This window comes from Lynx rufus, unplaced genomic scaffold (assembly GCF_022079265.1).
Source record: "Lynx rufus isolate CCGP_SWC_20201006 ecotype Redwood Valley unplaced genomic scaffold, mLynRuf1.p SCAF_9, whole genome shotgun sequence".
In the NCBI taxonomy this organism is placed as follows: Eukaryota; Metazoa; Chordata; class Mammalia; order Carnivora; family Felidae; genus Lynx; species Lynx rufus.
The window spans coordinates 89,387,228-89,531,059 of record NW_025814897.1 but is presented as its reverse complement, the minus strand read 5'-3'; the positions used below and the strand labels follow the sequence as shown (position 1 = coordinate 89,531,059).

General features: G+C 47.0%; 1 protein-coding gene across 2 annotated transcripts; it reads left to right on the top strand.

Moving 5' to 3' along the window:
• The first annotated feature begins 56,414 nt into the window (after positions 1 to 56,414).
• Positions 56,415 to 117,740, top strand: PAMR1 (peptidase domain containing associated with muscle regeneration 1). 2 transcript variants are annotated; one of them, XM_047072376.1, is made up of 10 exons: positions 56,415 to 56,559; positions 62,160 to 62,288; positions 84,788 to 84,902; positions 88,821 to 89,038; positions 91,531 to 91,638; positions 108,869 to 109,081; positions 111,070 to 111,136; positions 114,456 to 114,688; positions 115,559 to 115,851; positions 117,142 to 117,740. In XM_047072376.1, exons 1-10 carry the CDS (start codon positions 56,430 to 56,432, stop codon positions 117,676 to 117,678), a joined length of 2,043 nt encoding a protein of 680 aa, XP_046928332.1. In that variant the 5' UTR covers positions 56,415 to 56,429; the 3' UTR covers positions 117,679 to 117,740. The 2 variants fall into 2 exon arrangements, with proteins under 2 accessions (XP_046928332.1, XP_046928333.1); XM_047072377.1 differs by lacking the exons at positions 84,788 to 84,902; positions 88,821 to 89,038.
• The last annotated feature ends 26,092 nt before the right edge of the window (positions 117,741 to 143,832 follow it).

The window sequence follows — 143,832 nt, the reverse complement described above, 5'->3', positions numbered from 1 at the left end:
GTTGTGTGTGTGTGAGGGCAGCGGGGAGATGGGAACTCTCCGTACTTTCCACTCAATTTTGCTGTCAACCTACAGCTGCTCTAAAAAATAAATTGTGTATGAAAAGAAATCCAGAATCTGGTATGAGCTTGGTGGGTGCCACCATCTGACTCTCTCCTAAATGACCACGATTGCCTTTTAACCGGGCTCCATGCAATGGCCTTGTCTCACTGTAGTCTGTGTTCATCCCAGGTTCCCCATCCTACACGGAGAAAGTCCACAGTCCTGCACATGGCCTTTTTGGCCCTTCTTTCTGACCCTTGTCCTCCTCTTCTCCCTCTTGTTTACTGTGGTCCAGCCACACGGACTCCCTTGCTATTTCGCTAACACGCCAGGTGTGCTCCTGCCTCATGGCCATTGTTTCGGCCATTCCCTGTCCCCGGAATGCTCTTCCATGTATCCTCATGACTCTATCACCTCCTACAAGCCTTTGCACAAACGCTACCTTCTTAATGAGGCCTTCTTGTCCTCCAGTTAAAAACTGTAGCTCTCCTACCCTGCACTCTGAGCTCCCTTACCTGCTGTATTTGGTTTGTTTTTCCATAGCACATCATTTTTAATGTACTAAATCATTTACTTTTTAATTTGTTGTTTATTTTGTCTTCCCTTGAACAAACACAAGGACAGTGACTTCTGTCTTTTTGTTCACTGATGTATCTCAAGTACCTAGAACAATGCTTGGCACATATTAGGTGCTCGATCAGAATATGTCGGATAAGTGGGAGTCCCCCTACCGCCCCTGCCTCCAGGTCCTTCTGTGCAATGTCCTTCTGATGTTCTATGTACAAACAGGCATATGAGATGAAAATAAGCCAGTTCTTATACTTTGCTGTATTCTGTTGCTCACAACCTTCAGTAAAAATCTTCTGTACACAATGCTAACACTACTTGGAGGGGCTGAAGGAAAGGAGTGTTCGGCATGTGGTAAGTGGGACAGAGAGAAGACAAGAATCAAAAGAGATGAGTCGTGGAATGGAGAGAATCCATCAGAAACACAAAATCATGGTAAGGTGGCCAGTAGAAACATACAGTCCCCAAGAATCCTTGGCGTTGTATATATACTGGTTACCTATTTATTTACTATCCTATTTGAATGATAAATGAAGAAGCCACCCTCTACCAAGATTGGGAGACTTGGTGATATCTAGACAGCAGAGGTCTTGATCAGGATAGAAGCATCATCCCGATTCTTTGTTTCCTGATGCCGAAGTTAGCGTTACTAGGGGCAGGCTCTCCAATAACTGCTCTATAGTTTCTGTTTTCTTCTTTCTGTTGCCTTTATGGGATGATATCGGTTCTGATGACTGGGACCAAAGGTGTGGGTGGAGAAGGATGGGAGATTGTGAAATTGGCTGAAGTTCCTCAGGATCCTGTCCTGTTGGTCCAGAGACAGATTCCTTCTCCCCCGCTCGCTGATGCAGGGGGTCGAAAACACTAGGACACAGACTCCAAGGCTGGGCTGGCCTCCTCTGGATTTTACAGCAGCGCAAGTCTGTTTCCTTCTGGCTGAAATGCCTGGGATTGCAGGTCTGGAACATGTATTAGCGGAGCAACGTCTGGGGAGAAGAAGGCGGTGACATGGAAATGCTGGCTGCTATGGCAACAGCTGGAATAATAAACAACTTCTTTTCCCCCCTAGGAAAATCACAGAGCTTGGCCTTGGGGCAGCATTAGGAAGGGGAATAAGTAATACCCAAGTTAGAGCTCATGTTTGGCTTGATTTTTAACTCCCGGGTCGAAGAGGTTTGCTAAGCGCCTTATTGGGCAAATGGAGAGAATTATATGTCATCCAAAAGTTCCTACGCCTCTCTAGAAATTGCTTTCAATGAAAGCAACTCAGAATGTTTGAATTGGAGAGTCAAAATTTCCCCTCCCCCGCGTCCGCCTTCCTCTTCTGGGGTAATCAATACTATGTGTTGGTGACAGTTGGGTTTGGGGTTGGGCTGTTACTGAGTGGGTGACGCTTGGTGGGTTGCAGTCAGTAAGCGGTACAATTTCCCCCCCATTTCTTATGTCAAGTGTACTCTAATGATTTCCCTTCTCGATCCCTTGAAGGCATCTCAGATGGTCCCCTAGCTTTCGGACTGCTGGCAGGTGTTAAAAAGTCCAGCCCAGTATAAATGAAAACTTTAATCTCTCATCTCAGTTGGTTTCTTTCCCCACCACCCCCACCATCTTCCCGGACCCCAACTTGGTGCTGACCTGATGGGGAAGGAAGGTGGTAGTGATAGGATCTGTTCTTCTTCTTCTTCTTTTTTTTTTTTTTTAATTTTTTTAATGTTTATTTATTTTTGAGAGAGAAAGAGAGACAGAGTACGAGTGGGGGAGGGACAGAGACAGAGGGAGACACAGAATCTGAAGCAGGCTCCAGGCTCCGAGCTGTCAGCACAGAGCCCTACGCAGGGCTTGAACTCATGAACTGTGAGATCCTAAACTGAGCTGAAGTCTGACACTTCACTGACTGAGCCCCCCAGGTGCCCTTAGGATCTGTTCTTTCATACTTCTTGCATCTTGCTGTGCTTTGTGGCTCTGGGCTCCCCCAGGTTGGGAAGAAGGAATTAGAAGGGTGCCATCTTATTTGATTGGCAGTGTTGCAATCTGTTAGGCAGATGCTCATTTGAATGCTGGCTCTTCAGAGACCCCATGACTTACTCCACAGCAAATCCACTCTCCTTTATGCCATTTGATGAGTTTATTGCTCCCCAAACTTGGGTCCTACCCTTTGGGGTACATACACCCTGGGATCTACTTGCCTCCTAGCCCTGTTCACTTCCACGGAGTTCTCTTGGCCCAGTGCTGCCCCTAGCCTTGGGCAAAAAGGGTACCAGCCCTGCACCTGCATTCCCCTCCCCCCCCATGCTTTAGGGGACCCCATGCTTGCCCTTTTCTATCTGTAGCTCTTCAACTTGGTGAGAAATCAGTAGATCAATGAGGACATTCCCACCTGGAGCTCAGGCAGTCCTAATCCTCATTTGGGTAATGGGAGTCTGGAGTTCCCTACCGGAATGGCCTCAACCCTGTTTCCAAGGTCTTTGTGGTTTTCTTCCCCAGGGCCCCATTGCAGGTATGTACATCTCGAGGCTCAAGGAGTAGTCAAGGAGTGCTGCTTCCTGGGAATGTGGGTGGAACTCATGTGTGGATGTGCTGGAGCAGGAACGTTGGCGGGAAATGAAGGGGAGGCCCCGGAAGGGCCCGGCTTCACCACGCCTTGCATTCAAGCGTGAGTTCCAAGGATCAGGAGAATCCAGCTCCCCAAGTCATTGTGGAATTACATTTGTCAAGGTAACATGATAGAGCATGTTTTCTTTAGCTTGATTCATACTTTACAAATATTTAGATATAGGATATGTGGGCCTCCACTTGTACTCTCGGTCTGTGCCCTGGAAATATTAGAGGTGGCCGTGACTCAGCCCGTAGGAAAACTCATGCCTCCATGACGTGCTCAACCTTGGAAGCATAGGGGGTTCTGCTGCCTCCCTCTCACGACTCCCTAGCGTCACAGGTAGCTTTGGCAAGCCCCCACCTTTGTACTTCTCCAGACTAGAGGTGGGCATTTCTGTTTCTATGTCCATATCGCTCAAACTCTGGGGGCTACATTTCAGATTCTTAAAGGACTCTTTGGCACTCTACTTAGGTAACAGCACCTGGCAGTGGGTTTGTGAGTTGTCCCCTGGACGCATTAGGTTAGGAAGGGTGAGGTGTAGCCATTTCTCCCGGCAGACAAACCGAGACTGCAGGAGTGGTCCTCTTGGGGAGCATCTCCCCTTGGTCTGAAGCGGAAAGAAGGAGAAACAGGACTGTTTTCTCTACTCCTCTGAATTCCCTCCAAGAGATTTTCCCTCTGGGACCTCTTCCTCTTCCTATGTAACCTGGAGTTGGGTGAGCAGAATTGAAAGTCGAAGACCTCTTTGCCTACCTCATGGTAAGACCTGTGTGGATGTATCTAGAACTTCTCCTTAGAATGTGTGGGGACTTGTCCCCTAGTTGTTTTCAGCTTTGGGCCTTAGCAGAATTCAAAGGCGGTAAGACAAGTCCCATTTGGTAATCTGTTATACGTACACATCTACCCATTGATAGTCCTAAACGGGGCTTTTTCATTTGGGTGATGGTTTACACATTTCTTGAACAGCTACATAACATTTTGGATGCTACGTGGGGCTCTACCATAATTTGTGTAACCGTTCTTCTATTGATAGTTATTTAGGTGGGTCTTTGATATTGTAAGTGGTGTTGCAATGAAAAATCCTTTGACATATATCCTTGTGTCCTTATGTAAGTATTCCTAGAAGTATGGTTGCTGATCCAAAAGGCCCACACATTTTACATTTTGATAGGAAGCAAATTCTGTGTTCTAGTAGGTGGAGTCGATTTGCACTCCTACTAAAAGTCTCTGGGAGTGCCCAAACCCCTGCCTGCACCGAATATTGCCAGAATCATCTAATCGGTGAAAGATTGTACCTCATTGTCACCTTAATTTGCATCTCTCAGATCACTAATAAGGTTCAGCATCTTCTCATACACTTTTTAGTGATTTGTAATTGTGAATTATGTTTATATCTTTCGGTAATGTTGCCTTGTTTTCTATTTAGAACTCTTTGTGTGTTAGTCATAACTGCTTGAACATAAAATATGTTGCAAATCTTTTTCCCTGTTATTCTCCGGATGCTTTTATCACAAATAGATTCTCAAAGCTAAAGGATTGTTCTGTCCTGAACCAACTTAGGTTGGTATCTGTGGAAAACAGAGTAATGAATTAGATTGGCCAAAGTAGTCTAGCTACGATAACCGATTATCCCCAAGTTTCTGTAGCGCAATTCAGTCACGGTTATTTTTCACTTTTGCGCAAGTCCCACATGGGTGTCCCTGGTCCGTTCTTTTCCAAGGTGACCCGTGGACCCAGGATCCTTCTATCTTGTGGCTCTGCTCTCTAGATTCTTGGAGTCTTTTCCATTTAGCGGGCATATGAGGAAGGAGAGAGCAGAGCATTTCACGGGATGTTTTATGTGCCAGGATTGGCAGTGACATGCATCACTTGCCCCGCTATTCCCTTGGCTAGAGCACAATCATATGGCAAGGGACACTGGAAATGAGGTCCAGCTGTGAGCCTGCTGGAGTCTGTGCTATATAGTAGGTGGAGCATCTTAGCAAATATACATACGTCTTCCATTCTCATCGTGTTACTGAAGGAAGCCTAGTGGCTCTGGGATAGAATGCATAGGATGATCCCTGCCAGAGAGTTTTCAAAACACAGAGGACTGTTTGAATGCCAAGAATCATGATTCCCTTGGTTTGAAGTCTTGAATGTGTAACTTCCTTGTGGAACAGGATTTAGTGTTCTTCAAAGGGACAAGGGTTTCTTGTGGATTCTTTTACAGGAGGAAGAGATCATCTCTTAATTCTAAAACATTTCTGGAGGTTCTCCTGCCCTTCCCAGGCTCAGAGGTTTTTAGTGTGGTGACTGGGTGGAGGGGCCGAGGTCAGGCAGGCCCTGTGAAGGTTGGGGTTAGGTTAGGAGCAATGCAGGTGGGGAGGTGGTTGGGCGAGTGCCCATGGGCCAAGGTAGAGCTAGGGGAGAGTTGAAATAAACAAGTGTTAGGGTTGGGAGACCACTGTTGGGGTTTGAGAAGGGGTGACCTGGTAAGGGGTAACTTTAATAACAGATCCGGGCAGAGAGAGGAGAAAGACAAAAGACAGACTGGAGCTGGGATTTCTGACTCAAGTTCAAAATGGGAGAGAGGGGGCAAAAGCTAAGGCTGGCGAGGGAATTGCTCCCCAAAAGTGGCACATGAATTTCCAGGCAAGTAGAACGTTTTGTTATCTTCAGCAGGCTTGACTCTAGGCTAGCCCTGTCACACCTTGGCCATTGCGATGTTCCCTAAGCCCACGCCTCTATGTCATCAGGAAGTAGTGCTTCCCCATCTGGGTGGTCGTGTACCTGCAGGAGTTGTCCTGGGGCTGCCGTGTGGCTCTGGGGCCCTGAAGGGATTTGGCTACTTGGAGAAATGAGGGTTAGGTGTTCACAGCTAGAATGCCGGTGAGGAGAACAGTGTCTGGTTCCCCATTTGCGAAATCAGAGGGCTGATCGGAACGACCTTCGACATCACAGTACAACATTCACATTCCTTTAGATGGGATGTTGAGGCCAGCGAGAGTCACGACCCGTTCTTTGGGAAGGGGTAATTAGTCCCAGGACCGAGCAGAGGGAAACAGCAGCGTCTCCCCAAATTACTCAGGCTCCAGTGATGTCCCTGACCTCAGGCAAGTTACTTTCTCCCCCTGGGACTGTTTTCCCATCTGAAAAACGGGGTGGAATCTGTTGGGGTGATTTGCTCTACCTGCTCTGACTTTCTGTGACAAACACAGCCTGTAAAAAACCTGAGTTTGCAGGCAAAGAGGGGTCGTGATGCAGTACGATCAGGGTGGCACTGAATTCAGGGATCATCAAGTCGTCTTTATGCTGCCATATATGGCTCAAAGACCTGCAGTCTCCCTCATCACTCACTTGGGAAGATAAGGATGTCCACGCAGAGTGCTTAGTGCTGTGTTCTGGTGGCCTTCGGGCCTGGAACCCCTCCATACCCCGATCCCAGCACATCTCTGATTTCTATCTGGTGGCCTTTCTGTGTTTGTTTCACCCTTTCAACTAAGGATGGTGGTCCCTTAGCTTTGAAATTTGGCTTTGCTCTGTATCACAGAGTCCCCCATTCTTTCCAAAAACCATACTCCAAAGCTCATGGGTAAGTCCTAACCAGTCTCACACAGGCTCAGAGTCCTGAGTGTCCCCTGGGGAGAGTTACTGAACAGTTACTGTTACAGCACAGCATTTTGTCTTTCTGTTTTCTTTAAATGTTATTTAATTTTGAGAGAGAGACAGAGTGCACGAGCGCACACGAGAGGGGGAGGGACAGAGAGTGAGGGAGACAGAATCTGAAGCAGGCTTCAGACTCTGAGCTGTTAGCACAGAGCCTGATGCAGGGTCTTGAACTCATGAACCGTGAGATCATGACCTGAGCCGAAGTCGGATGCTTAACCGACTGAGCCACCCAGGTGCCCCACTTCGTTTTTCTGTTTGACCAAACTTTGGAGGGTGGCAGATGGTGGTCAAATGACCTTTAACTCCGAGGGGCTGAAAATTCTTTGTGAAAGTAATGTGAGTAGTGGCATTTCCAATGGCTAGGATTTACTAGATGCTGGGCCATCTTGGAGAATTCATTTGCCCCATATTTTACTAAGATGCAAGGAGTTTGGCAATCAAATGTACCCTGTTAGCAGCCAACAGGGTCTTGGAGTTGGACAGGGGCTGGAAGAGGTCCTGGCTGATGTTCTGGTCCAGTCTTGGGCTATTATTCCTTAAAGTTCTCCCAACATTTGCAGGTCTAGGATATTGTTATCATTAAAAAAAAAAAAAAAATTAAGGTTGCACCGTTCAGGGTCAAGATGATTGAACAGAACACTGGGCTTATTTTTCCTTATGCCAGGCAGCCCCTTCTAATTTAGCAAGCAGGAATGGATGGCAGTCATTGAGGGAAGTGTTAAATTGGTTAATTAGCTTTTTCAGAATGGCTAGCCAAGTTCTCAGCTGGTATCACTCTCCACTTTGACCAGGCCTGTATGTCCTCTGCTTTATAAGGGCACATCTGGGAAAGAGAAACCAATCTACCAACCCAGAGAGACAACTGTGGGAGAGAAGCTTCTGTGAAGCAGAAAGAATTTTCTGGAAGAACTTTCTCATTCATGGAAACCACCCTAGGCTGTGGGCTCCTTGAGGGTAGGGTCCATGTTTTGATCACTATTGCTTCCAGTGAGTGTTGAGTGGCAGCATCTGGAATGCACAGGTGAACCCAGGGCTTCCCCCAATACCCATGGTAGATACTCCCAGGGCTGGGGTGCCTTCTTTGATGAGTAAAGCCCCACAGTGACTGCCCCATAATTTGGGGCACACATTCTGCTGTGTTCTGAATCCCACACTGTTTCTTTCTTTTTTTATTCAACATGGTTTTTGAGACCTAGCCCTGTTCCTACCTGTAAACTATGATTTTTGACTGCTGTATAATACTTCATTATACATTTATACCAAATTCTCTAGAGAGGGATATGTAGGTTGCCTCCAGCAACGAACTCCAATTCCTAGCTTGCTCGTTCAAAGTATATCCTTGTGCTTATCTTCTTCTGAAATGCAATCTGTCTTTATTTGTTTCATGTTTACTCAGATACTTTGAAGGATTAATTCATTGCTTTCTTAACTAGTTTGTAAGTTCCCTTTGATCAGGTAATCATCCACTTTTTAGGGTGGTTGTGGTATGGATGAAATCATGCGTATGAAGTGCTTAGCACATTATCTGGCAAGCAGAACATTCTCAATAGACGGTATGAGCCCTCCAGAGCCTAGAACACATTAGAACTTTAATAAATACCAATTACAGTAATGAATGTTTAATGACCTCTGGTGATCTGGGGTCTCCTTCCTCATAAAACTAGGCCCCAGAACACTTGAAACATGAGTATTCAGGAGATGGTAATTACGGTGGCCACCATTAATCCTCCCAAATGATTCCCCATTTACAGATGATAAAACTGAAACTCGGAGAGGTTATACATCTTGCTTGTGGTCATTCAGCATTGTTAGTGGCAGAATTGGGGCTCAAACTCTGGTCTAGCTCGAAAGCTTTTATTCGTAGCTACCCTGCTATATTGCCCCCCTGCGGGAAAGTGTGCTTAGATTATCACCATTTCAGCAACAATGGCTTTTATTTTCTCCCTGTTATGGATAGCAAAGAACTTAAGATGTAATTAATGTTTACTGAAACCTCACAAGTGCCAGGCCCTGCCATGGCCGTTTTTAGGGTCCATTTGTGGAACTTATTGAAAGGTGCTCCCTCTGGCCAGATACAGCTGTGGGCACATGGCTTGCTCAGTGGAATCTGGGCTGGATTCTGGCCTCTGCCTGTCTCCTCACCTGGGCACCTGTGTGCAGAACACACACTGCCCAGGTGTGCGCTGTGTCCCTACGAACTTGCCGTGTTTCCTCACTGCCGTGACATTGAATCTTCCTCCCCACACCAGTCCAATGGGGCAAATGCAGTTCTACGTGACAGATGAAGAGAGTGCGGTTCAGAGTTGTGACATTTCCAAGGCCGTATGGTCTCACGGTATTCAAATAGGAGCGTTCAAATCAGAGTCCTTGGACTCCAAATGCAGAGATTGATCAAATATGAAGCCGAAGGCTCCAGGAGGGTGACACTGCGGGAAGGGAAAAGAAATACAGGAATCCCTGGGCAGTGATTGGGCAGTGGACCACCCAGTTTGACCGCTCGTGCTCGGATGACCCTTGTGTGCCTCTCTGGCGAGGGGTGGATGTGGTCCACTGGAACCCCAGAGGAGACAAAGCGCCTGGCAGGCAAAAGCCCTCTGGTGCAGGATCATCATTGAGCTTGGGGCTGTGGAAAGTGAGTGCCTGGAGGGCGTTATAAACTCCTAGAACAGGCCTCAGGCTTCAGTGCCCACCGCTTCTTCTGCACAAGGGATTGGTAAATGTACCTGCATTTGCAGAGTGGCACTTGCGCGGCCAAGGCCCGAGAGATCCTTTCACTGGCCGAGTGGAGCGAGACAGGCTGTTGGAGAGCCGGGTCAAGAGGTTGGCCCCTGGAGAAACTGGAGGTTTCCTCATCCTCCTTGTCCTTCTGTGATTTGTCTAGGCCTTTGAAGATTGCATTTCTGATCTCTCTGCAGATGCTTCAGTGTCCCCAAGTCAAACAGAGTGTCCTACAAAATCATTACCTCCAGGAGGTATCTGCACTCCCACATTGACAGGAGGAGTGTTATTCGCAATAGGCAAGGCGCCCACTGGTGGATGGATAAAGGCAGGTGGATGGATAAAGAAGATGTAAGAGGCAGAATGGAATATTTATTATCCAGCCTTAAAAAAGCAGGAAATTCTGTCATTGGTGACAATACGGTGGAACCTAGAAAGCGTTATACTGAGTGAAATAAGCCAGACAGAAAGACAACGCGTGGTATCATTTGTATGTGGAATCTTAAAACCAAAAGTGTCGAATTTCTAGAAAGACAGTAGAAAGGGGCAAGGGGGGCAGGAGACTTAGGGCGGGTTTGGTAGTAGGGAGCAGGCATTCAGTTACAAGATGAATGAGGTCTGAGGGTCTGATGTATAACGTGGTGACCATAGTTAATAATGCTGTATTATATCATTGAGATTTGCTAAGAGAATAGAACTTAAGTGTTCTCTCTCACACAACAAAGGTAAAATGTGAGGTGACGTGTTAATTGACTCTATGGGGGAGTCCTTTCGCAGTGTATACGTGCATCAAATCATTTTGTTGTACACTTCAAATATCTTACGATTTCATTTGTCAGTTATACTTCAGTAAAGCCAGGGGTGGGGAAGTGGGAACAAAGATTGTTCTAGAACACCACAGATTTTTCTGTCAGTGAAAGAGACATATATTTGGCGGGGCATTCTCAAGTTACTCTTTGGAGGCATTTCTTCCTTCCAATGCTGGGACTTTTTCCCTCAAAAACCTGTGCCAGGTACCGGAAATACCATAGTAATATTTCCTGCCTCGATGGAGTGTACATCTAAAGGGAAGCAGATTAATAAACAAGAATTTATAATCCCGTATGAGAGCAAAATAGGCACAATACTGGGGGAATCAGAGAAGGCTTCCTGGAGGAAGCAATATCTAACCTGAGTCCTGAAGGATGAGTACAATGTGGAACAGGAAGAGGGCTTCAGGGAGAAGGTGCATCCTGTGCAAAGGCCCGGAATAAGTCAAAGCCAACGCGCTTGAGGGACCGAAAGGTTGGGAAACAAAAGACTTTTCAGCGTTGTTGTTGTTGTTGTTGTTGTTGTTGTTGTTGTTTTAGCTACATTCATGCATTTAGACTTGTTCTTGGGCAGTAGGGGTCCTGGAAGGAATTGGAACAAGGATTAACCTGCTGTGAAGTTGAGAAAGACCACTTTGGCTCCTTGGGGCAGAGAATCGGGGTGGGGCAGCGAGGGCCGTCCAGATGTGGGATTACTTAAGAAAACCTAGAAACACAAGTCTCACTGGCCAGGAGGAGAGAAGACTTCCCGCCCAGGGCGTTACCTCTAGATTCTCTGAAGCCCCCGAGGCTGGGAGAGCCCGAGGTTCTCCTGGCTCCCTACGAATGCTCTGCCCCAAAGCTTCCCCCGGCCCCTTCCCTTCCAAGAACCAGGCCTTCCCTACTGCGGCTGATCTTTCCTTCCCACGTCCCCAGGGCCTCCAGACCCATCCCGCATATTTCTTCCTGTGCCCTTTAGTTTTCCTTCCGACTCTCCTCTGATCTTCTCTTGACCTCCCGGGACCGACACCGAGATAAATCTGTCCGCCTCTTGGCGGGGGAGCCGGGTTCCTTTCCAGATCTGGCCTGACACTTCCCCTTAGCTCAGCAGGGCCGAGGCAGCGGCTTCTGTCTGGCCTGGGACTGGGCAGAGAGGCAGTGAAGGAGCTCTAGTTGCTGGGAGGTCTTTGACTTTGGAGGCTCTATAGACTTTGGAGAAGGCGAGAAGACCTGATTGTGGCCTCCTCCGTGAGGAGTGGTGTGTTTGTATCCTGTCTCAGTGGCTCTCCAGCCTGGCCGTAAGATAGAAGCACCTTCTGGCGCCTTTTTTTTTTTTTTTTTTTTAAAAGGCCTGGTTTTCCACCCCAGAGAGTCTGATTGTACCGTCATGGGAAGAACCCAGACATCCATCATTTAAAACTGCCCAGGTGACTTTAAGGTGTGAATATCAGCGAAGACAGCTCTCCTAGCGGCATGTTTCAGAGATTCGTAGGCTGAGCGTCAGCTCCGGCAGCCTTTTGGCTGGGCTTGCCTTGGACAAATCATAGCCTGTCTGAGCTTCATGAGTTTTCACCTCTGGCCGGGGGAGTTAGTAAGGACCTACCCTGAAGATGGTGAGGGATCTGCCCCAGCCGGGCATTTGCGATGCTGGGCACATAGTGCCCAACTGTGAGTACTGACTGCTTCTCTTTCTTATCATTGTACTTCTAGTTATGCTTTGCCCTAGCCCTCCTGTTCCTTTTTCATGCCCAGCCACTCTCGCGCGAGTTAGACGATCAGATTTCTAACACTCGTGTGTGAGAGGGGATGTACTAAAGGAGAAAAGTGCAGGGTTAAAATTCTCACAAAATGACTCAGTAGAAAAGTTGTCTCCAGGGCCCCCAGCCCCATGTCCTCTCCCTGTGCCCTCAGGCTTTAGACAGGAGTTGAGGCCGGTGGAGGTCCACGTACCGAATACGAAGCACTTTAGCACTGAAGGACCAAGCATGCCTCTCCAAGGAGCATGGAGAAAGAATTCTTCTGGAAACTCTTCCTTTAATAAGTGGCTTCCGTGCCATTGTACAATAAGACTTTCCGTAGCTCTCCTGCCAGAGTGTGTTCCATTGGTCTCTAGATGGTTTAGTCTCTACACCTGTGTGGGCTTTGCCTATGGGTGGACGCTGAGACCCCTCCCGTTTCCTTACTTTGGCTGTGATTCAGGGGCTCATGCTGGGTAGCGTGGTGGGGGAGGAGTGACTTCCTCCGGGCAAGGTAGCTCTGCAAAGACTCCATCCCCTTCCTCCAGTATCACAAGCGTGTTTCGCTGGGCACAGCAGAAATGTCAGCAGAGGAGAGAAAGGTCAGCGAAAACTCATCACCATTCCAGGAGAAAAAGCTCACGACACGCTTTTCAATGATGAAAAGAGCAATGTGTCTCTCTCAAAATATTTGACACGCAGAGATAGGCAGTGGTGCTCCAGAGCAGCTGAAACTGAGGCCTAGGGAGAGGCTCAGAGGGCCAAGTGACAGCTAATGGGAGACACCCCTGCGTCACAGCCGTTGTGATAGAATTCTAGCTTTATTTATTTTTTTAAGTTTACATATTTATTTTGAGAGAGAGGGTGGGGGAGAGAGAGAGAGAGCATGAGTGGGAGAAGGGCAGAGATTGAGGAGAGAGAGAATCCCAAGCAGGCTCCCGACTGTCAGCACAGAGCCGGACTCGGGGCTCGATCTCACAGAGCTGTGAGCTCATGACCTGAGCCGAAGTCAGGAGTCAGAGGCTTATCCGACTGAGCCACCCAGGCGCCCCAGCTCTGACAGAATTCTAACCCAGAGGGTATTGGGTTGCCTTTCCATAGAGACCAGGCTCTCCATGAAGGCAGAAAACAATGCTTTCAAATATGAGCCCTAAATGGATTAAGCTAAATGGATATGAGCCCTAATGGATTCAGAAACTTCCAGTATCTGAAAGTTAAGCTATTTTAAGAAGCAGTACGTTATCCCGAAGACTTTTTAAATGCTATGACAGCACCTGGATGTCCTATGCGTTGAATCACTTCGTAATTCAACAAACACGAGTTGTCTTAGTGAGTATCTGCGTCTTCTGTTTTGCCACAAATACATCGCAGGGGCAGACCTTGCAACGGCAGGCATGGATTTAACTCTGTGTCCTGGAGAACTGAATGACCAGTTCACCACATAAAAAAGCTCTAATGCAAAATTAAAAACTATCATGGCTTGGCATTAATCATTAACAATTATAAAAAATTATTATGACTTCAGAATTAATTTTTATTGTTTCCATTAAAGTTTATTTAACAATGGCTAATTATTTCTGGTGAGCCAACCTGGCAATACAGTTAGTGAAATAAAATATGTCGAGTGCACGGTGTCAGACATTTAAATACGTACACCAGAGGGGCGTCTGGCTGGCTCAGTCAGAAGAGCACGCAACTCTTGATCGCGGGGTCATGGGTTCAAGCTCCACATGGGGTATACAGATTACTAAAAAAAAAGAGCAAAACAAAGAAAACAACCAATAATAATAAACTTTCAAAAAGTACATGAATAAATATGTAGACAAGAAACGATGGTTTTCATTTTATCACGGGAAAATTATTATTTTTCCAAAAGATAAAGAAAGCATTTTGGGAAGACTTCGTTTTTACAAAAGAGGAATAAATATGGTACTAATCTAAGGGCTAGTCTGATAGTCTAGGAATCACAGTATCCATGATTTCAAATCTAGATGTTCACTGGGTTTTGCCATTTCCTTTTTTTTTTTTTTTAATATTTATATATTTACTTAGAGAGGGAGAGAGAGAGCATGATCAGGGGAGGGGCAGAGAGAGAGAGAGGGAGACAGAGAATCTGAAGCAGGCTCCAGGCTCTGTACTGACAGCAGAGAGCCTGATGCGAGGCTCGAACTCACGAACTATGAGATCATGACCCGAGCTGAAGTCGGATGATTCACCGACTGAGCCACCCAGGCGCCCGGCTTTGCCATTTCTTGAATGATCGATCCTATCAGTGGCAGCTACTACAACTATTATTGTAAGTATTATTAGTAGTATGGTCCCATTTGTCGTTGGCATCATTTCTGCTTGCACAGGATCCCAGCCTTAGGCCCTGGATACTGTCTAGATTTTCCTTTGGATAATTACCCCTCCTCATTGGATTTGGTCTCGGATGGGATGTGAAGGTGTCAACCCTCCTTTGGAGGGTGACTCCATGTTAATGGAGCTGATTCATCCTGACAGCAACACCTGGAAGATAGCGTCATTAGTTCCTGGGACTTACCTGGGCTCTCTCCTGACTCCTGCTTCCTGGTTCCTTCCAAAGCTTGACCAGTCAACCTGTCCATTGACTCCCTCTACTGTCTCCAAACCACTCATCACATGTTCTGTTCTTTTTCCCCAGAGGTGATTTGTTTTGCTTGGTAATCAATTCTTCCGTAATATGCGGGAAGTATTATTAGTAAAAGCAGCTCTGATCGTCACTGCCTTCGTTCTCAAACTCATAGTAGCAATAACTACCTTTTACTTCCTATGTACTATGTTCTGGACACTCTTCTTTTTTTTTTTTTTTTAATGTTTATTTATTTTTGAGAGACACAGAGACAGAATGCGAGTGGGTTAGGGGCAGAGAGAGAGACACAGAAGCAGAAGCAGGCTCCAGGCTCCGAGCTGTCAGCACAGAGCCCGACGCGGGGCTTGAACTCACGAGCTCTGAGATCATGACCTGAGCCCAAGTTGGACGCTCAACCGACTGAGCCAGCCAGGCGCCCCAGGACACTCTTCTAAGTAGTATTCCATCGTACCCTCATGACAACCCTGGGAGGTAGCAGATACACACCATTGTCACCCCCTTTTGCGGACAAGGAAACTGGTTTGAAGAGGTCTAGCAATTTGCCCATAGCCAGAAAATGATGCTAGCAAATGTGGTGTCCCCAGCTGTGGCACAGACACCCTGGATCCCTAGGCTGCTTTGCTCTGAAATGACTCAGACAAGTGCCTGGCAACGTGCGAATCGCTTTATTTATATCAATCACCTCTTGAATTTTTGCAGAACCAATCATGTCTCAGTATGAGTTCTGTGTGCAGTTCTACAGGTGAGGAAACAGGGGCTCAGGTAGGTTAAATGCTTTGTGCAAGGTCACTCAGCTTCTCACATTCCAGAGCAAAGCCATGGAGGAGAAAGGTCTGAGCCTGTCGGGAGAAGGATGAAGGAAAGGGCCAGGTCTGTCCAGACTTAACCTCACTCACTGTGAGCAGAACAAAAGAACCTTTAAAAATGCGGAGAACTGGGCTGCCTTTGCAGAAATCCCCGGAGGTTTCAGCGGAAAGGGAAAACTTCCTTGTACTGAGATAACTTTGAAACCCTCACATCTAGGCCAGTTTTTTTTTTCTTTCTTTGTTTCTTTCTTTCTTTTTTTTTCTGTCTCCTTTCTTCTTTGAGAATTCCAGACCTGATTAGATCATGCTCTGGACTGAGTCAGCCAAGGGCCATGGTTTCAATCACTGTGATCCTGATGACCTTACAAGAACATCTTAAAAGGATAAATCTATTTGTTTCACACTGAGATAATGGAAAATAAAGCAACCCCCGCTCCTCTCCAGGAGACCTTGCTTGCCAAGTTGGTTTTCGTAACATACTCTTACAGTTGATTTATCTCCTCTGAAAAATGAGATTCAAAAACGAAAAAATAAAGAAGCCCTTAGTAGTGCTTGTGCCAAAAACAATGGCAAAAGCCAAGACCGGCTTCACAGAGCCTGTTACCAGAATTGGCAGGTTGATGTGCTTCCAGACATGGGAACAAAGACCCCAAATTCCATGGAGTCTGGGGAAACTTTCAGCGGCTGTATTTCCAGGGGAGTGAGTGAGGTGGAAAGCACTGTGTGGCTGCTGTTTGGCCCCCACCCTCGGCACCAAATCCCAAGGGAATTTTGGCCCTCACCCCAAACTCCTAGGGCAAGTGGGGTTGGCAATTTGAAATTTGTACCCAGGAGGTAGATAGGGTCATCTTGAGAGGATTATCTGGCTGGGGTGATTTTCCAGGGGATGCTGACAGGGGCGGTGTGGCAGGTACTCAGGGTGATGGTGGAAGGACAAGCGGTTTCCGTCTGTCCTGCCTTTTGTAGCAGTTATTTCTAGGGGAACACAACTTTTCACAAGCGCGGAAGGATGGGATTGCCATTGACTTACCGTCTCTTTTTGGTAAAATGGGGATAGTCTGGCACCTAACTCAGCCAAATGGGAGGCTTACATGAGGTGACAATGCATGCATCGTGCCTGGCATAAGGTGAGTGCCCGGGAAACGGTAGGTTCTTACCGTTACCCCCTCCCAGCTGCTTTTGAGCTGAATCACTCTGCGGTCCCACGTATGGCCACTGGTCTGCCTTCAGGCGGCTGTGGCCTACTTAGATCACCTCCACATCTCCTCCTGTACTAATACCCTATTGCCCAAGGCCATTCCCCCCATCTTATAGGTGGATAAAGAAACTGATGCCCCGGAAGGTTGTGCGACTTATTCAAAGTCACACAATTAGTAAATCTAACTCTATTGTTACCAGCTATCTGTTGCCGCATAACAAATTACCCCAAACGTAGCCTCTTTTTATTATTAATTTTTTTTAACGTTTATTTATTTTTGAGACAGAGAGAGACAGAGCATGAATGGGGGAGGGCCAGAGAGAGAGGGAGACACAGAATCCGAAACAGGCTCCAGGGTCTGAGCGGTCAGCACAGAGCCAGATGCGGGGCTCGAACTCACGGACCGCGAGATCATGACCTGAGCTGAAGTCGGACGCTTAACCGACTGAGCCACCCAGGCACCCCAAATGTAGCCTCTTAAAGCAATAAGCATGTAGTATCTGACACGTTGTCTGAGGCTTAGGGATCCGGGAGCAGCTTAGGTGTGTCGTTCCGGCTCAGGGCCTCCCACGGGGTTGCAGTCATGGCATCGACCAGGCCTGCAGTCAACCAAAGGCTTGGTTGGCCTGGGGAATCTGCCTGCAACTCACTTACATGGCTGTTGGCCAGAGGCCTCCTAGTGCCTTGGCACGTGAGGTTCCCCACACGGTGGCTCATGACTTCCCCCAGAGCAAGTGATCCAAGAGAGAACGCGGACGGAAGCACAGTGGAACCTAATCTCAGAGGTGATGTAACATCACTCCTCCTGTGTGCTGTTGGTCACACGGACCAAGGCAGGTGTGCAGTAAGAGGGGACTCTGTGTGCATGGGTGCAACTTCCAGGGGGTGGAGGCAGTGGACACCATGTTGGAAACGGGCTACCACCTACCCCTGGCTACTACACACGACAAGGACAAAAGTCCTTCACGTGACCCACAGCGATCTGTGTCCCTCCCCAGCCTCACTCATTGCCCCCTGGGTTCCAGTTCACATTGGCCTCATTCCTCACGTATCCCACGTTCCTGCCCAGCCTGCCTTTGTGTGGTGCTCTTTCCACCTAGACCACTGCTGTGTCACTCTGTCTCAGCAGTTCCTCTCTGACCTTTAAAGCTCAGCCCTGCCGGCGTGCCTCCAAGAAGCCCTCCCAGATGCCCCAGCCTAGGTCTGCTCTTCTGGTCACATGCACCGTATTGGCAATAATCGAGTCACGAATCAGCTCACTAATTAATTGATAGTACCAGAGCATGTGGTCTGACGGGCAGGGAGCACAGACCATAAAGTCAGGCCTGCGTTCCAGTTTCTTCACTCAGAATCCTGGGTCCATAACCTTGATAACCACTTAAGATTTTTGTTTAATGTTTATTTAATTTTGAGAGACAGAGAGCGCGATGAAGGGAGGGGGAGAGAGAGAGGGGGAGACACAGAATCCAAAGCAGGCTCCAGGCTCTGAGCCATCAGCACAGAGCCCGATGTGGGGCTCGCACCCACAGACTGCGAGCTCATGACCTGAGCAGAAGTCGGATGCTTAACCGACTGAGCCACCCGGGCGCCCCTTCATAACCACCTCTTAACGCCTATTCCTAGCAGGAGAAAAATAGCTATTTTGTACCTTGTCCTTCTACAAGGCTCTTTTCATTAGTTCTAAAACTAGGATCATGCTCGTTTTCCAGACTGAGCATCTAGCCTGTAGGTTTGCTTCCAGACCCCCTACGTTAACCACAAGAAAGCACTTTCTTACAGTATAATCTTTTATTTCCTTACTAATTTGATTCGTACTTGTCAGCAAGTACAGAGTTTTAAAAGTCACCAGCACCATTCTTTGTCACAGGTTTTCTTTGGAGATCAAGCCCTGCTTGTAGAATACACTTGGGGTTGAAGAGAATTCTGTTTTTATTTTTTTATTTAAAAAAATTTTTTGTAATGTTTATTTATTTTTGAGACAGAGAGAGACAGAGCACAAATGGGGGAGGGCCAGAGAGAGAGGGAGACACAGAATCCGAAGCAGGCTCCAGGCTCCGAGCTGTCAGCACAGAGCCCGACGTGGGGCTCGAACTCACAGAGCGGGAGATCATGACCTGAGCCAAAGTCGGAAACTCAACCGACTGAACCACCCAGGCGCCCTGAGAATTCTCTGTTTTTAGCCAGTCTTGCAATTTGGCCCACTGGATGGGCCACTTGGAGCAGAGCATTTAGTCCTTTTCTCTTAGGACATGCACACTCAGCCCGCACGGTCACACGCACATCTACTTACACTCTCCCTGACCACTCAAACTCACAAACTCACACAGTCTCCCACACACACTCATGTACTCACATATGCCCATACCCACATATACACCCACCCACACGTACACACCCGACACCCACACACTCAGTTTTACTCACACTCGCATGTGCTCACACACCCACGCTCACGCACAGTCTTACCCGCTCACACACACACACATACACACACACACTCCTTTGATTTATTTGCTGGGATGATACAGTGGAAATTACAGAATCAGAGATATATATGTACGTGTGCATTTGGGGGCAGAGCGGGGATGTCTCGACTGAGCCTAAAATGGGATTCAAACATGCCTGTGGATGTGGTGGGGAGATTACCATGAGCTGATTTGCAGAAAGGCTCTCCCACCCCTCACTGGGAGGAAAAGGGGCTGGATGGGAGGACCCCACGTAGTTAGACGCTATGTCTGGGTCTTGTAGAAGGGAAGCTTGCAAGGAAAAGAACGAGGAACTGTTCGTACAATAGATCCTGGGCACAAGCAGGGGCACAAGCAGGGCCTTTTGGAGGTCTAGGTGACCCCATGTAATTCTCAGTGGGGGAGGGGCCGATCACCTCCCTGCAGAGAGGACCAGAACTTGCTGGCACCTGGAGGGGCCCGGCAGCTGTAGAAATAGTGGCAGGTGGCATCCTTGTGCAGACGTTGGCATTGAACTAGCAGCAGCCGCAGCTCAGAGGACACGCTGTGTGCGCTCAGGGGGCTTGTGGTGCAGGCAGCGTACATGAGTGGGGCGGGAGAAGGGAAAGGCCCAGCGGCTGCCACGGGAGGCGTGGTGTCTGTGGTCACCACTTGCCGTGTGAACCCCCGGGAGATACCTCCAGGGGCGCCAGGGTACGAGTGATCTCACGGGCCGATGTCCTTCCTCTGGGGTCCTATGGAACAAAGAGCCGGGGATGTGGCGGAACAGCTATAACAGGTAGCCTGTTCCCGGGCACAGAGCAGACAGACTGCAGAAACTCAAATCGTGCAGAATAAACCACCGAAGCTGGAGGCTAAAAGAGACCTAGAAGTCATGTAGTCCCACCCAGCCCTCACCGATGAGGAAGCAGAGCCCGGAAGACAGGCACGTGGTCCAGGGGTGGACAGCTACGATGGAGATCTGGGTTCGAGCCCCATGGCGTCTTGTTGCCTGAGGGAGTGTGGGGAGCTTGGTTTATCACTGTAACTTCCTCAAGACTGTTGACGCTTGGAGGGGTGGGCTGATGCTAGAGGGCAAGCAGGCCCCTAGGTTGGGTGGCTCCGTGTCACGTGACTGGAGGGACAGAAGAAAGCCAGGACACTTGAAACATCTCCCCTGATGGCATGCCCTGGACTCAGGAATGCCCCCCCCCCAAAGGTCATCCTTTGGTCTAAAGGCTTGTGCTTACTCGAGGAAGCGGGCCCTGGCAGGCAGCTTGGGAGAAGGGTCAGAGAAAGGAGCGGAAGGTCCGCAGCAGCAGCAGAAATGGCAGGTCTGGGAGAGGCCAGGGAGGGGAGGTCCACGGAGACGCCCAGAAAGGCGACCAGATGCTAAAATGGCAACAGTGGGGTGGAAGTGGAAGACAGGGACCAAACGGGCCATTTCCGGTGCCCCTTCAGGCAGGACTCCCTGAGTTTCAAAGGGCCTGATATACATCAACCATGTGCTGAAAAATCCCCTTTGCCTAGATAAGTGATGTCCCAGTCCGGCCTCACGCTTAGGTTCCTGAGCCTTGTTCCGCTGCACATAGAGAGAGAGAGAGGAGAGGAGAGGAGGGGGAGGGGAGGGAAGGAGAGGGGGAATCAAAAGGAGAGAAAGGGAGAAGAGAGATGGAGAGTGAGGGAGGGGGAGAGCAGAGGAAGGGGAGATATACAGAGAGACACAAAGAGCAGGCATGAGCCATAAATTGCTTCCAGGGTGTAAGGAACCACAGACACCCACTTTCAAGACCTTTGGGGGCCACTGTTTCACAGCATCCAGCTGCCTGGCTGCGGGTGGGGCTCTCACCTGACTCCCATTAGAGCTCCTTGCCTCTGGAAACCGGCATGATTTATGGGTCCCTCTGGGCCCGTGGTCAGACAGCCACCCCTCACCCGTCGCGTCCTGGCTGACCCTGAGTTGCCCTTCTTGTTGCACGTGGTCTAGCAGGTGGATTTGAATTTCTAATGACTGCAGACACCTGTGTTTCCCTGAGGCGCTTGCCGTGGTGACGGAGACCAGACCCCGGCCTTACCCAGGAGGAAGAGCGCAGCCTAGGAAATATGAGAGGCAGACCTGTCGGAGGCATGAAATATCGCGGAAAGCGTGGACCCTGTTCGGTTTCATTGACTGTTTACATTTCCCCGGCTGCATTCCACTGGTCACCTGCCCAGAAACACAATTGGAAACACAAACCTTAAATGAGATCAGATTTTCCAATGAAATATGATAAGAAAAAAACAAAAAAGGATCTGGAGCCAAATCACAGGTAAATGGGCCCAGTCCACCAGAGGGCCATTGTCGAGGAGCTCGGTGTAAATGCAGCCCCGGTCCAGTCTGACTTACGGTTATCCTGCGGCTCCGGGAGGCCTACTCTGAAGGAGAAGGGGTAAAGCGGGTTTGCAGAGCCCAAGGGAGGCACGTATGGACTTGGATTTATTGTGAATCCCCACCGGCTCCCTCCCAACCTCTTAACTTCTTTGGAGAATAGTATGCTGCCCCTGATCACAACTCTGTTGCAGCGGATAGAAACTCGGGATTGAAAGTTTAAGTAAGATCCGTCATCCAGCCAGCAGTGCAGAGGGAAGAGAAGACCTCGTTACAAGTCCTAAATTCTTCAAGATCCGGCAGGATCCATGCTGTGCACCTCCAAGCTGCTGAGCAAAGAGCAGCCCCTTTGTTCTGGGAAGCGTGGCTTGAAAACCACCTCTGTCAGGTCCGGCTAAGTCTGTGGTGCCAGCTTTCAAGGGTCGGCAGTGCCCTGATGCTGCTGCTTAAAGGGGAAAAGTGGTCCCTGCTGAATAATTCATGACTCTCCTTTAGAGCCTATTGAGAGAACTTTTTCCTCTATCAGAAGGATAGAGGAAAAAGTCCTCCTTACTCCTCAAACTTACTCCTTACTCCTCAAACTGTAGTACATAGACCGGCATCATTGGGATTATTGGCATGATTTACGTCCTTGTTAGAAATGCAGATTCTCAGGTCCCTGTCCCACTCCTACCGGATTGGAATAGCCCCGTATCAGGGGCTTAGGGTAAGGCCCCTCTGGACGTCCAGAGGTGGCAGTAGTCAGGTTGGCTCTGGTAAGAAGCAGTCCAGGCCGTTGTGTTGTGTAACCTTGGTCCCTGCTACAGTGGTCATTCTGTTGATGTGCCTATCCTGCTAGGCGTGGGTGGCTGATGACAAATACTGGTTAATGTCAACTGGCTGAGTCATTTTTGTCTACGTGGATATTCCATGCCTATTCCATGCTGGATTCTTTCTTGTCCGCCATGATGACATTTTCTGGTCGTCTTTGGTGCCTGGCCACCCACATGCGTCTGTTCCAGACCTGCTTGGGTCCAGTCCTTTCCTCTCGGGCTCCTCATCAGCCAGAGAAGCCATTTGCCAGGGTCTGTGAGTCTATAAACGTTCTCACTTCAGGCTCCTTCTCCCACGCAAAGCAGATGACTAGGTGCGCCACTCAGAGCTCCCCGCAACGGGAAGATTTTCCCTCGGTTCCTTTGTTCAAGTCCACTCTGCAGTGACTCTGCTCTAGCCACCGTTCATTTTCAGCTCGTACTCACATTCCGAGATGTCCCATCTCTAAACTAAGCTTGGAGATTTTCTCCTTTAGCTACGTGAATTGGGAGCACCCCCCCCCCCACTTAACCATCTGGCTCTAGGTCAAATACCTCATATCCCCCTGGCCTCGGCAACACGCTTGGATCTGTTCCTCCAAAAGCAAATGCTGTAGATCAAGTGGCCTTGGTCCAGAACCCCAGGGGCCTATGTTGTGATTCTCCCACTAGGGCTTGAGGTAAGACCTCTGCTGCGTGCGTTTGTTTGTTTTTGTTTTTGTTTTTGTTTTTCCAGCAGTGATACCTCCAACACCGGATGGCCTGCTAGATCATATGCTCCAAATGGCAGAGCTACTTGTACCGTGGCCCCTTCCTTGCTCCGGGCCCCATGCAAAGCTGGCTACCTTTCAGATTTCCTGGCCCACCGACTGGAGTAGTTTTGCTGGATGTGGAATGTGCCCCCTCTAGAGCCCAACCCAAAGAAGGCTGACGGACATTGTACTTCATTCCTGATGGTAGGGGATGAAAAATGCACCAATTTGTCTTTCACGTTGGACAGTATTTCTCAGCATGCCCCTGATCTCTGGACCCCTGAAAACTTTACTTTCGTAGGGCTTCTCTCCCACCATCTGAAGTGAGTTGCTTCACCCAGGCCTCCATTGTGCTAGCCTTCTCTTACTCTCTCTGCTCTGTCATGAATGTGATGGATCAGTGTGATAATTCTGCAGGGTGTCCAGAGGGTCCAGACTTTTCTGCCTATGTTGTGATAGCAAGAAATTAGCATAAACCTAGACGGTCCTAAAATGCATACTATTGTCCATTTCACGTGAATGTAAATTTTTTCTGATTCTCTTTTCTGATCGAGCTGGAAAAGAACTCATTGGCTGCATACGATTTACCCGAGTCTGTGTTCATCTGCTCTAGTAAAGATCCCATGACTATCAAGACAACCATTGTTGGAACTACTTCTTGGTTGAATGTGTAACAGTCTGTAGTCATTCTATAGGCTCCATCTGCTTCTTCAGGGACCTGAAGGGACCTGGTGAATTAATTTGAGATAGGAAGATATGAAAAAGATTGCTGCTACTGCATCATTAAGATCTTTAGGGCTGTCGCTAATCTCTACTGTCTCTCCCGGAATGTGATACTGTTTTTGATTCACTGTCTTGGGGAGGTGAAGGTAGTTTCAGAGGCTTTTACTCTGCTTTTCTGTTATGATGGGCATGATCCCATGTTGGAGTTTCATGACTGCATATGGCAATCCCAATTACATATTTGGAGACCAGGAAAATGATCACTGGATGGGTCCATGGACCTATTGGACCCACTGTGAGCTAGATTTTGGCCAGGATTCAATTTATTGTCTCCATATACCCCAGACAGATGGCAACGATGACATTTTGGGTCTCCAGGTATTGAGGTCATCTCAGACTGTGTCCGATACTCAAAACGTATGGGTATTTCCCTTTCCTCAGTCCATAGCCATCTGAGTAAATGATCATATGTCTTATTAGAGAATGGTCAAGAGAAACATTACAGTATCTATTTGCCATGGTGTTACTGGTATACTTCCTTTTAAGGAACCATCTACCTCTGTAGCCAATAGTTCTTGGGTATGAAAACTGGCTCAGGGGGTGCCTGGGTGGCTCAGTCAATTGAGCGTCCAACTTTGGCTCAGGTCATGATCTTGTGGTTTGTGAGTTTGAGCCCTGCATCGGGCTCTGTGCCGACAGCTGGGAGCCTGGAGCTTGCTTTGAATTCTGTGTCTCGCTCTCTCTCTGCCCCTCCCCTGCTCACACCCTATCTTTCTCTCAAAAATACACGTTTTTTTTAAAAAAAAAAAAAGAACACTGGCTCAGGTCAAGAAATTGAGCAACGTTCATGACTTCCTATTGGGGTGACCCTCAGCGTCCTGCTTATCCAGTCTTGCTTCTTTGATTGTGTATAATAAGTAGCACCATCCTTATGTGCCTATTTTGTTCCTAGGGATATCGTGTTCTACTAAACATCTCCACAGCTTCTTGTGGGTCAGGCTGCCTTGGGTTCCTTTCTAATTTTATTGGCTGTGATGGTAATTTGAGGGCCCCCTCATTTCTGGCAATTAAACACCACCACCTGGACTCTGTTGCTTTGAGTCCTCATCATTCTCACTGTTATTAATAAGCCAGGTTCTGTGACATATTTCCAACAGTCAACCCTAACCTGTAGAAGAAAACCACCACTGAATGTCTTAGTGATGCCAAGACCTGTCCCATCAGCACAGCCCCGATGGCCTTGGGGAATAGTGTGTTCTCTTAGTCCTTCCACTGAACAAAATCTCTGATGGGGCTTTTCTCCGCATGTAATATATCTGATCCAATATGCCTCCTTTCCTGGGCCATTTAATCCCACTGTCTTCTATGGCATCTCAGGCATTACCACTTTGGTGTGCCCACACCCAAGGGTTCTTGCCAGGGCATTAAATCCCATGGCCTTGAAGAGTACTCCCAAGTAAGTGAATTTGTGCTTATCTTTTCCTGTGTTCTGTACTCCACCATGAGGGACCCTCGCAATCCAATCCCATGGGTACTTCTGTTGCTACAGGCTAACCAGTTCTTACAGATCCACTGGGATTTGTCCTTTTGTTTCTTTATCAGACCCATCACTTCCTGAACTGGAATTTAAATCTAGCTATTGACCTGGCAGTGAGGACAGGTCTCGGGGCAAAGTCTTGAGGAAGACACCTGTTGTCTTGCAGTGGCCAGGCCTATGCTATATCTTCCCACAGAAGGGAGTTGTAGCCCTTCTAGGGACTACAGATCCATCCATCTCTGTAGGCCTGGAAGATTCAGGGGGAGTCAGTGGAACCTCAGTCTTTGGGAGCATCCATCTAGATGACTCAATCTTATGTTTAGGAGTTCACGTTTTTCCAGCCAGGGCCCTGATTTTAGCATAGTAGATCTGCTTTGATTAACCATCCAGCTCTCTTTGAAGCTTGGTGACAAAAAATATCAGAACCTGAGTTTGCTCCTCAGCTGTGTCCATTCTCCTGCAGGAGCTACCTAAGAGGACCGTTGTCTTTCACGAATAATTTTTAAGTCTGTTAATTGCCCTTAGTTTCTCATGATCCCTCTGTAGGCATCCATTCAGCTTAGTAATCAGCTGTTTCCATTGACCTTAAATGTGTTAATCCTCCATGATCAGAGGCCCAAATCATCATGGCAGCCAAGACTTTCCCCTCCCCCAGGATGTTCTTTTAAGTAACCACCTGTGAAATTTTTAGCAATTGGATTGTCATCCAGTGGTCATGCCAGGAAGTATCTGTGCCCCCAACACCATTTGGGATGGAGTCTTCTTTGCCAGCTGTGTGGTGAGTGAGGCGGAACCCACACCCGACCTTACCACCTCTTTTTTTTTTGGTCATTCCTGGTACCAGTTGCGTTGGTGGGTTCTCTAAGAAACAGACACCAAGCAGAATTAGAAGTGCAAGACAAATTGTTGGCGGTGAGGCCTGTGAAAAATAAATGGGAGAGGGGAGCAGAGTAGGCAGGGAGTGCTCTGCCGGTCTGACACTAAAAGGCAAGGGGAAACAAAGGAAGATTGAGGAAGATACAGCTGACTTGGGTAGGACCTGGATGAGAGCCTCAGACTGACACAGCTCTCAGGACTTTTTAGCCAGCCCAGTCGGGGCCCTAGTGTGAATATCACCTAAAGAGAACTCCTGCATTGGGTAGAAATGCCAGCTCCCGTACCCTCATGGACCAGAGGCCGCCTGGGCATAGCACGGCCTCAATTCAAAGGCTAGAATTAGGGGCGGGTCCACACATACCCCCAAATTGTAGACAAGAATCAATATGTGTATATTTTGCTAGGACTTATAGCTTGTCACTAAATTCTCAAAGGATTTTCGATGCCCAGATGGTAATGTGATATTGTTATCAAGCTTCACTTGGTCATACCAACATTTTCTCCTGGTCTCTTTCATGCCCCCTCTTGTTAAAAGGGTTGGGCGTGTGCTTGTGTACCTGCTACCCTGGCTTTCTCTGTGTCCCGCACACAGGCGAGGCTCATTCCCACCCAGGGCCTTGGCACTAGCTGTCCTCTCTGCCGGGCACGCCCTTGCCTCAGATGCTCCCATGGCACTTTCCTTCGGGCTCGAAGTGTCACCTTCTCAGGAAGGCTTGTCCTGATTCCTTCCGCAGTCACTCCGTGGCGTACTTCTCTGCTTTGTTTCTAGCATGGCAACTCTCACCCTCTGATCTCCTTCGCTGCTTATATGCCTTTGCCCCATTGTGTGGAAGCTCCGTGAAGCAGGAATCATTCTGTCTTGCTCACCAAGCTGTCCCTGGTACCTAGAATGTGCCTGACACATAGGAGAGACTCCAAATGTTTCCCTAGACTGAAGAGTAAGTGCCTGCCTGCTCTGTCAGAAAATATTTTCCTATGTCCCCCTTTTATATCTCCCTATTGCGCCTTCTTTATAGCACTATAAAACAGAGATCTACTTATCAACAATTCAAACATATCAAAATTTTTCAGAAAATAACAGGTACCTATGGGTTCTCCTCAAAAGATAAACCGATATTTACATTTTGCTCCCAATTGCTTCAGATTTGTCTTTCGCTTCCTTTGTATTTTAGCTACAATTGCATGCCCCGTGTTTTGTGACACCCTTCATTTTCAGTGATAACTGCTGTCTTGGAGGTAGTGTATGTCACTTCTGCATACGATTTAACCATTTAATGATTTGCATTTGTATTCATAAACCGTATATGCTATTTTTATGTGTCCTGGGATTTTTATATAATGGCTCTCGTGCCGTGCAACAGCATTGTTGTTGAGCCACAGAATTAAGTAACACTGAAGCTGCCCTACCTGTGGACTTCTTGCTATACAGGGTCGTAAAATACCCTATTGTCTACGCCACATGCATTGGGTTTGTTGTTCCGTGCTGCTGACAGCCTCTGCGCTGTGGGGGTCTCATTCCACGGACACTTCTCACAGTGGCATCCTTAAGCCGGGGCTGGCTAGCAGTTTCCCTTTGGTCACAAGTGTACCAGGGTATAGACGGGTTTAGTTCCTCCTTTAACCCGGATTACTCAATTCAGAAACCTCTTGTATTGGTACCTGATTGCTGTGTAACAAATTTAGCAACTTAATACTACACGGTCGATGATCTCATCCAGTGTCTGAGAGTCACGAGTCTGGGAGCACTTAGCTGGGTGGATCTGGCTTGGAAGGTTCTCCTGAGGTTGCAGTCAAGTTGCCGGCTGGAGCCGCAGCCATCCGGAGGGCTGGAGGGGCTGCTTCCAAACTCATTCTCACCGCTGTTGCCAGAAGTTTCGCTTCCTTTCCGTGTGAGACTCTCCAGAGGGCTGCTCTCACACAACATGGTGGCTGGGCACTTCTCCCAGGGCAAGTGGTCTGAGAGTGAGAACGAGGGGGCTTCTCCAGCACAGCCCCCTTGCACACCCCAGCATCCACGTGGTCATCAGCCGGGAGTCATCCTTGACTGCTGTCTCTCCGTTATTCTCCACGTACATCAGAATCACGGGCCCCATCTGGTTGACCTCCGCAGTGCCTCGCACACCTCCCACTGGTGCAGGCAGAGTCAGAGGTACAAACCTGATCCAGTCACTGGCCCTCAAACTGGTTCCCATTGCCCTTAGGATAAAGTTCACGGTTTTCATAGCCGGCCTGCATCTCTAGCCTCCTTATGACATGACCCTCCTCAGACCTTGTCCTCTCCTGTCCCTACCCTCTATTTTTCTTTAGATCTGAAGCTCAAAGGCACTTCCTCAGGGAAGCTTTTCTGACCCTCCGGCAAGATTCCCCTCTGCCTCTGCCAGTTAACATGCTTCTAGAATGTTCCATTCTTACACGTGCTGCTTTTCACATTTGCTCCACGTCTCATTGCTTTCGGGTCTGTAAATCCACAGGGTGAGGGACCACACAGGTTTTGTTCAGAGCCATATTCCAAGGATTTGAAATGATGACTGGCACATAGCAGACAGGCAATAAACTGAACTGAATAAGGGAGCAAATGCTTTTTATCTGGTAAGTATTTGGGCTTTCTCCTTTGCTTCCTTCCATGGAAGAAGTCAACTTGCTTTACATACAAATCCTATTTATCCTAATGAACAATGTAGCAAGATTGAACCAGATAGTCAATGCACAGACCCCCCCCCCCCACCCACCCAGGCTTTTTTCTGGGTTCTGTGACAAAGACTGTTTCCTTAACCAAACCCTTTTTTTTTTCTCTTTTACTAGACCTCACCCGTGGGCCTTGTCCTCAAGAGCAAGAATCCCAGCTTAGTGAAAATCTCCCAACCTTGGTATCTGATCACCCAGGCCTACCTTCAGCAAGAATCCTGTCAAATTGGTTTAGCCAGAATATCCCCCTCTTATCCCTGAGTTTCCCCTTGATAATTTTCCATCCACTGATTTCTACCCTGTTCCTTGGCTATAAATCCCCACTTTTCCTTGTTGTATTCACAGTTGAGCCTGGTCTCTTCCGTCTACGGCAAAGCTCTATTGCAGTGGTCTCTTTTTTTTTAAAATTTTTTTTTTTTTAACGTTTATTTATTTTTGGGACAGAGAGAGACGGAGCATGAACGGGGGAGGGGCAGAGAGAGAGGGAGACACAGAATCGGAAACAGGCTCCAGGCTCTGAGCCATCAGCCCAGAGCCTGACGCGGGGCTCGAACTCACGGACCGCAAGATCGTGACCTGGCTGAAGTCGGACGCTTAACCGACTGCGCCACCCAGGCGCCCCTGCAGTGGTCTCTTGAGTAAAGTCTTCCTTACTGTCTTTAACAAGCATCAGAATACATTTTCCCCTAACGCTTGGATGGGGTCCATTCAGGTCGGGCCTCTCAACTTGTCTTCAAACAAATGCACCCCCTGTCCCGAGACCTCCAGCTGGAAGCAGAAATGTACAAGGCAATATATTTTTCAGACATGAATTTCTTTCAAATTAATATAGGAACATAACTGACGTCACTAGACCTGAGGAAAATGGTAGCTATTTAATTTCAGTTACATTTCTGAAGGGAGGGTTTTTTGAAAACTCTTAAGATCAGATGTCCACACATAGTTATAATAATAGTCACCACTAATTGAGCTACCGTTATGTTAGCCAGCCTCATTTTAATCTTCTCACCAAAATTATAAGGTAGCTATAACCTCCTTTTTTATAGATGAGCAAACCGAGGCTCAGAGAGACCAGTGAACTAGCCCAACTTCAGCTAGCCAGTAGGTGGTAGAACCTTGATCCATACTGGGGTCTGCTGACTACAGTGCCTTTTTGGTGCCAGGGTACCCTGGTGCCTTCCCTTGGAGTTATTCATTCTGCTTTTGTCCCCTTCCCCCCTCAAAATAGCTCAACTGCACAGAACTGTGGAGCTAGCCACTTGGACCGTGGTCAGAATTTTTGCCAGTATATTCTGTATAAAGCTTTGCAGTTCAGTTGCATAGCAGACAACATTTTTTTTAAAGTGGTTTATAAATATACTCGTCGAAGTCAAGAACAGGTTTCCCCAAGTGATTCAGGAGCCCTTCAACTATGAAGGAGGGAAGCTCCCTGGCTTTCAGCAATTTGCATGAAGAATGACATAGAGCAGGAAGAATGTGGCCAGAGAAAGCACCACGCACCTACCCCCTAGCCTGGCTCCCAGTGGAAAGGGAGCGGAGCTGTGCCAGACCTGGAGGCAGAACATTATTGCTCATTGTGTAGGTGAACAGCCGGGATTCATTAGGGCTGGAGGCTCCCATGGTGGGCAGGTTCTAGCAGGCTCCGGTGGGAGGGCCCTTTGTCTTTCCCACAGACCTACCCCTCTCCGTCTCGGGGCCCTGGTTGACTTGAACTTTGCGTTTCGTGCGGCGGAGGAAAACCAAACGTAATTACCCCGTCAGTCTGCGATGTTTCTCTCGGGTTTGCAGACCGTTCTACCCTAGCCGTCTTTCCTCCGGCTTTCCCACCGCGTGGTGGCTGCTGGGTGCTGATCCCAAGGTACAGCTTGGAGACCGGGGAGCTGTTGGCATTCATTCACAAGGCAGCCTTCTCAGGGGTTTCTTCCTGTGTATTCACATGCAACCAGCCTCCCTGGTGGCACTGAAAAAGGTACAGGTTTTGCTAGAGTGCCTCATCCTTTCACGTGAAAATTAGTGGGTATTGTGACTTGTAATTAAATGGGTGGCTTGACTCCTTCTACTACAGCCCATTGTTGATTTCTGAGCGCTGATTATAAGTAGATAATTCGTAATTCCAGGCGTCTCTCCCTGCTTCCCAGCATGGCAATTTGCCTTTTTGCACCCATGCCTTTTTGGCGATTTACTTCTGCCAGAAGTAGGTGTCGAAGATAAGGGCAGAAGGGGGAGATAACGGCAATAAAAATAGCTAACATTTACTGCATGCTTGGTGTATTTTAGGCACTGTGCCGAGCACTTTACTTCAACCTTCTGGGGGCAGATATTATTCTTCCCATTTAACAGATGATGAAACTAAGGCCATCACAGCTGAGAGAACCTGCCCAGGTGTACATGGGATAGTAAGTGCTCCAGCCAGACTCAACAGTAGCCAGTGATCCAAGGCAAGTGCTTTTAAGGCAGAAATCAGGGAAAAGCTAGGGGGAAGGCTGGTCCTTCAAATATCCACCGTGTAGTTTGTAGCCTAGACTCAACAATTGTACACATAAAACCACTTTCCCCAAACCCAACACATATTTCCTCAACTTTTCAGTGTCAGCTTTTGAATACCAGTGATTCTGAAATGAGTTGGAAGTTTGTAGATCCTCTTGAGGCTTGGAAGAAGGCTATGGCTCCCTCTTACTCCAAACTGCATGCAAAATTTTGCATATAATTTGGGGAGGTTTGAAGGCCCTCCAAAAACCCCCTCCCAAGAGAGCCCATGGGATCCAGGTTAAGAAGCCCTGATTTAGGACAGTACTGAACTCTATTGCTATGAAAAGTTGAGTTGACCATAATGGGAAGAGAGGAAATTAGACTTGTGTAGGAAAAATCGAAATTTGTGTAGGGCTGTACAGCCTCAGGCAAACCACTGAGCTTTTCTGTATCATAGTCCTGGCTTCCCTCTCCCTCTATGAGCCCAGGTTTATCGTGAAGTTCAACAAGGAAATACTGGATCATGCATGGCTTTGAGTTCCCCACAGAAATGTGTCCTGCTTCTTTCTGAGAATTCCTTTCCAGACTCTGTAGCCCTAGGAAATCTGCAAACCCAAATAAGACAACAAATTAGCAGGGAGCAATTACTACTGTGGGCATTCCAGGAAGAGCAGTGAGGGCCTGCTTCCAGGTTTCTAAGCCTGGAGGAGCAAAGACCTGGCACTAGGGACTCCTTTAGGTTCATCATCTGGAGTCCTGCCCTGTGGGGGTATAGTTGCTGTAGGGGTGAGGCTGCTGGGTTATCAACCCAGGGAGGTTGAATGTGTGTGTGTGGCAGGGGTGGGGGTGGGGGGGGGCGGCGGCTGGAGATGCAGGATCATGGAAGAAGGAAGTGCTACTGTCAGCTGGTAGTAAGAACAGACTCTTGAGAAGCTTTAACACCTACCATTATTTGGAAACTAAGTCACCTCCTCCCCAGTCCCATCATCGAAGGACTGGGGCTGGTTGACCAGACATAAAGTGAACCTCCCCTCTTCTCACCTCCGCCTTCCACCCCTTAGATATGCTGCTCTTTGGTATTTCCCACCTTTTTAAGGCTTTTTTTTTTTTGGTGTTTTTTTTAAAATAATTTTTTAATGTTTATTTATTTTTGAGAGCGAGAGGAAGAGAATGAGTGGGGGAGGGCAGAGAGAGACGGAGACGCAGAATCCGAAGCAGGCTCCAGGCTCTGAGCTCTCAGCACAGAGCCCGATGTGGGGCCTGAACCCAGGAGCCGCGAGATCATGACCTGAGCTAAAGTCAGACGCTTAACTGACTGAGTCACCCAGGTGCCCCGGCGCTTGTTTTAATCAGATTTCACCCGGACAGGGAAGTTGAGGGTGAGGAAGAAGGTCCATACCATAGGATTTCCTTGGTGTTAGACTCAGGCCCATAATGCAGATAATGATTACTATTTAAAAAAAATTTTTTTTTTTAGTCTTTATTTTTGAGAGAGAGGGAGACAGTGAGTGCGAGCAGGGGAAGAACAGAGGGAGAGGGAGACACAGAATCCGAAGCAGGCGCCAGGCTCTGAGCTGTCAGCACAAAGCCTGACGGGGGCTCGAACTCATGAACCGTGTGATCATGAGCTAAGCTGAAGTCAGACGCTTAACCAACAGAGCCACCCAGGCGTCCCAATGATTACTATTCATTGAGCATTTAGTGTGAGGTAGGCACTGTGCTAAGGGCCTTATATACCCAGTCTCCCTAAATTCTCCCGTCTACAAAGTTTGATGATTATTTCCATTCTACAGATGAGAAGACTGAGATTCAAAGAGTCAGCTAGCTTGGTTTAGGTCATTGCATTAGGAAAAAAAACCCCAAACCCCTGCCCTTCCTTCTTCTGGGTGTGTCCCCTACTCTTGTACTACTACCATAGTCATTTTGGACACTTCTGATACCAGGTATGTGTGGGTTTTCCCCGCACCATGCAAGTCTGCAACACCAGCTGGGTGTTCTATAAGTTTACTCAATCCTGACACTGCCTGGGGGGAGTGCCACATCTCACAGGTCAAGGGCTCAGTCTCATGAGACTGTCCCCTACTTCAGACATCAACCGCAAGTACTAGGTCCCCAAGTTACCCACAACCCCTGTCCCACTTGGCTGCAAATCTGGAGCGTCCCGTGACTTCCTCCTCGTTGGATTCGATTACTTGCTTGAGGGGCTCACAGAGCTCAGGGAAGCCCTTACATTTACCAGTTTATTAAAGGGTATGACGAAGGATACAAATGAAGAGATACGTAGGGGAGGTCTGGGAGGGTCCCAAGTCAGGAGCTTCTCTGCCCCCATGGAGTTGGGGTATGTCATCCCCCCGTGGAGTTGGGGTATATCATCCCCCCGTGGAGTTGGGGTATATCATCCTACTGGTACATGGTTGTGTTCCCCAAGCTGGAAGCCCTCCAAACCTCGTACCATTGGGATTTTTCCGGAAGCTTTGTCATTTTAGGCATGACGCGCCATTAAGTCCATTTTCACCCCTTTTCCCTTCTCAAGAGAATAGGGGGTGGGACTGAAAATTCCAAGCTTTCAGTCATGGCTTGATCTTTCTAGTGACCAGCCCTATCCTGGAGCCCACCCAGAGTTGCCTCATTAGGACCAAAGACGTCCGTATCACCCAGGAGACGCAAGGGTGTCAGCGCTCTGTGCCAGGAGCTCGGGGCAGAGACCAGCATGTATTTTGTGTGATCTCACAGACATAGAGTCAGAAAGTGGTGAATCAAGGTTTTGAACACAGGGCTCTGACTGCCGAGTTCCTGTTCACGGTCACTTCCCTGCAATAGGCCCCAGGAGCAGGGCTGGGACTTAGGAGTTTCTCTCTGAGAGGAGTGCCTGGGCCAGGCCCCTGCCTATCCAGTCTAGCCTGAGCCCTGGGGGCTCTCCCTTCCCTAAGTTTCGCCCATCCTTCTTTCCTTCCACTCCATTGCTTACTGTTTACTCCGAGTCTGTCAACAGTCTCAGATGTGCTCCCAATGCCAGCCTTGGCCTCTTCCTTCCCTCGGTCTGGATGCCAAGGTGGCTTTTCTTCCTAGAAATTTGCTTCGGGCTCAGCACCCCTGCTCCTAAACCGCCAGAGCCCCTCATTTGCTCCAGAATAAAATCCAAACACCCTAACCACTTGCTTCCTCTTTTCCTGCTCTCTGCCCCATCCACGCGACACACATTGTCTATCCTCCTGAGTTGGCTTTTGTTCTGATACTGATATTGTTTATCCAAACCGTTAAAGATGTATTTTAATGGTACACATTGCCATGGATCCTTTGGGGACAAGAATAAATATAAAGTTGTACTACACGCAGGCAAATACTGATTATTTCCCGGTGACCCTGGTCAAATTTAGTCCTTCCTCCTAGAAAGGCCTCCCCACGCCCCTGCCTGGGTTGACATCCTCCCTGTCTCCCAGGCTCTAGGCGAAGCTTCCCCGGTTCAGGTAAACCTCCCGCTGCCCTGGGCCTGAATGAACACTCACTTCTCCCAACATGGGTTCTTCATGTGAGAGTGCAAACCGGGACCAGGCATGGCCTGAAGCCCCAACGCTTCCCTGAGTTAGACCTGGCTGTGAATCCTGCCCTGCTGCTTCCGGCTGAGTGACCTTGAGCACGTCACTTCCTCTCGGAGGCTTGGGTTTCTGTGTGCGTGCTGTGTGGACAGGACCCTCTGTTGCACACGCACACAGTGCCTGCGGCACTTTAGCTCCATATTCACAGCATCCTAGGGAGTGGTAGAGCCCGACGGCTACGACTGCTGCCTTTGGACCTGGGTTCAAACCCTGGCTGTGCCACTTACCCACAGCGTGGCCTTGGATGAGCTGTTGAGTGCTCATCCACTCAGTCTGCCTCCCTGTAAAGCAGAGATGATAGGTTAATTACGAGGAATGAATGAGTTGATACATGTAAGGTACTTAGATCCCTGGTACAGAGAGATTGATGTTAAAAATCAGCTATTGTCTAGGGGCGCCTGGGTGGCTCAGTCGGTTGGGCGTCCGACTTCGGCTCAGGTCATGATCTCGTGGTCCGTGAGTTCGAGCCCCGCGTCGGGCTCTGTGCTGACAGCTCGGAGCCTGGAGCCTGCTTCCAATCCTGTGTCTCTCTCTCTCTCTCTCTGACCTTCCCCCATTCATGCTCTGTCTCTCTGTGTCTCAAAAATGAATAAATGTTAAAAAAATTTTTTTTAAAAATCAGCTATTGTCTAATAAGTGTTCTTTCTCCTCATTCGAGATGTCATTTGCTATTCCTGTGTCTAGACTGCTGCTCTCACAACGGAGGCGGCAGGGTCCTCTGTGTTCTTTTATCCCTGAGCCTACTTCCCTGCCTGGCACACGCTTTATGCTCCTGAACACTCCATGATTGGGCATCAGGGGAAGATGCCTGTGATGCAGAGGATAAGGTTTTCAAATTGTGATCACCTGGAGGAGCTGCTGGGGGTGGGGAGCAGAACTCGGGGATAGAGGTGGGTGGGGGGGAGGGTTGTCTCCCTTTCTCCCCGGTCAAGGCCACGTTCTTAGTCAGACTGAGTCTGTAGTCCTGGCAGGGTTCCTGTGGGATGATGGTGGAGTGGGGGTGGGGTTTCGGGCCTCACCTGAGCTGCCCCACCGTCCCGCCTACCTTTACCCCCATCAGGGGTGCTACCAGCTCTCCCCCAGCATCACCCCCCCACCCCTGCCCCCGCAGCTCCAACCCGGCTCTGGGCATTCAGCCTGACTCAGGCTGGCCTCCTGCCCCGGGCGTCCCTCGGCGTGACCACACCTCCCAGGCCCCGCAAGGGTTAAGGCAGCCAGCAGAGAGGAGAGGTTTGGGCTGACGTCGCTCTGGCTGAAGGTGGTTCCCCTCGGACGAGGATGGGAGAGCCTGGCGAGCTGAAACCCGAGCTCTCGCTCAGCTGGGGCTTGGGGAGGTCCCTGTAAGAGCCGCCTGCCCCAGCCTCCCTTCGGTCCCTCCCCAGCAGTCACTCTGGCACCGGCGCGGGAACGATGGAGCTGGGCTGCTGGACGCAGTTGGGGCTCACTTTCCTGCAGCTCCTTCTCATCTCATCCTTGCCTAGAGGTACTGTGAGTAGCGTTCAGGGCCCCCCAGGGGCACTTCCCTCCTGGGTATGGTAGGGAGCCCCCCCCGCCCCTCGGTGGGGGGGAGCCCCAAGAGGTGGTGGTGCTAGGTGGGGGGCTGGGGGGAGCAGAGGCAGTGCTGGTGTAATTTGGGGGGCTTGGCTGCTGGTGCTGGAGCGTCTGTCCTCCCTGAGAATGGGGCACCGTTTTATTATCCCAACTGGTGGGACTGGACTGCCTCAGAAAGGGGTACCAGCTCCGGTGCATTTTCCTAGTTTTCATTTTATCTTCGTAAAGCACAGAAGTACCTCCGGGAATCTATCCGGTCTGATTCACCCCCTCTGACTAGCAAGAGGGAGAAGTTTCCCCTGGAAAGAGCCCCCCCAGAGGTGAAGCGGGGAGGAGAAAAACGAACCAAGAGCAAGGCTCGCAGCAAGGGTGTTCCTCCTGGTGGATGTAGCTTGCTGAAATCCTGCAGTCCCAGCCTTCAGAACAGAGCCCCAGCCTGGGAGATTCACCCACTCAGCATATATACACTTCCTTCCCATAAGAATGAGAAAGAAGAGAAAAAAAAAAAAAAAAAAAAAAAAACAAGCAAAAAACGGCCGGGGTTAAAAGTGCAGAATCGTTTCTGGGGACACACAGTGTTTGTTTGGAAAGAGCTTTGGCTTCTGTGTTTTTCACTATCATTTTCTGAGCCGCAAACCCCATGTCAAATGGGCTCCCGGGACAACTGAGGCTGAAATGTGACCCAGAGCTCCTGTGGGGCCTCTTGACCCCGCGAGGGAATGGCAGGCTTGTCTTGTAACTGTTCGATGGCAGGCAGAGAAGCAGGGACTTGTGGGTGCATCTGTCCTTACCTGGCTCGAGCGGGGCCAGGAGTCAGGAGGTAGGTGAGATGTCCTGAGGGAAGGGCAGGCTGACGTGTGCAGATGTGACAAAACAGGGCAGCTTGGGGAGGAACAGGGAGTGTGTGAGCATTTGCTACTCGCCTTCTGTGCTGGTTACCTGTCACCTTGCTGGTTACTTGTCACCTGTGTTCTACTTAAGAGGTGGGCGCCCCGTTGCTGCAGGTAGCTGGCAAGTGTCCGGGAATGAATCAGGGTTCAGTGGGGGTGCTGAGGGCCTAAAGTCAATAGCCTGCTGTATAGATAGGGGACTCGGCCATAGGCACGTCCCTTCATGATGAACAAAAAGCCAGGACACATGAAAAACAAACCAATCAACCATTTTGGTCAGAACTTTCCACCTGTAGCCTGCCGGCCCCAGGTGAAATCTTCCTTGGCGCTCTGCTCTCAAGCGGGGGTGTTTCATTGGAGTTTTGCCTCAGTGGCATCTGGGGACAATAAATATTGAAGGAAGAAGGAGCCCACGAGGGGCCTGATAATCCATAAACACAAGTGCTCGCCCAGGGGTAAGTCACCAACTTTCTTTTTTTTTTTTTTTTTAATTTTTTTTTTCAACGTTTATTTATTTTTGGGACAGAGAGAGACAGAGCATGAACGGGGGAGGGGCAGAGAGAGAGGGAGACACAGAATCGGAAGCAGGCTCCAGGCTCTGAGCCATCAGCCCAGAGCCTGACGCGGGGCTCGAACTCACGCACCGCGAGATCGTGACCTGGCTGAAGTCGGACGCTTAACCGACTGCGCCACCCAGGCGCCCCGAAGTCACCAACTTTCATTAGGATTCCTCCCTGTTTGTCTCTGCCTTTTGGTGGCCCTAGCCCAACTCCATCGGGGGGTTCCTTCCCAGAGCACCAGGGCTCCGAGAACTAGTTCCTCGTGGCTGCATCAACCCTCCCCTGCTTCCTTTTTTGTAACACAGCAGGTAAGATGGCTCAAACCCACGCCAGTTAAAAAACAAAGGTCAGCTGCCCCTCTCTTCTTGCCCGGGATCTGGAAAACCAAACCCATTTACTCCTGACCCGAGAATCTCTTTTACCTTTGGCTACGGAAAAGCTTCGGGAAGGGTGCCTGGCAGTCACGCTGTTGACGGAACCCCGTAGCACCCTCCAGCAGCCTCATGTGCCTAGTGAGGCTATTTTGGTGGTTGAACGTCCACCGTCAGAGGGGAGAGGGAGGAACAGAGTGGAGAAGGGAAATAATTCCTCAAAGAGTGAGTGAGTCCACTCCCGGCTGGAATGCTGAATCTGGCCCCGTCTAGAAGAGCCTGGAAGCAGATTTCCTCTAATTGCTTTTCTAAAACGAGCGTTTGATGAACTGTCAACATCCACTGGATGTTGTGCGGATGGCACAGGAGGTGGTTGTGGCTCATCGACACGGCACACATGCTGCAGGGTGAGAATGCAAACATTAGGCCAAGTGACAACCCAACATAAACAGCATGTGGGGGAGAAACCCGACTCCAATGACTCCACCAGACAGCAGTGGCTTTGCCAGCAGGATTCTGCCTAAGAGGAAGAACTCATGTAAAATATGTGACTCTTGGGAATGAAACCTTAATATGGATAATTTTGCAAGTGTTGCTTCCAAAAGACATTAGCTTGCGGAGAACGAACGTAGAGGCAACCGGGGAAGATAATTTGAAGCCCAGATATCCAGTGGGCAGGAACAACCAGCCGAGAAAGGGAATGTGGAGAGAGAGCAAGGGGAAAGGAGTGGCAAGAAAAATGAGATGTTGGTTTATGATGGGATGTGTTAGCAAACTCCAAGGAGAGAGCTTTGGAAATTGGGCCATCTGGGCTGGGGTGGATTCTCGTAGGGACCACGAAGACAGTGTTCCCCTGATCGATAACTAAGAGCTGTGGCTTCTCCACCGGGAAAATAATTTGATGGTGGTGTCATGGATTTTTGGAGCTGGGAGCGACTTTGGAGATCACTTAGTTTTGAGCACCTTAATTTCCGACGGCAACGTGATGAAACATCTGTGGACCTTTATGTTGTGCCCAGTCTTTGAGCCAAATTCCGTGCATGCATGAATTCTCAGGCCACCCTAATAAGGTAGGGGCTGATATTATCCTTATTTTACAAACGGGGTTTAGAGAGGTTCTGTGACCTGTTCAAGGATGCACTGGCCTGGTTTCTCAAAAAAAAAAAAAAAAAAAAAAACCCTAAACGTTTGACCCAGCAATTCCATTTCTGGGTGTATATGCAAAAGAAATGAAAGCGGGGACTCGAACAGGTATTTGTATACCAGTGTCCGTCGCAGCCTTATTTCCAATAGCCAAAAGGTGGAAACAACCCCAGATGTCCATCCATGGACAAAGTGTGGTATCTATACCCACTGGAATACCATTCAGCCTTGAAAAGGAACAAAGTGCTGACACTGACTATAGCAGGGCTGAATTTTGAAGACATTACATGCTAAGTGGAAGAAGCCAGACACAAAGGAAAAATAGATACTGTGTGGTTTTACTCATAGAAGGTGCACAGAGCAGGGAGATCCAGGAGGGGCTGGGGGGGAGGGGAGGAGAGTTGGGCGAGTTCACGTTTAGTGGGCGTGGAGTTTCACTGTGAGATCATGAAAAAGTTCTGGAGATGAATAGTGGTGTTGTTTGCACGAGCCACTGAACAGAACACTGAAAAGTGACTGAAATGGTAAATTTTGCGTTACTTAAAGTTTGCTGCAATCATAATGAAAAAGACAAAGAATGCACAGGCAGATGAGTGGAGCCTGGGGTGAGCTCAGACTGTCTAATTCCTGAGCTCAAACTCGCCTGGTACCTGGGTGACTTAAATTCCCGCATCTAACGGGTGGATCGATTATGCTGACGTACGTCTCCGCTTGGCACGGCTTCAGGACCCGTGTGGTAGGGGAGAGTCCTTGCTAGCCCCAGTTTCGGTGGCACTGGTCGCCTGTGGCAAAGAGGGAGACTCGTAGAGCTGAAGGTCTGGCAGTCTTTGGGTCGAAATGCCTGCAAAAGTATTTAGGTAGGATTTGAAGGTAGGTTGGTCCTCTCTATGGCCAGACACCCCACCTTTTCAACCTACGTGTATGTTCCTGGCTACTTCCTACTGGCAAGTGAGATTTTGACTGCGTTCCTGAGAGGGGCGGGGCGGAAAGGGAGAGTGAAAGCCAGAAGGCAGAGCGCTAGGTGCTGGTTGGGGAGAAACACATGAGAGGATTGAGTAGCTTGACAGGACTCTTTTTTTTTAAATTTAATTTAATTTAATTTAATTTAATTTTTTTATTTTATTTTACTTTATTTTATTTTTAATGTTTTTATGTATTTTTGAGAGAGAGCATGAGCAGTGGGGGGGGGGGGAGGGGATGGGGGGGAGGGGAGAGGGAGACACAGAATCCAAAACAGGCTCCAGGCTCCGAGCTGTCAGCACAGAGCCCGATTCGGGGCTCCAACTCATGGACGGTGAGATCATGACCTGAGCCGAGGTAGGATGCTCAACTGACTGAGCCACCCAGGTGCCCCTTGACAGGACTTTGAAAAGAAGGAATGTGAATATAAACTTGGGGGTTTTGTAGAACATGTAGAACCTCTGTGACCACCAACACTTCAGTAAAATGTTTTATTCCCTTGAGCTCTCAAGAGTGAGCTTTTGATGGAAACAGAGGATGAAGCTGGGTAGTATGTCTGGGTCAATAAGCTGGGGACAAAACACCTTTGGACATGGGAGCCCAAAGGCAGAAGTGGCTTAAAGCGTGTGAGTCTCTCAGAAATACCCAGAAGTCTTAGGGAAGGCTTTGGAATACCACTGGCATGGACTGAGGGTTTGATTTAAACTTACCTACATCTGAGTTACACTGGCTAGACAGAAATGGCTGAGATAATGGTGTCTGGGGGGATTTAGTGACTGGCCTTAGGTCAGAAATTATTTCCACCTGTCCCACGAGGGGCGGCCAATCCCCATGCAAGAGAAACGTCTCTACCTGCCTCCCCTGAGACCAGCTCTAGAAGCTGCGATTGATTTGTTGTATGTGTGGATTGGGGGAGGTGCCATTTCAGTGATAAATGAGGGAAGTTGGTGCCCCGTTTCCCCCCAAATGTGGGAGGACCTGTCACCCTCACTCTGGGATATCTGAAAGTCACAAGAGCCCAGCTCCCTCCCCTCTTTTTTTTTTTTTTTTTTTTAATTTGAGAGAAGAGGGAAATGCAGTGTTTACATTTTCCAGTTCCTGAATTCCAGGGTAAAGGGGCCAGAGGCCAGCTGGAGCTTTGAAAGCTACCAGATCAGTGGCAAAACGTCTACCAGCTTCCAAGCCTGGTCTGTGTTTAAGGAATTCTGCTTGTCAGCCATCATAAGATCTGGGCTGAGGCATTAGGTTGACAGTGAAATGTGTAGGAAAAAACAAACCTTGTACCTATAAGCAAAACTACTCAAGGAAGGCAGAGAATTAGAGTTGGTATTGTACTCTCTTAGTCAATGGGACCTTCCACTGCTCCCGGCTCAGCTCCACTCCTTTCATTTTTCTGGGGTACAGTTATCTGTGAGACAGACCCAGAGCCCGTGTGGTTGACAGCAGAGTGGGTAGGGGTTGTACCTCAAACCCTTCACCCTTGATGATGGAAGCACCAAATAGCCTCCCATCCTCTCGTGTATAAGGGACCTGACCGTAAGTTTGGCCACCCAGATAATTAATGGCGTTTGTGGTAAATACCAGGCTCTGTCCTATGTGCCTTATGTTTAATTTATTTAATGACACATGGAGGAACTTAGGTAGAGAGTACTCGCCCTGGCCACATGGCTGGACATCCATGTTGGAGCCCAGACAGTCTGGCTCCGTAACACACACTGAAGCCCTCCATGACACTGACCATGGTAGGTAGATGTGCTGGCTGTATTTTGGCTGACTCATAAAAGAACACGGTGTCAGTAAAGAAGTCTGGTTATCCCTTGGGCATTGAAAGTGCTCAGAATGGCAGAAGTGAGGCCGTATACTCACCACTGCGGAGACGGAGAGGATGCGGGAGGAGGGAGAGAGGCATCAAAAGCCCCCATGGGCCCATGTGGGATCTAGGACTGGGGGGGAGCCGTTCCCTGAAGGAAACTGAGGCACTGAGCAGAGACCCAAAACTTTAACCAGTTGCTGGGAGCGCTGTCCACAAGATCATGTGTCTTATTCTGAATCGGCATAGAAAGTGAGACTTTCTTTGTCTCGTGGTTAACTTTTATCATCGGAATCATGTGTCTGTTCACAAAGGGATAGAGTTAAGGATGAGCCGTGTTTCATGTCCAGCCCTGATACTATGTAGCCTATCTCCTTTATGGATTTATTCTGTCAAGATCATCAGTGTGTAAACCCTTAACGCTTTGGAATGGGAGAAGCAGGCCTGGAATAAATAAAGGCAAGCATTTTTTCCCCTTCTTTTTTGGCATAACACAGTTGATGGATATAGCAGGGGATGGAGACACCATCCCCTTCCAGTAAAATTAAGATGGGCTTTAACCAATTCATTTCAACCATGAATAAGGATCTACTGTCTACCAGACAGTAACGTGAAACAGTTAAGAGAAGTGCCCCCATCGTCTGGGCAGCAAATGAAGACACGTATTTCTGTCACCCTTCTGCCTCTGGAGCTGGGGAAATGCCTTTATTCCTGCGGTGTGGGTGTCTGTGTCACCACCCTCCCTGAGGTTCTGGCCGTTTCAGAGGGCTGCGTTAGTGGTTTGGCAGTGAGTCTCCGTGTGAGTAGAAGTCTGGTCAGTGGGTTTGGTGATTGGAAAACCGGGGCTGCCGCCAGAACAGAGTGAGGAACGCATTCAGGCAACGTTAGCTCATGGGGAGACAAGGCAGTTGTCCTCATAAGCTGAATCCACGATTGGTTTAAAAAAAGTTTTGTCAGCCAGTTGAATGGAAAACCACTAAATGGAGGGGATGTTGACCCAGTTTGCTTCAAGTCAAATGAATCATTTGAAGACTGAGGAGCTGAAGGGTCAGTGTTTTTCAGAGCCCCCTCTCCACTTCCTTCATAGGATTCCTTTGCATGTGATCAGTGAATCGCCCTCATGCTGTGATCTTCCCTCCGGATCAGCACTGAAGGTGGAGAGCACCTGAGGTGTCCCAGGACACGTTGCCTGAGTTTAGCTTCTAGCTGGTCACTTCTACTCCCATACTTTGCCACATCCCCTTGGCTCACCTGGTTGTGAACAGAAGCGGGGGTTTGGGTGCCAGTAAAGAATGTTTGTTGCAGGATTTCTTGGTCTGGCTTTCTGCCTCCCAGTGGGTGGTTGGCTGCCTGCTTCTACGTGGTGCTCAGCCTTCCTTCTGTGCAAGCCCGGCTCCCCTGGCCAACCCACTGGTGGAACAGAACAAGCGAGCATCCCTAGTCTTTGTAGAAGTGAGATACACACTGCAGTTAACAAAGATATTCACAGTAATAGACCCAATGGATTCCTCATACTGCACCACCGAGACTCCCGTGTGACAGCAAGAGCCGTTTCTAACCTCACTCTTTGTCAGAACTAACCTTTCCCTGGGAATCACACGTGCTTCACGTGTCCACATTCAGGTATTTATTCAGCAAACTTGATCACGCACCTACCCCGGGGCCAGGCGCGATCCTAGGTACTTGGGGATGTCATGATGAACAAGACAGAGTTCTTTTCCTTAAGGCACTTGAACAATCTATCGAAAGAGCTGTTGGTCCGGTCTGACATTTTTCCAAAGTGGGTTTCATGGCATTCTAATGCTGGAAGATATTCAGCAAAAAAAAAAAAAAAACAAAAAAAAACAAACAAAACCGAGGGCGTTATGATGAAAAATGTCTGGGGAATGTGGAGATTAACTGTGCACAAAGCATTTATAGACACTGCTAAGCCCTGCAATAAAGAAAGCAGTGATTAGCATTTTATAAGGTTAAGCACAGAATGTCTTTTCACACAATACCTTATACCACCAGTGGAGTTACTGCTCCTTAGAATATAGTTTGGCAAACTACTCCCTTGCCCATAAGGAACGCAACGCTGAAGAATACCTCACCATTATGGAGGATAAGGGAAGAAGGGAATTTGAAAGTCTGTAAAACAGGGGCTTCTCATTAGCCTTCTGCTGAGGGCAGGGCAGGAAGTCTGATGTCCTAGTCACTTACCAGTCCCTGAGAGAGTGAAAGAGCCATGGATTTGGCCCCGTTCATGTTGAGAAACATCCTTGCCAGCATTGACCTGCATGCTTCATTGAGAAAACTCATTTCTCATAGTCAGGTTGCCTACAGTAATGCAGTCGGTCTGGGATCATTGGACAAACTGAATCTGATTAACAGGTGCCCACGGTGACACAGCAGTTCTGGGGAGTGATGGAGCTGTGGCTTGACTCCCCAACTAGACTGTATCCTTGACTGTCACCAAGTCTCCCCTTCACAAGGATGCTACTTGAGCATCCTTCGAATCCCTGGAGGCACTGAGTCCCAGGACTGTTCATCACCAGTTACCCTCTCTTCTCCACTCCTCCTTCCCCCACCCTGCACACCCGGAGGCTTGTCTCCAATCCCTTGTTATTTACCCTGGTAGCTCGGGAATAGCCCAGTCACTGTGACCGAGATTTTGCACACCCTGAAGTGGTCTGAGCTGTTTACACTGGGGCTGTATCCCAAAGAGACAGCACGTGAGTTTGAGCTGCTCATCAACCCACTGTTTGCTGCTTCTGGGAACTTCTTTGTTCCTGCCTTTGCTAAATATTGTTCTTGTTGTCATGCAACACGACTTCTCTCTTGGCCCTAGCATTGCCTGCTCCTTCTCTCTGCCCTGACTTGTTTCAGATTGGATAACTGCGGTGGCAATGGGTAAGGGAGAAGACCTGTTGTTCCCTTAAGGGGTATCTTGCCAGAGTAGACTCAAGTCATCCATGACCTCAGCAAAGATCCAGCCTTTACTTGCCATAATTCTGGAATTCACCTTTGATGTAGATATCTTGGTATGGATGTGTCCAAGTTTGAATACACACGTACACAGAAGAGTAGAGATGTGGATGTGTGTTTGTATGAATATGTATATACACGGGGTGTAGAGTATTACGGTTTAAAGGATGGGGCAGGGTTTGAGTCCTGGCTCTGTTGTTCGTGGCTGCTTTTCTCTGGCAAGTTACTTAACCTTTTTCATGTGGCCTTACCACCTTCCAACCTGTAGACTGAGGATTGTAGTGTATTATGGGTTTATTGCAGGTGTTAAATGAGAATCTACTTAAAGTAGATTAGTGAAACACCTCGCAAAACAGGAGTGCTCAGGAAGTGACAGTCGTCTCCTTCTCTCCCTTCTACTGTACTTCCCACCAGCACACATTTCACAGGGTATCGAGAGGAAACACTGGCGGTTCTGTGTGTAGTAGGGTGGGAGTTACAAGGTCTCCTTGAGGCCCTCTTTGCCTCAGTCCACAGTCCTATCCTCTTTCCCTGTGGCTCTGTCAGAAAAAAAAAATCCCCTAAAGATTCACCGTAAGTTTCTCTCTTTGAGCCTTGCTACCTTCCCTTGGTTTTAGCATGCATCCACCTTACAACCTTAGAGGAAATGCCCTTCCGCACAGTGCCTTAGTTTCTCTGTGTTTGCACGAGGGCGAACGGTAGTTTCTTGCAGGGGCTGAGAGGTCAGTGTTTTTCAGAGCAGGTGATTCTGGATCCGTAATGTTGGTGTCCCAAAACAGGAGATGCTCCTGACCCCCTGTTGCGATTCGAAGGTGGAGCCAGGCAGGAAGCCTCAGGCAAAAAGAAGTTCCCCTTCTCTTGTTCTAGCCCACAGAGCTGGGAGAGGTAGCTATAATGAAGGCTAGCCTGCCTGAAGCTGCTGCCAGCTTAGGGTTCCGTGAACAGGACATACCATCATAAACGCATCATCCTCACTCGACTTCCCTCCACATTCGACCAGTGCTGTTGGCCAGCTGGCTCTGGCAGGAGGAAAATCTGGCTTCTGCCGGGCATCAGTGACCCTGGATCTGAAGACAGTAACACTAACCCTGGAAGCTATTGGCAAGGAGGGAGATGTGGCCGACCAAGACTCCTGTGTAGCCTTGACGTGCTCCGATTCAGAAAGAAGGGTTTGAAAGTGTGGAAGATTGGGGGCAGGTGGGGTGGTTGGTAGAATTCTTGGATCCAGGGAAATCCAGATTGGATTTTTAGGGTAGAGCTTAAGTTTTATTGTTTTTAACTTGGCCATTCTGATGTTTCAGTTGATGTAATAATTTGCTGAATTCGATTGCCAAGTGCTTTTAGATGCATTATTAAATTTTTTTTTTTTTGTAGTAGCCAATCCTACTGAGAAAATAAGACCCAGTCAGCTCGCTCGTTTTCCAACAATGGAAGTAACCCAGAAGCAGCTGTCCTTCAAGGATTTCCAGCACCACAGTTGTTGAGGATAATGGCAACTGGGGGCCCTTCCAAATGCCAGAGTTTAGGTTTTGTTCCCTTTGGCTATGGATGTCGAATTTCTATTTCTAGAAGAGAAGCAGCAGGAGGTGAGGTATGTCCTATTTAAATGGGTGTCTGAAGAGGGAGTATTAGGAAAAAGAGATGAAGAAATCTAGAAGCAAGGCAAGGAATTCAGAATGCCATGATTTAAACATGAGCCTACTGCTGAAAAATGCCATGTATGTGTGGGCCTCAGGAGAAGACATTATTACTCACCCCCTTCACTCCCTTCGCCATCTGTGTCTTAGCCAAAGACGTGATGGCTCTTTATCCTGCAGAGGATATTGGTAATGTCTTGACAAATCTGTACTTTTTCTTTCAAAGCCCTTTCTGCTCATCGCCTTCTTCCACCGCAATGACGTCGACAACACCATCGGCCTACACCTCTCCGCTTGAAGCTTTGGGGGAAGGTGTCTTGTCTGCGATTGTCCAGCAGCATAAAAGAGGGACAGATTTCAGGATTAAAAGTTGGGTGGTCTGTTTCCCAAACGTGTCCATTTCGTCACTGCCGAATTTTTAATCTGCAAAGTCAGGGGAGTGAACTCTCTAGAATGAAGCTAGTGTGTTGGAAGGAATCTGTTTCTAGGCTCCGGCTCTAGAAAGAGGTGGGTTCTGATCTTCCTTCTTTCACCTGAAAACTGTGCCGCCCGGGGCAGTTTATTTACCCTGTCTGTTCCTCAGTTTCCTCATCTGTCAAGCGAAGAAAATAATACTTACTTTGAGGGGTGGCTCTGAGGATTCGGCGAGCTGGTGTGGGCATGCCCTGCGGGTATCGGGGCCCAGGGTGCAGAGGAGGGAATGAAGAACCACAGCGGAGAACAGTGTGCTTAATAAAGGGTGAGTAGGGACAGCTCGTGACACACTGACTTTTACCTCCCCGTCCCTCCCCATTGTGTGCATGCCTACAAACCAGATTTCTACAGAATCCCTGAGAAGGTTTCTCACTCCTGATACCCAGAGGCGGTGACGAAAACCTTGACTCCACAGCTGTCATTATCTCATTAACAAGAGGAGCTGTAAAAAGGGGCAGCCAGAGGTCACCGAGTTGGGGAACCCAGCCAGGCTGGGACCGGGGGTCTCTGACTGACAGGTTGGTTCTCAAAGGCTTAGGAGGAGACAAGGAGTCCCCGAGGGCCCAGTCAGCATGGCGTAAGCATCGCCTGTCCCCTGACTCGCCATCCTGCCTGCCTGGGGTTTGCCTGTCAGGGATCCCGATCCCGCAAGCAGGAGGTCTGACCCTGGGGGAGTCAGGAAAGGCGTGCGCTGCCCCGAACTCAGTGTGGGGAATGCAGATCGCATTTTTTAAAGTTTATTTATTTTTTGAAAGAGAGAGACAGAGCACGAGTGGGGGAGGGGCAGAGAGCAAGGGAAACACAGACTCCGAAGCAGGCTCCGGGTTCTGAGCTGTCAGCACAGAGCCCGACGTGGGGCCTGAACCCACGAGACATGAGATCATGATCTGAGCCGCAGTCAGACGCTTAACTGGCTGAGCCCCCCAGGCACCCCCGAGTTATGCGTCTTTTCTCCCCCTTCTGGTCTCAGAAGGTTTACGGAATGCAGGACAGTAAAGGCTCAGTAGAAATTTTAGTTACATGTGGTTACACGGGAGGACCTGGAGGTTTCGGGGGACAGAAAGGAGGGCTCTAACATCAAGGAGGAGTGAGCACCTGACAAAAGTGCCTTTCTTTGCCACCTTCTGGGGTGGTCTCCACCAGGGCCTTTCATCTGACAACTGATGTTTCCATCTTGCAAGGAACAGGCTGACCCTTGTTTTCATGGAGAATCCTCTGGGTTTTTTCAGATGGACTTTAATGGCCATCAGTTTCAAGTTATTTCCTTAAAATGTCGTGTTGAGAACACAGTACTTGAAGGCTATGGGGACACAGTCCCCCACCATCCTGTGGAGGTTAGCACCTGCTGTTTGAGGGATTATGGGCTCTCCATCTTGTCAGCAGGAGGGAGAGATCAGAGCTGGACAGCCTTCAAGCAGACACTCAGTCTGCCGAGGGACCCTGCAAAATAACGATGGTGACAATGACATCAGCCAGCTTTCTTTCATTGATTCATTCATTCGACCTCCATGTATATGAAAGCTGAACTTGGGCCAGCTGGTCAGCATTGTCCTCATTGCCTTGGTATTCCCACTGATAGAGCAGGACTGAGAGCTCGAGTGCCTTCCATTTTCCACAGTGAGTTCTGGAAGAACCAAAGCTGGACCAAAACAATGGACTCTCTCCTCTGGATAGGAGCTGCTAGGATGGCTTATGCCTCTAAACATGGCAGCTGAGAGGACAGAGCTTATGATACCAAAGTACTTTGCAACTCTCTTGCTTTTATTTGCCCTGATTTAAAACAGAGGGGAGCAGGGGCACCTGGGTGGCTCAGTCAGTTGAGCATCCAACTCTTGATTTCAGCTCAGGTCATGATCCCAGGGTCATGGGATTGGGCCTCGTGTCAGGCTCCACACAGAGCATGGAGCCTGCTTAAGATTCTGGGGCACCTGGGGGATCAGTCGGTTAAGTGTCGGACTCTTGGTTTTGGCTCAGGTCATGATCTCACAGTTTGTGAGTTCGAGCCCCACATGGGGCTTGCTGCTGTTAGCCTGTCGCCTGCTTTGGATTCCCTGTCCCGCTCTCTCTCTGCCCCTTTAATTAAAAAAAAAATTTTTTTTAAATGTTTATTCATTTTTTGAAAGACAAAGAGAGACAGAGCGTGAGGGGGGGAGGGGCAGAGAGAGGAAGACACAGAATCCGAAGCAGGCTCCAGGCCCTGAGCTGTCAGCACAGAGCCTGATGTGGGGCTTGAACTCACGAACCGTGAGATCATGACCTGAGCTGAAGTCGGACACTTAACTGACTGAGCCACTCAGGCGCCCCATCTGCCCCTTTAATTTTGATGAAAAAATTAAAAAAGAGGGGAGAGGGCACCAGCACACATGAGATAATTATGCAGCAATTTAAAACCACTTTTGGAGACTCCTAAGTGTCAAGAGAAGACATCCATGATTGAAGTAAAGAAAAAGAAACAGTGGTTTTTAACCGGAAACGTTATATATGTCACCAGTTTCCAGAAGACTATGTGTGCACACGTATCAGTATCTGTATGTGTATGTATATGTCCGTGGGAATAAGACAACTTGAAGCTTGCTGTCTATCCAGACAGCAAAAATATTAAAGATATTCCTCAATATTTTTCCTTCCTTTGTGATTTTATTGTTGAAGCTTTCATAAGGAATCTTTGATATTAAAATGTGTAGTGTTTCATAAAAAAAAAAGAGAACCGTAAATATTTTACCCAGTGGAAGAGCTCGGCATGAACAAGTGTGAGTGGCACGCAGAACTCTCGGAGCTCGATTTCGTCATGGATGTGTGTTCTCAGTGCCTTGGTTTATCCCAGACGAGTTCTTTGTGTTTTATTTGTGCTTCCTTCCTGGGAAGCGCTGACGGGATAAGGCGCATTTGCAGCTTATATAAGGTTTTGTTCTTAAATGTGGACGGCAGAGTAAAATTTGCTCACCTTCCGTAGCTGCTCATGCTGGGGGCGGTCCTAGCCCGTTGCCCTCTGAGCAGTGGGTTTTTCACCCCCTCCCTAGGCCCACACGTCTGTATTGGCCTCCCGTCCTCCCAGAATTAATTGCCCAGAGAAGCTTTGGCATTTCTCTTTACTTCTTCTCCTACCTAGCTCTTTTCCTCCTTTTCCTCACTGGTAAAGTGAAGAAGTGAGGCTACATCATTTTAGCTTAAAAGAAAAACCTACTTCCCTGGATCATGTTGAAGATTAAATTGCATGAACAATATAAAAGCACTTTAGGTAAACACATGCTGACATGCTTTAGTATTCACACGTACATCCAGTAACTTCTGCTATTGGAGAGGTTTCTCTCAACCGTACTTTCTGGAACTGGCCTCTAGCACCATACTGAAATTCCCTGAAATCTATACAGCAAAAGCCAAATGACCAATATGCCTTTTCTGCAAATGTAATTCTAAGAAATGGAGGGAGGAAAAGTCCAGGAGATTGCTTTTGTCTGCTTACCGCGTTTTAAAATCTCTTCAGCTGGTCAACTTTAATTATTTCTTACAGAATATTTCACTTATCTATTTATTTCTTACACATATATTTTGAGGGCACCTTCTCGTCTCTGTTAAAGCTGGGGAGAAAGAAGGGTGATGGATTTCCCAGACCAGAGGGAACAGGTCGAGTCACAAAACCATTAAAACCATTGCCTCCTCCGGCACTTACACGGATTTCTGAGTTCTTGGTTTTGTTTTGTTTTTTAAGATTTATTTACTCATGTATTTATTTATTTATTGAGTAATTGCTATACCCCAGGTGGGGGCTCAAACTCACAACCCCGAGATCAAGAGTCATATGTTTCACTGACTGATCCAGCCAGGTGCCCCTCTACCTGTGGTTGTATTTAACGTCCTCCCCCCCAGCAACCCTGTGAGTCCCATAGATTTGGTACTAATGTCCCTTCATGACCATCCATTTGTTCTCAGAGCATCCTGAAGTTTCCTTACCACAGTTAGTGATTATGTGTTTGTGAGGTCATTTGCCCTTAGTCTCCTCTTCTACAAAACAGTGACTTCTGTAAGGCTGGAAGGGTGTCTGTTTTTCTCTCCATCATATCCCAGCACCTAGCCTCCTACAGGACACAAGCAGACACTTGGTAAATACTTGTGCAATGAAAGAATGAATTTGTCAGTTCACCCGTATTCTTGGCACTGTGTTCAGTGGGGAAACTGAGGGACAGGGTGGTTAAACCTTTATTTTTTTTTTCTGAGAAGACGCAGCATGTTAGTTCTGTTAGTATGTTACCGCAGTAACAAATTACCACAGATTTACTAGTAACTTAGAACAGCACACCTTTATTTCTTCCAGTTCTGGCAGTCAGGAGTTTGAAATGCGTTTCCTGAGGCTAAAATCGAGGTGTCGGCCGGCCTGCATTCCTTCAGGAGGCTCCAGGGGAGGGTCTGTTCCCGTGCCTTGTCCAGCTTCCAGAAGCTGCCTGTGTTCCTTGGCTCGTCGTCCCTTCCTCCATCTTCAGAGCACGTCAGTCCAGTCTCTGCTTCTGTTGTCACATCTTTCTGAGCATCCTGCCTCCCTCTTACGAGGGTCCTTGCAATGATGCTGGGCCCACCTGGACAATCCGGCATACTCTTCCCTTCTCAAGATCCTTAAATTAGTTATATCTACAAAATCCCTTTTGCCTTGTAAGGCAACATTTTCATAGTTTTGGGGGGTTAGGATGTGGACATCTTTGGGAGGGCCATTATTCTGTTTGCTACCCACAGAATCCTCGAAAAGGAGCAAGTTGGTGGACCTGGCAGACAGAATAGCTTCCCGGGATCATTCCCTTTGGTTAAGATGATACGGTGCCTGAGACGTTACCTATGAAGTTAATATGATGGGCTTGGGAGGGCAGAGGTGGACTTGCTCATTGAAGTTAAAAGAAATGTCAATGAAGGCATTTTAGGGAATTAATTTCTGGGTAAAAAGGAGGCCAGAATATTCCATGGCTGGGCCAGAGGTGTTGCCTGCTGCTTAGGGGGAAATGGACGTCACTCTCTGTTGGAGTAGAGCCGACCTCACTTGGCCTTCTTAAGTTTAAAGGCTTGTAAAAGTTGCAAATTACTTTTATCCTGCCATTGCCCTCCCAGGAGTTACTCGTGCTTATAAATTCTTAGAAAAGCCTGAAGGATGTAGGGCTTACCCTAAGGTGAACAGAGGGAGGGCTAAGACACGAACCACACCCCACAGGCATATTTGCTGTTCCCGGGGATTCAGATTGTGCACAGCTGGACAAGGTGGGGGCTGGACCCAAGGCAGGCAGCCTGGACCCACTGTCCCGGGCACTTCTCTACAGATGGAAAGTGCCTTAGTTCCAATAGCAAATTATGGGATGAAGCCAGCTCCCCTGGTTTGTAGCTCCAAGCTGGACCTACTGGATGGAAATACTGGACTATTGAAGAGAGGTAGCTCGGGTGTTAAGGCGGATTCATTCAATAAGCATTTATTGAGCACCTTTTGTGTGCCAGACCCTTCCCTAGCAGCCGTGAACAAGTTAGATGTGGCTTCTACCAGCGTATGGTCATGTAAGGGATGCAGACAATAGGCAAGTAAATGGAAATGCAGAAAATGAGTATAAGTTGTGGTAAGGGCTAGACAAGGGAACACTTAGTAGAGATTATCATGGGGGGGGTGGAGCTATGCACTTCCGGGGGAGAAGTCAGTGAGAACCTCTCTGAGCAGGTGTCATTTATCATAAGGCCTAAAAGGGTGAAACAGAGGCAGTGGGAAAAGCAAACGTGAAGGCCCGGAGGTGGACAAGAGCTTGGTGGTTTTGAGAAACTTCTAGAAGGTGGGAGACCATGGCCAAGAAAACGTTTGGAGGGGTAGGGAGTGGTGGGTTCTCAAAGGCCTGTGGGCCATGACGGAGCATTTGGGCTTTGTTCCAAACGCAGTGGGAGCCAACATGAACATTTTAAGTAAGGAACTGGTATGCTATATAGTAAAACCTTGGACTGTGAGTGTTGTGCAAAACAAGCAAGCATTTCTAATAAATTTTGACTTGAGAAACGAGCCGTGTCTTGCAATATGAGTAGTATGTGACGCCGAATGTCACATGATCACAGCTGAGCCAATGGCTTTTCTATCTCTTCTCTCGCTGTGGGATGGTGGGCGATCATCTCCCGTGCTTGGATGCTCGGTCTCAGGCCGTGGTGTTTGGCAGAAATCAGGGATTTTTCAGAACATTGGAGGGTGCCCACAGCCGGTACTGGTGTATTTTTTGTCACTTTGAAGCACCCGTGGACAGTCCTTTGCTTTTCCATACAAGAGTAAGCTCAGGAATGCTTTGCCTCATTCTAGGTCCGGCTGCCTGCAGATAGAGACCTGTTCCTCTGCTCCCTTATTGCCAGTTACATTAAATACGGTGTATGACAAGAGTTTATTAATACTGTACTGTAGTCAACATCGGTCAGTGATAGTGGAAGTCGTCCCACACAACAACCCTCCTTTCTTGTCTCCCTCACACCAGCCATGAAGGTTTTCAAAGGCAAGTGCAGGTTAATTTGTTTATTTTTCTCCATATCTTGTCCATACTGAGCACCTGCAGGTAGCAGCCGTGCTGCATGCCTTTTCATGGCTGAGTAATATTCCACGGTCTGAGTACCACTGTATCCTGCACCACATTTTATTTACTCACTGATCTCCTGATGGACACTTGGGTTGTTTCCACCTTTTGACTCCGAGGAATAATGCTGCAATGAACATTGGCCTACACGCATCTGTTTTGAGTCTCTGTTTTTGATTTTTTGGGAAGATAGGTGGGAGTAGAATCGCTGGGCCTCAGTGATATTTCGATGTCTGCCTTTGAAGGAACCGCCACCCTGGTTTCCACTGCACCCACCTTACCTTCCCACCAGCAGCACACGAGGGTTCCAGTCCCTCGACATCTTTGCCACCTCTTATTTTTCTTTTTTGTAGCCACCCCGGTGCTGTGAGCTGGTATCTCTTCATGGTTTTATTTTGCATTTCCTCAGTGATGCCTGTTTGTCTTTCTGAGGTGGAGTCGTAGGAGTTCTTTATGTATTTTTGATACGAAGCCCTTATCAAATATTTCATTTGCAGATCTTTCCCCCCGTTTTGTAGGCTCTTTTTACTTTCTTGACATGTCCTTTGTTGCAGAAAATTTATTAATTGTGATAAAGCCCCATCTATCTGTTTTTTCTCTGTTGTTCATGTTTAAGGGTCGTATTTAAGGACTCGTTGCCAAATACGATGGAGATTTACCTTTGTGTTTTCTCCTGCTCTTTCTCATTTTTAACCATTATGTTCTCATCTGCATTTTCTTTTATTTAAGTTATTTTTTTAATGTTTATTTATTTTTGAGAGAGAACGAGCAAGCAGGGGAGGGGCAGAGAGAAGGGGAGACACAGAATCCGAAGCAGGCTTCAGGCACCAAGCTGTCAGCACAGAGCCTGACGTGGGGCTTGAACCCACAAACCGTGAGATCATGACCTGAGCCGAAGTCGGACACTTAACTGACTGAGCCACACAGGCGCCCCTTGTCTACACTTTAGAAGTCATTCACTTCATCCAGCCAACATCAGAAATGTGGGAAGCTGAGTATCTATCCCGGTGTCTGTCCTGGTGGGGCCCGCAAACTAGTGGGGGAAACAAAACCTCACTAGTGACATTACAGTAATCTCTACCAATCACTCCCAAATGCCATCGTGAGGACCTTTGCTGGCTGGCCAAAGTTTGTGGGGGGAAAATTAGAAAATTTTTCAAAAAGCTAAATTTATTCCATGTCAGGAACCATCTCTTATTATGCAAGTGGTTCCTTGCTATGATGCTAGAATGTTCTTATGACCTGAGGCTGACAGGAGATGGTGATAGTTTCTCTGGATGGTTCTACCTGGCAGGTTAAGGATGATCAACTCAGCGTCAGGCTTCCAAATTTAGGAGGGGAAAACAGAAAACTAAACTGTGAAATTCGAGAGGTCAGAAGCCACCACAGATCCTAGTGTTGGTTTATGTGGGCCTGCAAAGCATGTTGGGGGATCCTTGCCCAGGGTTTTCAGGGACGACTTCACAGAGAAGCCAGATTCGCTTTCTCCCTCAAATATCTGACCTATTTCTTCTTCAGTCATCGTCTTTGTGCAAAATTTTTAGAAACTGAGAGTGGATGAGAAAAAAGAGCCAATCAAAACTCAGTCTGTTTTTTAGGCTGGGTTCCTCTGGGCAGCCTCCAACCGAGTCCTCTTATAGATTTTACCAGATGGTTTTTCTTTTTCATTTACTTAAGGTATGTTTTAAAAAAGAAAGAAAGACAGAAGTTCTACCCAGAAATACTTTTCTCTCTCTCTCTCTCTCTCTCTCTCTCTCTCTCTCTCTCATGGGAAAGAACGCTCAGTTGTATTTGGGGACTGAATGAAGTTTTGCCAATGAGTTCACCCTGGTAAAACATTGAAATTCTCCCAGACATACTAATTAAGATACTTTTTGTCTTTTTTGTTGGTGTTAGCTTTGAAGATACGATAAAAATGGCATGCTGCAAAATCGAGGAGCCAAGTTTGGAGGAAATGACATGGTCTCTGCTTGGCAATTAGCCTTGAACTTGAATGGCCTCGTCTAGAGAGTAGTCTCCAAACTTTTTTGATGGCCCAAATGTCTGGGCTATGCTATACAGGTGTTCAGTTGAGTGGTTCCTCCTGGAGTTGTGCAGTGTACAACCTATGTAGCTGTAAGCAGTAGCCGGATGCACCCCAGCAAAAATAGAAACGAGCATAGACACTCAAGAAATGTATACTTGTTTATATTATTTTTGTGTATTCGCACAGGCTATATACTGATAAAGCATCAGTTCTTAGCTTTTTTTTTTAAGAAATAAAAATGAATAATACTTCTAACACAATTTCATCTGTGCCCCGGTGGATGGTTTTGAACACCCTTCAGGTCAGGCTACCCCACTTTGGAGACACTGGCCTAGGAAGAATCCCCACGGCCTTCTCTATCGTTCAGGCAGGATGAGGCATTTATAGGGCAAGGTTGCATCGTCCCAGTAGAGCCCTCATGGGTCTTACCCCTTCCTACCAGAACCCCTGTGCTCAGCTGCCGGTTTCCATTTCAGAGTACACGGTCATTAATGAGGCCTGCCCGGGAGCCGAGTGGAATATCATGTGTCGGGAGTGCTGTGAATACGATCAGATCGAATGCGTCTGCCCTGGAAAGAAGGAGGTAGTGGGCTACACCATCCCTTGCTGCAGGAACGAGGAGAATGAGTGCGACTCCTGCCTCATTCACCCAGGTGAGCATGGAATGCGAGACCTCAGGCTGCCTTCGGCTTTCCTGAGGTCGTGAATGGGAAGAGGCTTAACATCCTGGCCGACAGATACCAGGAGGCTGTGATGCCGCGACATGAAAAGTGGCATGATTCTGCCCTGTTCTAACTTCAGGCCAGGGAAGTGGAGGAATTAGAACCCTCTTCACCGCTAACATGGGAAAGCTGTGAATCCATCCACTTTTTCGGTCATTTAATGAAAGACTCAGCAGCTCCTATGGACCATAGCAGATACTGGGAATACAATGATGTTTTTTTAAAAAAAGACATATTCCCTGCATTCCCAGAGCTTGTAGCCTGGCGGGGGCGATGGACGAGTAAACAGGCAGCTACAGGACACAGCGTGGGGAGTGCTGTGATAGAGAAGCACCAGGTGCCATGGGAGCGGGGATGGCGACGGAGGCTGGCCGTGGAGCTTACTGGAGGAGGTGATAGGTGTGCCGAAGGTGGAAGCAGCAAACTGAACGGGGTGGAGGGGGTGTGGTAGAGAGCTCAAGCCGTAGCCGAGAGCATGTGCTAAGTCCCTGTGGCAAGAGAAAGCATGGGGTTTGGGAATTGCATGTTCCTCGTCTGGCCAAAGGAAGCTGTGTGTGTGTGTGTGTGTGAGAGAGAGAGAGAGAGAGAGAGAGAGAGAGAGAGAGAGAGAGAGAGATGAGAAACATGAAGAGTGATAAACAGACAAAGAGAAAAGATTCTAAGAGAGCTATCTGAGGGTCCAAGCCCCGATAGGCTTTGCACGTTGTGCTTTGACTTTAGGCTATATCCTGAAGAAATTTTAGCAACATTGGAGATCTTTGAGTAAAGACATGAAACACGATTTTCTCTTTGGCTGAGGTATGGAGAAGGATTAGAGGAAGGGCAGGCCAGGAGGCGGGGGGGGGGGGGGAGGGGGGGGAGTAACGGAGACCTTAATGAATGCCGAAGCCTTGCAGATGGAGAGAGGTGGCGGGATTTCAGAGCAATGCAAGGGAGTGGAATTGACAACAGTTTGGGATTGGCTGGATGGGGAAGGGAAGGGAAAAGCAGAAGTCAAGGATGACGCTCTGGCTCTGAGCTGGACATTTAGGAGGGGGTCCCAGTAATATAAGAGCATCTGAAGGTGAGACGGGACCTTCCCAGGCCACCGTGTACCATTCTTTGCCTTCTTCCGAGCCACCGTATCCCCACCACTGAGGGGACAGTGATTGTCGTTTTTCACTGCAGTGCCTGTCTGCCCAGAGGCCCGTGAACACCCTGAGCCTCAGACTGAAGATGTTTCCAATGTGATTAGCAAGACACCGAACAATTTCTAGGCGTTTTCCTGTCTGCTCCCTGGCGCGTCTGGCTTTTCCCAGGGGCGTCTTACCTTTTCCCTCGTAGGCCAGATCAAAAGGAAGACGTAGAGAGTTTCCAACACGCTTTCCTCGGGCTGAAGACCGAAAGGATGTCAAAAGTGCGTTTGGGGAATTTCTCTCGTTTCTGCTTTTCCCCCCTCTTTGACAAACACCCAGAATGATGCACGTAACTACCAGGAAGTTTCTTTTGTGGGAAGCTATAGAAGTGGAAAGAAAATGGGGCTCAAGTAAACAAGTGATATTTCTAAACTGTCTTCCTTCTTAGAAGAGAGCAATGCTGAGTTTGGAAATTCGAGTGACCTCAGTATAGCCTTTGTCCATTTGATCTAGAAAAGAAACCAACGGCCCCAATTTTCTGGTGGTTAGTGTGGTTTGGAGGGAAATACTTGAGTAATGCTTCCAGATTTTCTAAGGAAATTTTGAGAACGAAACCAGGGTCTCTCAACCCGGGATCCTTGGTAGTGGCATCAGTCTTTGGACGATTTTCAGTATTTCCAAAAGCCTGGTGGTCACTGTTGGGGTGAGGGCGGGGCTTTGATTTCATGATAAGTAAGAGAACTTCATAAGTGGTGCTTTGTGCTTCCTGCTACATTGTACAGACGGCAGTCAACAACCTGTCTCAGCTGTACCAACATCTTCCTGTTACGTCACACAAGAGGCACCCGGTGTCGCCCCCCTGAGGAATGCTAGGAATGATCTTTGGACCTAAGCGGTGACCAGCTGGTTGTTCCTGAAAGGGCAGGTTACATAAAGGCTTGTTTTCTTTTTCTCATTTTCAGAATAGTGAGTTGATGCCCTAGCAGTTCCTACTGGTGATCAAAGAACCGTGTGCATGGTGTGTGTCGGTGTGAAATTATGAACTTAGGTGCTTCTACTTACGTGGTTTAATCCATTTCAGTCATGATTCATTTTCATGCATACATCCCCCTATCTCAGGACACTGGGGGGGCCCCCCCTCCATGTCCATCTGTGTTCTTCTGACATGACCACTCTAGTGTTTGAGATCTTACTTGATTTCAGGCCCTTCTTGTGTATTTTCTGCCCCAGATCTGGAATCAGCCATCCCTCCAAGGAATTCTGGGCTTGACGCCATAATCTGGGCTCCAAACATGTTCCTTGTTCCTGGACTGTCCTTGTTGTACTAGGCTATCATTTATTTATTTAAAGTGGATGGGGCTAGGAAATACGTATTTTTAAACAAAGAGAAAAAGGAGTTTATGCCGGTAGTCAAGTGCAAATGTAATATTCCGAGGTGGTTTAATTAACTTTGCTAATTTTATATTTGCGTGTCTTTTCTGTCATGGTGAAGACAGTTTCTTAATGGTATTAACCTAATCACTTATTGGCTTTATCTTATAGCATAATATCATTGTACAAAATAGCAATAGCACTATTTTTTTTTTTGCGATAGCACCATTAATACTAACAAGGCCACTGATTATTATGGTTTTTATTGACCTTAGGCTACATCCCCCTAAATATAGTCGTTCTTTCGTCTGTGGTGTTACACCACGTACTTGATATATAGGCAGGTTTTTTGTTTCCATCTGTGTTCTGTATTTGACAACAGGAGCAAATACACACTTGTATATACACTTATATATCTCTCCCCTGGCACAAAAGACAGCCTACGATAAACACCGCTAACTACCTTGCTTTTTGTTTTCCTCTTAACACCATATGCTGGAGATCACTCACTGACCGGATGGATAAAGCCATTTTTTTTCCACTTCTTTTTACGGTTGCATGTAACTGCATTGTGTGGACTCCTATAGTTTACGAGTATTTGGGTTGTTTCCAGCCTTTTGCTATTATAAATAATACTACAGCGAAGAGCCTTAGACATACATCACTTAGCATTTTGCAGTGTTCTTTGGGGTAGGTTCCTGGAAGAGAGGTTGCTGAGTCAAAGAGAGGTGCCTATGTCACGTTGCCGGCCTTTGTATCGTCCCCCGTGCACTCGGCATTCTCAGCAGCCGGGTATGAGGGTGCTGTTTTCCCAAAGCCTTGCGACACAAATCATTGTGGATTTTTGCCAGTCTCAAAGGTGAGAGATGGGATCGCAGCACAGCTTTAGAATCTCTATTCTTTTCCTCATTATGGTAGACAACCATCTCCTCTGGTGGCAGTGGTTACAGGCATCCACACCCAGGCACATGGTGGTGGGGATGTCAGTAGTGATGTCCCACGGTGTCCCACAGCACTCGGGCCCTCCCTGGATCGAGTGTGCCGTGTATTTTCGTGTGGCTTGAGGCTAGGTAGCTCTGAACTCAGTCCTCTGGCTTTTCTGGCAATGCCGTGAGCTACTTGGTGTCTTTGCGTCATCGCCTTGCTCATCTTGATCACCTGGCCGTTTTTTGTGCCTTGCACCCAAAGGCCTTGAAGTTACTGTGCCCAGAGAGAGAGTTGGCGGGGTAGTTAGGGGCAGACTCGGAGTCCGTTTGCCTCCTCAGTGGCAGAGTGGATAGAGAACCAAAGCGGGGAAAGCGGCACGTGGGTGAAGATGGCCTTTGGAAAGCACGGTGACTCCCCTGGGACCCGGTTGTGGGCCACATGACCCACTGGGATTTGATGAATCATATCAGCAGCTCTTCTTCTCTGGTGGGAGGAAGCACTAGGACAGGGAAGCCGCATCAGGGTGGTGTGCAAAGAGAGGGCTACAAGTGCACACTACGGGCGGATGAAAACCCAGTTTCAGCCCAGATCACAGAGGTGTGCTATCAGCTCAAGGAAACGCTGGTCATCTCAAATGGTTGAGAAACCTGGATTAGCAGTTCATCTCTCCATCCACCCACCCATCCCTCCCTCCATCCGTCCATCCCGTCCATTTATTCATTCATTCAAATAGTACTTATTGAACACTTGCTATGTTCCAGATATCACATTAAGTGCTGGGAATATATTGTTGAACAAGATGCAGTTCCTGACCTCAGTCTGTCATAGGCAAACAGACAGGCAGTTAAACATTGAGCAGGTTATGTGCAGTGGTAGGATAAGCCACGTGCAGGTATGGGAGTGCAGAGTAAGAATTATAGTTCATATTTGGGGGGTATGTACTATGTGCCGAGTCCTTTATATGTATGTGTTCGTTTAATTTTTAAAATAACCCTTAGGGGCAGGTACAGTTTTTACCCCCTGTTTTACAGATGATAACATGAGGGCACGGAGAGCTTCAGCAGTTTGCTCAGGGAAACACAGCCGGAGAACTTAGCTCTCCATTTTGATAAGTGGGATCGAATTATCTCTATCTTTCATCACTGCCCCCCTCCCCTCAAGAGACTGTGTTTTAAAAATGACCCTTAACTGGGAGCTGCTCAACCTTCTGGTGTGGCCTGCTGGTGGGGGCAGGGCGACACGTTCTGGGGTGAGCCCCTTATTAGGCGTTAAGGTTGTTTCCCTGGCATACTTGGGTTATGGAAGTATATGGTATAGAAGACTATTTAACAGAACTGGAAGATACTATCTATTATTAACTGAAAAAGTAAGTTACAAAAACAGAATGTACAGTCTATGACACAAGCTTAATTTTAAGAAAATGTGTTTTTGTATATACACAGAGAGGGTGTGTTACCAATCGTTGTTCCTGGATGATGGACCGTTAGGTGTCTTTAATTTAATTCTCTTTGCCTGTCTGAATTTTCTAAATATTCCACAATATGGACATAATACTTTTAGAAAGAGAAATAAATATGCTACGTTGATAGATTCTAGCTTTTACTAGAAGTAGTTTCATGTTACTTCAAAACGTCAGCCACTAACTTGGAAGATGGTTCAGACCACCCCCCCCCCCTTGGACTCCTCGCTGTGGATTCTGGTGACTCTGGCATTTTCCTAGGAATGAGTATCTTTTCCCAAGGGCTCAGGCACCTTTCTAGGCCCAGAGGCCTTCATCTGAGATGGACCCTGAGAAGTTACGGTGTCTCTCTCCTGCTGTCCATTAGAGCCCGTAAGTGCTTTTTTTTTTTAATTTTTTAAACATTTATTCATTTTTGAGAGAGAGAGAGGGAGACAGAGTGCAAGCGGGGGAGGGGCAGAGAGAGAGAGGGAGGCACAGAATCTGAAGCGGACTCCAGGCTCTGAGCTGTCGGCGCAGAGCCCGACGCGGGGCTTGAACTCACGAACTGTGAGATCGTGACCTGAGCCGAAGCCGGACGCTCAACCGACTGAGCCACCCAGGAGCCCCAGAACCCATAAGTGCCTAATCTAACATCCTTCTGCTGGGGAATTTTCCAGGCTGTACCATCTTTGAAAACTGCAAGGCCTGCCGGAACGGCTCGTGGGGGGGCACGCTGGACGACTTCTACGTGAAGGGCATCTACTGCGCAGAGTGCCGGGCGGGCTGGTACGGAGGAGACTGCATGCGTGAGTAGACCCCGACGCGGCCCCCTCCCTGTGCATGCTGTGTTCACGTGGCAGCTTGCAACACACTAAGGTTTGTCTGTTGGAATCTGAGTTCTGGAAAGCTGCGGCCAGAGGGCTTTCTAGGTAAGACTATAAAAAAAAAAACAAAAAACAAAGGCGTGTTTCCATCTGCTGGGTGTGGATGGTGGACATCTGTTTAGAATTGGCGACCAGGGGTTTATATCTGCTCTTAAATCTTCTCCTTTCTCCTAAATGAAGCCAAGACACTCTGCACCCAGCACGCCTCGTGTCTGTTAACACAGAAGCAGTTGTGTGTTAGCAGTGGTCAGCAACCGGTGAATGAGGCTTCAACCATGCCGAGTTCTGTAGTGCATTTTAAATATCAAGTTCTATTGGTGAATTTCTTGAATCCTGAGTTAAATTCCTGGCACCCACATCAAATTGTCGGCATGCCGCTTCTCCCAGGGAAGGGATTCTTTCTGGGTTTGACTTCGTCTCTAAGAATTACTTAATCTTTATTAGGGTTCCCCTCTGAGTTTCAATAAGCCCTTGAAAACGGAGTGGAAATCTAACCTCTCAGTTTAAAACTCCCCTCCGCAGTGCCCTGACAGTGACTGTCCCTCTGAGAGTCTGGAGCCACCGACTGTTATCTTGTTAAGCCTCTGTTACATGCTCCCTATTTGTGTTTTGTTTTTAGATGTTTATTTTTGAGAGAGAGGGAGCCAGAGCGTGAGTGGGGGAGGGGCAGAGAGAGAGGGAGACACAGAGTCCGAAGCAGGCTCCAGGCTCCGAGCGGTCAGCACAGAGCCCGACGCGGGGCTCGAACTCACAAACTGCAAGATCATGACCTGAACTGAAGTCGGACGCCCAACCGACTGAGCCACCCGGGCGCCCCGACATGCTCCCTATTTGAGTCAGAAACAGGATGAGTTGACAGTCCGAGCGAATTTACTCTTATGAATGATAGTCCCAGTTTGCAGAGATGAGTATAGAGTATTGTTGCTTTTTTTGCCTGACCCCACCTGCAGCAAAATGCCATGAGCTTCGAGAGTCTAAGGCAAAGGATTCGCTGTGTGGTCTGCAGCTGAGGGACTCCGCTCTATCTGGAGGAAAATTGGTGTATTAGGATTTTCGGATGAACCTGGATGTTAAATTATCCAGAATACGGATAAATTTATTTTATGTATTTATTTTTAAATGTTTTTTTATTTTAAGAGAGAGAGAGAGAGAGAGAGCACGAGCAGGGGAGGGGCAGAGAGAGAGGGAGACAAAGAATCTGAAGCAGGCTCTGCACTATCACTGCAAAGCCCAACGTGGGTGGGGCTCGAACTCACGAACCCTGAGATCAGGACCTTAACCAAAGTCAGAGGCTCAACCAACTGAGCCACTGGGGCACCCCCAGAATACAGATATTTTAAAAGTGCTGGGTTTTGGTTGCAGATTTAAAAACTTCAATGTCATTTTAGGTGGGTTCTAGGTGGATTAGCTATGGGATTTAACCCTGGTCTGCCTTTGGCCGCTGTTCTCTGAGGATGGTGTAGCATAAAGGTCAAGACTACAAGCTCTGGAATGACGCAGACCTGTAATTTTGCCAGTCACTAGCACTGTGGCCTTTGCCAAGTCGCTTAACCTTGCTAAGCTCAGTTTCCTTTTCTTTACGGTGGGAGTAATGCTACCTCCTAGGGTTAGTTCAAGAATTCATAATGCATATGAAGCACTTAATGCTTTGTCTGGTACATAGTAAAAGCTCAACAAATACATAAATACATCATTATTGTTCTATATGCTCCTTAATTGCCAAGCTGGTAGGTGGCCCAGAAATAAAAACTACTTTCTTTTTTTTTTTTTTTAATTTTTTTTCAACGTTTATTTATTTTTGGGACAGAGAGAAACAGAGCATGAACGGGGGAGGGGCAGAGAGAGAGGGAGACACAGAATCGGAAACAGGCTCCAGGCTCTGAGCCATCGGCCCAGAGCCTGACGCGGGGCTCGAACTCACGGACCGCGAGATCGTGACCTGGCTGAAGTCGGACGCTTAACCGACTGCACCACCCAGGCGCCCCAAAACTACTTTCAATAAAAGGGTTTTTAAAAAAAAATTTTAATGTTTATTTATTTCTGAGACAGAGAGAGACAGAGCATGAGTGGGGGAGGGGCAGAGAGAGAGGGAGACACAGAATCCGAATCAGGTTCCAGGCTCTGAGCTGTCAGGACAGACCCCGATGCGGGGCTCGAACTCACAAACCGTGAGATCATGACCTAAGCCGAAGTTAGACACTCAACCGACTGAGCCACCCAGGCGCCCTCAATAAAAGTTTAAGAAAGAAGAGATATGGGGCGCCTGGGTGGCTCGGTCGGTTAAGCGTCCGACTTCGGCTCAGGTCATGATCTCATGGTCCGTGAGTTCGAGCCCCGCATCGGGCTTGGTGCTGACAGCTCAGAGCCTGGAGCCTGTTTCGGATTCTGTGACTCCCTCTCTCTCTGCCCCTCCCCTGCTCATGCTCTGTCTCTCTCTGTCTCAAAAATAAATAAACGTTTAAAAAAAAAAAAAGAAAAAAAAAAGAAAGAAGAGATATAATGTACATGGTTAGATTTCACATTGACCTTTGAAGTAATGAGACAACTTTGGGGTTTTCTCCCCTTTGGATATGGGAAGTTGCTCTTTTTCTTTGTGAGTGAACAGAGAAGTGGTATGAGATGGGGTGGAGCCATCTGCCGGAGTCGGCTCACATATGACCTTAGAGGCAGGGAAAGTAGGTAAAGAGTTTAGATGTTTTTATATTTTATTTTATTTTATTTTATTTTATTATTTTATTTTTATTTTATTTTTAATTTTATTTCATTTTATTTATTTTATTTAAAAACTTTTTTAATGTGTATTTATTTGTGAGAGAGGCAGAGACAGGATGCAAGTGGGTTAGGGGCAGAGAGAGAGGGAGACACAGAATCTGAAGCAGGCTCCAGGCTCCGAGCCGTCAGCGCAGAGCCTGACGCAGGGCTCGAGCTCACTGAGAGAGCTGTGAGATCATGACCTGAGCTGAAGTGGGTCACTCAACTGACTGAGCCACCCAGGCATGCCTTTAACTTGATTTTATTTTAGACAGTACACCCAAGTGGGGGAAAGGAGCAGAGGGAGAGAGAGAGAACCTTAAGCAGGCTCCACACTCAGTGTGGAGCTTGACCTGGTCCTTAATCCCACCATCCTGGAATCAAGAGTTGGATGCTCAACTGACTGAGTCGCCCAGGTGCCCCAAGAGTTTAGATGTTATTCTAGGAGCAATGGGAAGCCAAGAAAAATCTGTGAACCAGGTATGGCTAAGTGCTCTGAGAACATAAATAAAAGAACAATTAATCCCAGGGAGTCGGGGACAGGGGAGGTAATGGTTGAGCTATGCCTTTGTTCACCTGTGGGTAAAACAGGAAGGTGCCTAGGTCTGTGTGATTCTAGACCCCTTGTTCTTTTTTTTTATTTTAATTTTTTTAATGTTTATTTATTTTTGAGAGAGAGAAAGAGACAGAGCGTGAGTAGGAGAGGGGCAGAGGGAGGGAGACACAGGATCTGAAGCAGGTTCCAGGCTCTGAGCTATCAGCACAGAGCCCGTTGTGGGGCTTGAACCCTTGAACTAAGAGATCATGACCTGACCCGAAGTCGGATGCTTAACTGACTGAGCCACGCAGGTGCCCCTAGGCCCCTTTTTCTTTTCTTTTTTTTTTTTAAGTTTATTTATTTTAGAGAGAGAAAGAGAGAGAGAGAGATTGAGCACGAGTGGGGGAGGGACAGAGAGAGAGACAGAGACAGAGAGAGAGATAATCCCAAGCAGGCTCTGCACTGTCAGCATACAGCCTGATGCCGGGCTCGATCTCTCAAACCGTGAGATCATGACCTGAGCTGAAATCAAGAGTTGGACGCTTAACCGACTGAGCCCCCCAAGTGCCCCTAGACCCCTCATCCTTAAGCACAGTGCCATCCTACCTCTGCTGGCAAGGCCCCATCGGACAGCTCTGTTTCTGCTGAGAAGTGGGAAGTGAAATCCTGCTGACAGCAGAGTGCACGTGCGTCTATGACTGGGCAGGACCGAAGGTTTGGGACAGCCGCAGGAGGACTAAGGAAAGGCACCAGCTCGTGGCAAAGTAAAGCTTGTCCAAGCAGACTAAGGACCCCGCTGTAGCTGGATCTTTTGTGTAGGTGGTACAGTCCACACGGTTGGGCAGTGCTCGGGCAGCAGGGCAGCAGAGGGGACTAAAACCAGTCATCTGGCAGGTCCACGCGTTGGCTAAAACATGATGGTCCAGATTGGGGACCACATGAAACCGGAAAGAGGCTGGAGAAAGGGCAGTGACCAGAGGTGTCAGTGAGGTGGAAAAGCAGGTGCAGTGTCAATAGAGTAGCGGAACGTGTAGGAGGGAGGGGTACTGTGATCATAGAGCAGAATTTCCAAGTGGAAGCTTCCAGGAGTAGTGGTGATAAGGTGTTCATCTGTATTAGTCATGTGTGTGTGTGTGTGTGTGTGTGTGTGTGTGTGTGTAACAAACCATCTCAAAAGGACAAATGTTTATTTTCCTTTGTCATGCGTCTGTGGGTTGGCTGAGGTTCAACTGATTTCAGCGGGGTTGGCCTGGGTTGCGCTCTGGCTTCAGGGCTTAGCCCCAAAGGAGCAGCAGCTACTTGGGACGTCCTCTGCTCAGGGTGGGTTGCAAAAACACTAGAGGCCGCGCCAAACACACAGGCACATTTAAGGCCTCTGCTCCCATCACATCCACTAACTTCCCCAAAAAAGTCACATGGCCAAGCCCCCGATCAGTCAAGTAGGGAAGTGTACCCCATCCCAAGGAGGAGGGGTACAATTATTTCCTAAATGGTTCTCCAGTCCCTGCATATAAATAAGTGAGTTGTTTAGGGACAGGACAGGGAAAGAGAAGAATATTTGGATACAGGAGAGTGCTAAAGCAAGTAGTAACAAGACAGAAGGAGAGCAGTTGCCCAAAGAAATCCTGTGCATGAGCCTTTCCAAATAACATCTATTGGTTGAGTCTTGGCTTTAGCCTCAGTATAAAAGTTGGCTGTATATGGAATCTGACTGGTTGGATAGTGAGAGTGCCCATGTGTAGGATCAAGGGTTTCTTGAGGATAGCAGATAACAGGGCAACTGGTCATGAACCCTAGGAAAGAGAGCGGAGAGCATCATTTGTTAATCTACCCATCCATTCAAAAAAGATTTCTTTTTAATGTTTATTTATTTTTGAGAGAGAGAGAGAGAGAGAGACAGAGAGAGACAGAGCGTGAGCAGAGCAGAGAAGGGACAGAGAGAGAGGGAGACACGGAATCAGAAGCAGGCTCCAGTCTCTGAGCTGTCAGCCCAGAGCCCAACGCAGGGCTTGAACTCACAAAACCCGAGATCATAAGCTGAGTCCAAGTTGGACACTCAACCGACTGAGCCACCCAGGCACCCCCCAAAATATTTCTTTAAAAAATTTTTTTTAATTACATTTATTTATTTTTGAAAGAGCGAAGCGTGTGAGCAGGGGAGGGGCAGAGAGAGAAGGAGACACAGAATCCGAAGCAGGCCCCAAGCTCTGAGCAAGCATTCAGCACAGAGCCTGATGCAGGGCTCAAACCCAGGAACCATGAGATCATGACCTGAGCCAAAGTCAGACACTCAACCGACTGAGCCACCCAGGCGCCCCCTAAAAATATTTCTTAAATAGATGCTCCTAGGTCCTGGACATACAATGGCAAGACAGATATGGTCCCTGTAATTTTGGATCTTGCAATATAGAGAGGAGAGACCAAAAAAAAAAAAAATTGGAATGTGGTCACCGCTGTGAAACAAACAGAATAATGGCCAGATTCCTATCTCATTCTGTGTTGGTTCGGTTATGCTTGTTCAATTTCATTATGCTTGTTCTGAAAGCCTCTTTTCTCACATTGTATGTTGTTTGATCACAGTCATAAGCATTTATGAAGCATTTCTTATGGGTCGGTCACCAGGGAGAACAATGAGCCCTCAATGAGTTTACAATCCAACTTATGGAAACAGGGCTTGACTGTGAGAAGACTAGGTTCTTATCACCTGCACCTCATACTGGCATAAAATAAATGTGAAGGGAATTCAAAGGAGGAAGTAATTGAGAGGGGTCCAGGAAGATGGCGGCGTAGGAGGACGCTGGGCTCACCGCGCGTCCTGCTGATCACTTAGATTCCACCTACACCTGCCTAAATAACCCAGAAAACCGCCAGAGGATTAGCAGAACAGAGTCACCGGACCCAAGTGCAGACGAGAGGCCCACGGAAGAGGGTAGGAAGGGCGGCGAAGCGGTGCGCGCTCCACGGACTGGCGGGAGGGAGCCGGGGCGGAGGGGCGGCTCGCCGGCCAAGCAGAGCCCCCGAGTCCGGCTTGCAAAAGCGGAGGGGCCTGACGGACTGTGTTCCGACAGCAAGCGCGACTTAGCGTCTGGGAGGTCATAAGTTAACAGCTCTGCTCGGAAAGCGGGAAGGCTGGAGGACAAAGGGAGGGTGAGCTGCGGAGCCCCTGGACGACAGAGCTCAGTTTGGCGGGGAACAAAGGCGATCGCCAGCGCCATCTCCCCCGCCCATCCCCCAGCCAAAATCCCAAAGGGAACCGGCTCCGGCCAGGGAAATTGCTCGCTCCGCGCGAACACCCAACTCTGTGCTTCTGCGGAGCCAAACCTCCGGCAGCGATCTGACTCCCTCCGGCTGCCACAGGGCCCCTCCTGAAGTGGATCACCTAAGGAGAAGCGAGCTAAGCCTGCCCCCCCTGCCGCCGTGCACCTTGCCTTCCCACCCCAGCTAATACGCCAGATCCCCAGCATCACAAGCCTGGCAGTGTGCAAGTAGCCCAGACGGGCCACGCCACCCCACAGTGAATCCCGCCCCTAGGAGAGGGGAAGAGAAGGCACACACCAGTCTGACTGTGGCCCCAGCGGTGGGCTGGGGGCAGACATCAGGTCGGACTGCGGCCCCGCCCACCAACTCCAGTTATACACCACAGCACAGGGGAAGTGCCCTGCAGGCCCTCAACACACCAGGGACTATCCAAAATGACCAAGCGGAAGAATTCCCCTCAGAAGAATCTCCAGGAAATAACAACAGCTAATGAGCTGATCAAAAAGGATTTAAATAATATAACAGAAAGTGAATTTAGAATAATAGTCATAAAATTAATCGCTGGGCTGGAAAACAGCATACAGGACAGCAGAGAATCTCTTGCTACAGACATCAGGGGACTAATGAACAGTCACGAGGAGCTGAAAAACGCTTTAAAGGAAATGGAAAACAAAATGCAAACCACCACAGCTCGGATGGAAGAGGCAGAGGAGAGAATAGGTGAACTAGAAGATAAAGTTATGGAAAAAGAGGAAGCTGAGAAAAAGAGAGATAAAAAAATCCAGGAGTATGAGGGGAAAATTAGAGAACTAAGTGATACACTAAAAAGAAATAATCTACGCATAATTGGTATCCCAGAGGAGGAAGAGAGAGGGAAAGGTGCTGAAGGGGTACTTGAAGAAATAATAGCTGAGAACTTCCCTGAACTGGGGAAGGAAAAAGGCATTGAAATCCAAGAGGCACAGAGAACTCCCTTCAGACGTAACTTGAATCGATCTTCTGCACGACATATCATAGTGAAACTGGCAAAATACAAGGATAAAGAGAAAATTCTGAAAGCAGCAAGGGGTAAACGTGCCCTCACATATAAAGGGAGACCTATAAGACTCGTGACTGATCTCTCTTTTGAAACTTGGCAGGCCAGAAAGAATTGGCACGAGATTTTCAGGGTGCTAGACAGCAAAAATATGCAGCCAAGAATCCTTTATCCAGCAAGTCTGTCATTTAGAATAGAAGGAGAGATAAAGGTCTTCCCAAACAAACAAAAACTGAAGGAATTTGTCACCACTAAACCAGCCCTACAAGAGATCCTAAGGGGGACCCTGTGAGACAAAGTACCAGAGACATCACTACAAGCATAAAACATACAGACATCACAATGACTCTAAACCCGTATCTTTCTATAATAACACTGAATGTAAATGGATTAAATGCGCCAACCAAAAGACATAGGGTATCAGAATGGATAAAAAAACAAGACCCATCTATTTGCTGTCTACAAGAGACTCATTTTAGACCTGAGGACACCTTTAGATTGAGAGTGAGGGGATGGAGAACTATTTATCATGCTACTGGAAGCCAGAAGAAAGCTGGAGTAGCCATACTTATATCAGACAAACTAGACTTTAAATTAAAGGCTGTAACAAGAGATGAAGAAGGACATTATATAATAGTTACAGGGTCTATCCATCAGGAAGAGCTAACAATTATAAATGTCTATGCGCCGAATACCGGAGCCCCCAAATATATAAAACAATTACTCATAAACAGAAGCAAACTTATTGATAAGAATGTGGTAATTGCTGGGGACTTTAACACCCCACTTACAGAAATGGATAGATCATCTAGACACACGGTCAATAAAGAAACAAGGGCCCTGAATGAGACACTGGATCAGATGGACTTGACAGATATATTTAGAACTCTGCATCCCAAAGCAACAGAATATACTTTCTTCTCGAGTGCACATGGAACATTCTCCAAGATAGATCATATACTGGGTCACAAAACAGCCCTTCATAAGTTTACAAGAATTGAAATTATACCATGCATACTTTCAGACCACAATGCTATGAAGCTTGAAGTCAACCACAGGAAAAAATCTGGAAAACCTCCAAAAGCATGGAGGTTAAAGAACACCCTACTAACGAATGAGTGGGTCAACCAGGCAATTAGAGAAGAAATCAAAAAATATATGGAAACAAACGAAAATGAAAATACAACAATCCAAACGCTTTGGGACGCAGCGAAGGCAGTCCTGAGAGGAAAATACATTGCAATCCAGACCTATCTCAAGAAACAAGAAAAATCCCAAATACAAAATCTAACAGCACACCTAAAGGAAATAGAAGCAGAACAGCAAAGGCAGCCTAAACCCAGCAGAAGAAGAGAAATAATAAAGATCAGAGCAGAAATAAACAATATAGAATCTAAAAAAACTGTAGAGCAGATCAACGAAACCAAGAGTTGGTTTTTTGAAAAAATAAACAAAATTGACAAACCTCTAGCCAGGCTTCTCAAAAAGAAAAGGGAGATGACCCAAATAGATAAACTCATGAATGAAAATGGAATTATTACAACCAATCCCTCAGAGATACAAACAATTATCAGGGAATACTATGAAAAATTATATGCCAACAAATTGGACAACCTGGAAGAAATGGACAAATTCCTGAACACCCACACTCTTCCAAAACTCAATCAGGAGGAAATAGAAAGCTTGAACAGACCCATAACCAGCGAAGAAATTGAATCGGTTATCAAAAATCTCCCAACAAATAAGAGTCCAGGACCAGATGGCTTCCCAGGGGAGTTCTACCAGACGTTTAAAGCAGAGATAATACCTATCCTTCTCAAGCTATTCCAAGAAATAGAAAGGGAAGGAAAACTTCCAGACTCATTCTATGAAGCCAGTATTACTTTGATTCCTAAACCAGACAGAGACCCAGTAAAAAAAGAGAACTACAGGCCAATATCCCTGATGAATATGGATGCCAAAATTCTCAATAAGATACTAGCAAATCGAATTCAACAGCATATAAAAAGCATTGTTCACCATGATCAAGTGGGATTCATTCCTGGGATGCAGGGCTGGTTCAACATTCGCAAATCAATCAACGTGATACATCACATTAACAAAAAAAAAGAGAAGAACCATATGATCCTGTCAATCGATGCAGAAAAGGCCTTTGACAAAATCCAGCACCCTTTCTTAATAAAAACCCTGGAGAAAGTCGGGATAGAAGGAACATACTTAAAGATCATAAAAGCCATTTATGAAAAGCCCACAGCTAACATCATCCTCAACGGGGAAAAACTGAGAGCTTTTTCCCTGAGATCAGGAACACGACAGGGATGCCCACTCTCACCGTTGTTGTTTAACATAGTGCTGGAAGTGCTAGCATCAGCAATCAGACAACAAAAGGAAATCAAAGGCATCAAAATTGGCAAAGATGAAGTCAAGCTTTCGCTTTTTGCAGATGACATGATATTATACATGGAAAATCCGATAGACTCCACCAAAAGTCTGCTAGAACTGATACATGAATTCAGCAAAGTTGCAGGATACAAAATCAATGTACAGAAATCAGTTGCATTCTTATACACTAACAACGAAGCAACAGAAAGACAAATAAAGAAACTGATCCCATTCACAATTGCACCAAGAAGCATAAAATACCTAGGAATAAATCTAACCAAAGATGTAAAGGATCTGTATGCTGAAAACTATAGAAAGCTTATGAAGGTAATTGAAGAAGATTTAAAGAAATGGAAAGACATTCCCTGCTCATGGATTGGAAAAATAAATATTGTCAAAATGTCAATACTACCCAAAGCTATCTACACATTCAATGCAATCCCAATCAAAATTGCACCAGCATTCTTCTCGAAACTAGAACAAGCAATCCTAAAAGTCATATGGAACCACAAAAGGCCCCGAATAGCCAAAGGAATTTTGAAGAAGAAGACCAAAGCAGGAGGCATCACAATCCCAGACTTCAGCCTCTACTACAAAGCTGTCATCATCAAGACAGCATGGTATTGGCACAAAAACAGACACATGGACCAATGGAATAGAATAGAAACCCCAGAACTAGACCCACAAACATATGGCCAACTCATCTTTGACAAAGCAGGAAAGAACATCCAATGGAAAAAAGACAGCCTCTTTAACAAATGGTGTTGGGAGAACTGGACAGCAACATGCAGAAGGTTGAAACTAGACCACTTTCTCACACCATTTACAAAAATAAACTCAAAATGGATAAAGGACCTAAATGTGAGACAGGAAACCATCAGAACCTTAGAGGAGAAAGCAGGAAAAGACCTCTCTGACCTCAGCCGTAGCAATCTCTTACTCGACACATCCCCAAAGGCAAGGGAATTAAAAGCAAAAGTGAATTACTGGGACCTTATGAAGATAAAAAGCTTCTGCACAGCAAAGGAAACAACCAACAAAACTAAAAGGCAACCAACGGAATGGGAAAAGATATTTGCAAATGACATATCGGACAAAGGTCTAGTATCTAAAATCTATAAAGAGCTCACCAAACTCCACACCCGAAAAACAAATAACCCAGTGAAGAAATGGGCAGAAAACATGAATAGACACTTCTCTAAAGAAGACATCCAGATGGCCAACAGGCACATGAAAAGATGTTCAGCGTCGCTCCTTATCAGGGAAATACAAATCAAAACCACACTCAGGTATCACCTCACGCCAGTCAGAGTGGCCAAAATGAACAAATCAGGAGACTATAGATGCTGGAGAGGATGTGGAGAAACGGGAACCCTCTTGCACTGTTGGTGGGAATGCAAATTGGTGCAGCCGCTCTGGAAAGCAGTGTGGAGGTTCCTCAGAAAATTAAAAATAGACCTACCCTATGACCCAGCAATAGCACTGCTAGGAATCTACCCAAGGGATACAGGAGTACTGATGCATAGGGGCACTTGTACCCCAATGTTCATAGCAGCACTCTCAACAATAGCCAAATTATGGAAAGAGCCTAAATGTCCATCAACTGATGAATGGATAAAGAAATTGTGGTTTATATACACAATGGAATACTACGTGGCAATGAGAAAAAATGAAATATGGCCTTTTGTAGCAACGTGGATGGAACTGGAGAGTGTGATGCTAAGTGAAATAAGCCATACAGAGAAAGACAGATACCATATGGTTTCACTCTTATGTGGATCCTGAGAAACTTAACAGGAACCCATGGGGGAGGGGAAGGAAAAAAAAAAAAAGGACGTTAGAGTGGGAGAGAGCCAAAGCATAAGAGACTGTTAAAAACTGAGAACAAACTGAGGGTTGATGGGGGGTGGGAGGGAGGGGCGGGTGGGTGATGGGTATTGAGGAGGGCACCTTTTGGGATGAGCACTGGGTGTTGTATGGAAACCAATTTGTCAATAAACTTCATATAAAAAAAAAAAAAAGAAGATAGAATGATAATATATGCTGAAGAATTAAATGAATGATGTGAGTGAAAGACGAATCAAAGAGTGTCTCCAGATTTGGGTCCTGAGTAACTGGCTTAATGGAGGTGCTAATTACTCTCATGGGGAAGACTGGGAAGTGGCAGAATGGGATAGGAGCTTATATTCAAAGGTTGTAGTTTGGATCTCTGTTTCCAGAGTAGAAAAACAGAAATGAAGAAGAATTAATGATTGGGAAGAGTAACCCTTGGTAAAAGGCCCTACAAAGAGGAGAGTGGAACTCAGAAGTTTTCAGTTGGCCAGCTTTTGTTGGGAGTGAAGAATTGGAATTGAAATCCTTGAGGGCAGGTGTTAGCCTACTAGAGTCTCTTCTTTCTTAAAGTATAAACAGGTTTCTACCTAATATTAAAATATACTTCTTACATAAAGATCTCAAACATGCATACAAAAAATAAAAACATTTAATTAATCATTAAAAAAAAAAAAAAAAACAAAGGAGGAAGTAATTCATTTCGCTGTTTGCTGAGCGCTGTTTGCTGAGCGCTTGCCTACTGCTGGGCACTATGCTGTCTGCCTGTATAAAGAAGGAGCTGAACGCTTGGTGCCCTGTTCCTGGCTGGAGCAATGCAAGCATTTACCCAGTAGATGGCACCCAAGTGATCCTTTCAGGTTGTTTAATTCAGAAGGAGGGCTTCCTGCTGAGTAAGATCTGTGGAGCCCTGGCATTTTTTCCTGAGTGCCATATAGAACCTTGGAAAGAGAAGAGACAGGCAAATGCCACAAAGGATCAGAATATTTCATATTTGAATTATAGAGCATTCAGTATTGAGCAGATGCTATAGCACCTTTATTTGCTCACTGTCCTTGACAGTATTCTTAATAATTAGTATGACAGTCTTAAAACCCATTAGGCGATTGATTCATTCATAACAATTGACAGATTATATTAACCAAGTTCATAGGAGAAGGGCCTGAGGTCAGTGAGCCCAGGAGAGGACTTTCTTCACATCCTCTTGCCTGCGGAAGATTGGTTTAGTAAGCTCAGAGTATTCCAGGCTTCAGAAAGGAGCTGATTCTTTCTTCCTTCCTCCAACTTTTTATTTTGAAAAATTTTATATTCACGGAGAGCTGAAAGAGTAGTACGTTCATATGCCCTTCACCTGGATCCACCAATGATCATTTTCTCACATCTGACTTTCTCTTTTACAGCACCATGAACGCATGAATTTAAATTTTTTCCATATTTTGCAATGTTATCCTCATTTTTCTTTCTGATGCTCAAATTGTCCCAGAATTGACCAGTGAAGACCTTTCAAGCCAACTCTATAGCATTATTCTCTAGGCACTTCCTTGCTTTCCTTCTGCCCGCCCCTCAACCAGATGTTTCAAGTTCACCTTGATTGTTTATGTCCAAGTCCTGGCGCCAGCCATTTCTCCATGAATCCTGGTTCCTTTTGTAGGGAGTGGTTATTATGAACTGTGAGCTGGACGGTGGCTAAAAAGGCACTGATATCTCAAGTCAACATTAAGGCTTCCCAAGGCTTCATAAACTGGAAAGTTGACTTCTTATGAAGCCTCCCAAGACTTCATAAACTGGAAAGTTGACTTCTTAAGTGGAACCATTTCATTGTACTTCAGAGTGGAATTTGTTTGCTTGTTTAATTTACTTACTTTTAGTTTGTTTTAATTTTTTTAATATTTATTTTTGAGAGAGAGAGTCAGAGTGTGAGTGGGGAGGGACAGAGAGGGAGAATCAGAAGCACGGAGCCCTACACGGGGCTCGCACTCATGAACTACGAGATCATGACCTGAGCCAAAGTCAGATGCTTAACTGACTGAGCCACCCAGGTGCCCCAGAGTGGAGCTTATTTAACGCGGCCCTCAGGCTGAGTTCTTTAGCCACCGAATGAGATGAGCAATGAGAGGGCAGAAGAGCCACCCAGGATGCCATACCTTCAGCTCACATTGCAGTGGCCCAGACTTTCAGGCTATGGAGAATCTAGGGGATGGAAGGTTAGGAAGTCAACCCAGATGAGAGAGGATTTATGAGGAGAGATTATGGACCCTTAATACATTTTATCTTCTTAGCCATATTTTGGATAGAACAGAGGAACTGGCCACGAGCCATGCCTAAAAACATGGGCTAGAATATGAGACAGGAGGACGATTTGTGTAGCCTTGTTCTTGAGCCATAATGTGGAATGATCAAGAGCAAATTTTGAGAGAGAGAGCGTGAGCAAGAAGGCTCACAAATCTATGTGCTACTGATATATGGAGGTGTCTTCCTAGGGAACCATAGAATCACCAGGGAGGAGTCCCTGAAAACTGCCTCATCTTGTTCTGGACTTATGTGTCCTGAAACTTCCAGGGAAGGAAAGATGCCCATGTGGATCCAAACTGGGAACTGTATTCTGTGGTGGTTACCAACTGGGCTTGGAACTAGTAGGACCTGGATTTGAATCTCTCCTCCCTCTGTGACTTGGGGCAAAGTGACTCAATCTTTGTAAATCTGTTTCCTCATTTACAAAATGGGATCATAATAGTGGGCCCTTTGTGGATTTTTGTGAGGGAGGGTTAAATGAAGCACTATCTGTAAATCCCTTAATATGGAGCCTGAGTCATAGTAAATGCTCAATAAATGGTGGTTGCCATTCTTATCATTACTAAGCAAGAGACAGCAAGAGAGCTCTTGTTTTTCTTTTTTTTTTCTTTTGTTTGGGAAAGAAATGAATGTAGGGCCAGAGAGCAAAAATAGTAAAGTAGAATTCCCTAAGGAACAAGAAAATATATACCAGGCATGAGGAGGTAATCTTCCCAGAACAAGTATTATATGGTAAGTAGTATTTTACATCTCATATAAAATTATATGAAAGTTATATATATATTATATATATATACTATATATATATTTATATATATACTATATATATTTATATATAACATATTTTATATTGCTAAAGCTGTGACTGCAGGGAATTCATGTCTGAACCTTTGAAGAGGATTTTATTTTATTTTATTTAAAAAAAATTTTTTTTAACGTTTATTTATTTTTGAGACAGAGAGAGACAGAGCATGAATGGGGGAGGGTCAGAGAGAGAGGGAGACACAGAATCCGAAGCAGGCTCCAGGCTCTGAGCTGTCAGCACAGAGCCCGACGCGGGGCTCGAACTCACGGACCGCGAGATCATGACCTGAGCCGAAGTCGGCCACTTAACCGACTGAGCCACCCAGGCGCCCCTGAAGAGGATTTTATATTGTCAAAGAACTCATCAATCATTGCTCAGTTTCTGGCGAGGGTGTAGGAGGACATGAAAAAGGCCTTCCTTCCTGCTCAAATAGCAAGAAATCACTTGATAAACCAAAGAAAATCCACAGTTTTCTTTAAAGCTGTCAAGTATCCGTGAACACAAAATCTAAAAGAATCTAAATTCCAGAGGAATAAGTTCTTCCTGGGTAGGCGGGTCATCCAGGATACCTTAGACCAGGGCTAGCTATGAAGCTGAGGGCAGGGCAGGTGGAAGAGGTGGGTGGGTGGGGGGGCTAGCCAGACTTGTGATGAACCTGTGGGCCAGCCTGCTGAACTTGTATCTAAAGGAGACCCCAAAGTAAAGGCAATTCAAGTATTTTCTTAAATGCAATTGCGCCGAGCAAGCAGAGTCTCGGGCAAGACTGCAAAGCAGAAGATCTCGGGATGCTGGAGTTTTGCAACTTCAAAAACTTGGTGATTTCAAAGTCTCAAAAGCTCACAGTTTCCCAGTCTTACAATTATGGAGGTGGAGGAAGCTGAGGGGGGGAGGTTCAGGGGGAGTGTTGAAAATCAAAGACAGACTTTTTTTTAGGTTTCTGGTGCTTCAATTTCAAGATCCCTCTAGAAGAATCATATATCCCATCCTGCTTCATACTAGTTTAATTTCTGATTGGTTCCAAATGATCAGCCCCTCATCTTCCCTGCCTAATAGAGGAAAGGATATTACCAGTCAAAAGAAAAATATGTATTTTCTATTGTGAAGAAGCAAGAGAATATAGCCTTCAGCGTAGAGAAAAAATCAGTCAAAAGAAACAGACCATGCATGATCAAATACTGGAATTTTCGGTTAAGGAATAAAAACGCTTTTTAATAGGGGCACCCAGCAGGCTTAGTTGGTAGTAAAGCATGCAACTTTTGATCTCAGGGTCATGAGTTTAAGCCCCATGTTGGGCGTAGAGCTTACATAAAAATAAATAAATAAATGAAATAAAATAACTTTAAATATACTAAAGGTTCCACAGGAAAGAAGAGATGAGAAATTTCAGGATATATTTGGAAAGTGTTAAAAAGAAATTTCATAACCGAAAACCAGTCTACACACACACACACACGCACACACACACACACACACACACACACTACTGTATTCATTGGAGGGGATTAACAGTTGATTGGTCACAATGAAGAAAGGATTGGGGAACTTAAACACATATTTAATAGAAATCAGCCAAACTAAAGCACAGAGAAATCCTTTTTTTTTTTTTTTTTTTTATTCAGCAGTTGAAGTTCTCTGTGCTACCCAAGCCCAGATCCTCTCTTTTGAGTTGAATTGGCAGAGTTCAATCTCTACTATTTTTGCAAAGATCCTGATGACTTTGGGGAGGACAGACTTTCTACAGCAAAGTGGCAGACACTGTTCTTGCTGGCCAGTTGTTTCAACTAAGTGGACAGACCGCTTAGTACAAAGATGAGGGGCTTTCAGAATGGTTTGATTGGGCGGGGAGATGTTTGAGTTTATCTGGTATAGGCATTCATTCAGTTAACAATTATTTGGACACCTACTCCATGCATATAAAGGTGTGAACAAGACAGACAAGGCCCCTGCTCTCACAGAACTGTGTCATGGGGCGGGGGGAGGCAAACAATTCAGTAAACCATCACTCTAATGTATCAAATTAGTTGAGATTATAGGCCAAATCATAAGGTGAGCCATGGAGTTATTCCTAGACATCTGACGGTTCCTGATTAAGATCTGAGCCCCTGATAAAAGCCATCTTTTAGCACTTATTATGAACCAGGCATTGTTCTAAGTGCCTTCATGTCCTAAGCCATCATTCCTCATCAAAGCTGTCTTATAGGTGAGGACACTGAGGCACAGGGAGGTTAAGTAACTTCCCTATTGTCATGTAGCTTGTAAGTAGCAGAGGGAAGATGCCAATTCAGAAGCCAGGCCTCAGAGCCCAGTCTCTCACCCCCTATCCTAAATCGTTTCTTGTTGTGGGAGGCACTTGAGGTCCTCACTCCGAGTTCCTGTGCAGGGGCCTAGCAGGTCATGGTAGGATGATACAAGTCACGTGAAAGGTGTGAGCTCCCCCGCGGCTCCTGGCCTGGAACGTGGGTCGTCCCCATGTCATCATCCAGGCATTTCTTCTGCCATCAGTGTCTGGGTTCCTGGGTCTAAATGGGTTTAGGGATGTAGCCAATGCTGTCAGGAGGCCCTTAGGAGCCTTGGAGCAGGCTGGGGCATCCCCAGCGAGTCTTGCGCCAAAATAGCGTCTCAGATCCAGACAGGACTCGAGAAATAACACAATTAGTTGCCGTTTATTGAGCATTTTACCTATCGGGTACTATGCTAAATGCTTTACAAAATGATCTATCTTGTTTAATCCTTACAACAAATAAGAAAACAACAACATGGTGGAAGGAACATTCTCATTTCCAAATGAGGAAGTCTTGGCCTTGAGAATCTGGAGAACTTGTCTGGGGTCACACAGCTAGTAAAAGGCTGAGCGGAAGCGGACCCAGCCTGACTTCACGACTGCCCCTTAATCATTTTGAGTCTTGCCCTGGAGTCCTCTCAGAAGGAGGGAAGAACATGCAAATGCCTCTGTCTGAATGCTTGCTTTCTTTACTCCTTTCTGCACCCCCCCCCCACCACTCCCAAGAGGAAAGATTTAAGAAACAAAACAAACACAACAAAACCCCAACCATGTCTCAGAAGCTTGTTGTGTCTGTCTCTTGCTCCTCCTTCCCCGCCCTCCATGCTGGAGATAGCAAGACTTTTGTCTGAGTGCTTCGGTGTTCATTTTTGTTGGGAACCTTCCAGCTCTCTTGCCGGTTTAGAAATTAATGGAGATTTCCCTTCGGCTCTGCAGCAGTAGGGTCTCTCCAGCTAACTCTCCTATTTTGGCTCATAGCAACAGAGAAGGGTCGGGGGGGGCGGGGTTGGAGAGGAGTCCAGGATCTGAGAGCCCAGGGGACAGTGTGGCTTCGCTGGCAAACACCCCTACACGCATACACACACGCCCCACTTCCCCCTGCAACAAGACATCGTCGGGGAATCTGAGCACGTTTCCGGGCCCACTGCCTGCTCTGGTCTTTCAGACTCAGGACCACCTGCTTGGTTGGCCAGCAGTGCCTCCTTGGCGGGAACACTCAGCTGTGTTCACTGTTCTGCTCTAGACAGAGAGGTGCACTGAGTCCGCCCTGCACCCAGGCCCGCCAGTTCCCGGGGAGGAGGCAAGAGTGGAAAGGGAGCTGAAGGAGCCCCTTGGGGTGGGCAGGGGGTAGGGCTCCTTCCTCCTCTCCCCTGTGCCCAGCACCCCTCCCCTGAGCACATTTCTGAGAAGTGGCCTCTTTGTGTCTGGTTGGTTGGAACTTGTCCGCCGTCTTGGGGTCAACTCCTCCCTTCCCCCCAGAAGGAGAAGGAAAACATCAGGAGGAACCGAGGCATGGCATGTGCTTTGGAGTCCTGGCTACTTCTGAAGGACAGCCCCGGGCCTGCAGGACCAAGTGGTCTTGCATTTCACATGGCCAGGGGCCAGCACCCGGGTGGGAATGGAGGCCCCAGCCTCTCCAGAGGCTGCATGAGATCCTGGGTCTGGCTAAAGCCTGAATGGTCCTGCCAAGGAGACCTGACTGGGATGGGCACCGGCACCCCCGGCCATGAGGAGAGGCCCGGTTTCCCTGCTGCCTGAGTCCAGCTTCCATATGCAGGGAAGCAGGCAGGCAGCATTTGCTGCTGGTTCTCACTCAGGGTCCCTGCAGGAGGTTTGCTGTGGGAGCTGGGATTTAACACCTTGCAGGCTGGGAAGCTGCCAGTCCCCAAAGGGTGGAGGCTGTGCAGGCAGGTTTCTTTTTTTGTCTCTCACACCCAACGTATCACTTCCGTAGCCGGGCAGCAGATGGGCGGATGGGGGCGATGGCGTGTGAGGTGTGCAGGAAGGAGGAACGTGCACTTCAGAAAACACGGCTGAGGGTGGGGGTGGGGGGAGATTCAATGTCTCTTTTTCAGGGCAGTGGAAAAATCCTACTGCTTCGAAATGTGAGTGGGACAGAGCTACCCTAGAAAGCCCCCAAGACAGTTGAACATACCAGCCAAGACCCAGCACTGGTACTAGACGGATCCAAGTTCAAATCCCGGTTCTGCCACCAACCAGCAGCAGCTAACATTTACTGATGTCTTTGTTTAGGGCTTTCCGCCCATAACCTGATTCAAGTCTCACAAAATCACATGACGTAGGTGCCAGTTTTATTCCCATTTGGTTCCGGTTTCCTGAGGTTCTGAGAGAGGAGGTAACTTGCCCAAAGCCACACAGCCAATGAAGATAAAGCTGAGTCTCAAACCGAGGGCAGTGGGGGCTCTGAAGTCTCCATTCTTAACCAGTACTGTAGAGTTAAAACACTCGATTGCAGACTTTGACCTCCTGGCCTCCTGGCCTTGAGGAAGTCACCTAACTTCTATCCTCAGTGTTCGGCATCTGGGAAATGGAGAGATGAATGGTGTTCTCCTAGGTTTCTCAAGAGCATTAAATGAGAGGGTGTTTGTAAATGTTTCAGCCAGTGCCTGGCCTGTGATAGTATCATCATTCATTCATTCATTCATTCATTCAACCTATTACATACCTGGCTCCATTCCAGGTGTACAAGCTAGAAAAGGTCCCAGCTCTACTAAAGTGAGTGAGCAGATAAGCTAGATAATTCCAAATAGTGATGTGTGTTATGAAGAAAACAAAAGTAGAATAAAGGCAGTTCCTGTAGAGACATGGGGTCTCTTTGAAGCAATGGCATTTGAACTGAATTCGCAAAGAACAGAGATGTGGAAGAAGACAAACCTGCCAGGCTAAGAGCAGCAAGGGCAAGGCCCAGAGTTGGGGACAGAAATGAGGCTGGTGTCCCTGGGGCAGTGTGAGGAGACAGATGAGCGGGAGTGGGGACCGGGCAGAGGGTGGGCTTGGGCACTCAGTGAGGCCGGGCCATGAACATCTGTGGGAAGGTATTTGCATAGCGGGAAGCCTTTGGAGGGTCAAGAAAGCCTTTGGAGGAATCAAGAAAGCAATGTGATCTAATTTATCTCTTTAAGAGGTGGCTTTGGCTGCTGTGCGGAGACTCAAATATTGGTGAAACGGATTGCAGAGAGGGATGGCGGAGGCTGGGCGGGACGGGGACCCCCAGTGGAAAGAGGTGGACCATGCTTCTCCCTGGCAGACCAGGACAGCAGCAAAAGTGAAAGTCCGAGCAAAGACATGACTTGTGCAACCAGCCTGGCAGTAGGTGTCACAAAAGCCGAAGGCTCACACCTCACAGCTCATCGGAAGCAGAATCTGAGCTCTTTCCCTGACGTTGTAGAAATGTCACCACCACTATCTTGCCATGGAGCAGTGTCCACTGACGTTAATATTTTTATTCTAAGCGATGAGAATTTATACTTTGGGGGGAGGAGCTATTGAGTGTAACTGCGTACCTAGAGTTTATGAGGTCAAACTGGATTTCTGTATAGAGCAGGGTTAGATAAACTTTTTCTGTGAAGGAGCAGCTAGTAAATATTTTCATTTTTGTGGGCCCTGCTGTCTGTTTCTTGTCAGAACTGCTCAACTCTGACATTATAATTTGAAAGCAACCGTAGACCATGAATAAAAAATGGGTGTGGCTCTGTTCCAATAAAACTTTATGGGCAAAAACAGGCAGTGAGCCACATTTGGCCCATGGATTGTAGTTTGACAACTCTGGTAGAAAATAGTGTTTACTTACATGACCCAGATAATTTTATTCCTATAAACCAATTCAAGACATTTTCCCCAAACTCTTTCGTGAAACTAGGGTGCATCTTGCACACCTGTGCTTATCTTAACACTAGAGAATATGACGTATTTTAATGAAGACTTAGTCCAGTGGTTTTCAAATCTTAGTGATTCCTGGGAGGTAACTCAAGGAACCAGGGCGATAGTGAGGGTGGAGGGCTTTTGACCCCCAGTTTCAAGCAGAAGAACCTCTTGGATCCATGTTTTCTAATTGGTGGTTTTCATGAAAGTTTGTCTGGAAAAAAGGGGTTGGGGGCTAGGAAAAAAATAGAAAACCAGTAATGCAGCCCAGCTGGTGGAGAGCATGTCCCCCTTCTGGTGTCATGTGTTAAGGAGGCATTTATTACATCATTGCACGTAGAACAAAAATTGACACATAAATGTTCTAAGTGGATAGAAAGAGGTCAGGAAAGAGTTGCTTTGGGGTTGTATTTGTGGAGTAGAGCATGTTCAGGGAACACAGACCAAGGGTCTTATGCAGATTTAGGCTTCAGACAAAGGCCACTGTGTCTACTTTCAAAGCCTTTTAGGGTGGGGGATCCTGGGTGGCTCAGTTGGTTAAGCATAAGTCTTCAGCTCAGGTCTTGATCTCACAGTCTGTGGGTTCAAGTCCCAAGTTGGGCTCTATGCTGATGGTGCAAAGCCTGCTTAGGATTCTCTCTCTCCCACTCTGTCTCTCTGTCTCTCTCTCCCTCCCTCCTCCTCTCGCCCTCTCTCTACCCCTGCCCCACTCATGCTCTCTCTCTCTCTCTAAATAGTTAAAAATAAAGCCTTTCAGGGTGGAGTCAGCAGGTTGGCATATGGAAGTCTTGGGGAGGCAGAATGATAGAGTGGCTTGGACTTTATATTCAGATACAGTTAGGTTTGAACCTCTGCTCTGTCACTTAGTGGCTCGACAAGCTATTTCTTTTTTTTTTTAATTTCTTTATGTTTATTTTTGAGAGAGCAAGAAGAGCACAGATAGGGAAGGGGCAGAGAGAGAGGGAGACACAGAATCTGAAACAGGCTCCAGGCTCTGAGCTGTCAGCACAGAGCCCGATGTGAGGCTCGAACCCATGAACCGTGAGATCATGACCTGAGCCAAAGTCAGGTGCTTAACTGATTGAGCCACCCAGGAGCTCCTCAACAAGCTATTTCTTTAACTCTCTTGTTATACATTTTCCCAGATGGAAAACTGGAATGATATTACTTCCCTTTTCAAGCTGTTGAGTAGATTAAGTGAATTAACCTATGCAAATTTCCTAGCACATTGCCAGGTGCTTGAGAAAGTAATTTCCTTCTCCATTCTGTTCTCAGGGGTGTGGGATGAGCACAAAGGCTCTTTGAGACCTTCTGCCATCTCTTTCCTGTTTATTCCAATTTCCATGCCCCAATCTTCTCTTCCCAGGATGTGGCCAGGTTCTGCGAGCCTCAAAGGGTCAGATTTTGTTGGAGAGCTACCCTCTAAATGCTCACTGTGAATGGACCATTCATGCCAAACCTGGGTTCATCATCCAGCTAAGGTAAGGGAAGGGGCTGGGATCAGAATTATGGAGTTTGAGGTTATACGGAAACACAGTAAGAGGACTGAGTGCCCTGGATCCTAGTGACCAAAGGCTAACCATCAGAAAATTCAGAAAATGTACCTTATTCAGAAAATGTACAATGGAGCCTTTTGTTTGTTTGTTTGTTTGTTTGTTTGTTTGTTTGTTTTTAACGTCTTGGCAATTCCATGGAATAAACCTGGTCAAAACTACGACCAATGAAATGTTTGTCATTCACTGCCCTAGGACAGGGGTTGCTTAGGTAATTTTGAACCAAGGATAACACCAACAAAACAGAATACTGATAGCAGTCTACCCATCCACAAATCTTTACCAAGTCTTCCTGTTCACCCAGTACTGGGCTGGGTTCTATGGGAGGAAAGTGAAAAAATTAAAAGGCACGGATCTAACCTTCAAGGAATTTATACTCATCAGCTCCTTTCGCTGATGTCCTCAGAAAACAACAACCACATCTGAAACAAATAAACCAATTTTTTTTCACTTGCATGGAAGATAAGTCATCTCTTCTTATGAAGCTTTGGGGTCCTCACAAATATGCAATTTATGCCATAGTACAAAGTGTAGATCCAGTCTTGTTGTAACTGTAGATAAATAACACAAGAGAGAACTGTTCACTGCTGCATGCTAGTGCTGGGTACAGTACGCAGTACACATCATAGGTGCTTGATAGATACTTGTTGCATGAATGAACGTTGAAAGAACTTCTCCCTGCCTCCAGTGTATCTCCTTTTTCCTGGCAAACACCTCTCCTTTAACTCTCTAGGGAATCAGAGTGACCCACTCACCCCTAGGATTTCTAGGGCTATTGTCCACTTAGCTTTTCCTTTTCTAACCAGGGGGGGAGGTTGGCAGTAATGGAAATTTCTAATCTTCTAGGGCATGGGTTTTCAATAAGTATTTTCTGGATGGATCAGTGGAAGTTTCCACATTCCAGCTGGCTCCTCAGATGGCTTTCTATCCTCTAGGAGGGACCGCATGGTACCCTGCCCGGGAAGGATCCAGCAAAACAGGTCCCCTTCTCAGTTCTCCTCATCAAGGCTGGCCCTCAGTGGCTGGTCTCCCCATTCCTGTAGGATCTGGGGTTGGGAGTGAGTCTCATCAATTGGACTTTTCTAGAGGAAGGTTAGCACAAGGAACATCTGAAGGCCCACACCCTTCTGCTTCAGGTGCTTCAGGTGGGGTCTGCCAGAGATGGTGAGGGGAGGTGTTAAATGCTGCATATTATTTCAGCACCTCAGGAACCAGGCCAGATGGTCCCCTTAAAGGGTCCCCTTAAAGGAGGAGCTTCTCCAAGATCCAGGATATAAGGGAAATCTGTCCCCAAGCAAAAACCCAAAATGGTGGAGGGATTGGAGAAGCACATCACCCGCCTGGGAACGCCCCTAGGGAGGCCTGCAAATAGGTAGATTTCTTTCCTTCTAGTCAAATCTGGACCTGCTGCCCAGTGATAATAATAATAATAGGAAACACTGATGCATATGTACAGTGTTCAGACCAAAAGCCAAGCGGTCATCCCTGATGCCCCTCTTTCTATCACCTACCACAGCCAGACCACCACAAAATCTATTTTATTACCTGTAAAATAATCTCAAATCCATCCGCATCTGACTCTAGTGTCACTATTCCACTTTATACCACCACAATCTCACCTCAGTTCTCTCACGGCTTCCTAACTGGCTCATGTTTCCACTCTTGTCAGCTCTGCTCCTTTCTCTCCTCCGTGACAAGAGTGACCCTTTAAAATCCTAAGTCCAGTTCTGTTGTCGAAACCTTCCAGTTTTTTCCTATGAGGCTTGGAATCAAATCTGGATTCAGGATGCTGGATCTGGATTCTGCTCTCCTCCTTAGTTCATTCCAGTCTCCTCTTTACACTCCATCATGCAGCATCCCTGACCTTCTTTCAGTTCCTCAAATGCACCAAACTCATTACTGCTTCCGGGCCTTTGCACTTGCAGAGCCCCCTGCCTGGGCCTCTCTTCCCCGTGACCTTCACATGACTGACTCTGTTTCATCATGTAAGTGTCTGCCCAGATATCAAGTTCAGAGAGGTCTTCCTTGACCACATTGCATAAAAAGCTTACCCTCCCCAGTTACTCTTCATGCTCTTACCCAGTTTATTTTATTCACAGTGCTTAATACTCTATGAGATTACCTTGTATTCTGGTTTCCTTGCTTATTATTTGTTCACCAAATCAGAACTACTCTCTATTAGGGCAGGCACTAGTTGGGTGTATTTAGTTGGGTCACTGCTGTGCTTTCAGCACCTAGAACAGCGCCAGCCACAGAGCAGGCCTGCCACAGATAGATGTTAAGTACATGAATGAACGAGGGTATGAACATAAATACAACTTGGACTGTCTCATATTTTGGTCTCAGAAAAAGCTGTGGTCTCTTTTGGGTGGTGGCCTTGTCCCTCCTCCTTCCCTTTTCAGACAGAGTTACTAAAGTCTGGAGAAAGAACTCATCTGTCAAGGCCCACTGTGACCTAGCAGTGGCATCTGGATGAGAAGTCAGGTCCTTAGATATTAGACCACGTTTCACAAAGCATGATTAGTGGCCCTTACAGTCCTTTACAAAAAGTTTTGTGATAAAAACTTTGTAAAACAAACACTAGCCATACGTAGTTAGAGGGCTTCTTTTTCGTAAGATCCTTAGGTGCATTTAAAATATACTGATTCACTATGTTCTAGTGTTCTCTAATCCTGACTATTGAACATTTCACCCCAAGTGGTAGAAATAGACCCTTGTCCCAGCTTTTCAGGTGGCAGTTGTGCACTCTTCTGTCTTTTCCTGCTTCTTCTCCAAAACTCGGAGGAGAAGATAAAGATGTATATTCTGTGAACTCAGTACCCAGGCATTCCCTTGGGAATATTTTGAAAAATGGCTTTTCCTCTCTTGCTCTGGGATGTGGCTGCCTCCTGTCTTGTCTGTTGGCAGTGGAAGCTTGCGTTCATCTTCTGCTTTTTTGATCTGATGTATTCCAGTATTTCCAAACCTGAGACCCTTTTAGGCAAACACACGTTTATCAGATCTCCCCCGTTTCTGAAATTCTGATATAGTGCTACCTTTTCTACTGTTTGGGGTAAGAATTATTGCTACCCAGAGGATAATTACCTTCATATTCTTCCATTAAAATAGAAGAATGTGCAGAGATTTTGTTCTTTTATTGAGTTTTGCAAGGCAATGTATACTTTTTCCATTCTTCAGTTGTAAAATTATACTATAGTATCTATTCAACCATATCTTCATCAATATTTGCTTGGCATCTCTATATGCCAGGCACTGTGTTAGGCACAATGAAAACATTGATGGAATAAGACAGATGTTCTCTCCTACACTCAAGAAATTTGCAGTCTAGTGGAGAAGATAGGGATTCATGCATGTGAACGCGCGCGCGCGCACACACACACACACACACACAATCAAGAAGATAAATTTGAGGAGTTAAAATTAGTATCCTCACTATGAAGAGAACAGAGGATCTCCTTTAGAAAGAGTTGTCAGGGAAGTGTCTTTGAGGAGAGGATATTTAAGGTGAGGCCTGAGGATAGGAAGGAACCAGCCAGGCAGAATGGGTGGAAAAGTACCCCTGTAAGAGAGGCCAGCTATGTGCAGAGATTTTCTGAATGGAATAGGTACTCCCTCTGTCTGGGCATGCACATACACATGGGGACAGCAGACGTATACATGCCCCTCTGTTAAAAGAAATTCATCTCATCTCACATTGTCCAGGACCCTTTTTCTATCAGATCAGGCCAGTGGTACCACTCTTCTGAGACCTGTTCATCATCTGGTCTGGAACTTGCTCAGGGGTCTCAGGAGTCTCAGGATGGTCAGGGTCCACCTGTTTTGTGCTGTCACTCTCTCCACCCACAGGTTCATCATGTTGAGTCTGGAGTTCGACTACATGTGCCAGTATGACTATGTTGAGGTCCGTGACGGGGACAGCAGCAATGGCCGGATCATCAAACGCTTCTGTGGCAATGAGCGGCCAGCTCCTATCCGGAGCACAGACTCTTCGCTCCACATCCTCTTCCATTCAGATGGCTCCAAGAATTTTGATGGCTTCCATGCTGTATTTGAGGAGATCACAGGTAAAGGCCGTGGAGACAAGTGTAGCATCTTATGGCTATGCTCCAGACGAACATCTCCTTTCTGTGCACGTCTCCTTCTCCCTGCTCAGCCTTATTAAAACCCAGTGGGCTGAGTTCTCAGAAGCAACCTACACATCGAGAAGGAAGAAAGAAATGGCGAGGTATATTTCACAGATGTTCACCAGAAGCATAGCTAGGAATTATGGACGCCCTCGTATGCTGGAGCAGGGAGAGGGTAGGTAATTTGTCCAAGGTCACAAAGCGGTTGGCTCTATGGATCACACTGTGGGGGGGGGGATCTCATGGTTAAGAGCATTAGCTTTGGAGCTCTGGCAGATTAAGCCGTGTGACCTGGGGTAAATTCTACTTCTCTGGGCCTCAGTTTCCTAATCAGCACATAAGGGAATATGCCTAGATCCTGCTCCATTACGGAGGCTCTGGGAGATGGAGTGGATGAAGAATGTAGCCTAGTGTCTGGTACATAGGATGCACTCAATAGCTGCCCAACCCTAGGCCTGCCCTGAGCCTCCCTCTGTTATCTGCAAGATAGGCATCAAAAGTGTTTAACTCAGTGGTGAGGGCCACTTACTTTGTGAGCAACTCTGAGCTTGACTTTAACTCCTGCCCTATTCATATCAGGAAGTAGGATTTGACCAAAATGCGCAAAACGCTCCATTCTAAGGAAACCCCCTCAGCTCTCCCTGTTCTGAGACTGAATTGCATCAGGTTTTACAAACTAAGCCCAGGCTTAAAGTTCTGGGGTTTTTTAAGTACTCAATTAGGCATTGTTGTGGCATTTTGATTGCTGTGGCTTCCTACGGAAGGTATGATACGAAAGACTCAGGAAGAGTGATGGTGGCAGTGGGATCATCCTTCTGCAGCCTTGTCCTTTTGGTGAGACTGGGAGACCCCCCCCCCGCCCACCTGCCCATCCCTTGGAATGTCTCCACGTGAGCTCTCAGCAGCTGCGGCTCCCCTGTGTGCCCGCTGCCTTCACAGAGGATGTTCCCTGTAGAGCTGTGCGGGCCTGGGGGTTCTGGAAGTGTGCTTCTGTGGTGTGGTGTGGTGTGGTCAGCCTCCGGCTGATCCACCCCCTTGGTAATACGTGGCTGGCCGAGGCTGGGCAGGGGGTGGAGGGGTCACACTTGAGATACTTATGTGGGTACTCGTGACAGACAGCAGGGCTGGCTGTCAGGGAAGCCAGGTAGAAGCAGTGGCAGCTTGCCAGCTTGTGACCCTGTGACTAAGGGGAGGGCCAGGAGGGTCTTTTCCTCCCCCGAAGTGGACTCCTCAGCCCCCTCTGGAGAATTTGGGAAATTCTGGTCTGCGTCGTCAAGTGGAGAGTAGCACTCGTGGCTTCTCACACACCCTGTTTGCATGTGTGTACTTGAATTTTCTCCTCAGGCTAATGTCACCTCCTCCACACCTGTGCATCAAATCCCAACCTTCAGGGTTTGTCTCCCATTCATCCTCCTCTGCTGAACCTTCTCTCTTGGTCCAACGGGTTGTGACTTTGCCCTACTTTGAACGTCTTACAACACTCTCTCCCCTTTCCCAACGCTAAGTGAATTATGCTTCAGGTGATAGTCGTATATTTTTTGTCAAAAAGCCCTGATTTGGTAAACACGTGTCCTGTTCATCTTTCTGTCTCTCCAGTTGCCTCACACAGAGCAAGCACTCAGTTTGGGCTTGTGGAACCGGACCCAGTGATCTATTTCCATGTCAGGGTAAATGAATGGAGGGTTAGTGGTTAGGACACAGACCTCTGTTTCCCAAAGTATTCTCTGCAGAAGAGTAGTTCCCTGTAAAATGTAGGTTCTGAGGCCAGATAAGCTTGGGAAAGGCCAGACATGATGTGCCTTCTTAGATATCTGCAGTGCGCATTAGGACATGGAACATTCTGAGAAGTTCTGCAGTAAAGAAATCTGGTTCGTTGCCATTTAATACCAGTAGCACTTGCCCACCATATTTGAGCTTAGAACCCTTTCTTAGTTGAATGTATCAACATCTCAAGAGACTAATGTTTACAGAATGTATGTTAGGAAATTCTCAAGTACGCTTTTGACAGTGTCATGGAGATCTTCCAGTTCCTTCCCCTAGTACCCAGGACCCTGAGCTTTCTTAAAAAAAAAAAAAAAAAAAAAAAAAAAAAAGGATCTAAAGCTGCCTGAGGATGCCTGTCTCCCCTGGAGTCTTTATGGGAGGGGTAAAGGCATGCTTCCACTTTAATCCTGTGGTGTGCCTGTTTATGTTGGCTTTAGGCTTTTCAGACCATAGAAGCATACTTCTGGGGCCTTTGAAAATATCAAATAGCATCAGATAAGCACCGATTTTAGGCATTCTCAAGTGACGGTAATGTGGATCCAGTAAAAGAAGTAAAAATATTGCAAGGAGACTGCAAAAGGCAAGTGAAAGACCCTGGTCGAGGCTCCAGGCTTGAGGAAACTGACTCACCGCAGTGACGCTGAGGGAAATTGCCTTTTCTCTTACAGCATGTTCCTCTTCTCCCTGTTTCCATGATGGCACTTGCCTCCTTGACAAAACCGGATCTTACAAATGTGCCTGCCTGGCAGGCTACACCGGGCAGCACTGTGAAAATCGTGAGTATGCTTCTGGAGTGAGGGTTGGGGAGTCACATGGGGCTGGCATGAAGAAGGCTCTGGGAGCTTATGAAGTATGTTGTTTCTTGGTGTTTAGGACGGTGTGTCCAGGGTGGCACATAATGTGGACATTCCCGTCGAGTGGTTCCCGGGGCTGGGCTGCCTCTGAGTCAGGATATTTGGAACCACTTAGGTCTTCCCGTTGACATTTCCACATCTCCCCCGCTGCATATAGTTCCCAAAAAGATATGCCTTCAAGGGCTTGAATAATATTCAGAGCTCAAAAACACGGAAGAAGTGCCAACAGGAGAAAGCCACCATCATAAAATCTCCTGTGGCTCTCAGTCTGAACTCCCTGTCCTTTGCAAGATCTGAATTTTGGAGTTGTGCCCCAGGGAAGCATCTATAGATTCCAGTATGTTGTTGCATGGTCTGAAGCCATCAGCAGAGAGGAACTCAACATCATGACCAGCAATCATTTATCAAGGGTCACTGGTCACCAAGCCTTGTGTGACATGTGTCACAACCAAAGTTTGAGACCTGAAACAGGTGTCATGGATTGCAACTATCAGCATAGAATGAGATGCGCACAAGAATAAGAAGAATCAAAATTTGGGGAGGGGGGCAGGGGAGGAAACAAAGGAGGGCAGATAATGGCATAGGCAGGGCTTCCCCCCAGCAGATCCTGTGTGGTGAGTATGAGTCAGGAGATGTATTAGGACGTGCTCCCAGAGAAGCTGGCAAGGGAGTGGGGAAGCTGGACTGGGAAGGGAGGGAAGCCAAGCAAAGGTGTGATTTTAGGCAAAATCCAGCCTCAGTGGAATCTGGAATGTAATTTATACCTCTGCGTGTATCCTGGCTTTATAGCAAGGAGCTGGGCTTCCATATCCCCCTTGCAATCAGCCATTGACCCGGGGCTGCCCTGGATGAGCGGGAGAACATGACTGACGTTCTGTGTATGTGGGATGAGTGGTTCCAGTAGCCCTTGAATAGTCAAGGAGATCTCAGGTGCAGGCCAATGAAAGCAAAACCATATAGACTAGCATGCACGGGTACTTTGGGGTCGTCCTATAAGGTGCCTGGTCTGATGGCATTCTATAAAGTTCAGACATTTTCCAGTCAATTTCATCAGTTGTCCTTATCAACAAGGCAGACGGAAGCCGTGGCGTCAATAGTGTACCCTTGAGTGTGTCATTGCGTGGTGCTGAAACCATCCCTTGATTTGGCTTGGCACGGCTGACCTGAGCATGGTTATGCTGGGGGCTTAGAAAAAGATGTTCTGCTTCATGGCTCCTGCCTCGTTGGAACCTGCTGTGTTGTGTGTAGGGCAGGGAAGAGAAATGCTGCTTTCTCTTTGTTTTGAAATTGCGTGTAGAGAGTGAATCTGGAATCTCGACAATGGCAGATCCTGAGCTTTAAAGGGTTCAATTCAGAGCGAGAAACAAGAAAAGGGGGGAAGGCTTAATTTCTTGATGAACTAATTACACAATACTAGAGCTTTGAAAAACAAGGTAAAATTGGAGAGAAGGGAAGTATTATCGAAGAAGCCAAAATGCATTAAGAAGCTGGGTCAAATCAGGGCACAGTGAGGATTTGGGGGCGGGGGGAGGGAAGGGTAGAAATTGATCAAAAGTTGTGACTAAAATATTTATGAGTTGCTTATGAGTCAAACATCGACTTTTCAGCATTTCCATTTTGTCCAGAACACAAAGCAAAACAAAACAAATACATATAATGAGAAAGAATGGAAACTATGTCATTACACACTGATTCATATCTTGAGTCACAAACTGGCTCAAATCACATCTGATCTCAAAACACCAGCATAGATGCACAAGAGAATTCTTCCTAGCTTCTTTTTAAAATGTCCTTAAAAAACTATAGTTCCCTTCGTACCTTGTAGTTGTAACTGGGTGAAGGTACTGGGTATTGGTGGTGGGTATCTGATACATCATTTGCTGGCATTCATGTGGGGGACCAAATGTTTTATTATTTTTTTAAGTAAGATTTAGGTTTCTTTTTCCTTCTAGGAAATTCAGCAGGAGTCCCCACTAACTCAATGAGGGGAACGTCACAAAAATTAGCTGTGACAGTTTACCTTGTAATTTCTGAACAAACCATAGCAGATTTCTAGAATAGCCTATTAGTTAGAAAAACCAAGAAGGAAAAAAAAAAGATTTACGTTATTGTTTTCCTCCTGAGTATACCACTGAACTGGAATAATCTCCCTGGAGGAAATTCCTTCAAAATGAACAAGAAACTCAAGCATTCTGGGATTCTTTGTACATTTTGAAATGCCTAAATTGGAGTAGACATTTGTTTTACAAAATAGCTTTAAAAGCACCGAGTCAAATATTAATGAGAATTCCATCTTTTATTTATGTAGTACCAAATCTGATGAGGGGCAACCACATCATAGATGCTGCTTTAATGGTCTGCCCTCCTGAAGGTTTTGTGAAAAGGTGGATGCCCCTTTTAACAGATGAAGGATTTGAAGCAGAGAGCGCGAGGCACTGAAATTCAAAACGAGACGCTAGAATGCCGCATTTCCCATGTTGGTCACGGTCTCCCAGACATGGTTCTCGCCATGTGGCTCAGTGGAACTGTGGGTGAACAATTGATAAGCTCTGGTCGTGGCCTCATGGTCCATTATGTATTCCTCTCAAAGGACTTACCTTCCCAAGTAAGCTCTGCCTGTCACTCTTTTCTAAAGAGCATCGTGACTCCCTGTCTCTCGATAGAAGCCATTCTCATTCTTTTCTTTGTGTATATTTAAGAATGTGAGTGGGACTGGAATAGAAATAGATTTTATACTGACTTACAGAAGAAATATGTGCCTATAAAAATAATCTAATAGTCCAGAGGTGTTTAAAATAAAGAGAACATGACTTTCCCTAACCGACCCTAGTAGACTGTTACTATGGTCCTTCTGGACTTTTTGCTATAATGTACAAACCTAAGTTGTTGAGAAACCAGTATTTTAAACCAGTGATTCTCAGTTAGGGATGATTTTGCCCCCAACTTCCACCCTCAGGGGCGTTTGGCAACCTCTAGAAACATTGTTGGTTGTCATCATGGACGGGGGTGGGACGCGGGGGATGTCACGGGCTTCTAGTGGGTGGAGGCCAGGGATGCCACTAAATATCCTACAACGCGTGGACCCAGACCACAGAGTTATCTGGCCCAAATGTCAGTCATGCCAAGGTTAAGAAGGCCTGTTTCAAACGAAAGTTTGTTTTCAGTGTGCTGTTTTCAGTGCCTGTATCATGGATATTTTTTCCAGGCCACTCCATGTTGGTCTACCTCATTAAAAAAAAGGGGGGGGGTGATTTTCTGTGTATTCCATCGTAGGGATATATACACAATTGTATTCATCTAATCCCTTAAGATGGACTTGATGCCGTATTTAATATATTATTATAAAGAGAGCTTCAGTGAATATCCTAACATCTACCTGGTTGGTTCATATGGAGAGGAATTTTTGTAAGATCAATTCCTAGATTGTCGAGCTGTTAGTTCAAAGGGCACACATATTTAAACTTGGGAGAGCTGTTGCTGAAACTGTCACTAAGAGGTTTCACCAGTTTACGAGATGAGCTGTTAGAAACACCAGTCCTCAGATTAAGAATTAGGACTCGCATTTGAGAGACAAGGGTCTGCTCTTGTCAAGTTGAAAATGGATTTCTTCTCCAAGGGAGACAAGTGGGTCTGAGGGAAGATCTCATGGCCGGACTTCCTGGGGCTGTGAAGACAGAGGAGGAAGCAAGCACCCACGCAGGCGGGCGCCTTCAGTTGTGGAGACGCTGTGAGAGCCCCCAGTGCAGTTGGACCATAGGTGCTGCCCCCTCGCCCCCAGGTGTCTCCTCAGACTGTTTCCCAAGGAGGAGTGACTTTCCCCTACTCTCGGGTGACCTCCTCTGAGAGCAAAAAACGGGAGTGGCCCCCTCCTCAGCATTGGGGCCAAGCTAGCCTCCTGCCAGCACCCTCAGTGACCCCAACCTCCCTGGGCCACCGCGTAAGAAACTGCTCTCCCCACCTCTTTTCCCTCTGAAGTTTCCTGTTTCTTTGTATGGGACACAAGGACAAACTAAGTTCTTGAGTAAATGGTGGGAATCTTGTTCTGTAAAAGTGAAGAGCGAGGGCTTCATTGCCCCGTTCCAGTTTCCATGTTGCCTTTGTTCCTCTGGCCCAGTTGCCGATGCCCGGGCTCTCCCCTGCATCCTAATGAAGGACGATGAAATGGGCTGAATCTTGGGGCACAATGCTCACACTGCGGGCTCTGACGCGCTTTGAACAAAACAAACCGGCTTCCACCAATTAAAGAAAACGGGGGAATCTGGATTCGTTTGGGGTTTGGAGCATCAGAAGGTTTCCCGCTAGCCTGTCCCAAGGACTGGGAAGAAAGAGCCCCAGATGAGAGGCACACTTTATACTTTAGCTTCAAAGGGGCAACCGCATTTCTCATCAGAATAAGTGATTGGGAACTTGGGGGTTTTCATGGAAACGGTAATGCTGATGCAGTGAGAATGTGCCGAGGCCAACAGTGGGTCATGATCACCTCTCCGGTCAGAGACGTAAGATGCGGGGCTTTGGTGGAAGTTGTGCAGATTGTCCCAAGATCACTCAGGGGAGGCACTGTTAAAATGGAATAGTTGCCTGGATTTTTCACCGTTCCAAGGGCCTGTCTTGTCCTTAATTTATGGAAGACAGGTGCACCTTTGTCTGTAGTCTGGAGATGGTACATCCCGGGGTGGAGAGCTTGGGCTCTGTGGCCAGAAAGACCTTGGTTTGACTCTTAGCCTGCAATTTACCAGCCAGAGGACCTTGAGCAGGTCGTTTAACTCCAGCCTCATTCTCCCTGTTTACAAAGTTCAGAAAAATAATGCCAGGTATTTCTCAGAGCGTTTGTGAGGGTGCAATGAAACAATCCATGTAAGGTGCTGAGTTGAGTAATAGGAGCCATTATGTTTTTTAAATTTTTTTAAATTTGAGTGTAGCTGACGCATGATGTTATATTAGTTTCAGGTGTATGACATAGTGATTCAGTTTCTTTATGTGTCACGCTATGCTCACCACAACTGTGGCCACCATCTGCCACCCTACGCTGCTATTACGGTATCATTGACTGTCTTCCCTATGCTGAGCCTTTTGTCCCTGTGGCTTATTTATTCCATAACCGGAAGCCTGTATCTCCCACTCCCCTTCGCCCATTTTGCCCATCCCCTACTTCCTTCCTTCTAGCAACCACGAGCTCGTTCTCTGTAGTTATAGGTCTGTTTCTACTTTCCATTTGTTTATTCGTTTGTTATGGCCACTTAAAAGTTTGGCAGAAAGCAGGGGACTCTCCAGATAAGGGGTAAGGGGAACAGCACCAGTTTCTACAAACTAGATGATTATGACACACCTTTCTCGGGGCTCCAGGGCTTAGGAACATTCTCCCTTCGACTTTCTAAGTTTCCTCTGTGAACTGCTGTTTGTAAATCATTGCCAGATACTAAGAACTGCTCCCTCTGCATTTGCATACAGGCAAGAAGGATCTGGTTTTATCAGGGCAAGTAGACACTTCCAGTGTCGTTGTCATGGAGGAATCCTAGATCCCAGGAGAAGACACCCACACTGGGCATGAGGGATAAGGAGCCTTTGTAACCAGGGCAGCTCAGAGTGGGGGCTTTGAGAAATGATGGATGGAGTAATGCCCCGGGAGGAACTGGATTTGGAAACTCCAGGGCAAGTTGCCCAAGCATCAGTGTTATCTGGTCAACCTCCCTTTTTCTTATGGGGATTTTCAGAAGTCACTCACTTCACATGTGGCGGGCCCTATGTCAGTCCCCTGGTGGTCATATAGGAGACTGCTGCCCCAGGGCATCCCTTAAATGTTTTCATTATATGTTTCGAGCAGTCTGGCTTGAGATGGTATGAGACGCAGAAGGATAATTTCATGAAGAGTCCTGGGGAAATCCATAGTTGTTACCCACAAGCACTTGATGGCCCAGAGCCTTCAGAGATTTCAGGGGCCCCAAGAAGACCATCAGCTAGTGGACTGCTAACTCCTCATACACTTCCTTACACCTGTGCCTCCCGTCCACTTCTGTCCCTAACATGGAGATGAATCTCTGACATCCTTCTTGGTGTATTTAGAGGGATGCCATCCCGTTTAGATTAAGATCTGAAAAGCAAAAGCTATAACTGAACACAATAGAAACTGCCTTTATGTAGTTATCAAGGTATTTGTTTGTTTAATAATTCAGGAGAAAGTTTCCTTTTCGTTTGGATCATTCCTTGTTGGGCGAACCTGAGTCTACATAGACGACATGACGCTTTAGCATCAACTCTGATGGGCTCTGCGGGCCTCCAGCCTCTTAGCCAGAGTGTTGCCATATCCCATTCGGGGTAAGATGCTTTGTGGTCGGCATACAGGGGATATATTTTGCGAGTCAGCCATCCCTCTCCTTATGGACAGCATTCTAGCAAGTAACAAGAGGACAAGTGAGGCCACATGGTCAACTTTCCAGTATGACCGTCTCTAAGAGCTTGGGATGGAGCACCCATCAGTGTGGAGAGGGCCAGGCCCACCACTGGTTTACCAAGAATTTGCTTCCATTTGCCTGCCCCTGACGGGGCCCTCTTGGCTTTTGCTTCGGCAGATGAGGTCACTGACGCAGGACTTATCGTGGGAGGCAGATTTGATTTTGGGTCTGAAGAGGTGAAGAGGCAATCCATTAGAGCGGGGACGGGCTGTGTGCAATGAGGGAAGGCACTGGAGGAGGCAAAGAGTAGAAGAGCATGAGAGCAAAGCGGAATGAGCTTCTGGTGGGAGCAAATATCCCTGCCTTCCTGGACCCTGAGACTGACCCCAGCCCCCTGACAGAGGCTAGAGGGGGGCCCCACTTTTCTCTACAGGCTCCTGCCTTGTGGGATATCAGCACTTGTCCCTCACCCTGCTTTGGAAGATGAAAGCTTCCTCTCTGCAAAATGTAAGACCTTGTCACTGGCCTCCAAATACGAAAAACGACAACGGTAGTTGCTCTTATTTGTGTCCTCAGCACAGGCCAGGCTCTGTGCTTTATGTGACATTGTCTCACTCCATTGTCTCAACATCTCCACGGGGTGGGCACTATTATCCACGCCACTTTATATATTCATGTAGCCAAACATTTTTGAGCATCTGTTACGCTCTAGGCACTCAGGAGCTTGGACAGGGCTATACCGTATGTTTTTTCCCTTCTATTTGGCAGAACTAATCTTAGCCTTTCTCAAGTGCAGAGGAGAACATCCCATGCCACACAGTTCCCGGTCACAGCTTCCTCTAGTAAGGCCTTTGGTGATGGTGATGGTGGCGATGAGAATTAGTAAGTGGGCAGAGTCTCTTAGGACTCTTCTGCAAGGTCATTCTCTTCATCCCCAAGGCTAAGCAGAACCGAATTGCCTAGCCTGGGCCATTTTCATGGTGAGTGTTTCTTATATGTTGAAAAGTTGACAATCAATACTGCTGGGAGACATTTTCCCTGGGAGTTTAGCATTAGGACCCACCTTCTACCATAAACCCAGCAGCTGACTCAGAAGCCTGAGATTTGGGGAGGCCCCTAGAAGACTATCACCAAGCAGGTCCACTAGGTAGAGGGCAGCTAAGTTTCTACCAGTGACGTAGGTTACTCAGTCACTCTACCAAATGAGTGTGTGTCAGGTTGATTTTGAACAAAAGTAAAATGACTAGTACTTTCTGAACATCTTTCAAAGCCGACCTGTCTCTTAGACACAGGCAGTGTCAGCTAAGTAAATAGGCCATCCAAACACCGGAAAAATGGTATCCGAAAGACACAGTGTACCAGGGGCCAAGGACAATACTGATTAAGATCAAATAGCTAATTGTAAGCCTCAGCCTCCAAATTGCTGCCGGATGAATAAACAGCAGTGTGTGCAATCCAAGCATAATTTCACATGGATACTGTCTCATTCACACCCGCAGAGGGCTGGAAAGCATCAGGGGGACAGAATACCATTGGCTGGAAAGAGATAAAAAAGGGTTTGTAGTGGGAATTACATCGCCGGTGGGTGTCATTATGCCTGTTTGGGGAAGACTTTTGTGGAGGTAAGAGATAATTGGTTCGGTCCAAAGGCACTGAACTCAAATATAAGCTGAACAGGAAGAGAGGAGAACAGAGTCCATCCGGTGGTCATCTCTGGGCGTTGGTCTTATGTTCATTCAGGTTTCCAGGATGAACAAAGCCCCAGTGGGAAAGTTAATGCCTTTTCCAAACAGAATGTAAATTCTGTCACAAACTGTTCCCTTGATTTTGGTGACAAGTGAGAATGGGCGGGTACCAAGGGTATGCTAAGAATTGAGGCCAACAGCCTCCACCACCCAGCCCCCAACATCAGCCAGGTGCTGGGGTCACGAATTGTGTTGACTTTGGATCTGTTTTCTTTGCTGAAATTCTCAGATAATCTCCCAGCTCTGAAACTCAGCTCCTATTTAAAGAGACAAAATAGTACCCCGGTTTAGTTTTTTCCTCGCGCGGCTATCTGGCTACCATAACCAGTTCATTCATATACGATTCGACCAAAGAAATGTATGCTTCTTGATGGGCAGTTTTGTAAATGACATCAAACCGTTGCTGGAAGCCAGGAGGATGTAAATAATAGTAATTAGAAGGAATCCAAGTGATTTAGAAGCCGGGCACGAACAAGTGAAAGAGAACACTAGATCAGATGAGGGAGTTGAATGCAGCTTCCACGTTTGCATTAGGTGAAATGCAGCTGCAGATGTCTCTGATTCTGAGTGTTCTGGCAGCAAAGGCAAAAAGGGAAATGCCTTAGATGGTACGGCTGTAATTGTATATCAAGTGAAAGTGGACGCAAGTTCATTGGGAGATGCAAATATCACCCATCCTGTTACAACCCCTACTCCCTTTTGCTCCTTATCTAAAGATGGGTGCTGGGGAAATGTTTTCCACTTCAGTTTTGTAAACAACAGAAATCTAATCTTTTTTTTTTTACACCAAATATTTCTAAAAGCTAAATCCATCCACGTCTCCTGAAAAACAGAGGTAGCTGGACTTTATTATGTTTACACCATCACTGTGTATACTGACCCACTGGCTTCCAATCCCAGGCTCCTGCAACTGTGCCTCAGGGTTTTCTTGGGCTTCCAAAGCCCACTGCTCATATATATGGGCAGACTGGAGGTGCGGAGGAATTAATGTTTATCTCGTCATCCTTCAACAAATGATTGATTGCGTTTGGTAGGTAATTACTCATACCTCTTCTTCTGTAGAATAATTCTGAGGTAGGTTCCGCACGGTCTCTCAGAATTTGCCAATGGCATTGAGCCTCAGTTGTCCCCAGTAGTAGCTTTCTTGGTAACGTGAACTTCCCTGTCTCACTTCCCCTACACTACCATTGGTCCTTCCCGGGATCACCACCTAAATAAACTACCTGCATTCAAATCTCTTCCTCGCCGTCTGCTTCTGGAGGGACCCAACTGAAAGTACCTCATGAAAATATTTATTTGAGAAGCTAACTTAATAGAGGGCTGGAGCTCAGGTCAGCTAGATTAGCATTTGATTGTTTCTTTAAAATATTACGTAAGCCTTCCATCGGTGCTGAATAATGTGTATTTCAGGATTGCACTGTCTGAAGGATGCTCAAAATATGATTGTATGGTTGATTTTAAAAGGTCCAGTGTTAGACCCAAGAATTGATCTCTCTCTCTGTCTCTTTGTCTCACGTTTGTGTGTGTGCATGCACACACATTCTCTGTGCATAAGAGCCAGCCCTGTCCTTTATTTGGTGGGGTGGTGAAAGTGAGTGGAGACTCCAGTGGTGATAGCTTATAGTACCTCCCAAAGGACTTGAAATCTTCTGAAGGATTTGAGCAAACTTTGCCACCTAGCATTTCCAGACAGGGGCTAGAAAGTGAGTGGTCCCACCCTCAGGAAACATCATTGGGCCTTCACTAATGGTCTTGTCTTTGGTTATTGTGCCCTTGATTGACTGGTCATACTGCACTAACTTCAACGTGTGCCCTGGTTAAATGGTGATCTCTAGGTCAACAGCTCTGCCTAGTAACCCAAGGGGAGCACAAATGTGCTAAGACATTCCAACAAGTCCCCAGTGGTTATTCTTAGCAGAAGCATCTGAATTAGAACCCGGTTCCACCTGCCCCGGGTTCTCTGTCTGGATTTACAAGTTTTCTTTCAGGTGACACAGCAGGCTAAGGGCTATCAACCCAGTTCAATCAACGGTGCCTGATGAAATCTTTGTTGCAACTCAGACTATAGTCAACTGCTGGGGTTGGTTAGTGTTTGCTGAGACCTCACAATGCATTCAAATTCATTTAAGGCCCCGGTGATTACCTTTGTTTTATTCCTTGGTCAGGGCCCTACATTCTTTTGTAATTTTAGAAGCAAAGTTAGGAAAAGCACTAGTCACTTAGGATGAATTGGTGCTAATAAAAAAAAGAAAAAATATATGACAACACTATACATAGTATATATATATTCCTCTGAATATTTGGTTTGGTAAAAATCTGACCTGGGGAATCGGTAGTTGGAAGGAAGTCCCCAAACCATTCCTAACAAGTACTAAGTGAGGCCAGGGAGAACCTTCAGGTACCTCAAGTACTTTAGTACAATAAGCCTTAACTGACATCACTTCTATTTCTGGGTTTAAATAAAAACGTTTCCATATTAAAGATGTAGGAAAACATCTTCCAGTGCCTTATTCTCCTGGGCACAGAGGAAGCACTCATTCAATATGTGGTGCAAGAAAATTAGTCCATGAAATCAATAGAGCTCAGCACTCCCCCAGGTCTTTCTCTACAGAGAGGCATGCTGGACTTCTAAAAGGCAAAGCAGTGATTGGATTCTCTGGTTCCTAGGGGTTTTTTGATAGATCTTGTCTTCAAATTTGAACTTGTAACTTCAAGAACAAAGCAAAAGGAAAAGACAAATATTCGTGGGTGTTTGGTATATCGTATTGAAACTCTGGCCTTATTCATGAAAAGATTATTTTTGTGGGCAAGGATATACTGGTGGACACTGATATAATGGAAGAAGAGGTCTGGGTTTTTGTTTGTTTGTTTGCTTGTTTGTTTGTTTGTTTGTCACAGCTGGGAACTGCCCCCACTCCCGAGTTTTGTGATTATCAGGGGGATGGGGAGGTGGTTCCACTTCCTAAATTAGGGATGAAGAGTGTGGACTTTGTCGTATTCAATATAATTGACTGAGCAGAGAACACAAAAAAGTTGGTGTTACTTGTGTGTACTGAAGAGCCCCCATTCCTAAAAATGTCTCCACATTATCTTGACATGCTCTCTGATATCTCCATCATCATGTCCATTTCCTGTAGAGCTTCTGGACCTGGTCACCTCAGCTACCTTCTGTCGAGTATGAATCTTAGTGTATCAATCAGGGGAGAGAAAGCCGTAACTTTATTTGCTTTAGGTCAACCTAAAGCCAAGTCTAAGACTCATCATTCAGACTTGTGAGAAATTCAGTCTGGCATTGTTGGGGCCTTGTCTGTACCTTTGGGGGGTAAACAAGTTGCTGGCTTTACAAAGACAGCACCAAATCATCAGGGAGAAGCTTCACGTGGATTCTGGGTCCACGCTGTTTAGCGCGCGAGGAAGCCTCTTGTCTCAGAGCACCTGATCCCTTCAGGTCAAACACCTCTGCTGACGTGGGGCCGGCCGGCCCACAGATCCCTAGAGGATCTGTGGAGGCTGGAGGCCCCTCTGACGAGAGCTGGCCTCTCTAGATGCCAATCATCCTCCCCAAGATCTCCCAGGAGTGCTGAAAGGCATGCAGAGCTTCATGCCCAGGGCTGAGATGACCGCCCCTCTGGGGTCTTGTCACCTCCCGGGAGTGCCACCGTGGGGAGGCATGAGGGGCCCTAAAGCCCAGAGCTAAGAAAATAGCAGACCTGTCCTTGGTAACTTTTTCCCAAGCCAGTCATTGAGCTAAGGAGGTAAGGGATCAACCAGTTGATCCCAGGATCGACCAGTAAGGGAGTTGGGGAAGCGAGATGGGAAAGAGGAGGAAACCAAGCAAGAGTGATTTCACCTGAACTCCCAGACTCAGTCCGATCCTGTGGGGGGTGCTGGGGAGTATAAATGATGCCTTGAGGAATAGGAGTTGAGCTTTTGTGTTTATACACCTAGCAGTCATTGTCTATAGGCAACCCTGGGGTGGGCATGAGGGGACAAAAGTCTAGGCATTTTTCAGCTTTTCATATGGGCAAGACGGTGCCCGTGCCTGTGCCCAGGGCAGTCCTCTGAAGGTGGCAGGTGTCAGCTCTCAGCAGTAAAGCGCACATGCGGAAGCTGAGCTGGTAAAAGGGGATGAGGGGACCTGGGTGGGGCACCGATAGACTTCACTACAAGAGCCATCTCAAAACCATCATGTGTCCTTCATAAAGTGGCATCACAGCGAACCACCTTGTACTGTTGCCCTGAGAAAACAAGAAAACAAGGTTAGAGAGTCTTTCTTTAAACGTTTGTCTGAAACAGCAATGCACCTCGAGGTACTGTTTTTTGTTCATGAAATGGCAGGTAAGGTCATGCTAAACTTAACGTGTTTAGCATCCCCAGACTGAGTCCCAAAAGTAACAGGGAGATGTGCTATTTATTATTAATCGTGGAGTATATTACTTAGCAAAGCAGAAGCTTGGTGCTTCTTCAGGCCAGGGATTCAGATGTTTTACATTCTCATTTGGCTTTGTGTGGAAACATCCATCCCACTGAGGAGAAAGGAAGCACAAAGCCCTTGAAAAATCAAATAGAAAAGAATCATGGATCTGTTCAACGGGGAGATACAAAGGATTCTAAAAAGAGAACCCACAGGTGAAGTGAAGAGATAGTTTTTGAAATGTAACCCTGGGGAGGTGCTCTAATGAGATGCAGATGGTCTATAGACCCAACACGTAGATGTCTAAACTGGGAGAGAAAAGGATGGGTGGAGGAAGTCCTAGAATTCTCTTCAAAAGCATCCTAGGAGAGTGTACAGCTTTGGATAGTATGGGAAATAAATGAGAGGGAAAAGGAAATGATGCCCACTGGATGTTTGAGACAAGAATACAATTCTGAGGCTTCATGTTGCTTGATTAAAAGAGATGAGACAGAGACCATGGCTGATACCCAGAAGTCTGAGTCAACATCCTGGGCCCAGGTCTCCAGCGCATCATGCATAGACATTACCAAGAAGCTAGACAATAGAGTGGCATATTGTTTTATATTCAAATAGACCCAATAATAGGTCGTTAGATTTCCTCGTGGGTTTTCTTTAAAGTGTATGAATTTGGGGAATTGAGTTTTAGAAGTTGCGTACTTTGTAAATAAAGGCAAACAGGAGAAAAGGAAACTACGTGTTATAGAAATTATTCCTCAAAACAAGCCCAGCCAGATAAGTGCTATTATCCCATTTTTCAGGCCAAAAAAAGCAAGGTTTGGAAAATTATGTCATTTTCCCACACCCTAGTTCATTAAATGGAAGAATGAATAAATTTTACCCTTTATCCCCTCCACCTACTAACAAATATTAATTGAGGACCTCTGGTGTACTTATTCTGGACACCGGGGACCCAAATAATTATTTCAACCTATATCTGTCTGATTCTGGAGGCCCTTCTTTTCCCCCCAGATTCTAGTGACCAAGCTCATTTAAATCTGAGCTCACAGTAGGTTGGATTATTCTGTGATTATGCAAGATGGTAATGAGATTTACAGGGAGGGGAGAGAGTATGGGAACATAAAACAATGCATGGCCCAGTTCATGCTAGGTTTATAGGCTGAGCAGGGAGGACCCAAACCATTTTGCCTGCTATTTTAAAAAATAAAAATAACGAATGACCACAAAAATAATAAACACCAAACTTTTATGGCTACAGTTTCTGATTGTCAAACATGGGGAAAAAATGATAGAGGCAAAACTCCTTTTTGATGTTACAAGCCAGAGAATGACTATAATTATTTTAAAGTATGTTTTTCCCATCCGTTTTTTTTTTTTTTTTTACCCCTTTGGCTGCTTAAAATTTTTTCTTTGATTTTGGTTTTTAACAGTTTTGTGTAATAGGTCTGTGCCTGGTTTTCTTCATATGTATCCATCTTGGGACTTTGTGAATCTGTAGGTTGATGTCTTTTATCAGTCTTTTTCAGCCATTATCTCTATATACTGAGATGCTAGGTGCATGTATTTGTTAACCTTCTCTGTATTCTTACATGTTCCTGTACATTTTCACTTTTTTTGTCTCTCGGGCTTCATCCTGAATTTTTTCTTGCGAGTTATATTTCAGTTTATTAATACACATAAGCTGTATCTGACTTGCTATTAAACTCACTTAATTTAAATTAAGCTTTAAATTTCTGTCACTGTAACTTTCCTGTTCTACCTTTCTCCTTTGGTTAGTTTCTCAGGTTTCCAGTCTTCTACTGAGGTTCTCAATTTTCTGTTTTATTTCCTTGAGCACATTGAGCATATTTATTTGCAAGTGGTGTCCTAAAACTACACATCTGAATCCTTCCTGAATCTGTTTCTATTGCTTGTATTTCTCTTGAATTTTAGCCATAGAGTTTTTTTTTCCTAAGATTGAATTTGTAAGTAATCTCTACACCCAACTTGGGGCTCGAACTTATAATCCTGAGATCAAGAGTCACATGCTCCATTGACTGAGCCAGCCGGGTGCCCCAGCCATATAGGTTTCATTGGACCTAACTCGGAAGCATCATTCAGCACTAGGAAGCTCCATCCTGCCGACCATTCATGAGCAATAACTTAAAATCAAATAATAGTTCTCTGTTATAAGATCTCATCAAGTTTAAGGTGCATTGTTGATTTAATTATAGCTTCTTTGAGAATTCGAAGTAAAGACATACTACATGAAATGTATACATGTGACCTGATTCAGACATGTCACTTAAAAAAGAGTAGCATCTAAGAATTCTAGAAATATGGCAGAACTCCTCAGCCTTGGGCAGGCCTGTTTGTATATCCTGACTCAGTTTCTCTTGGAGTCTCCCTTTAAATCCTCCTCAGGGAGAAAGGCAGATAACCTAAATTGTCCCAAGGCTTTGTTACCTCCAAAGGCTTGAGAACTTTCCAGTGCATTCCTGCTGGTTAAACCCACATTAAATGGGGAATTGGAAATATGATCCACAAGAATGCTGCCATTAGGAAATCACAGGGCAGGAGCCTGGTGGACCACAGAAGTCCTTACTTCTAAAAGGGGAGAAACCCAACTATCAGGCTCACGGTAGAAGGGATTTCTTATCTGCTGTTGAAACTGCTGTGATTCAACTATAGCTCATTTTCTTTCAGTATTCCAGGACTGGTCTTATGTATCACCAGAATTTTTCTTGGCTGTGAGCTATAGGAAGCAAAACTCAAAATGGAGGAGAAACTGCCCTGGTGTTGCACAAATCATGCCCTTTGCACAAAGCATGGCCCTTTGATAGGCTAACTAACCACAGAGTGGAGCCCCTGCCAGGGCCAGGCAATGGGGGCTGTGACCAAAATGAAGAATGCAGCCCCCATTAAACAGAAGCCACTTCTCAACGCCAGTTGATTGTGGCCATGTGGGAACACAGGCCCAGGGTTTCCGGATCTGAATTTTGCTCAGAAATCAGTAATATGGATTTCTCTGAGCAATCTCCTGATTTTTATGTTGGCAGTGAATTCCATTTTCTAACACTTGCAGGTATGACGCACCATACCTTTTTGAGATGATTGCAGACTGTAGGCTCAGGTTCAGGCTACACGTTCTGGGCATTAAGTGATCTCCGCTCTAAGAAGGGAGTCCCATCACTGGAGCAATATGGAATGCTTTCTCTGCCTCTCCCTCCTACATCATAGAGGCATTCCTGGGAATATAAGCACTGGGGATTTCTAAGGCCGCTTGAAGTTTCAAAAAGTGCATTGCTCTCCATATGCCATGTTGCGAAAGCTCTCTCAGGTTCATTTCTTAAGTTAAGGTGGGGTTTTGGAGTTCCCCTTTGTGGAAACTGCTCCTAGTATGTAGCCCAAAAGCATACAGAAGATCCTTGAAATCATCTGCCACATGGTCTATGGGCAGTCTTAAAGCAGACAAATCAGAAATTTGGTTAATATTAGCAACCCTGCCAAATTGGCACAAAGGGAAATTTACTCATTTTTACTTCTCAAGTATTTTAGAAGTGCTATATGAATGGAATGGAGATTCTTTTCTTGCCTGGAGGCAGGCAAGCAGGTTGCTTGAAAGGTAATTGGGACGGTTAAGGGAAGAAAAGCATGTCAGATGCATGATCACATTGCGTGGGGACTGTTTCATAGGGATGAGACTGTGTCTGAGAAGAAATGATTAAAAAGAGACCAGGGAGGCTGACGGAGCGATTGGTGCCCAAGTGCAGTAATTAAAGGTCGAATTCCTCAGGGGACTCCCTCTGCGTCCTTACGCAAGCAGTATTCACCCTTGTGCCATAATCCATTTGAGAAAAATATGTTACCTGATAGAATCTTTCCAGGAATTGTCTGATACCCTGTTCAGTGCTCCGACACTGGTGTTATAGCTGGTGTTGACATTTCTGCTCTCCATTGCTGTCCCATGTGAGTTAGAGAATAGAAATGCCTTTGGAGTGGACATTAAGTGTTTATTTAGTTAGAAAGTATATAGTTGGAGATCGGGGGAACTTTGTTTTATCTCTGAATCTATATAGTTTCTAGTATTTTTTCACTATAACTTTCAGCACACTTGGGTTCCTGAAGATGAAACATAGCATCTAAATTCATTTCACACATAAGGCTTTGTTTCTAGTAAGTTCTACATTCTGGGTATAATACAAATGGGAAACTGAATTGTCTTGTTGAATTGTGCAAGCTTTAGGGAATGGAAGAGACAGCACAACACTGAAAAGCAATAACCCCTGGGTACTGGTCATAAAATCTAGGTGCAATGTTTATTTTGCCCAGGCCTGCCCAGCTCCCACAGTTTGAGAAAGAAATGAACAAGATCACAGGAGAGCCAGTGGCGATGTCAAATTTATTTATATACGGGATGAAATACTTCTCAAGGGAAGACATGTCTAACGCATGCATTTTCTATTACGAGTTTTCTCTTGGTGATTCCTCTGGCTACCGTCCATAGCAGGCTCCACCTCACTGCATTTTTAATTCAGTGAAACATGAAAAGATTTGGTTCTAAAATGGAATACTCCACACTTTTAACAGCTCCTCCCCCCACCCCCTTTTATTTCTTCTTGTAGTCCTTGAAGAAAGAAACTGCTCGGACCCTGGTGGCCCAGTCAATGGGTATAAGAAGATAGCAGGTGGCCCTGGGCTTATCAACGGGCACTATGCGAAAATCGGCACTGTCGTGTCCTTCTTTTGTAATAACTCCTACGTTCTTAGTGGCAACGAGAAGAGAACTTGCCAGCAGAATGGAGAGTGGTCGGGGAAACAGCCAATCTGCATAAAAGGTAACCTACAAGTATTTGCGAGAGCCACAGAAGGAGACGGAGCTGCGGACTTTTTGGTAGTTCCCATACATGGGTGTTTGTGAGCCCCTGAAAAAAGAAAATGCCTTTCCCTCTTAGGTTCTCCCTGGAACCATCCATAACTCCCAGGTGGGAAGCCATCTCTGAAAACATTTGCTCCTTTTCTGGACCTCCAGAGGACCTGCTTATCCTAATCACAGCTTCTTGCTGTGATCAAGATAGTTATCAGAGCAGTTTAGGAAAGATGACAGGACTGATTTAGATATGCAGACCCAAGAACAAAATTGAGGCAACCAGTGTACTTCAATATAGCTGTTTTATCTACTGTCTATGAAATATAAAGTTAACACAGGAAGCAAAACAAAATAGACACACCGTCCTGCCAGCCTATGTGGCAGTAAGTTTAAGATGTTAACATAGTGGGGACACCTGGGTGGCTCAATCAGTTAAGCGTCCAGCTCTTGATTTCGGCTCAGGTCATGATCTCATGGTTTGTGAGTTCGAGCCCCTCATTGGGCTCTGTGCTGGCAGCGCGGATCCTGCTTGGGATTCTGTCTTTCTCTCCCTCTCTCTGCCCCTCCCCTGCTGGCGCTGTCTCTGTCTCTCTTTAAATAAATAAACATTAAAAAAAGATGTTAACATGGTGAAAGACATCTTAACAAGATGTCAAGTCCTTGAGCATTCAAGGCAGAGTTAGAGGAAACAGATGAGCAATGTATGTTCAGAGAAGGGAACGATCAATATTGCTTGAAATGGGGATAGCTGCACACCGCAAGTCAGAGGAGAGCCAATCTGGGGAGCTGGGAAGGGTTGGCAGAGATAAAGAGCAATCGGGACGATATTGCCATCATGAGACAACGGAAAACAAGGAAGTATAGGCAGGAGGGAATGGATCATGCTAAACTCAAAGTGGGGCCAACTGGGAATCTGGGAGGAAGATGGAAAAGGTTGGTTTGGGACCAGAAAAAAATGGAACATTGTACAGAGAAGCCTGAAACTTCCCCCTTGGCACTGGGGGTGGGTAGTTTCTTACTGAACCAGGTCAACAGCCCCTGTATTTCAGGGGCAGGTCACAATCATCTGGCTGTTTCCTAGGAAGAAAAGCATGTCCTTGGCCTAGATTATCCAGATAATTGCCTTAATCCTCCACTTTCCCTTCTGGGTGTTTGTCAACAACCCAACTCCTGGGAAAAGAAATAAAAGAGAATTGGTTTGTGAAAGGAATAAATCACTTTAGACTTTAGCCAGAAGCGACCTTCGTCCCCACCAGCACAGACTCTGATTCTTGATTTCATTAAGTATGGACACGGTGTTACATATGTCCTTGGAGATTTTTGTCAACTCTTCTCTTACGAATTAATAACAACCAAAGTTCTCTAGTTTGCTAATTAGACGAATGTTGGCTGCCTGATTGGGAAAGTGGAACGAGAAGGATTGCTTTTCACTTGTGAAGAAAGAGACACTTCAGCAAAATTACGCTGGGCTTTGAGGTGTCCTTAAATGGTCATCAGGAGCCTCAATTTCAGAGAAAGGACATGAGGGAATCAGCTACCCAAGACTTCCCCATGGTGGACACTGACATCTGGTCCTAAAGGAGAACCTTGTAGTTCCCTGCGTGGGGCTTTAAGTTAGAACCTTCATTTTGACCTTGACTCCATTTTCCATCAAGGTCACTAATGCTGTCGTGTGAACAGAGAGTGCCAGTGTGTTGACTGCCAGGGTTCCACATCACCTAGGTAGAGCGGCTTTTCAGAGGTGCGTGCTCTACGTGGCTTCTTCGGAGGGGCTTGTCAATTTAGATGGAAGGCGGCGAGCTCTTTCGCTAGGGAGCTGTCCAAGCTTGGCCGGCATGCCTCCCCTCAGAGACCCCTGGGGGTGTCCAGAAAGGGCGGTCAGGGATGAATCTGAACGGAATGATGGGAGCAGGTAATATGGGAAGAGATTATGCAGTGTTGTCTCCTTCGTTCTAGCCTGCCGAGAACCAAAGATCTCAGACCTGGTGAGACGCAAAGTTCTTCCAATGCAGGTTCAGTCAAGGTGAGGTGGAGACACCCGAGCTCTGCTTTAAAGGCAAATGCATGCTTTCCCCTCCCGCGCCTTTTCTCGACTTGCGTTTGGCCAAAGACACTCTGGGGTTTCTTAGGGACACTCAGAGCTGACTGCTCATGAAAGAACAGGGCCTATTAGAGGGAGGCTGATAAGCCAGCTGCCTTTGGCCAAGAGGTAGCAACAGCTGGAACGTGTACACAGTTCACTGGATCGTGGGAAAGCAGGTGGTTGATGGGAAGTAAGGCTTGAAGATGATCCGTGAGGGACTGGATTTTAATACTCGAGTCTTCGTGAAATTGCTCTGTGTTTACTAGGGTACCTTCTACAGGGATGGCCCTCCTGCCAGACTCAGGAAGATGTTTTCTGTAGTAATCAACCAGAGGAGGCACGCCGGTGGCACCCAGGAACTAGAGACAAACGATCAGTCCCGATGAGGGACGCGGGCCCTCAGATGTGCCCGCCCAGCCTTCCTCCAGGGAAGACAGATGTGGAGGCCACCGGTGGGGATGGAATAGGCCCATTTCTACCACTTCTCGCCTCATTTTGCAGGAAACACCGTTTCATCTCATCTCCTGCCATTCTTCTCCTCACCCTCCGCTCCGGCCACACGGGCTGCGTGGCTTGTCCTCTCTACCCCTCCACGCACGATGCCGCTTCAGAGCCTCACAGCTCTGTCTGGACCCTGCTTCCACTGGATTTCAGTGAGGCTTCATGCCTCCCTTCCTTCACCTCTCTCTCAGCCTTTTAACCTGGCAGAGAGACCTTCCCTGGCTGTGCTTTTGAAAATAGCAACCCCCCAAAATGACAACCATGTTGTGGTACCATTTAATGTTTTCTCTTTTTACACCTTATATAAAATTAAGCCACAGTCAACCGGATAAATAAGTAAATAAGCAAATAAAATAAAGGTAGTAATGTCACTACCACCCAGACCGCAGAGCCGACTTCTCTACTCTCTGGCATTTGCCGTGATTCCGTCTTCGGCTTGGCTTCTATCCTCACCTGTCGTCTCGCATCCATTTTTTTATTTGTTCAAGTTCTATCTCCCCTCCTAGCCCACGAAAATAAGTAAATACAGGTTACAAGCGCAGGAACATTTTGTGTCTTGTTCATGCTCGAGTTCTCCTGCCAAGAACAATGCTTGCCACACAGGGGGCACGCAAGAAAACATAACCACCCCGCACATGGACTGAATGAATGGGACTGACAAACAATGGCTCGAGACCGGCTTCTGTCTCTCTTTAGGGCTGTATTTAGTATTCTTGGGCAAGCTCCTACGCTTGCTAAGCCTTTAGTTGCCTCTTTTGAAAAATGAGGACGATCATAATAACATGTGTCTCTGGGGATTGCTGAACAGATTAGACGCAGCCCCGATAGACAGCATTTATCGAATGCTATGTGCCCAGTTACTCTTCTGAGCGCTTCCCATGCATTAGCTCGTTTACTCTTTGTTACGACCTCTGAGGTAGGGATTATCATTATTACCATTTTATTATAGATTTTATTACCAATTTTATTACGGATGGGTAAACCGAGGCTCAGAGAAATTGATTAACTTGCTCAAAGTCACATTGCAAAATGCGGATCCAGGATGCAAATCCAGGATCTTCACAGTCTTCAGGGTCTTCAGGGCTTGCTCCCTTATGCACTAAGCTCTAACTAAGTCCTACGTAAAGGCTTTAGCAGAACACTTGCCCGGATGAACACCTGTCACTGGTAGCTATTGCTTTTAGGATTGGTAACAGTGCATCCCAGTGACCAGAACTGGCCACAGCCAAGTGACCTGAAATATTCACAAAGCAGGATATTCCTCAGTCTCTCACCCTTCCTCTGGATATCTCCTATTTCTGTCTTTCCCTTTTCAGGCAAGGCATTCCCTTGGGAACAGTGGCTGTAGAAGACAAATTCCGCTCCCTTTCCTGATCTTTATGACCTACCTGGAGCTGGACTCTCCGCTAAGTGGGATAAACCTGTTCTTTCCAAGGAGACGTCTTGTAGAGCAGCCCCTGAGCTATTGAAAAAGACTATGGGGCTTTGCATTTTTAAAGCGATTATAATGGGAGGTTAGGTGACAAGGTGCCCGGTAGCTCATGTAGATGAAAAAGCAAGCCTAAAACTTGGTTTTAAGGATCTTTCTGGAAGATAGGCTGCTGGCAAGTGGATATACATATCTCCAGCAGCCTAGTCACCCAAGAACCCCCAAAGGCAGTGCAGTCTTTCAACAGAGGGACCAAAAGATGAGCTTGTTGGCCAATTCAGAAGCTCCTTGAACTGCAGACCTTGTTCTAAACTGGGCTCAAGATTTGTTGAATGAAATCAGTGTGGGTGGAATATTTGCTCTGAGTGAAGTGCCGTGCAGACACATGACACAGATTTCTTCAGATGACATCAAATGGGCCAGTGGAGACACCAGGTTGGGAACCATAACTGCTCAGTGCTGCCTTGGGTACCAACTTAGCTTCCCGTGTACCCTTCTGTGTACTCTCACTCCCCTCTCTGGGCTTCCTCTCCCCATTCATTCAACAGAGATGAAAACATTGTTTCCTAAAAGAATTCTAACTTTGCAGTGATCGTTAGCACTGATGCACCATGAACGCAAGCTCTCCAATGTGTGTGCGTCTCCCCCAAGAACCCCTGAGTGGTCTCTGGGGGCTTTAGCTCCAAGTGCTCATTTGAAAGGCCTTTTTGCATTTACACACAGTACGCTGTGTTTCTGCCAATCATTGTGCCCTGAGAAAGCTCTATTCTCTGAGGTGTACTAATTATATACGCTGATTGCTAAATCAAACTACTGTATCAACACAGTTTAGTTCAAGTCAATTCCTAATGTTACCCCATTATGATAATGTTTGGAGGAAAAAAGACGCCTGGATTTCTCTCATTCAAATGAACTTCCTTTCCTGTTTAATTTCACAGTTAATTTTTCTCTGTGTGCACGTATAACGTACCCTTGGATCGCAGCTATTACACCAGATACTATCCTTTGGTTAAAATCCTAGGCAGCCGGAGGCATGCCAGAAATGGAAATGGATGAACAGAATGAAGGTTGAGGTGTGCAAGAGAATTTGCTCAGTGGCAGAAGGGAAGTGTGTGTGTGTGCATGTGTGTGTGTGTGTGTGTGTGTAAGTGAGAGAGAGAGAGGAAAGACAGGGTGGGGGAGGTGAGCGGGAGGGATAGAGAGAATGAGATAGACTTTTCATTTTCTGCTCTAACCAAATATCTACGTGGGGGACTGGCATGGATACCATAGGGGCCGCCATGACTGTCTCTCACCCTGTTTTCTCTGGGCCCGTGGGCCCCAATGCAGGGAGACGCCGTTACACCAGCTCTACTCAGCGTCCTTCAGCAAGCAGAAACTGCAGGGCGCCCCCACCAAGAAGCCAGCCCTTCCCTTTGGCGATCTGCCCCCCGGGTTCCAACACCTGCACACCCAGCTCCAGTACGAGTGTGTCTCACCCTTCTACCGTCGCCTGGGCAGCAGCCGCCGGACATGCCTCAGGACCGGGAAGTGGAGTGGACGTGCCCCGTCCTGCATCCCTAGTGAGTCAAGGCTTGTCCTGGGGCTGGAGCCCCTTACATCTTCCATGGTTACTTGTGAAAAGCCCTCAACCCTCTTGAAGACTTTTTGGGAAAGGTTTCTCATCCAATGGTCTTAGGTGAATTTTTTTGGAGGGGGCATACTTCCTTCTGAAAACTCTCTTATGTTTCCTTGGATAAAAGGGAGAGAACCGTCATTACACACAGGTGGGGAAAGGAGTTAACAATTCCAGAAGGCTTCTAATTATGTCATCTTGGATATCCCGTCTAAGCCCGTTTTCATGCTCATCATCCAGTGGTATTGAGTAAGTAATTGTTACTAATTAGGTGATGAGCTTTTAATTACCCATAAGGCTAAGATGATGATTACTGAAGTAGTATGTGGAAGTTTCTGGAATAGGGTCTTGCACATAGTAAACTACCTTCCCCACCCTCTTTGTCAAAGGAGAACAGTATGGCTTAATTCTTTGTGGTCAAGTTTATAATGATAGTCATTGGTATTTTGAGTCTAACCGTTTACATACATGATCATCCAGCCTCCTCAAGAATTGGGTGAGACACGTGTGATTCCTGTATCCATTTTGTAGGCAAGAAGACTGAGGATTTAAGACATTAGGCAATTTGCCCAAAGTCCTATTGATAGTAAGTGCCTGGGATCCAAAGCCTTCAATCTTCACCCTAGACTTTATAGCCAGCCATGACAAGGTGGTTGGTAACTCTTTAGTGGGAAAGGAAAAACAGCTTAGATGCTTAGTGGTCATCATGCGCACGGTGCTTACCTTTCCAGGTTTGTGTTTTCTTGACTGAGTAACACATTCCCCTTTGGATGGGATAGTCTGAGTTTATCTCACTGAGCCAATGCTTTCTCCATAGTCTGTGGGAAAACTGAGAACATCGCCGCTCCAAAGACCCAGGGGATGCGCTGGCCGTGGCAGGCGGCCATCTACAGGAGGGCCAGCGGGGTGCACGGTGGCAGCCTGCACAAGGACGCGTGGTTCCTGGTCTGCAGCGGCGCCCTGGTGAATGAGCGCACCGTGGTGGTGGCTGCCCACTGTGTAACTGACCTGGGGAGGGTCACCATGATCAAGACAGCAGACCTCAGAGTCGTCCTGGGGAAGTTCTACCGGGATGATGACCGAGAGGAGAAGACCATCCAGAGCTTGCGGGTGAGAGAGGGTTGTCCCCTGGAGACTAGGCCTCGCCTCAGCGAGAGCAGCAGGTGTGCCTGTGCCGACACCTTGGCACTGTAGCACCCAGCCAGAGGCTGGCATGTAGCAGGTGCCCAATATTTCACGTAGACAGATACTAGAAAGGGGCACCTAGAGAGACTAGGGAGTCTTTTTTCCCTTTGTTTTCAAAATAAGGTTGTAACAACTATCATCTATCATGGAGATCATCAAAAGTTAATCACCCATTATGTTTAGGTCACTGTACAAGGTAGGCTTTGAGGACATAGAAAGATTTTATCCAAGGTACTCCTGACCAATTTATAATATACATCTGTCTTTATTTGCCTCTTTCCCTCCCTTCCTCTCTTCCATCCACCTACCCACCTCCCTCTCTATCTATCTGTCCATCCATCCATCCATCCATTTATCCATCTTATCCATCTATCCATTCGTTGTTGATCTCCCATAGTACGCCATTCACAGGGAATAGATACAGAACTGATACATAAGAATAGATACATGAGGCATGGTTTTTGCCCTGAGGAGTCCACAGGCTACTGGAAGTGACGGACCAGTATGTTATGATTAGTTTGACACAAGAGAAGCCCTGAGGAAATGTGCCCAAATGTAGTTGCAGTACTAGAACACGAACATAAAAATGTTAGAGCATATCACAGACGTAGGCTCCTAGAAGCTCCCATCAAAGTGAATGATCAGCAAGGATTGGGACAATCAGCAAAGACTGTGGAAAAGTCTTGTGGAGCATTCTGGGTCGAGTTCTGTCTTACTGGCTTACAGATGAACGTGTATGGTGGGCCAGAGGTTGCAAACTGGTCGCCTTGAGGGGTTTGTGTTTGGATGGCGCTAACATGCATTTTTTTTAAGCCAGTTCTGTGCCAGCATTTAAAAATCAGGAGGTTCAGATGAAGGTCTGGAGTCTATTCTCTGGCCAGGTTAGAATGCTGCCCCCTTTCGGCCGGGCAGTGGTCAGCCGGAGCAAAGTGGCCGCTACCCGCTTTAGATGGGTTGTGCCACACTGTTGTCGGCAGCCCCGTCTGCCGCCCCCACTTAGTTAACCCCACCTACCAGGCAGCAGTGGGCTTTTCACTTTGCAGCCCCCGAAAGAGAGCTGATGTTTCCCAGGACCCCTTAAGCAAAGCGTCTCCAAATAATTACGTGTGTCCCTAAGACATTTGCTCCGAATTTTATTTGGCCCCAGGGCTTGCCTGTTCTTGTTCACTGTGCAGCTCGTGGCTCACCACTACCGTCCATTTCTTGCGTTTGTAGATTTCTGCAGTCATCCTGCATCCCAACTACGACCCCATCCTGCTGGACACGGACATCGCCATCCTGAAGCTCCTGGACAAGGCTCGTGTCAGCACCCGCGTCCAGCCCATCTGCCTCGCCGCCCCGCGGGACCTCAGCACCTCCTTCCAGGAGTCCCGCATCACCGTGGCCGGCTGGAACGTCCTGTCCGATGACAGAAGCCCGGGCTTCAAGAACGACACGCTGCGCTCAGGGGTGGTCAGGGTGGTGGACTCGCTGCTGTGTGAGGAGCAGCACGAGGACCACGGCATCCCCGTGAGCATCACGGACAACATGTTCTGTGCCAGCCGGGACCCCGCTGCCCCTTCGGATATCTGCACGGCGGAGACGGGAGGCATCGCGGCTGTGTCCTTTCCGGGGCGGGCGTCCCCCGAGCCACGCTGGCATCTGGTGGGGCTGGTCAGCTGGAGCTATGACAAAACATGCAGCCATGGCCTCTACACGGCCTTCAGCAAGGTACTGCCTTTTAAAGACTGGATCGAGAGAAACATGAAATGAGCCTCGGCGCCACTGAGGTGCTTTTCGTGGGTCCATCTCTACGTGGGTTGCCTGAGGCAGTGTGGACCTGAAGTTTGATTCTGCCTGTGAATTCGGCTGGGCCAGGGCTTCTGACTTCAAGCTCGAAATTCAGTGGAGAGTGAGTAGAGCTCACTTTTTGGTAGACCGCTGCCTTCCTGGCTGCTGAGACCATTTGGAAGACACCACGGCTGCTTTGCAAGGACGGGGTCTCCTCCAAAAAGACTATGGGAATAGCAGAGAAGTGGTCCCCGTTCCACCAGCCCAGTGGCTTTGCCCACCTGCCCTATGGTGGTGTGAATGTCATGGCCAGCTCTGGCGGAGACAGCATTGGCCAAGAAGTCTGGGTTTCATGAGGTCTCTTCCAAGACTCTAGCCAGACCACGTTCCAAAGAGCCGCCCGTGGGACAGCCCGGGACAGCGGAGCTTGGATGTGGCTCTGGCTTTTGTGTACATTGCCACCGTAAAGTGTGGTCCTTCTCTTTCTCAATCCCCTGTCCATATTTTAATAAAACGAGGGTTGGCTTCTGACCTACAGAACCGCTGTGCTATGGCTCTCATTGCTGCGTGCTGCTTCTGATGGCTTGAAGCCCCTTAAAATAGATCCTCAAGTCATAATTTCAAAACAATGCGTGCGGCAAAGCCGAAGCCATCTTTTCAATACCAGCCCCTGAAATTGCTGGGTTTTGGGCTGGAGGAGGAACAACATGGGGGCCGTCAGAAAAGGCACAACCAGAGGAAAATACCAGGGATTAGATGATTTCTAGTGTCCCCTCTGGTTCTCATGCTCCAGATCTAACCCAAAACTCTGCTTTGAACGTCTGTCCATCTTGATGACGTATTCTCATAGCATCTGAACTGGAATCACCTATTTACTCACACTAGATTGAGATGTGCCAAGACAGTGAAGCTCCACTGTTTTCCAGAAGTGATGTGATTTTCTTTTCAAACGCTACCTGGCTCTCACAGGATAGCGGCGGGAGAAAAATATGAATTCAGTCCCTAAAGTGATCTTTTCAGTAACTTTCACTTTTGTGTGTGTTTGGGGGGGGGGGGGCTCACTCTTTTAATCTTTCTTTCCTGCTCTCCTGGCCAGTCTCCTCTCCTCCAAGAGGGTGCCGTGGAGGCTACCCTTCAAGTACTGGGGCACAATGAGACTCCAGAGTCCCTGCTGGCTCTTGGGTGTGTGTGGTGGGTCCTTCCCATCCCTGGCCGTCCTGCCGACATTGACCTCGAGTGCCACAGCGGTAACCACTGAAACTTGTGCCATGTTCTCTCTGCTACCCTGGGGCCCAGCAGCCCTCCCTCTTGACATGGTACTCCTGAGTCGTGGGGGTGACTCCCTTTTGACCCTGGTTTGGATCACTCGGCCTCATTGCCACAGCGACAACCTTCTCTGGTATCCTGCCAGACTCTCAGTGACCTCCCCTTCTACCCTTGGGGCCTTTGCGAGAATATCTCGGTCTTTTCTACACTTCATGAGGGCTGAGAGCCCAGGGTTGGTACAGGGACCTCCAGAAGATACTCATCTCCTATAGACCCAAATAGGAACATTACTCTTTCTCAACCTACTGGAGAGAACTTCGACCTTCAGCTCTTGGGCCGCAACACAGGAGATTAGGATACACTTGTCTCCCAACCTGCCTACTATCTCTGTGTCTTTACATAATTCCCTGAGCCAGGAGACAGTTTCTGGTACTTTATCATCTTGTCGGACTTTCCTGGGGCTTTCCAGAATCCACACCCACCTCCTTTCTCATGGCTTAGTCGAAGAGCAATGTATTAGTTATCAACTTCTGAGTAACAAGCATCTAATGTTTAGTGGTTAAAACAAGCAATAGTATTCTCTCCTAGCCTCAGTGGGTCAGGAACTGGGGAGCTGAGCCTGGCATGATGCCGTAATCATCTGAGACCTTAACTAGGGCTGCGGCATCGGGTTCGACAGATATTGTTACCAAATTGCTGCAAGGTTTTTTCGTTTTCTTTTTTCTTTTTTTTTCCTAAGCCTAGAAAACTTGGATTTTGAGAGGTATAATGGGAGTCTGAGCAAAGAAATCTAGATTCAACTTCCTGCCTCTCAACTTCTTTTCTAAGTGACCCGGGGCAAGTCACCTAACATAGCTGCCTCAGTTTCCCAACTGTTAGGTTGACATAATAAAATCCATCTTTTGTGGTGACTGTGATGATTAAGTCAGATACCGTGTAAAGTGCTGAGCATAGTACATGGCTTATAGCTCGGTGCCTGTAATACGAGGCGGGGGCTAGGCTGTCCAGCTGGGCACAGCTCCATAGAGCCTGCATCTGTGCCTCTGTGGGCATATCCCACATGGGTGCCCATGTGCATAACCTGTTCTCTCTGTCCTGACCCCCCCCCCCCCGCCCCACACCACTCCCCAGACCATCAGTTCCCTACTTTCTTGACATCCTTTCCGTCCTTGCCCCGTCATTCAGACTTGGTTCACATTTATGTCATCTCAGCTACGACTTTGATCCCCTCAGAAGTTGAAACGGGCCTGAAATCCTGGCAGCCCTGCCTTGGCATACTTGGTTAATGGGCCCCATGCCCATTTCTCCACCACCCCCAAGATCTTCCCGTCCCGGCATTGCCCTCGTGGGCTGCAAGCACTCTGCCATGCTGACCGAAATCTCTAGGTCTGGACAAGAGAGTCAGACACCAGCCTGTCCCTTGGCCACATCTGGCACCATAGGAATGCCATCCATATCTTCATAACATGGCCTTCACATCCTAGCATGGGGCTGTGAGGATGAGAGATCTCTTTCTCAGCTGGGAATCTGGAGTGGCCCATCAGTCAGGGGTTTTGATCAGAGAATCAGAACTTCTAAGAGTCTTATAGAATAGGGGATAGTAATGAAAACATACAGTTGTGGGCACTGGCAGGGAAGTCTGTGGGAGGCTCTTGCCTTGGCATCTGGTGTTGAACCTGGAATCAACAGGGCCAGCAGTCGGGAAGGAAAGCCGGCTGGGAAGTTGGCCGAGCAAGGACAAGCTGAGACCCCCCCCCCAAGGATGAAGGGAAGCCCATGTTTTCCCTTGCTGTCCCCAGCCATCCTGACACCCTTAGCATTTAGCTGTATACACACCTGATCCAGGACACTCAGAGAAGCTTGAAGAGCATTTCCAGCAGGTGGGCCTGGGTGCTGTCCCCCTCACCCCCCAGCAAGGTGAGCCGGTGGATCAGTGACCTTGAGTGTGAACTATCACAGTGACTGGTGTGCTACCAGCTTTCAGAGCAGGGAGGTACTGCTCCACTCCCCTCTTCAGATCCCATGGAAGTTCCTCTTGTGCCCACCTGCAATCACATAAGGAAGGGAATTTTGCATAGTTCCAGCTTCCCTTAGGTTGACCTGGAACAAAAGCCATTGCAAATTATGGGATACGAATGCTGGACAAATGTTTGTCCATTCAGGATGCATTCGGGGGGAGCCCGAGAAGACTCCTGCCTCACCCAAAACAGTTTGGTTCTGACTCGTTTTGAAGTAGTTCTTTTTGTCTTTTATGCACAGGCAGCCCCCACTGTGGAACGTTCTGTTGGCGAGGCCTTGAGGAGCTGGCCTGGCACTCGCAGCTAGGCTATGGTGTTCTCTTGTTGAAGGTCAGTAATTTCACAGGATGCCAGTAGCAGTCAAGATCATTCTGTGACTGTGATGGAGCAAAACACCAAGACCCCATTATCTTGTCAATGAACAGACAAAAGCAGGGTCACCATACAAACCACAAAAACACCAATGACTCCCTCTTCAGCTCGTGTGTGTGACTGGCTGCTTCTACCAATTGCTGTTTTAGCTTTGGCCAGTTTTCCTTTTAGGTAAGATTTATTGAGATCGCTATTACAGAATGACCTCCACTTACTGATAGTACCTGAGCTAGAATAAAGTCCCACTTCCTTGCAACCTCTCCCAGAGAACCTAATAGAAGCCCAAATCCAGTAAGTTCTTTCTAATACTATCTAGGTGAGATACCCTACAGTTCCCCAGGATATACACTCTCTTTTATATCAAAGAGCAGTTAAATCCAACTTGCTTAGCTATTGGTGTATTTCTGGTGGTCCTTGGCTGGAGGTCACTGAAAAAAAAAATGTATATGCCCACATATGCTTCCATGTGTATAGTAAGAGTTTTGCCTAAATCATATAGAACTTACTTAGATTTTGTATATCATACGATAAAATGTATATGATATATAAAATGTAAGTAAAGTCTATATGATTTAGGCAAGCCTCTTGCCTTCCTTAAGAGTGGCCAGGCTTACACATCAAGAGGACTTTTCAAGAGTAATGGGGTAGTTGACTCACACTGTATTCTCTCATATCCACTCCAACAGGAATTGAGATGACGGGGCAATCCAAGCAGGCTAGCATTTCCAGTTAACTTGACATTCACAGGGTAGTTAGCACTTCAACAGAGTCTTTGGATTGGTGGATGGGAAGGAAGTAGTATATAAGAACTTGGCAAGTGCATAGGTTTAAGCATGGAAAGGGATGGCCTGGAGAAGGACCAATTATTGCCCATGAGCGCTTTATTGCAGTGACAGGTCAGGTTGGCCAGCCAAGGCAAGGCCAGTCCAGGCGAAGCCAGTTGGTGGTGGATTTCAAATGCTGGGGTGAATAATTTGGCTTCTTTATTGCCCATCGGCAAGTTTCAAACTCCTGTCGATGTTTCCAGGAGTGAAAGGGTTGAAGTGGAATTCTAGACAGGCCTCTCAGGCTGACTGTGCAGACAGAGGCAGTGGTTAGAAGACCCAGCCTGAGCTCAAATTCCATCTCTGTCAATTTGCACTCTGTGACATTGAGTGTGACACTCGATCTCTATTCTGCAGTGGCCTCTTCTGTAAATGGGACTGGTGTGATGCGTATGTGAGTTCGGCATGGAAGACGGTGTCTGATCCATTGCACTTGGTCAATAATGGCCACTGTTATGGCTGTTGTTTAGCTGTTCTTGAGGAGGAGGAGATTGGACGTCTGGGAACCAGTTATGGGAAACCTTACAAGGGGTGGAGAGGAGAAGAGAAGTCTTTCAATGCGGCTGAGGTCCCAGCATGTAGAAATAAGTTAAAAAATCTGCAGAGTGGGGTTGACAACAGGAAAGGGTGGGCAGAAATAAATAGGGGCCTGGGTTAGAAAAACCAAAAAGTCTGAGAGCAAGGAGCAATGGGATTGTGTAAGTGGAAGGTGTCTGGATAAATTTCTGAGACAAAGTGCTAGGCTTGCAGTGATTTTTTTTATACGTTTCCCATCTGCATGTGTGTGCATGCGTGTGTGTATGTGTGTGTGTTGGGATGGAGTGGGGTAGGGGGGCTATATATATTGAAAGGGACCAGGCTGAGCTGGCCAGTAGAAAATATAGATCTATTTCACCCCCTCCTTTCCAGCATAACACACATTGTCCTCTGAAGTTATGCGTGTGGGGGCTGAATATGAATCTTTACAGTTCTTTGGGATTTCAGATTTTTTCTGCGGCCAGATTTGTCACCTACTCAAAACTTAATGGGCCTTCCACATTCACCTCCTATATCAGAACATCAGTCAATAAAATCTCTTCTATCTCTAATTCAATCAAGAGTTGTGAGTTCATTGATTTTCTACCTGCCTTTCATTCATCAACAAAAATGAATAGAGTGCTTACTACATGCAAAGGACCGAAACACTACAGGGGGGCGAGACAGGCTTGGTGCTTGCTCTTGGTCATATAATCCCAGAAATAAGAAATTACGGTAAGTACTAGGAAGGAAGACACAGGGTGCTGTGAGACCCTCTAGCAAGGGTGGCTGATTTAATCTGGAGGGTGGGGTAAAAGCTTGCCTCCCCCCAGTTGGCTAGCAAATGGAGCCCGGGCCGTGGGGAAGAGCGTTCCAGATAGGGAGAAAAGTATGTGCCAAGGTGTTGAGAAGCAGGGCTCCCGGCCCTTTTGAGGCACTTCAAGAAACCAGTAAGTCTGCGGTGGGAAGCGTGAGGAGAACAGTGGTGCGGTGTGTGGCTAGGGATGGAGTCCCATGGGCCATGACCACCTGGGGAGGTTGGAGGATGAGGTGAGTGGGCATGGCCGGGACCACCCAGCACGTATCAAACCCTATGAATTCCTACCTGTGCCCTCGGAATTAGTGAGATGATCAACCCAATCAAGTGTAGCCCTTGGCTTTGACGTGGGGTTTTTCCATGGCACTTCTAACCTGGACAGGAAGACCTTGAGTGTCATTGCTCTGACACCATCCCATATTGTTTGGACAGCGAATGATCATAGATGAAGAGGAGCTAAAAGAAGGCTGACGGCCAATGCAAGATGCAAAGAACTGAGACCCTTAGATCTCAGCTCTGGCCTGCCTTCTATTTTTCTCCTTCTTTAGGATCCTGTGAAAATGTTGAGTGAAACTGTTCGGATCCCCAGGGCTTGGGGGAAGTTTATCTTTTCAGGGCTGCTGGAAAGACGAGAACATTCTGGAGTGGTTTGGTAGCCATTTGTGGTTTCTTTCTGCTTTTCCTGGCAGCAGGACCTGCCTTCCCTGGCAGGGCTCTGCCCGGATGTGCCGTTGAGGCCCAGCATTTTAAGAAGAGCGTCTCAATGGCTGAGTTTTTCAGGGCTCGCTTCACATTTGTATTTCAATTCACCGAGTGTTTCTACAGAGGCTTGTAGTCTAGGTTTGATGGAGAGTTTTGTCAACAAAGGAAAAAAAAAGTAGGTAAAATTAGCGAATAGCTTTCTCAGGTGAAGAATAATATTAGCGATTGAATTCTCAGAGAAGAAAAACAACAGTGCTCCGTTCCTGAATTTATGGTCTCTAGGAAAAGGTAATTCCAGACCAAAGAGAAAGAAAGGATGTTATTAATCCCTGTTTGCAAAGGGGAACAGGGTGTTGCAAATACAACATCCATGTGCTAATAAATGAAACCTTCAAGTGGACTAGAATGGTTCTACTTTACCTGTTATGCAAAGGCATAATTCAGCCTTCGATTTGAAGAAGAAAAGATCTCTGAATCTATAGTCTTCAGTTAGAAGAACCAAATTACCTGGTTGCTCTCTCTTAGTCTCTTAATAAGGAAAATAACTTTATAAGAAAAAATACTTTTGGGATTTGATACAAAGCCTCCCTCGGAATAATCATGTAATTTCATTAGGAGGTGAATACAGGAAATAGAACAAATCACGTCGCTGGATTTTCTGAGGTCACGAGAGCCTGACTTGGGCTCCTAATTCACTCCTTTAGCCAAATCATTTAGCATTTAACCACCACGAGCCGGTGTCAAGCAGAGAAATCATCTCAAATATAAACAGTGTTCACCCTTTGCCCATCAGAAGGATGTCACTAGGGACTATTGTAATGTGCTGGCAGAACAAAGGGAAACACGCATAACAGGCATTCTTTGCCAGGATTAGGAAAAATGGGGGTAGAAATGAAAACACCAGCAATCGCTCTCCAAAAAATATTTCCGCTTTATCCAGGATCAAGCTACTAAAAAAGAGACAGACACTCTAATTCAGATTTTATGGTTTTTACGGCGGGCGTAAAAGAATTTGTGCCAACCCTGACATTTAGCCTCAAGCCATCTTGTAGTAGAAGATGCTGACATACAGGAATGATATACCAAGAACTCAGTTCATTTTTTTCCCCATTGTCTCCTTTCCTCTTTCATCTCTACTGAGTAAATGGAACGAAGTCACACTCTTTCCATTAGAATTCATCAGGAAATAAGTGTAGCTAGCAAACGTTTTAGTCTCCCTGAGCTCTCTACTTAATGAGACGCTTTCTGCCTCAAGAATGGATTATATTTAGACCAAATTCTCAGTCTGAATTGAGATTTCTATGAAGTAACAACTCTTTCCCATCAGCGTAGAGAGTGAGTAAAAATAGAACTCTCTTCTCTCCTGCTAATGTGTGTTAACAAGGAGAGAGTGAACGAACTCAACGTGTATCTTACCGCTCCAAACACAGGGGAGATGATGATTTCCTTTATTCTCTATCTAGTGACCACGCTGGGACAATCGGAACCACAGGCAGGCTCATCTCTAGCTGTCCTGTGTTGTTGGCTCCAAAGTGTCACCACTGTTACCACTTTCAAGTAGAGCAGCCGCAGCCAGGAGACTGACATAATACAGATGATGATAGCTGTCACCTCATGCCAAGAATTGAGCTAAGTGCTTTATATGATGTTGCCTCACTGCGTTCTCATCCAAGCCCAGTAGATGGGGTCATTACCACCCCACTGATGTCCAGAGGGTTAAGTGACCTACTCAAGGTCATTCAAAATGGCGAGAGAGATGATGAACTCAACTGGAAACTCACTGGTCCAAAACCAGATGGGGTGGTTCCCAGGTTAGTCTAATTCTGAAGCCCATGTTCTAGCTTTTGCTGTGACCATCTCAGCATTCTTAGTACACTGAACTGGGGCTGCTGCTGTGAAAATTCTCCCCCTACCAGTTATCTCTCTAAGCACCCCCTCTGTTTCCAAAACCTTTTCATTTTCTTTTTTTAAATTTTTTAATGTTTTATTTATTTATTTATGAGAGAGAGAGAGAGAGAGAGAGCGAGCATGAATGGGAGAGGAGTGGGGGGGAGACACAGAATCCGAAGGAGGCTCCATGCTCTGAGCTGTCACTGCAGAGCCTGACGTGGGGCTCGAACTGAAGAACCTCGAGATCATGACCTGAGCCGAAGTCAGACGCTTAACTGACCGAGCCACCCAGGGGCCTTAAAACCTTTCATTTTCAATTTCATTTCAGACTTCTCCATTTTCTCTTGCTGATGCTCTTGGCTTCAGGGACAATGCTGTTGAGAATACTATCTTTCCCCTAAAATCAGAAGGAACGTTATACAATAATTTTCACTCGTCCTAAAAGTAGCTCACATATTTGAAAAATTAGCACATGCACATTAATTGTCAGGGTGAAAGGGCCCCGATATCTTCCTCTGTTTTATTGCTTTTTAAAAAACCTAAAGATGTCTAGTCTCATAGTCTTTATCAGGCCAAACTTTTAAAAGACAGATCAGACATGCAGCTTCCGTTTCCTCCGCTACTTAGGAAGGTAGAAGGCAGACATCCAGTGTGTGATCCCCGCTTTATAGGTATCACTTTCACAGCGACAAGAATGGCTTCCATTTTATAGAGGAGGGAGTTCAGTGTTCGAGGGATTAGGGGGCCCACTCGATGTCCTGGGGGAAGGAGCTGGGCTTTGAACACAGGCCTGCTCGACTCCAAGACCCATACAAGTTTTATCAGAACAACTACACGGAACCTGAAAAGACAGATTTGTTCACTGGGTGGTTCTGACTTGGCAAAGAACCGTAAGAGTGAATGTCCCACCGAATGAACCAAGGGTGGGTGGTTTTCTCATTCCTAAATTCTGGACAACATCAATAATCTTTAAGAGCAAGTGTGATGAAATGGTTATTGCATTCAGGGGGAATCAAATTTAGATTTCTCAGACATTACTAAATGACAGTCCCTTTTGGAGAGGGCACCCCTTCGGTCACTTGGCAGCTAGTTCTCGCTCTAGGTCACTTTCTTCTGATAAACTTTGAACATTGAAACATCTCTCCTCTGTTGTCATCATGGGAGGGAATGGACTTATTTAACAGCCTTTTATGGGAAATTGTTGTAGGACTTTTTTTTTTTTTCCTTTTTATATTAGGAGCCTCCCCCACCCCTCACCCTCCATCGAGATGCAGTAACCAATCTCAAGCAATCTGAAAGAGAACCAAGACAGGAAATGAATCCTTTACAAGAACATAACAGGAGGAGGGAGAGTCTTTACCTCTCCTTTGGTCCAACTAAGCTCCAATAACGAGGCTAATGATCAGGAAAGAATGTTAAACACTGTGGAAGTTAGGACTGGAGACTTGGGGCCATTTCGTGATTTTTTTTCTAGAAAAGGGTCTAGTTGAATCTTCTCTTCTGAAAGATGCTCCAGGTGGAGAGGTCCCCGCATGTCAGGGGGACAGCCTGTTCCAGTAACAATGGCATCATTATTACCATAGGTTGCACAGCAGAAGGGTTAAAAGCCAAGTTCTACAGGAAGATTGCCTACACTCAAATCTCAGCTCCACCCCCGCTTTATCCAATGGCCCTGGAGCTCCATCGTCCACCCTTCTCCAGCCTGCTGTGCTCCCCAGGGAGGCTGGTCTGCAAGGACAGCCCAGGAATTGCAACAATGCAGCTCCCCGCTTTGGCCAGTAGGGAGCCCCAAAGGGGAGAGAAGAACCGGAGGGAAGTGGGATCAAATTATTTATTCCCAGCACCCATCCAGCAGGTTGTTGTGGCAACAAAGCTCTCTGGTCCTGTTCTGCATGGGGCACTCCCCTCTAGATTCTAGTAGCCTCCCTTCAAGAGTAAGGTAGGTAAGGGGTGCTTTACAACTACCAGCCCAGGGGTCTGCACTATCCCTTGGAATTTTCCTACACCCTTCTCATACAATCCTTTTATCAAGTGCACAACTTACTTAATTTGAACATGCCATCGTTTTCTAGCTAGCACCTGGACTGATACGGCCACTCACTATCTGTGTAACGTTGGGCAAGTTCTTTAGTCTCTGTTGGCCTCAGTTTTCTCCTCTGTAAAATGGAGGTAATAATAATAATACTATCTTCTGTAGAAGGCCATCTAGAGGATCAAATGAGGTTAGACATATTATGATACTTTGAACACACAGTAAGGATTCAGTAAATGTTAGGGGAATACCACAAATACCCTGCAGTCCCCAGTCACTACCTGAATTCAACCATGGTAAGTCACTTCTCATAGCGTGGGTTAGACCTGGAGTAAACAATCAGTAGGCAAAAGAAAAAAGATCCTTTTTGGTAAAAATTAACTTTGAAAGCCTCTTAAGTCACCTATCAGAGCAGGGTACAGAAAAACGTTGGCATTCAGTGCTACAGAGTGGTTCTTCAAGCGAACTTTGAGAACGCTCGCGCTAGATCTGAGAAAGAAAAATCTATGTGCAAACCTCAGAGCATCCCATCCCTTCTGCTTTGGCCATAACCATGGCATCCCTGGAGGAGACAGATACTGGACAATTCACAAGTGTTCCTGCTAGCTTGTTGGGTTGACCTGGTTCTGTTCTATCAAGTCTCTATCAACTTCATGCTGCTGGCTAGGAGACTTACGGTTCGTTGTGAGGATAGAGGAGTTTATGGGATCATACTTGAGGTGACTTTAGCAGAGGCAAGGCTTGCAAGCGAGCTCCGTGGTTAACGGTCTGTGTCTAGGGTGACCCTTTATTGAGCACTCAAGAGGTGCCAGGCTTAGAGCTAAGCATTTCCCACATAGAATCCCATTGAATCTCACAATGATCCTGAGGTGGGTGTCATTACGTTCTCCAGTGTTTAGATGGGAAAGCCGAGAACCTAAAGTGCCCAGCCTAAGGTAACACAAGAGTCTAATACAGGTTCAGGGAAGTATTTAATGCGGGTCTGCCTGACCCAGAGCTGAGTTCTTATCTAGCACTGAACTGGTGGGTACAGCGACTCACTCCCAATATTCCCTGTGTGCACAACCTAAGAAGAGAGCTCTGCATTTGCCAGGAGAGAGTTTTTAGAATTTATTTATTTATATTTTGAGAGAGAGAGAGAGAGGGAGAGAGAGAGAGATGTGGGGCTCGAACTCATGAATGGAGAGATCATGACCTGAGTGGAAACCAAGAGACAGATGCTTAACCCACTGAGCTGCCCAAGTGCCCCTGCCAGGAAAGATTTTGTTGATGCCCTGTGTTTGAAGAGAGGAGGGTCAGCCTTGTATCATGTCCTTCTTAGTTTTGTCTTTCCAAAGGCTAAACACACCAATTAATTCCGTCTATTTCTGGGCGCCATTTTGTTGAACCGTCTCTAGTCTATCTCTGATGCTGCCTGTACAGAATTGATCACCGGGGGAGAGGGATGTTTTAAAAAATACTGTAGGGGCGCCTGGGTGGCGCAGTCGGTTAAGCGTCCAACTTCAGCCAGGTCACGATCTCGCGGTCCGTGAGTTTGAGCCCCGAGTCAGGCTCTGGGCTGATGGCTCGGAGCCTGGAGCCTGTTTCCGATTCTGTGTCTCCCTCTCTCTCTGCCCCTCCCCCATTCATGCTCTGTCTCTCTCTGTCCCCCCCCCCAAAAAAAAAGTTGGAAAAAAAAGGAAAAAAAATACTGTAAGTTAAGGCCCCCACTGTAGGCTGATGGACCCAACATTGCTGGCAGGTAGCCTGAGCAGTTTTTTTTTAATTAAAATTTTTTTTGTAATGTTTATTTTTATTTTGTATGTTTATTTTGAGAGAGAGAGAGACCCAGCTGCCCTGGGTGAGAGACCCATCCCACAAACCCACAGGCAATTATTTTTAAATGAAATATAATTGGCCTGCAACACGGTGTAAGTTTAAGATGTACACCGTGTTAATTTGATACACTTATATATGGCAAAATGATTACCACCATCGGTGAGCTAACACCTCTATCATGTCACATAATTATCATTTCTTTTTTTGTGTGGTGGAAACAACTTATACTTAGTCTCTTAGCAACTCAGAATTTTTAATACAGTATTGCTGTCTATAATAACTTGGCTGTGCATTAGATCTCCAGGTTATTTACCTACTGGTTGCGGGTTTGTACCCTTTAATAACATCTTCCTGATTCCCTCACCCCCGAACCCCTGGTAACCACCATTCTACTCTGTGTTTATGAGTTCTGCTTTTTTAGATTCCACCTGCAAACTATAATCATACAGTATTTGCCTTTCTATGTCTGACTTGTCTCACTCTGCATAATGCCCGAAGAGTATTTTTTAACTGGATGGTTTAAAAAGTGAAAACAATCCCAGCCCCCTTTCTCTTTCCTTTTAGTTACTCTGCGTTTACATACCACCCGGTGCCCTGCTCTCTGGGCAGTGAGTGCTAACGAATGATGCCACTCAGCCCTCCGCGCCTGTGTGCAAACACTGAGGGGTTATAATGGTGGAGTTCATTCACACTCATCTTCAGAGGGGTGTTGCAGTGTGGCTGGAATCGTTAATATCTCGGTCTGGGATAGATTTCCAGCTGCCGCCTCAGCAGGAAAGTGAACGCCCTAAAATTGTAAAGAGAAAATGAGACTGTAAAGATTCTAAGCCCCACCGCTTCCCATACAAAACCACACATCTACCCCCGGTAGGGCTAAAGTGTCAAATACAACACCAAGGTGTAAGAAGGTAGTTTTTCACCTACGAATTATTTTTAAATGCACGTGCCAGATTGCATTAATTTAAATACAGATTAATAACATGAGTAACTACAATTTAGAAATGCAAGATTAGAAAGGCTGTTAAGTAGAGGGTGATAGGCTGATTAACATATAGATCTGGTTGATGTAAGGCAGACGAGAAGAGAGGAGGGGAGAGGGAAAGCAAGATACAGAGCAAGGTATGGACGGAGGAAGATGTTTGGGCTCAGATTTGGGGAGGGGGCGGGGTGAAGGGAGGAGGTGAGCAGAGATTTTTTTTTTAACTTCTATTTAGTTCTTTTCTCTTTTTCGTGTTATTTCTCTCATCTGCCTTCATCCTTGGATATTGAGCCCAAGAAACTATCCTCTGGGGACCCTTAGATTTAACTGAGCAATTTTTGAGGTTTTTACCGGGTGCCAGACTTTAAAGCGCTTTGCATATCTTTTACATTTTATTTAGTTCCGGGGAGGGGGGGTGGTTGGGAACGTAACTCTCGTGTTGCCTATGGGATGAGAAGACGTTGAGGAATTTGCATCCCCCCCACCCATACTCCACCGGCACGTGGTGACGGTCTCAGGCTCTGGCATAACCACTAAGCCATCCTTGTGGGACTCCGCTCCCCTGGCACGGTCCCCGGGATGAACTCCTGGAGATTCCAGGTGGCCAGCGGTACCCCGGCGTCGGACAAGGGTCAGCACAGCCGCGGCACTGAAGGACACCTCCCTAGGGCAGAAAACTGGGGAGGCAGTGAGGAGCGGACACTATTAGAGCGCTGGGGTTCCGTGACCCCGCTCGGAGGAGCCTGGCACGTTCCTAGAGACAAGCCAAGCACCGCTGACATCTCCCGGGGCGCGTTTACACTTTGCAAATCTCTCCGTCTAGAGAGCCTGTTTAATTCTCACCGCGGCCCTGCAAAGGGGGTTATTTTTGGTCCCATTTTCCAGACGCAGAAAGTGAGGCTTCCGCTCCCAGGCAGTCACAGCGTCCGGCAGGTGGTGGAGCTGTAGGTGTCTGCTGTGTCCCAAAGATAATAAAGTCGGCACGGATTTCGTCATTATTATGCAAAGCCGGCGGGGAGGCTCCGACCCTCCCCTGCAGAAGCCCATCTGTCTCCGTGCGCCGCCCCCGGGGCTCAGAAGCCGAAGGCGCGCGGGAGCGGGTGGAGACGCGTCCCCAGCCGCTAGCCTGGGCCACCTCCCAGCGCCCTGCGGACCAGCGCCCCCGAAGCCGACCTCCCAAGGCTTAAAAAAACCACAGCCTCCCCAGCACCCCGCCCGCCGGCCGCCCCCTGGGAGCTGCATTAATATTAATCCCGATGAATAATTGAAGGCCAGAGATTTATTCGGGCCGCGGCGGGGGAGGGCGCGCAGCTGGGTTCGGCTGGGCCCGGCACCCGGCACACCCGGCACCCGGGACGCCGGAGGCTGGGGTGGGTGTGTCGCCGGTGAGGGTGAGCTTGCTGGGCTGGTGTGCGTAGAGCCCGAGCTAGTGTGCCAAGGAGCGAGGCGGAGCGCCGGGGGGATGCTCGAGGGCGGCGGGGACGGAGGGGCATCCCAGGTCTCCGCGCCCCGGCCTGCGCTTCGCCCCGCACGGGGTGACCCGGGGCCACGCGGGCTTGAGGAGGAACAATAGCGACTCCTTAGATCCTGGGCTCCTGCCACGGGCTGCCCAGGCCTTCCCGGCGACCAGCGGGGCCTCCTTTCTTATTTCGCTAATTTATGGCGAGAGGCCGGGGGGTGGGGGGTGGGGGTTGGCATGGCAGAGGGGGGAGCGCGTCTGGGGACGGGGGGCGAGGGGGCGGCAGTTAAAGGAGTCTCCCGAGGCGGCGGCGCGGGTGATGTCAGCTCTCGACGAAAATAGAGAGGGATCGCCTGCAAATCCCCAGCTGCGGCGGGGCTAAACCTCGCAATCCCTCCCCGGCGGCGGCGAGCCAGGGCGCAGCGGCCGCCACCGCCTCCCCCGGCGCGCACACACCCGCACACGCGCGCACGCACGCACACACTTCCCCTGCACACCCGCGGCACACCCCCTCCCGGGCCTCCCCCGCCGCCCGCCCCGAGCCCCGCAGCGCACGCAGGTGGCGGCCGCGGCCCGGCGGCCCGGGGGCGGCGCTGGCTCGGGGAAGCCACCCCCAGCCCCCCGAGCGCCCCGCCGAGCGCCGGCGAGGCGGGACGCGCGCGGAGGAGAGCCCAGCCGGGGCTTAGCGCCCGCCGGAGCCTCCCGCGCGGGCTGAGGCGCTAAAGGGCTTACCCGGGAGGGGGGTGGGAGGCGGGGAGAGGCTCCCCCTTAAATAGCGCGCTCCGCCACTCTCCGGCGCTCACGCCGCGCCCGCCGCCGCCGCCGGACCGTGCCGAAGAGGAGGGGGCGTTCCCCGGACCATGGCATCCACCGAAGGGTGAGGGGGCTTTTCTGCGGACCCGCGGGGAGCGGGCGGGCGGGGCGGGGGTGGAGGGTGGCCCCTCATCCCGGATGGGGACGCGGAGACGTCGGCGCCGGGCCTCGGAGACGGTGGCGGAGCGGTGGCTCGGCTGGGGGGTGGGATGGTGGGCAGGGGATTGATTTTTCTTTGGCGAAGCTAGCTGCTTAACCCTTTGGAGATGCGGGAGGCAGACGCTGCGTTTCTTTTAATCGAAAGGGCACCGGTGGAGGTGTGAAGAAGAGTCCGACGGGGTGGAGGGGAAGAAAAACCCTCTTGACGTTACTTGTGAGATTTAGAAGCAATACGGGATTGGGCACGATGTGAGCGGCAGGCATTGCCCGGGGAAGCGGCGCTTGGAGCGCGGCGCGGGCTGGAGCGTGGGGACCGGCCCGGAATGAATGAGCCGGGACCAGGACCGGGGCGGGGCGAGGACCGGCGCGCGCGGCCTTGAATGTCAGATTTGCTGCAGAGTCCCGGGGTAGATGCCCGGCCTGTGGAGATCGCACTCTGTCCTTGGATGGTGGAATCTCCCTGGCCAGCTCAAAGGAAGAGTGGAAGAGATTTGGGTACTTCCCGGGAAGAGGCGGGGAAAGAAGTAGTTTTGGGCAAGGACAGGAGTCCCCAGATTCCACTGGGTAAAAACGCTGGCCTCCCCATTCCGCCCCGGGGCAGTGCAGTCCGCTCCAGCCTTCTGAGGCAGCAGTTGGAGGGGCGGATGTTCCCAGTGATAGATGACAGCTATCTTTGGCAAGAGGGGACAGGGGCTGCAAGAGGCAAGAGGATCTCTTGAATACTCACACCTCAAAGGAAGGGTCCAGAACAACGTCCCTGGAATCAGGATCTCCCAGGAAACTTTTCTGGCTTGGTAGAACCTGGTTCTGGTTGGGGAGCTCAGCTCTTTGGTTAATACACAAAGTTGCCCTAGCCACTTGCCAGAAATCACCAAGTGTAGAAAGCCACTGTCAGCACCTCCTCGGGGCACGGGTGGAAAATCCTCGGTGCTGGCACTGTCCATAATTTCTGTCTAGTAAATTTTCCAAACACCACAGGCTTCTTTGGGGGGAAGGAGTCTCTAGGAGTAAAAAACTGGTTCCCAAGTTAGATCTTCAGATTCCTACCTCCAACAAAAGGAAGATAGTTCTACAACCGTCTCTCTGTGTTCAGGGAAGGAGCTCATCCCTTTGCTGTCCCCAGGACTCTTTCCGAAGGAGTCTGGCACCTTGTGCTAGCGTGAGATTTCTTCTCTCTTTTCATCCTAACATTTCGGCAGTGTGGACTATTTTGATTATTATTTCGCCAAGAAAGATGTACACACGTGTACAAGGAGGGTATCACATTGTGCTAAAACAGAGCTCTGGAATTAAATATTAAGAGCCCAGATGGCTCAACCTCAAAGCCTTTCCCTGTTAAATCAGTCTTTCAAATTAGAAAGGGTCCTTCTAGACTTAGCCCTGCTTTTAAAAGCTAGGTTGCAAAACGTCTGTGAAAGAGGTAGATGATGGTAGTCTTTCAAATTCTGCACCCAACTCACCCCTCATTTTGATAGCCAGATAGTGAAGGCAAAGGTTAAAGCAACAACAAAGACCCCTGAAGGTTTTGTCTCACCTTTGTCCTAAATGAGAGTTGTCAAATGATTTGACATTAAATACAGAGTGGAAGTGATTTTCAGTGTTTTTAATGCCTTGTTTGTACACTGTGCATGTTAAGAAAAAAATGGCAAAAAAAAAAGCAAACTTGTACTGAGAAGATGAATTGAAAAAAATGAAAGGCTGGGAAACATAGAGAAAGATCTATGAGCCGTTATCCCTTAAGAACAATAACTGATGAGCGGGTAACATTTTCAGAAGCCCTGGTCTGTCTTTGTCTCTTCCTTTCTTCTACCTTTCCTTCCCGGAGCATCTCCTGGGTAGACCCCACATGCTAGGCACTCCTCGGAGATACAAACAAAAACAGTTTGAGAGCTGGCTTTTAGAATGCTGCCTCCAATCAATGACATTGATTGGTAAATTGTTCGTACGGTTTGGTGGGATTCTCCTGCGTCTTCTGATATCTTTGATTAATGTGCCTTATAAACACAAGTTCAAGTTCATGGGGAATTCTCAGACCAGTTGCCTTCATTAGCTTTTGCTTTCTACCCGTGTTGAAGCTGTTTCTTTGAAACACATTGCCGAGAAGGAAGCAAGACTAGCAACACAATTATATGTTTTCCATGCATGTATTTTCAGTTCAACTCTATTTGATCCAGAATGTTTGGGAAATGGGAGAGTATGGTGAACTGACCATTCTGGGTACCATTCATTTGGTGATACAGTTACCGTCAACTACTTATGCCGATTACCAGCTAGAAGCAATAGTGACATCTTATGTTTATTTAGTACGCCACTTGCATAGCTCATTTGTATACATCATCACATTTGCTTCTGCCAATGTCTGTGAAGTAGGTGGCCCAATGAAAATGGAATTTAAGAAGAAGATGGCGTAGAACGTAAAGTCATCTTTCCAGGAAGATTCCAGGACTTGGCAAAACTTTGGGGTTATCATCTGGAAATGTCAGTTATCATCAGAGAGTATACTAGGCATGTCTAGCTCAGAAGATCACCCGCTTTCTCTCAATCCTTTGGCATACACACCCTGCAGATTTGCCTTTTGGAATATTCTTATTATCAGCCTCTGCACTTGGTCTTTGCCTTTGCAAAACATACCCAAGACGCTTTGGTTATTTGAGGCTTCTAATTATTTGGAATGGGGATTATTAGTATCCAGTTGCCATAGAAGTCAACAGTGGACTCTTTGGTAGTTCCCAGGCCCGGAGAGGTATTTTCTTGCAAAGCAGCATCTAATTTGATAGTTGAGCGCTCTTTTTCTCTGGCTCCCCGGACATGGCTAGAATTACGGTTTTAGGTCTTTGACCCAAATTGGAAAGAGATTATAAGTAGTTGGTGGCAGACAGGCTAGTCAATTATGGTCTGAGTTATATTGGAGTGCCTCGCTGCTGTAGAGGTGGACGTTTTAGAGAGATGTTTGGGGGGTGAAAGACCGCTAAGTCTCCATGTCTGTCAGGAACCCACAGCGATCTGTCTTCTGATCAGTTCCCAGGAGCCAAGGGGTCGGGGCAAAAGCCAACCACAAGGCCTTGGGTTTCAGTTTGACTGAGAAAGCAAACGAAACAGAACTGCTGACAGCAGGAAAACCCTGGCAAGGGAGACCTCTGGATTTATTATTTCAAGCAAACAAAAGCAAAACATAACGATTGCCTTCTCCCTCCTCCCCTCGGGACTGAGTTTGAGGTCAGTCGGAGGAAGAACCCACGAGTGGACTTATTGGAAGGCAAGTGGCGCGCACGGGGTTTGGGGGCCAGAGGGGGTTGTGTATTGCATGCCTTGGGCTTTGCTGCCACTGTCATTTTTCATTTTGAAGAATATAAAAACAGGCTCCTTGGGTAAAATAGATACTAGTGGAATTACGAAAAAGCCATCTCGTGTTCACTAAGACGGCCTCTTGTGAGTGATTGGAAGCTCAGTTCTAACAAGAAACAATTTCTAAATCCGAATGAAGCTGGATTTCCACCAAATGAAGTAAAAGAGCCAGGATGTTAAAAACCAAAAGACAGGTCTGTCCATCGGTATCAATAGCCCCTTTTGCTCTCTTACGCAACACGATTCGGCACTGTCTCTTTTCACTTCAAATTTAAGGAAATTGTCAGACAAGGAAAAGTCCTTAAGAGAGAGAGCTCGGTTGCAGGAACAAGCGATATTTAACAGCCAAGTGTGAAATTTCTGGGTCATTGTGCCATAAATCCTAAAGATGCAGGATTGCAAAGCTTTTTCGCTGTTCGAAGCTCAACACAGGTTGATTTCAATGAAAATCCCCCCTCCCCACCCTCCTCTAGGACTGTGTCACCAATGCCCAGATGTCCGGTTTTCCCCCACGTGAAGGCAAACTAAATTGCTTTCCATGCTGATTTTTCTCCCCCATGGGACTGGCTTGTCCTAAGGAACTGAATCTACTCTTCATTTCAATTGCCTGCTATGATTATTTTAATCGAATGAGACGCCAATAATTTAAAATCTTCTAGCAACAGTAGGCAGGAACGTCACTCTCAAGATAAAATTTTAGTTTTCCTTGCATGTAAGAACTTGTCCTTGACGTCTGAAAACATCTGACAATGCCATATATCACCTTGCTTGCGAGCTTCTCTTCATGCTCTTAACAGCTTGTTGGGGGCACGCAGGATGCTTCATAGCAAGGGTTTTAGAATCCAGATTATGACAAATCTCTTTATTTACCAGAGCCTGTGCTTGCCCTCTCCTCCCTCTGCCCGCCCCTCACCCCTCACCCCTCGGCGCCTCAAGTGCTTGGTCCTTGGATGAATTCATTAAAGGAGTGTTTAAAAATACCTCATTGCTCTGTCCCCACGTGCCCATCATTGATTGGAGGCAGATGGGCCACATATTTGTCAGTAGAGTAGAAAAGGACTAGCATCTTGTTATAAATCTGTCTGGTTGGCTTCTAGACGATGGCAGGAAAGACAATGGGCTGGAGACAAGGGAAGATCCTTAAACTTTAGAAAAGAATAACTCGGTTTCTAAGTGCTTTGCTTCCCCCCCCCCCCCCCCCCCGCAAAACGGTGATTGTTGTTTTCTTTAACGGTGTGATATTTATTTACGTATCTTTCATTGATGTATGTATTTAATTTTCCACGTAGGTGAGCAGATATGACGGCTGTCTGCTGCACCGCCCTCTGGTGACGTGGGCAGGCTTGGTAGCTACTTTGGATTGCGGACTCATGGAGCAAGGGTTGTCCTTTAAAAATGGAATGAAGGGAATGGACTCCATTTTGGTGGCAGGACTTGGTCTGTGTCAATCCTGGCTCCCTCTAGGATACGTGCTGGTACATGTTAAAGACTTTGAATGAAGTCCCTGGGGACAAGGAGGGAGATGGGCTCCCCTCAGCCCCCTCCCTTATATTAGAGGCTTCATTTAAATCACCGAGAGTACTTTCTCCTGTTACATTTGGTCAGGAATGCCATCTGTCACTCGCTCTTCATAATCTGGCACGGGACTTTCTCTCGTGTGCCCCTGCCACCCCCGGCTCCCAGGCACTGTGTTTTCGGGATCACGGGGCTGGTGGCAGAGTTAGAAGTCAGTCTGAGACCTGTCTGCCTCCCAAGCATGGCTCTTCCCACATTACTAGACGTGAGGCACTGGATGCCTGAGGACCGTACATGGCCCACAGACATGTATGTTTTGGCTTACACAGGATTTTGAAACTCTTACAGTTATTTGCTCCTACTTAGACATATTTCACCTAAAAAAGGAATTGCGATTCTGGCTTCTCTCAAACATTGGGAAAGCTGATGGCAAAGGATCTGTCCTTTTGTCTTGGTACCACTTATTGAGCGATGATAGCTCTGCATTGGTTTAAGCACTTTATATGTATTAATTTATTTAATCCTGCCAACAATGTGATGCACAAGGACTATTATTATCCCCGTTTGACAGGTATGGAAATGGAGGCGTAGAAACATTCAGCAACTTGCCCAAGGTTTCACAGTTAGTGAGTGGCAAAGCCAGGCTGTAAACCCAGGCAGCCTGGCTCTGCACCCTCGCCCTAACCACCAGACTACACGGCTTAGTCCCAAAGGGCTGGAGTCAGCTGGGGCCAAGTGGCTGTCCCTCGAGATAGGGCATGTGCCTTTCAGCTTGGGCACAGTCTTTTCCGAGACGACTCACTCATGTTACCTCTTGACCCCTCACCTCTCTAAGGCCCTCTTGGAGAGAATGAGAGCTTGGGTTCTGTCCTCTTATGGAGTGCCACTCTAGTGGTTGTGGATTGGGAGAATTCTTCAAAACCCCATTTCTATGACATGAAAGGTAATTCCAGCGACTTTTTCTTGTTAGCCCTTTCACCACTACCTTCTTGTTATTTCCTTTCCCGTTCGTTGCTCTGGGTTATTCTTAATGATGAATTCTTTTGTAATTATTCATTGTCGGGACACCAGTAACACAGTCTTATCCAGATGCGGTGCTCTGAAACGGCCCAGGGCACGACCACATGGGTCCCATCCCTTAGAATGCTGAGCCTTGGGCGTGCACTTCTTAGTGGCAAATGTAGCTGAGCATTTTACAGCTCTGGGATTTATCCTTCCCTGTGTGATTTCAAGTGTAGCCATTCAGGGTTGTGACTTCACTTAGCCACTTTCCTGAATGAGCTACGAGCCCTACCCTTTTAGGAGCAGGGCTGATGTTGTTGTTGGGTGGTTTTTTTGTTTGTTTGTTTTTTGTTTGTTTTTGTTTTTTGCAACATACGCGAACAGTGATGACTAGAGATGCCCTTTTTTTCTATTATTTTTTAATTTTTTTATTATTTTTTTCAATAGATGAAATTTATTGTCACATTGGTTTCCATACAACACCCAGTGCTCATCCCAAAAGGTGCCCTCCTCAATACCCATCACCCACCCTCCCCTCCCTCCCACCCCCCATCAACCCTCATTTCGTTCTCAGTTTTTAAGAGTCTCTTATGCTTTGTAGAGATGCCTTTTAAATTGAGGGCAATTTTTTTCAGAGGTCACGTTGCTGTGTATTTAAGCACAGTTTGGTGATCACTCCATAGGTGGCAGTAAATGTCAGCACTTTGTCCAGACTGGTCTTTTGATTCCCTTTGGAAGCCCCTGGTGCTTAGGGACTCCCAATTCCCACAGCATTCCATTCTTTTTTGATTAAAGAAATATATCTCCACCAAGTATATCATTTAGTATTTGTGAGACAATCATCATAAATCAACAGTGTTCATAGATATCACCGTAAACAAATATAAATAGGACTATTCATTTCAATTTATTCCAAGTCTGGGTGACTATACATATATGATTTCATTAAATCCTTGGAAGATTACTATGGAATGTTAGGCTCATTTTACGGAGAGAGAAATTGAAGCTTTGAAAAATTTTGGTTTTATGCTGTTATCGGGTGCCTTTTTTTCCCATCTCATTCAACTCTGTTTCAAAGTATCCACATTTGCAGTTAATTCACATTTCCTTAAAATTTCACAGACCTTCTCTTTGTTTGTTTCAGCTCTAGTGAGTGTCTCCAATCATTTTGGTCAAAGGGAACAGGATAGCCGAGTGTCCTTGCAAAAGGAGATGATAAAGCATTTAAGAGACAATGCACAAGAAGGATGGCAATGATTACAGAGAAGTTAACTTATCTTTGAATGGAGATGCGACATTAAGGAAAATGCCTCCATTTAAAAAAAAAGTGGGAATAAGTTTAGGCAACTGAGAACAATGGCCAGACCCCGGCCTGTAGACTTTAAGCCAAAGAATCTCAAATAGAAGAAGCAGTTGCAATGTACAAAGGGAGATAAAGTAAAAGAAGACAGATAAAACAAGAAAAGCATTCTTTTTCTATTAGGTATCAGACAAAGCCAACTGCTGCAGACCAAATTGTATTTTTGTTTTTATCTCAGTCTTTACTTAAAAGGATGGTTGGGATCTGATAACCAGCTTTGTTAGGAAAGTGGATAGAAGTCAACATGAACAAAACACAAGCAGATAAACTCGGCTAGAGATCAAATGGATGGATGTCAGCTGACAACACTCATTTCAGGCACTCGGGACCTTCATCTATTGTTTTTTATATTTAGATGCAACATATGGTCTAGAAAAAATAAATTTTGTACGAATGTATAAGAATAGAGTAGGGAGTAATGGAATTATAGACTGAATCTGTTTCCCTGGTGTTTCTCTGGGATTCAGCGTCATCAATCAGCAGACATTAATAAAATCATCATAGAATAGAAGCTCTGAAGGGATCATCGATTTTTTGATCACGATTAATTGCTGACATTTCAGATGAAGAACTGATCATTTGTAGAAGTTTGTCTATTAGTCTGAGAAGATTCAAATTTGCGTTCTTTCAGGACATTGATACATTGGGTTTGAGGCATTGTTGCTGGTTGGTCCGTCCTGGGAGGGCACTCGAGGTGGAGACTTGTGTTCATAAAGTTTATTGAGGGGAGCTGTCAGCATAAATCCCCGTGGAAGAGGGAAGGAAGCAAGGTGTGGGCAGAGGGAGAAATGGAAACAGTCACATCAAAGGGCTCAGCCCATCCCACAGGAAGCTCATTTCTTCTGAATGATCCTGAATTGAGGAAAGAGGTGTGGCCTTTCTACCCCTGCGTCAACCAGCGGCTGCTGGGCAGTGGGCATGGCCCTGGGTGAGTACAGGGCAAGGCTCTAGAGGGCGCTATAGCTGGTGTCAATATCGACACTGCCAGCAGGTAGGGGAAGAAATCTTAAGAGTTCTGAAGGTGGGAGCGTGGGAGTCTCAGTGGCACACCACAGCATCCATTATTGACTCCAAATTCGAACATTCGCGAGAGAATCAAATAATGGGTACAGTTGCCTTCCATCTGAATGTCCAGGCCTCCACAAAGCCGTTGTCTGTAATAAAATACGGTATCTTAAAAGAGTAGGTGGTTGGGGGAAAGGGCAGGGAGAAGATGGAGTCTAATGGGCACGATGGGCAGAGTTAGCAGGCATCCTTTTACTTAGTTTTAGCCGTGAGCCACACGGTCGCCAAAGACGGACGACCAAAGACCTTCTCTTCAGTCCAGACCTTCCAGAAGTATCTGGTGCAACGGGAGGATGGTTATCTGAAATTGCCTAGGAAAGGGTTATCACCTCTAGTTAGTGGAAGGGGCCAGAAAGAGCAATAGATAAATATACAGGGAACCAGAGTATAGCTATTGTTGGTAATCCCAGGGTCGACAGCAGCTTTTTCTGTACTCCCACTAGTGTGTTGCCCGTGGAGTCCTTACCTTGGGAAAAGGTGGCCAGTGAGCTGGACAACCCCTTTCTGGAATATCCACTGCTTTGTTCTATTGATTCAGGAACTCATGCATTCTGTCAGTCTGCAGCCAAAGGTGCTTTTAGGTTCATATGTCTCAGCTCCGTTCCCTTGGCAAATATTAAGATATGTTCAGAGATGAAAGAGAACTTTCATACATAATCTAAGGCCTCGGAGGTTGCACATCTATGGACATTTCCCCTTCTTCTCTCACATTAGTTGACTCTGCTTTCTGAGACTAGGACATTGATTATCAATGTTTGAGTTTTTATTAGCATGACAACTTAATCCAAATGGCTCAATTGCAGGGCAATAGATGATAAAGCAAGCCAACATTGAAAATTGCCTTTCTTTCTTTTTACTTGTTTACATTATTTACTATGGAAAACAGATACTGTACATGTTTCCAGTATTTGGGTAAATACAACACTGTATTCAGTCAACATTGAGAAAATCCATTTTTTACAAAGAATTTACCAGCTAAATAAAGGGATGTTCAGAAATTACATGAATAATTTCTGTCAAAGGAATTATTTTTAACAAAAATTTTTAACTTTTTGTCCTCTGGATCAGTGACTCTTAGCCCCATAACAGTAACAGCGGCAACAGCACAAAGTGGCATTATTAAAAAACAGAAACCAAAAAACCCCCACATTTTAAATATTACAGAATGGCATAAAATGAAGAAGTAAGAGAATGCCTCCTACCTCAACCCTGTTCTCTAGAATTACTTATTTTTTGGTCTGACCTTCGAGATAGTTTTCTTTTCTTTTTTTTTTTAATGTTTATTTTTGAGAGAGAGAGACAGAGAGAGAGAATGAATGAGTGGGGCCGGGGCAGAGAGAGAGGGAGACACAGAATCCAAAGCAGGCTCCAGGTCTAAGCTGTCAGCACAGAGTCCAACACAGGGCTCGAACTCACGAACCGTGAGATGATGACCTGAGCCAAGGTCAGACACTTAGTGGCCTCCCAGGTGCCCTGAGACATTTTTCTGTGCCCATGTAAACATCCTATTGTTAAGATGCAAATTTTACCATCCTATACAGACGGTTGTACAACTTGATTTTCACTTGACACTTGTAAGTGTATGTACATGTGTTATATTTATCTGATCATAGTCTATCGTATGTCCATATAGGTGGAATATGAATTGGAGGAGAGGATGAGGCAGGGACACTGAGACCAGTTATGATTCAGGTGACAGCAGTGATTCACGTGGGAGATAACGGCCCAAATGAAGGTCCAGGGATGCATTCGCATTACCAGGTTCCAAGATGGTTAGAAGGACTCAGTGACCAAGCATCTATAGTGGGTGAGCAGAAGGGAGTCTCTTGGGTTTCTGGCTTAAGCAAATAGAGGTGGAAGAGAGTGCAGAAAAGGAATTCAGGAGAGAGATGGCAAGTTTGAAGGAGAAGGTAATCAATTGGGTTCATCATAGTGGTTTAGAACTTTTTGGTGGACATCAGGTGGGGAATGCTCACAGAGCAGTCAGTTACAGGAGAGTCTGGGGGGCCTCGATTTAGTGGCATTTATGATCACAGAAATAAATGAGCTCACTCAGACAGGTCATGAAGCTAGAAAGAAAAATGAGGGGGTGGTGCCGGGGGAAGAATCCTGGGATGCTCTAATGTCTATAGATGAGCAGGGGTGGGGGGCAATTCACAGGGTGCTAAGAAATAGGGAGGGGAG

Excerpts from the sequence above, each read along its gene's own strand:
- PAMR1 (XM_047072376.1), top strand. The coding sequence starts at position 56,430 with ATGTGTCGGGAGTGCTGTGAATACGATCAGATCGAATGCGTCTGCCCT. Across the intron at positions 89,039-91,530 it reads TGTATTTGAGGAGATCACAG|CATGTTCCTCTTCTCCCTGT; the intron begins GTAAAGGCCGTG and ends TTTCTCTTACAG. Across the intron at positions 115,852-117,141 it reads AGACCATCCAGAGCTTGCGG|ATTTCTGCAGTCATCCTGCA; the intron begins GTGAGAGAGGGT and ends TTGCGTTTGTAG.